Consider the following 144,179-nt stretch of genomic DNA (forward strand, 5'->3'; position numbering starts at 1 on the left):
TAGCATGGCTCGACCTGGCCAATGCCTTTGGGTCCATACCCCACCATCACATCTTTGCCACCCTGGGAGAGTTCGGGATGCCAGAGGCCTTCATCCAGATCCTCCGGGACCTCTACAAGGACTGCACCACCACCATCCGTGCCACGGATGGAGAGATGGATGCCATCCCCTTCTGCTGCGGCATGAAACAGGGCTGCCCCCTCAGCCCCATCATCTTCAACCTGGCCATGGAACCACCCATCCAAACCATCTCCAGTGGCCCGGCCAGCTTTGACCTTCATGGTAAGAGAATCAACATCCTGGCCTACGGGGATGATCTGGTCCTGGTCGCTGACAGCTTAGAAAGCCTCCAGCGGATGGGCCTCCACTTCAACCCCCAAAAGTGCACCTCCCTCCACATCAATGGCTGTGCCAGGGATCTGGTCCAGGCGTCACAGCTCCTGATCCAGGATGAGCCCCTGGACTCACTCAAGGAGGGAGAGGTATACCAGCACCTGGGCACGCCCACAGGAGTCTGTGTCCAACAGATCCCTGAAGACACCATTGTGGGAAAAAACAGCCGACTGTGACTCAACATTGTCATGACTGACACGGAAAAGAAGAAGGTCCTCATAGTGGATGTCACAGTGCCATTAGAAAACAGGTCATTAGCCTTCCACGAGGCCTGAGCTCGGAAGGTGTTGAAATACACCCCACTGACCGACACGCTGAGAGCCCAAGGCTATGAGGTCCAGATCCACGCCCTCGTCGTGGTAGCCCTGGGCACGACAGACCCCCACAATGAGCCACTGTTAAGAGCGTGCAGAGTTGGTCGGCGCTACACCCAGCTCATGAGACAGTTCATGGTGTCTGACACCATCAGGTGGTCCAGAGACATCTACACGGAGCATATCATGGGACACCGTCAGTACTAGAATGAGTAAATGAGACTGCCAGTCAGGATTTCTTTCCTGATGAGCCTCACCCATGTACCTATTTTCTACACTAATACTGACTTGGACTCTAAATACATTCTATGGGTAGTGCACCCGAGACCACTGTGACAAAGTTCCTCCTTTGCCTTGGTGAATCCTGCACTTTTTGGCAGATTTGCTGGCCTCAGAGGTTCACGGAAGCCCTCAGTTTGCTAGACGTTCAAACCTGCCATTCACTCAGCTAACCTCATCCCTTTCCAAATTAGACCTTCCCTTCTGGTATTTCTCACTGACCAGGTCAACTCCTCCTGTGTCCAGTCAGGAGTTGGGGGATGGGGGGAACCTGGGCCAACCCTCTACACTGGGTTCCAGCCCAGGGCCCTGTGGCCCTGTGGATAGCAGCTGTCTACAATGTCCCCTGTATCAGCTGCATGACAGCTACAACTCCCTGGGTTACTTCCCCAGGGCCTTCCACCAGCACCTTCTTTATCCTCACTGCAGGATCTTGCTCCTGAAGCCTGATCACGCTTGTACTCTTCAATCCTACAGCAGCATGCCTTCTCACTCCCTGCTCCTTGTGTGCCTTCCCCAACTGATGGGAGGTCCCTTTTAAACCAGGTGTCCTGATTAGCCTGCCTGCCGTAATCGATTCTAGTAAGTTCTTAATTGGCTCCAAGTGTCTTAATGAGCTTGCCTGTCTTAATTGTTTCTAGCAGGTTCCTGATTGCTCTAGGGCAGCCCCTGCTCTGGTCACACAGGGAACAGAAAATTATTAATCCAGTGGCCAATATATTTGCCTTCTACCAGACTCCTGTACCCCACTGGTCTGAGTCTGTCACACCACTTATCCACTGATGTTTTAAAAACTCCAATCTGGGTCTATGCTGGTTATGTGCTATGTATGTATCTTGTGAACCTTGCAACCAATACTTGTAATCTCTCATAACTCAAGCCTGACCCCAGATGCACAGTACCTTCCCTCTTAACTTGTGTAAATTTGATTTTAAACTTTAGCTTTCATAAAAAGAAATCTTGAAAAAGAGTTTCAGTTATAACCTATATTTTCATTCTTTGATAATTTTCTGAAAAATTCTGATTTGGATTGAGATTTTGCATGCTTGGTCCCTATCCAAAGATATTTTCTCCCTTTAAAAAAAATTATTTCAGTTGCCTTTGAATTAAATGAGTCTGAAAAAATGTCTTTTCCCAATGTTAAACAAATTATGGCCCTATAGATGAATTACAGTAAACCCGAATGTACCAATGTGCAATATAATCAATGATTTTTGAATCAGGAACTTCAAAACATTTAAGGAAATGCAATAGTTAAGTATTCAACTATAACATTTCATTGACATCATTGCTTTTTTAATATGATCAAGAGTTAGAGCAGTATAAAAACACCCACATATTTACCACACTTCACTGCACCAACATTTTATCACAAAAGGTCACTTTGAAATGAAATATGAATCTGTAGATCTCCAGGATATTACTCAAGTGTTTTCTCAATTGTTTATATAGTACATTGGCTATGTACATTCAAAACCATAGACACAAACAAATGTGGTGACCATGTACAGTATGTGCAAAATTGCCTTGGGATTAACACCTCCATTCAACAGCTTGATCCACACCTAACTGACACATGTTGTGTCATGTTGGTAGATACATACATCACAAAACATTCAATTTATTCCAAGGATCTCAAAATGTTTTACATACTTTTATGTAATTACTGAACAACACCCTTATGAAACCCCTAGTCGTGCAGTCTTTATTCAGTCAAAAGTGCGGCTGAAGTCTAAGGGAGTTTTGGCTGAGTACAGATTGCAGGTTGTATTATATCCATTTACAGATGAGCATACTGAGGCACAGAGAATTTAAATGACGTGCACATAGCAAGCCAGTGGGAGAGCTAGGGTTCCAAATCAGCAAATCATCCCTATTCAGCAAGGCACCTAAATCTTGTACTTCAAGAGCACTATTAAAATCAGTTTGAATTAATGGGATTTCATCATGTGCTTAAGTACCTAAACAGGGATCTATTTAAACACGTTTAAATTTTCTGCTGAAGCGAGGCCCAAGAATCTTGACTCGCAACTCATGTGGCAAAGCCAGAGATAATGTTGATAACCGGGAAAGTGAACAAGAATTTTCAACATAAAACTAAAAATGAAACAAAACTAAACAGACAAACAAACAAAAACAACACAAAGATAGTAACCATTGAGGCCATTCACATTTTCTGGATAATCTGTTATTTAGCATGTATAACATGTACACAAGTACACGGACATAGATTTTCATCAGATTTGTTTTCTGTTTCCCTGTTCCAGTCACCACTCACTTTCCATCATATTTTCATACTCAGTTATTTCATTTATTCCAAAGTGGCAAGCAATGGACGCTTACTAATGCACTAACCATGCTGCTGCAAGATAATTTTTTTTAAGGAAAAACAAACTCAGCAGATTTGGAACTATCTAGCACAGCTCCCACTCAAATTGGTATCATCCTGTCAGATTTTAGGAAGGTTATAATCAAAGATAGTTGTAAGTGTAGATGTAAATGTGAATGCACATGATGCCCCTGAAGATCATTAGGAAAGAGTATAGTTAGTATGAGCTCACAGGTTGGTACACTCAACTGCTAATCACAATATCAAGGTTTGAATCCCAAAATGGATTTCTCAGTTCATGAGCAGGGCAAGCTGTCTGGAGTGCTGTGGAAACCACGGTGTCATTTCCTGAGTGTGGATGAATGGCACCCATTTGTCATTAAAGACTGGCATTAACAGAGTGCTGAATGTAATTTAGTTCAGCTATTCTGCATGGAGAATAGTTGTCCTAGTGAAGCCTGGGTGCAGAAAGGTGAAATAAAGGGATTTTAAAGGCTCTGGAAAGGTCTAGGCTTCAAATGTCAAGTTTTTACCTCATCAGTAGGGTTGGGTGGAGCACAGGGCATACTGCTCTATGGTGGAGATATGGCATTCAGGAAAATCCAGTTACTGCCGAAAATAGAGAAGTTGAAAAAAAATATTCGAAATAGACCTGCCTCATGTTTCATCAATGGCCACCATCACAAAAGCTTACAGAAAGTTTTGCCAAATAGTTCCAAGGTTACAATGTTTTTTTTATAATCCTTTCTTGTCTTTTAAAGCCTCACATGACTTTGGTCAAGGAATTGATTCTTTTTCTGGTATTGCTATATATAAATTCTAAAATTTCTTTAAAAGATGGATTCTAATACCTTTCTGCCATTATGACATTTGTCATGAAGTGTTGTTAACACCTATGATAGCAACCTAAATTTTCAGTTTCACAAACTTCGTTTGGTGGTCGTATTTGGGGAAAATAGCAATCTTCACCTTCAAGCCAAGGTATAATAAACACATTTCACTTTATTTTAAGATGCTTGGATAATTTCACAAGTGAAAGTTTACAGAAGGTTGGCAAACTGTATCAGGGCATTTTAGCGTTCGGCAATCAATTATCTTTTTCAAGGTTCTTGGCATCAGTTAGTTCTTCAGTTCTTTGTCCCAGTATTTTGGTAGGAAATGTGTTCAATCAAAGTGTCAATTTCAGTCTTTCAACATGTACCCAGAAAGAACATCCATTTTTCTTTAATGGTACATAGTATCTCAAATCCAAATGACTCTCTGAGAACAGTGAAACTTATTCTCAAAAATCCTCATAAAGATTTTCCAACCAAGTCTTCTTCCATTTTTACTCATATATTTTAAGGGTTGGGGGAGGAGGCATCATTTATATGTACTCCAGGCTGATATCACCATGAGTCAACTGCAAAAATGTTAGGTGTCAAGAGATACTCACTCATGCCTTTTCTGCAGTTGTAAATTGAAGTAAAAAAGCAATCTAATTAATTAAATTTCCCTAAGTCTACGAAGGGAGAGTAGCCACACTTCTATATATTTATGGAGCACATTAAATTAAAAATCAAATCTTAGCTATATATCTACAAAATATTTGTTTAATCACATAAGCAAGACTTGTAACTAACAGAGATCAAAGCTTTGGAACAGATGGATATTTGTTTTAATTCTTTATCTGATCTGCTGTTTGGGGTAAATTGTACTAGAGCATTTCTCCTGGAACATTTCAGTCATTTTACATACATATGATGTTTATACACTACACACACACATAGATATATATGTAATTGTGTGATGGGAAAACTACTATATTAATAAGGTGAACAAACACACTATTTAAAAACATTTTTTGACAGGCTGACCTGTCAATGTATATAAAAGATATTTTGTATGTAGAGATCATTGGCCAGATTTAGGCAGCTAAATAAGTGGACAGATTATGAAAAATGTTCCACACCCAGGAATTCACTTTGAAAAAAATATGAGATGTGCGTGGAGCAATTTTGAAAATCTGGCTGTGTGTTAATTTTAATATACTCTTTTAGTTATTTGTTTTTGAACATTCCACTGAAAGTAAGATGTCACTGGTCTAACTTTACTACCACTACCATTTTGCACTAATATGCAACTTTCCATACACAAAGCACAAACATTATCTAATCAATCCTTCAGCAAGATGTAACAGTTGAACTTTTTAGATTTTTTTAAAAAGCATTTAACTACAGCAGTAGCTCATCATGTGCATGATTGAACCATTTTTTGAAAATTTGCCCAATTAATAAGCTGGCTAGAAAATAATGAGTCACGTAGGTCTTCTTGACATCTTCATTTTCCAAATGTGAACTGCAGATCTATGCAGTGAAATGCACAGCTAATAGTTAACAACTTGGAGATATTAAGAGCCAAATCCATCTCTCCTTATTCAATTGAAAAACACACTGAAAATCAAAATCAGCTGGACCTAAATGGTATTAGTTATACATTTAGGCGGAGATTTTCAAAGGCACCTAAAAGAGTTAGATACTCAACTCTCATTGAAGTTGGATGCCTAACTCTCATAGACTCCTTTGAAAATCCTAGCCACAGGATCTGATCCAAAACCTGCTAAAGTCTATGGAAAACTCCCGTTAGCCTCACTGGGCTTTGAAATAGGCTCTTCAGACCACAGCAATCTCAGAATAGTAAGAGACCTGTCTCTCACACTCACCCCGCCATCTTTGAAAATGTTTCCCTTTAGGTAAGAAGAACCTAACAAGGAACCAATGACTGTGCAAAACATGCGATCAAATGCTTTCTTTTTTTAAAAACCAGAAATCTCAGTTTACAATTTTTCTCCAAAGCACATAATACCCCAATCTTTTTTTTTTCACTAAACCCAAATATATTTATCACTTCCTATTGACTGAAATGAGGTCTGTGCTAACAGGCTTTGAAAGGAAATGGGAAAATCTGGGCTACATGTCTTGCTGATGGGCTAGAATCTCAGCCACAGAAGAAAAATGAATGGTTTTGTCCTACATTTTTAAGAGAAAGAATTAAAGAGATTATGTGCTGCTTCCTATTTTAGGTCAATATCTTCACCCAGGGAGAATCCCAAAACCTTGTCATCCTTTGGTATACAGCAGTTATACCAGTGGAAGAATGGACAATTCTATATAACCCTGCATGCTCAACTTAAATAAAAACAAAACACTTTTATTTTATATCCCAATGCAAGTAAACTGAGAAAAGAATTTTAACAGTTGCTATTCCAGTGTTGCCAGTGTAGCTCTACCCATTTGCGGTAGATTATAACTCAAAATATACTACAGATGAAATTTTGGCATGCAATATATTCCCTCTGGCTGTAATACTATAGTCACCAAATTTCTTTAAAATTGATGCAGTCATTTCTTTGAATGAGGAAAAGAAATGAAATAGTGAAGCAATGTAGGATATCTGTTTATTTCTGCAATTTTGCAATGATCAACTGGGGAAAAAAAGAAGGCCTAGTGTTAAAAATATATTTCTATTTGCAATATTGTCTTCAATTAGATGGCTTTTTTGTTATTGTAACAAATATAACTCTTTTTATTCACAGGGCTGGGATTTTCAATTCAGTGCAAGGGATTCAGAGCCATACATCTTCTTCAGATTTTAATGGAATGTATGGGACTAAAACCCCTGCACTGTTTAAAAGTTTCAACTAAGGGTCCTATTTTAAATACTACCCAGCCAAAACTCTCTAACCCTTCACTGAAAAAGTAAAGATTGCAGAATTAGGCCATAAATGCACAGGGGATTATATCAATCAATAGCAGGAAAAGTTTGCAATGTAATGCATTTGGAAACTATATCTTGCCATGAAATAAGATGTGAGTGATTCCATACCAGCCACTGATATAATATCTCTGGTTAGTGCTGACTGTGAACCAGTGTGTCTCTTCATTTAACAATTCCTTGAATTTCTTTAGATAGTTTATGCACTGTGGCCAACCTTGAACCAAAATGGGATGAATTGAAATGGAAACATGGAGAAACAAAGTCAAGAATGCAACAATGAACACTGATCTTTACAAACGTTATGTATCTAGATATCTTTTGGCTATTTCATGCAGATAATAACAAATGGGAGAGCACCTGGGCTAAACTAAATAGACTTTCTCAAACAAAATTCCTAATTCTGTTGGGTTTAGGCCAAGCATTGATGCACTTAAGCTATAATAACTTCTTCTCCAACATTTTTACAGCACCTTAACACCTTGAAAGTCATTGCCAGCATCAGCTATGAATAGCATTGTTCTGAAATCCTTCATATTCTGTTGCAGAAACAAATAATGCAATATATAGTGTGGTGTGGGGATATATATTGTGTGAAGAATGTTATACAACATGAGGCTTGAAAAGGTAGCTTTACAGAAAGATTGGGGTTGATCCAGGGACTACTGTCACCAATAGGGATTTTAATTTCAGTGGGAGCAGGATCACGATGAAGTGCAAAAAATACCCTTGGTGATCACATGAGAAAAAAGCATGAGAAAGAATTGTCTTACATACAATGTGTGACTGTGACATAATATTGCATAATATGTCCCTTGCATCTCCCTCCCTTCTAACTTAAAACTAAGGGGTCATTTAACCCTTACACTAAATATGGGTAACCCTAGAGAAAGCCCACAGTAATTCGGTGTGATGGGCATACATGTGCAAAATTACAGGAGGTTGGAGCTATTGAGATATGTCATGAGCTAAAAGCATGGTAGCCAACTTCTACGACAGATGTGATTGGGTCATACTCTCTGAAAGTGTATTGGAATCTCATCAGCTCTGGCTGTATCTTACTTCCCCTCCTGACTTCTCTACAGAAGCAGAGCATACCCGCTGGTCTGCCCCAGTCTACTGCTGTAGGAGGGAAAAGTCAATTATTTTAGGTTTAAAGTGATGCTAACCTTTGGGATTATCCTCAAAACAGATGGGCCACCGTGAGTTGTGGTAATTTTTTTTATCTCTAATAATCTTCAGGTCTGAGGAGTTTTCTTTGCCTTCAGATGTCAGTTCTGACGAAAAGTACTCCAGGACTTCTGGTGGGCAGCAATGCATTTATGCCCTATCAAAGCCCCTGTAGTGTCCAGAAAACCTGCAGCCACTGCTATTGAGACTGCCGTGTTCCAAGACTGAAAACCTCATTGATTTAAAAAAGGACCAAAAAGTAGCTTTTTAGGTGACCCCATTTCCCAGGCGTGCAGCAGGTTGATCTAAGAAGATGGTAATGCTAGTTATTGAGCAGGGCACTCATCAGCCTTAGGACTTCTCCGCACGGTTTACTATACCGATGCTAAACACGGTGTTCAGTGAGGTCCTCGGCAGGACCATGGAGAGCTCCCAGTGCTTTGCTACTGGATGGACAGCTCCTACCACCTATTGAGACCGGTCCCCTGTAAGCCCTCTCCTGCATCACACGGCGACTGTACCTTGTTCCTAAGCAAACCCATTCCATTCATAAAATCTAAAGATGAGCCCCATACTCTGTTCTGCAAGCAGGGGGATGTATATATAGACTCACGCGCGCAATCTTTCCTGGGCTATTATTGTGCCTTATTGGTCGTCTTATTTTGTTATTATTTTGCTGGGCTGTAAGGGATGCATGCTAAAACAGTGACATTGAAGAGAGTGGGGTGGGGCTTGGTAGGCAGGAGATATTTGATCTAATTGATATAAAATAATCGCATCTCAGCTGTGTTTATGGTAAATGGCACAGTCTGGAAACAGAACGGGATCCAGATTCGCGCCCCCCCCCAGCCCCCTCCCAATCTATCTATCTAGACACACACACGCACACACACACACGAGTTTCCATACACGGCTACTCCCCCAACCCCTGAAACAGCCTTTAAATATGTTCCTTCCATGTCGTCAACAGCAAAGACCACTCTAGACAAACATGTCACCTACCATTAAATGTGCATAAAGGTCTGGAACCCCCCCCCCCCCCGCTTTAAACTGATTTCCTACGGGCTTCATCTACAGTGTACATCTACCTATGCCTGTATACATATATCTAGACACACAAACATACTATACTGCCTCCTCGATATTTCCTAGCTCGCCTTCATTCATATTTATGCAGCTATTAAATATTGGATCAAAGGGGGAATGCTAACGCAGCTCGGTTGTATTTTTAGTGAAAGCGCCTTAAAATAGGGTGTTTTGTAAATTGCAAGTGTCATAAGATTCCAAGTGTAATCTCCCAGCCCCCCACCGTACACACTCCCCCCGAAAATAATAATAACACTGCAGATTGTAGAAGGATTTGAGTCTGCAGCCAGAGAGAACGGGATTAGGGCGAGAGTACTGGAAGTTAAATTGTGCTGCATATAAAAATATGGGCGGATTGGTCTCTAGATGAGAGCTTGGTACCACCTTCCTTTCTAAAATAAAATCTCTCTGGCATGAAGTCACAGCCTCTTTCACATCCGGTTTACCCTGGGACGTATTACTACTGTCTTGGTAAAGAGAAAGCTTTTGTTGTGTAGCTGCGGTCTGAATACTGGGGAAAGAAATTTGGGTGTTAAATCTCTCACACCGAAGCACCGGCAGAATCCATGATGGCTGAGACCGAATGACTTGAGAAGCGGAGCCGGGGAAAGCAGCATAGCCTCAGCCGCTCTAAAGGCTCCTTACCTTCCAGCAGCCTTGATTTCTTGAGCGATTTTTCTCTGGCAGACTTTTTCAGGAATTCTGCGAACCTGTGCCCAGAGGGGCTCTAGGTAAGAGCTGCTTATTTATCGCTAACAGACCATAGATCGCTCGGGTTTTTCTGGAATCACATCTAAGTATATAGGTGACCAATTTTTTCCCCCTAGCAGGTACATTTCAACCCCCACCCCATTCTTCCCCCACCCCCCAACCCCAGGTTGAGAATCCGCAGCGATCGGTGGGCATTTTTACATGAACAGATCTGAAAATAGTCCCTTAGAAAAAACATTTTTCGGGGGTTGGGGTGAGGGGATGACTTTCTCAGGGAGAGGTGGGGAAAATACAAAAGTTGAAATGCAGGAAAGAAAACATGTCTAAATCTGAGCCTCAGAACAAGGCATATCTCTCACCATGGATCAAGAAAGGCATTAAAATGCATCTTTTCCAATGGACGCTACTAAAATGATCAGAGATGTGTAGGTCTTTCTCCCATTTTGAATAGGAAAACTGAAGAATATTTAAAATAATGTCTGGGGTGGGGGTGGGCAGGTGAGGTTGGGGGAACTGGAATTGCCTAATGCTCTTTTAAACTGTATGTTTGCATTTGCTTTTTTAGGCTGATAGAAACTTTACTTCTCCAGCAATTATAATGTCTCTATGGTTTTATTTAAGGGGGGTGGTTGGGGAGCCCATCTGATCACAGAAGATAGTTGAGATTGATTCATTTTTGTTACACTGAGGAACCTTTTGCAAAAACAAAAGTTAACAGTAATAGGAGATGGTGATTTTGAGACTACAGATATTATCTTTATTATTATAGGGGGACATGATAACAGTGAAATTTAAATCGACTATCTCTACGGTTGTTTTCCTGTTACATCCGACTCACCTGTACCACATCCATCTAGATTAGCTCAAACCCACTGCTTGTTTACCTTCTGATCATTTCACTATAAACACGTTAATTGCATTTCATTGCTCATCTGATGCTCTGTAATGGTATTTTATTGATTTAGATTGTCCCTGAGAGTGTGCAATGGATTGGGGTAGAATTATTTAAAGGTACAACAATAGGAACATATAGAGTGCTTCATTTTCTCAGATGTTTTAAATATTCCAATTCATTCCTCATTTTGACTCTTAGGGGAAAATAGAGGTTTTACATTTTTGCTTTTTTAAAATAGATGAATGCTGGAAAGTCACTGGATTCCAGCACATAAAAATATAGAGAGAGACCTGCAGCAGCATCTAGCCAGCCACTTGAATGTTGAACATTGATTCCACAAATACCAGTGAAGTTTGTTTTTAAGCTTACTGGGGGGGGGGGGGGGAATATGTAGGTTCTACTCACTTTTTACTTTAATTACAATCTGTTTGGATTAAATCATAGGATAATAAATAAATAAATCAGGAGCCATTTGGAGAGGCATGTAAAAAGACTCTTTATGCAGAAAATTTCCTAGTGTCAACCAGTGAGAATGGCTAGAGATTTAGAAGATGGTATGTAGGCATTTAGCACATGGTTTGATTAATAAAGTGTGTCCTTTAGCCTGACTGAAGTATTAGTGTGCATACTTAGCAGCAGATCGCAGAATAAGACTCCAAACATTATACTAGTTACACAATGATGCTTCGGTAAACAAGAGACTAGAAACAGGAATGTCTCTGAAGAAAGTTGTTTCCACAATACTCAGGTAAAGCACTTATAACCAGGGAAACTGCTCCACTCAGTCACTAGCAGAGATCCTAACTAACACATCTGCACTCAAGTAGGTAAAAAAAAGAGCAAGCAACAAGCAATTATATTTGGTTATTCTCAGATATCATGAAAAACCTCGACATTGTTAACACAGGAGGATACTGAACAGTGGCCTTTTAAACCTATTCTGGGGCCAAGCACTTTAATTCAGTAATCCATTTTTTTAAAAGTTGAAAAGTAATATAATCAAGATTAAAAACCAATGGCCATGTATGTATAAATAAACAGTAATATTTCCAAGTCCAGAAAAGGAAGGCAAAGAGGTGAATGGATGGGACATCATTTTTGTTTTTACTCTGAATGACGTGCCATAGCACTGTGAGGTCGTTGACTGACATCAGATTATTTAGCTAAAGTTACTAGAGTCCTGTTGTGTTTTCCCAAATGACTGTTTTAATGCAAGGGTTGTTGATTGTTATTTATTTTCCTTTCCAGCTTTCAGAGCCCATCATGAAGAGCATTCTAGCACTTTGTGACTGTCTTTGGGCCTGGACCCTGCTTTTGAATACACTGTCTGGAAGAAGGTGGGGAAAAATATTTTAAAAGTTTTTTGTTTGTTTTTTTATTAAAAAAGACATTTGGAACCTTTACTTTGTTATAAAGGCATAAGAAACAACTATCACATGCACTGGGCTCTACTAAATGTATTGGAGGAAGTTAATCCTTGTTCAAATCCCAGCTAAATCTAAATAATGAAGAGTGAAAGTAAACTACAATTTGTTTACTTAACATCTTTATGCTAAGATTAAGAAAGTCTTCAGCAGAAACTATCTGAACCATATTCAAGCTAAATTATCAATTAAATACATATAAAATAATATATTGTCCCTTCTACTCAAAGATAAAGATTATGAGAGTTTATTCTATATTTCAATTGTGACTGTGAATCAAATAGAAAGGAAAGTGTAATTAAGGCATTTTATTTCAGTATTCTGGGCCAAATCCTGCTTTCACTGAAATCAGTGGCAAAACTCCCATTGGATTCTGGATTGGGTCCTAATTTGTTAATAAAACTGTTTTGTTCTTGCAAATCCTTAGTCATTAAAGTAGTTCTTCCTCATGAAACTGGCCCTTGTTGAGTGGTGAAGAAGGCTAACATGCCTAAGAATTTGCAGGATCAGGCCCCACCACAGACCCTTGGGTTTGAAAGTACATGCTGTTTAATCTATCTGTTAAAAAAAAAAAACAACTTTGTGGAGAGTTAGCATTAGTGCTAGTACCATTCATGATCATACAATTATCTTATTTGATTACTAAACCTATGGGCTAAACTTGAGTATACTTGAAAAGGAAAGTATAATCCAAAATTCACTGGAGGGGGGATCTCAGATATATCTTTTATTGTATTTTAAAACATTAAAATCCTATCTACAATCCTACCTAATGAATAAAGGTCATTATATTTTTCCACTGTCAATGATAAGCCTTAGAAAATATTTTGTACACACGTTCCTATGTCTTCTTTTACGTCTTTTATTCAGCAGCTCTAGAGAAATTTATCTCATGACCAACCAGAAAAGCTTAGATAGATACAAGAGGATAAAAAGGTCTATTTTGCATGAGTGTTTCTTCTAAAAAATAGAGATGTAAACAGTGTACGTATACAGTTTAACATACGTTTTGAACAAACAAGAAAGATTAAAAAAAAACTTGTTGAAAAATCTGTCTAAAAAGTAAGAATTTAAAGTATTCTTTGGGTATTTCATTTTGTTTTTTCATTTGCTAGTGTATTTTTGGAAATTATGTTTCACTGGAAATATATTAATTGTGTGTATTCTAAAGTAAGAATTAAAATTCATTTGACTGCTTTTGAAAAATTATATGAAGTGTCACTATTATAATGACCTGTAGATGGAGTTAGTGTACAGTGTTTTATTGTACAGTGGTGTAATATGAAACCACAGTCACATAGAGTAACTTTGATATGTTTCTTGAAAATATACACACCCACATTAAATATATCTGTTTATGAAGTCATTTTATCCAAAGCAACGTCACTTGCCTTTAATTCTAGTTTTTTGTTAAATCCTTGGCAAGTATAGTATTCTAATTAAATAAAATGTCTCTTATGTGGAAAGGTTACAGGTTTTCAATCAGATGGTTCTGTTCACAGAAAATAAAAATCAATGTTGGAGCTATTTTACCAAGAATGGTTTCCTGAGTTTGGATAATTTACAGTGGAAAAAATCACTGTTACTTGGAATTGATAATGTATTGTCTGTTACACTTGTGCAAACTGCTCATGTTATGCTGATATGTCGGTTAATTAAAACCAAAACACCACCCAACACATTTGCTTTTGGAAAAATAATGTGAAGAATAGATAAATGTACTTAAAATTCCACACCCAGAAATACAATTAATGACATAATTATGTTTTATCACATCCTCTCAGATTACATTGCCATTTGTCCATCACTCTTTCCCCTCCTTTACCCCAGGGATACACATTTATTTATTCTCATCAACCTTACAAAAGTGTACTTTCTTCTACCTTAATCTTGATGACCTTCTGCTCTCCTTGAGATATGTATGCACAGCAGTTTGTTTACTGACAATGAGTGTTTATATAGAATTTAATCCAGAGAAGAGTCCTGTACCACAGCTCTATGTAATGCATTTGGGAATGGATCCTTTAAAATATAATGCATATGGGGGAAAAGTGTAATACACCAGCGTAATTTGTTAATTAACATATAAGTAATATCTGAAAAGATGTCTGAAAATATTTACATCGGTCACTTATAATTTAAAATTATCAATTTAAAAAGGAACCCCAATCATACTAGAAATATTTTATGTTTATAGTAGCTGAAAGGAAACATGCTAGAATTTATTAATAATTTTTCATTAGGAAAGGTATTTGTCATTTTATTCTATTAATTAAAAACAGAACAGTAGATATCTTTGTTTAAACATTCTTACTAATAAAAGGAACATATGGCCCTCCAAACAATACATTAAATAAAATGGTGGTTAAAACGCTGTGAATATAGGTTCTGTTAGTTGTTTGAATCTGTAGTTTCCTTTATTCAAAACCTCTTTGGAAATTAACATAATAGTGATTTTTTCTGTCCCATGGAACAGGTCATGCAAACAGATTCTCCCCTCCCCAACCCTCATTTTTATGTATGTGGGATGTACAAACAAGACTAAATTGATGAGGTTAAAAGAAATAATAGGGTTTTTTATAATTTCATCTTTTACATAACCATTACTTCCTTATAAAACAATCCAGGCTGGTTAGAACAACTAGGGCTGGCAGAATGCTGACCCCCTTTACTAATGTCCATATAGGAAACATGCTGGCCAAGAGTGTAATAGTTTTCAGCAAGATGATATCACCCTACAAAAGGTGTTCTGCATCATATTGGTTACCTGAATCAGTAATAATATATGTGACAAAATTGTGTGCTGGAAAGCAATTTGGGTTCAAGGGCCAAATTCCACTGGGTGGACACATGCTTAATGGGAATTTCCCATGGTAATGGATGGAGTAAGGATTACAAGATTTGGTTTCAAGGCAACCATATAGATGATTAAGGAGAATTAGTCATGACCTGTATTTGGCAAGGACTTTAGGTAGTTAAGAGACTGATTCTGATCTCATTTACACCTGTTTAATATCACATTAACTCCATTGAATAGAATAGGCTTCATCCTGATGTACACCAGTTTAAGTGAGAGTACAGTAATCAAGTTCAAAGACTTTGATTCTGCCATCCTTATTCAGACAAAACTTTCCACTGACTTCAGTGGGACTTCTGTCAGAATTAGGACTAAAGCACTAGGAAACTGGGAGGGAAGGTTTACAGAGAAAGGTTTCCTTGTCGACACATAGCTTGATTACGCACTTGCATGGAATAATTGTAGTTGTTCTTCTTATATAAATCTGCTAATGGAAAAAGGAAAGCAAAAATGTACCAGCATAAGAAAGTGATAAATATGTATGTCTGTTAACAACAATTTCATCATATTGTGTTCTGGCTCCGATCCAATAGTAAGTTCCGCACAGTTGTCAGTTGGACTGCATGCATGTTTAGGAAGGACACATCTCTGTATTTTTAAATTTTCTCTTTATTTTAGCAAATATTATCAGTATTGAAATTCCATTCAGTCTTAATTTATTATGTATTTATTTTCATCGGAGCCCTTGATAACCATTATAAATCTAACACATTATAATTTGCTGATAAATACAAATGTCATTGTGGAATATAAACTGAAAAATTATAGCCACTAACGAATAATGAAGTAAGAAATAAAGGACCCAAGTTTCACGTGGTTTCTATTTGTAAAAATGAACTGGCGTTGACCTAAGCTTTTATTGCAAATGTGTTCTTTAAAAAGAAAATGTTTAAGAGAAAGGACCACGTAATGCACTACAATCTGGTATTATGGAAGAGATTTTGTCTCCATAAATCAGTATAAGCAAGATGAAGCAGATTTTGTAGGGGTTTTGTAGATTTTGTTTTGTAGGTTTACTGGTAAATTGATGATTTATCATGTTAACTGCTCTCTGATTTCAGCTATGGACAAACTTCATTACAAGATGAAATTAAAGACAATACTACAGTGTTTACCAGAATACTGGATCGTCTGCTGGATGGTTATGATAACCGCCTAAGACCAGGATTGGGAGGTGTGTGATATTGTCATTTTGAAGGTTGCCCCTTAGAGCAAAATTAAGTTTAAAGTGATTGTTTTTACATTCATATTTGTTTTGTATGTTTATGCAACAATTTTGATATACAAGGCATTTTAGTAAAACATCCATCTGTATACACTCAAACATACACACCTTTTAAATTATGACAAAATCTGTGGTTCTCAGTTCAACAAAACATTCCCTGAGTTTTGCATAAATGAGAAACAAAAAATTTGACCCAGGACTTGACTAACTTCAGTGGGCTATAGATCAGGCCATAAAAGCCCGATCTCTTAAAACAAACAAAGAAACTCCCATTGATTTCGGTCATAACAGAATATGACCCCAAGGGCTAGATTCTGCCACCCATACTTATACAAATGTCTCAGTAAAGTTTATAGGGTTTTGGCTAGGTAAGGGTATCAAGATTTGGCCCACCAGTCTTTGTAGTTACACAATGCCTATTACTTTTTCAGTTTAATGATCCAAGAGTTAAACTGCCATCCTTTCTTGTATAACAGTGGTGTTAAGACTCTACATTTTTCTTTAGCAGGAAATACACTGTACCTAGACTCCACAAACAGAATAGGAAATCTGCATTCAAATTGATACTTGTTCCTGTTCTGCTATAACACACTGATCCATCATTCGGTCTTATATGATGGCTTTCCAAGGAAAAGGTTCTAAATGTACAGGCTTAAACTTGTTCTTTGCAATGATTTTGAACTGATGATCTTTGAGATGCCACAATTTGTTTTCCTTTCCACTCTCCAGGAAAAATATCCCATTTAACTTGTTTCCCCTCATCTATTAGTTTTCAATAGAGTTCCAAACAGAAGTATTTATTGTAAAGAACATTTTTCTCTAAAAAAGAATGAATATATTATCCACTAACCATGCAAAAAGAATCAGATATAAACAAGTAATTGCATTCAGTTTGTGTCTGTTAATTCTTTTGTTTTACCAGAGTCCTTGAACAATGGGTCAAATTCATTGACTTCAGGGATGATTATCTTCAAACTTCAAGAACCACAGAAAGAAATGTATTGTTCTATATTAAGGATTTCAAATGTAATTTTGAAGCTAATAGGCAACAAAACAAGTAATCACTTTGTCCACTTGATGTACTAACATTTTGCCTGCTTTCATGTAAATCCTTGGATTAGTCTAGAAATAAATATTCCTTTATCCTTGACTAATACCACTTTAGATTTCAGTCAACTGCTATAGTAACTGCATATACCATAGAAGGCAATGAGAAAGGGAATATATCATAAAACCTGATATCAGATGATCCCCCCCACCAATACAAATATTTGTGCAAATTCTTAATTGATTTTTGCACCTACCATGAGTTACTTTAAAATTTTCTAGAATATGAACATAAATTGATACAGGGAAAGAAAAAAGAAATACACTCCTTTTCTTTGTTGAAATTGTTAATGGGATAAGATAATCTTATAATAATTTATTTTAAATGCAATTTGTCAGAGGGTGAAACCACCAGATATTGCTAGTGGGTGAACCCTAGTTTGTTTGTATACATAGGTCTATATCCTCCAGTACTGTTTGGAAACAATGCCAGTGACTACGGGCCTAATGGCATGAACAACTATGGGATGATCATTCCAGTGTAACTGGAGTCTTCCACTGGTATAGAGTCAGTATCGTACCTCCTACACCAGCTGCTAGTCCCCAGCTACTATATTATCTCCTCTGAGTCATTCACAGCTGGGCTGAGTTTGAACAGCCCTGAGTTTTCTCCAGCTTACACTGGGAGACCAGCCTGGCACAGAGCTGGCCTAGGATTCAGGTAGCACAAAACTAGCCAAGGATTTGGGCTATAGTATTTATTTATTTTGATCATGTAATATTTTTTAGTTGCGTGAATATCTTAACATCTCTACTCAAAAGTATTTCTGAGAATGACTGAAGAATCCTGAAGACTATGATAAAGAAAAAACATAAGAACGTAAGAATGGCCATACTGGGTCAGACCAAATGTCCATCTAGCCCAGTATCCTGTCTTCTGATAGTGGCCAATGCCAGGTGCCCCAAAGGGAATGAACGGAACAGGTAATCATCAAGTGATCCATCCCTTGTCTCTCATTCCCAGCTTCTGGCAAACAGAGGCTAGGGAATCATCCCTGCCCATGCTGGCTAATAGCCATTGATAGACCTATCCTCCGTGAATTTATCTAGTTCTTTTTTGAACCCTGTTAAAGTCTTGGCCTTCACAGCATCCTCTGGCAAGGAGTTCCACAGGTTGACCGTGCGTTGTTTGAGAACATCTTTTTTTTCCAAAATAAGTCCAAAATATACTATAATTATGGGCAATAAGTTGTATGTTTCAAGCAAAAAGTAATACAATAATATCTTCCACTGCACTGCATATTCATCGGGGAGCTAGGATAAAGACTGGAGCACTGGCATGATGTGAGCGGTAGAGCTGCTGGATTTTGTACCAGTTAGAGTTTTTTTCAGTATGTGTGGCTTCATTCCTAAGTCCCACCTTGTGTTGGAAACTTTCCTTTATTCAATCTTCTTCTGGGATCTCCCTTTCATGGAAAACCTAAACAGCACATATGCTGATTTAATGTGGGATATGGAGATTATAATTGACAACCTTGGTAAGGCCACACATAATGTAGAGTGTACAGCTTTGAGCACTTTGACATTTCAAAAAAGGTTGATAAGTTAGAAAGAATTAAAAATATTGGAGCAGATGTCCCATTAAGTTAAATCATGGTAGCCAAATATGCACATAATAGAAAAAAAAATGGCAACATGGATATGATTTCTAAAAAGCAGCTCTACATTTTGCACTTGCAATTTCCAGGTTGTAAATAATTGTGGTACAAAATGAAGAGAGAGAAGGTGGGTGAGTTAATATCTTTTATTGGACCTATTTCTGTGGGTGACAGAGACAAGCTTTCGAGCCACACAATCGTTTAGATGTCTGCCTCTCTGACATCTACAGTAAATAGCAGCTGTTTTATGTCAACATACTTGGACATAAAACTACATTTGCAGTTATTTGTGCCTGGAAAAATCTGCAAACACAAAAGGAAGGTCAGGGGAGACTACATTTAAGATCAGCCTAGTGAATGTCTATACGTATATGAGGGGTAATAATTTATTGGAAGTGATGGGGCAAGGAATTGCATGGAGGAGTAACCGACTGGAAAAGGGAAAATCAACTTAGACATTTGGAAAAAAATTAAGAGGGAAATCAGTAAGATAATAGAATCATTTACTAAGGGAACTAGCTGAGCCCCATCACTAAACATGTTCAGAAGCAGACTAAATACAACAAATTGGTTCCTATGATCCTTTCACCTGCATGGTGTAAAACAGATCAAAGGTACACAGATAGCAATGGAAGGGAGGCAACATATGGACTGGAAGTGAAGCCTTGCCCTTAAGTGCCCAGTAACCCATCTGCCTGACCAATAAAATTTTTAGGTTCTGTGGTAATTTGAGTGGAGTGGATAACTGTCTGTGGGGATAGAGACAGGGAGTAGCTGCTTTAAGTGCCACTAGAGAAACCTCAGATTTTCCAGGAGGAATGAATGGTCCATTAATTTCTGATCTGGGGCTACTGAACACGGAGGCTGAGGCTGTGGACAGTTGACAGTTTTGGACTGGGCAGCAAGGCCACAGACTGGGCTGTGCCAGTAGTGGAAAGGGGAGACTAGGTTGGTATGCAGAGGGCCAGGCATTCTTCACAGATGCCCTGAGATCTATAGGGTGAGACCACATTCACCTATAGGGTTTTAGGCTGCTCCTTCCACACATGCATGCATTCTTCCTTGCCGCTTGACGGATTCACTGGGCTCTGTAACATTTCAGCCTGGCACAATTATAAAAGTAACATGTCCCCTTCATAAGGTCTTCCATGGAAGAAGACATTAGTGGATTGTACAAAACAATCTTGCAGAAGTATGGGAAGAAGAAGGGTGGGTTTGACTGGAAGATCTAGCCTGATATCCCTTATGGAGTCCGATCTTTGTAGTTATTGCTCAAACATATATTAGAGATCCCATGTGGGTTACTGTTGCTCGAGTTCTATTCTATCCTTACGTTAGTCTACACTTCATTATGTAGCAAAATTATTTTGTGTTTGTTTCATGCAATGGGTAAAAGTTATTTTGTTGATTACTGTTTTGAGGCTCTAGTAAGAGTTATTGGGTCTAGATTATATGCTTGAGCTTCCTGAACACTAGCTAGGTATAATTACTGTAAAACCATATATGTGGACAAAGCATTCTGTGACTCTGAGAGCTCCCCTACCCCAGGACAAATTATTTTCACAATGTACATGATGTCTAGAGTATAAGCAATGACAATAAACTTTCCAAATACAGTTTGATAATAATGTTGTCAGTAAATATTCACGTTAGAGATCAGGGCAACCTATAGTAATTGGATCTGAACTCACCCACAGTTTTGGTTTAGGCCATATCTGAGTGTGAAACTGTGGTCTCGATCCATAGATGTAAAGGCCAGAAGCGACCAGTGTGATCATCTAGTCCAGTGGTGGGCAATCTGCTGCGGGCCACTAGACAGTTTGTTTACACTTGCATGGCCACCCGCAGCTCCCAGTGGCTGCAGTTCACCGTTCCCAGCCAATCGGAACTGCGGGAAGCAGCGGCCAGCATGTCCCTGTGGCCCACTCTTACTCACATTGAGAAGTCCAATTAAAATTATTTGGTGCCACTAAACGTGAATAAGGGTGGAAGAATCCATCCCTCTGATCCTGCCATTGTCTATATCTTTCAATAAAAAAAAATGCTGAGAATTATTCTGATCCTTGTCCTTCCCTATGTCTGAAAAATGCCTCAATGGGTTTGATGATCTATCAATGCTTTATATTTTGGTCTAAGTCACAACCTTGGCATGCAATGTGCCAAGGATTTGTTTGGAAGCTGTTAATTAATCTTCCACTTCTTGAGAATAATCTTGCAATCATTCATTCTCTAGTGAATTGAGAAGTTATATTGCTGTTAAAAATATCAGTTACATAATTCTCCAAGGAAGTGGGACATTTTCTGTGTATGCGTGTAACACAGTAGGCTTATTTCCTGTTTGCACAATGTTCATTTTTCATTTATTTCTCAATTTATGAGCCTATCATAAGCCCAGAAAGTAACAAAATTCCTGATAAGCTAAAACAAAGTATTTTACTTCCATATCTGTTTGTATTTGAGCCAGAAACTTATTTTACTCATTACTTTTAGGGTTTACATTGGTTTCATCTCAATATCATTAGTAAAACAACTGCTCCAGTTGCAGTTATGTTATACTGGATGATGTTTGTTTATATCTTGTGGGCCACATCCTCAGCTAGTGTACACTAGTTTACATCTGGTGAGGTTCTGGTCCAATGTCTATTTACATGTGTTCTGCCATCAGGCAGAGGCCCTTTTGAGTGTTCTGATATCTAAGACCAGCACTGAAATGTACGGCATATAATGAATTACAGTTGGTTTTAATAGTTTGCTGAGCAATAATCATCTGAGCCCTAACTCTCTGGTGTCTTAATTTTCTTTTGGACGGTTTCCTTGGTGTAAATATAATTTTAATCCAGTGAGTCAAATACTTGAAGATTCCTTTTTTGTAATGGCATCCTCAAATGGATTAGAGATAGCATAACAGTTCCTTCACTACCTCATCCCACTTCCTGGAAGTAGGGGTTATGGTCAGGACACTGGGGCATGTCAGAACATCTTTACAGACATTTGATCTATAGAATAGTTTGTGGCCAACAACTAAAGGTATTATAATGCTGGGAACCTTTTCAGTGATGTTTCAATGCATAATGCGGAATCTGAATCTTCTTTTGCTGCCGGCTGTTTTATCTTCAGCACATAAACTTTATTTGGTAAGAGGTAGAGGCTGGAAGTGGGAACAGTCTCCATCCAAGTTGAATATGTCTTGTAATAACCATGTACTTCTTCCAGTGGTTGAGGTTGTGCACTTCTTTAAGATTAAGCCAAAAGCCAATTAGAGTCAAGGGAGTCCTTAAATTTATTTAAGACAATTAAATTGCTTGCAGACCATGTTGATAAGGGCACAAATCCATTACACTGGGTGGTTAAAGAGGACATTTCACTATCCAAATGCTTTTGTCAATGGAGTCACTGTGGTATTTACATGTTACTCAGTCCTGATTATAAAAGTCTTAGAATTCAAAAGACATAAGGAAATTAATCTACAGCTGTAATATTATGCTATGTGTGACTACGAATAGCACATGGAAATTTCAGTCTTTAATTTCTTTAAAGAAATATTTGAGATTGACTTTTCTGCTATTTAAATTCTCTGCTGACTTCCTAAAAAGATGCAATAACATTGTTTGTTACATTAGCTGTGATGATGTATTACATCACAACTAATATTACATTTTGATAATTAACCACTAAAAATGTGTGGCTATTTTAAAATAAGATTTTAAATATTTAGAAGTTTTAGTTATTTTCAATTAATATAAATAAAATTATCGTGCACAACTATTGCTTTCTCTTCATAACTTTTGGTTTCATGTATACAGATTTTGTGCTTTGTTAATGCTACTGTTTTTATTGTTGAACATGAGTTTATTTTTGCTACTGTCCTATCCCAGGTGCAATTAATTACGTTTATTAAAGAGTTAGTCCACCAGAGTTCAACAAAATGAAATCCGTTTGAACTTGAAGAGTGGTCTCTTAAATCAATAATTTCTCTATTATATTGTTTTACAACTTTGAAGGAATATGTGTATAATGTAAAATGTATGTGATATCTATATAAAATGTTTCAATGTGTCAATGAACAGGATGTGGGTGGCCAGCTCAGCGGTTAGAGCAAGAGTCAGCGTTCAGGAATTGGTGCCAAGGGTTAGGATCAGGTTACCTGGGTCCTAAGCTGGGGCAGGAACTATTGCAACCATGGGCACATGCTTTGAGCAGCTGCTCAACTGTTGCTGCTGCTGGGCTTAAGGGCCGGTCTGCCGACTTTTCAATCAATCAGACTGTGTAGCCAATCAGGCAGTCTACTACAGGACAGCTGCACTTGTTAGGTTGCCCAGAGATTGCCTCTGCTGCAGGCCCTGATTCCTGACACAAAGTCCTGTGACAAATGTCCTTTATCATGGACCTTTGATTACCTCTCTTGCTCTGTGTCTAATTAATCTATTTTCTCTGGGACTACTTCTAATATTCCAGGCCTCTCAACAACTGACATTTTACAACTGTCATTTTATTTGAAATCTGAGAAATGTATTCTTCCTTCTTCTACATTTGGAAATTCCCCCCAAAACTCATTGGCTGGAGGTCAAGGATAGGCAATATTTAGAACTGAATATAGATTCATAGTTTCCAAGGCAGAAAGGGACGATTGTGATCATCTCATCTGACTTCCTGTACAGCACAGTCCATAGCATTTCCCCAAAATAATTCCTAGAGCATAACATCCAATCTTAATTTAAACATTGCTAGAGATGGAGACTCCACTAGACACACATAGACACAGACACACACACAGTTTACGTAAATTTTAGAGGCTTCTAAGTTATTATTAATCTTTTTTGTCTCCCTTAAAGGCCTATATAGCTGTTCTCATGATCCAAAGGGAACCTGGCAGTAGGGATGTTGAATGGATTCAAACAGCACTGCCAATAACAACTTAAACAAAAATCTAAAACGTTGAAAAAACAGCTGTTTAAAATATGAGGCACATACAGAACCCATGAAGATGTGGTATAATGGTTTAATTGGCATTTGTTTGGAATGGCTCACACTTGTCTTTTTCACTCATGAGTAATGCAGCCACCTCAAACCCCTGCTGATAAAAATACCTTTATATCACATAATACTGTATTTGCTCTGTCTTTTTCTCTCTCTGTCTCTGTGTATTATATAAATATGTAACATACATGCATATACATAAAAGACAAACAGAGGGTTAATTAATGTAAAACTTCATATGGACACATAAGATAAGTTTTGAGTCCAATATTAGCTATTGAGTACTCTTTATACTGTTGAAACAAGCAGGTGTATTAGTCAAAGGTTCATTTAAAGAGTTAATTAACAGCAGAACTATGACCTGTCTGCAAAGAGATTTCAACACCTAGCATAAAAACTCATGTCTCAAAAAAGCTGTACGGTGACAGCGCATTGAAAAAAGGGTTGCTGGAAATATTAACTGTGAAATTACATCTATAAGCAGTAAATTATCGAGCCCACATTGTAGACCAATTTTAGAATAGCTAATCAAAGCCAATAAATTTTCTATTCGGGTGAGAGTTGTGGTGGTTAGATCTAATGAGGGCTGTTGATAGACACTCACTGTCCTAATTTCCTGCTTCATCAGAGCGTGTAACTGAAGTGAAGACTGATATCTTCGTCACCAGCTTTGGGCCTGTTTCCGACCACGATATGGTAAGTGCCATTCTATATTGTTACAGTAATAATTTTTAGGGGGGGTTCTATAATAACATGATACCTAACTTTCATTTTTTATATATATTTTGGTTCCAAAATAATGTCAGCTTTTGCACTTTACCATAATTGTTAGCTATGACTGCATTTAAGTGCCCTTAAATTAGCAACCTCTGTGACTTGAATAATGGATTTATAACAGGCAATATTCCTGCACCATAGTATAGACTTCCTCTCATACTTAATCATTTTGAATGGATCAGTACCCTTGAGAGAATGATCACTCAGTCCAAATTGGCACACCGCTGATCCAATTGTCAGAAAAGATCATTATTTTAAAGCATGATAAACACTTAAGCCTACAGACTGAGGCCCAGGCTGTAGAACCCATGTTTTTAAATTAAACGCTGCTGATCAATTGGAAGTGAATTTCCTAGATATTGGCTGGTCAAAGAAGATTAATGATGAGAATCTGAATCATTCCTTTATGGTATGGATATCAAAGCCTAATTGCTGCATAATCACTAGGGAGTCACATGTTCAGAAACCTCTAGCACAGCTGCTGTAGGTGCTGGCCTTAAACTTAAAAAATGATGTAAAAGCAGGGGTAAGTTCCTTTACTTTTTTGCATATAAATGGAACCTTGTTCCCTTTCACATGTGAAGGGGCACTATTGAGAAGCCTTGGTCTGATGTATGGCTACTAAACCTTGCTATATCCTCACCATCTGTATAAAAATGAGTACTGGAAATATCCTAATAAAGTAGGCTTTTATTTTTTCCCTATTTAAATTAATCATCTATCTAATTGAAACACCAACGGAACTGGAAGAGAAAAATATAAGTGGAGGAACTAACACATCAAAGTAACTGATTCCTTTGGGTGTGTAAATTGCTGGGTGTATAAATTAGACCAGTCTCCAAAGTTACAGCTGCACTTACACAGCAGTTAATTAAGGTTCTAGCTGAACAACGTAGCATTCCATGATGGGATTATAGATAAAGTGTTTCTCCAAAAATTAGTTATTTTTCATGTGCCACTTTTTGGTACTTTGCCCAATGCCACCATTCTAATGTTGCTCGAAGGGGATGATAGCATTTACACATTACAACTGATTTGAAAACTGCAACAGATAGTTCTTTTAGGATGATATTAAAGCAGGCAGATGTGTCAGTGTGTTGGGCTGCACAAACTAGTTGACTGCCCCTTTAGATGCTCAGTCCTTTCCAGTGAAAGGTAATTCAGAAGAATGGGTGGATCAAGTGACCGATGTTCTCAGTGCACACACACTAAGATGGGAAGCAGCTGCTTTCTAGTGGAGAGTGGGGCATACCTGCACAAAGGCTGCTTGTATTGAGTGGATAACTCTAAAGCCGAAATAATAATTCAAAGCAAGTAATGCATTTGGTGAGTTTTGCCTTTCTTCCACTTGCATATAAACTGCAAACAGATTGTGAAATTCTTACATTTATTTGTTATTTGAAATTATAAGTAAATTACTTCAATGGCAATTTCTTGGACTGCAATTTGTTTAATCCTGCTATTAGTCACAGTTTGCACTCTGTTGATAAATTAGATAAGTCGCTTCAAGTTGCTTCTCTTCCCTGATTGGCTAATTGATATAACCAGCCAACACAAGGCAACCCAAGTATTTTTTTTAAATACTAGTATGAAATTTGAAATTAATCTTCAGTAAATAGTTAGGCTTTTAAACTAAAAATGTAGCAGTTTAGATTTCAAAAGTGATTTAGGATGCCTCTATTTTTGAGTGCTCAATATGGGACACCTTAAAGGGGCCTCACTTTCAGAAGGTGGCTGCCCAGCACATTCTGAAAATTGGGATCCTTTAAAATCTCTCAGGTTCAGCACCCCAAATCACTAGCCACTTTTGAAAATCTTAGCTGCTTTTTGCAAGTTGGTTCAGATGTTCATAGGAAGCAAACAGTAAAGGATAATGAACGTGATTCAATCAAAAATCATTTTAAAATTAGAATTAATATTTATGAACATTTTCCCCACCTATTTGCTTGGATAGACTATTGTCTGAATGTGGGTAGCCAGTTTCATTGTGGAATTCCAGCAGTGGATGCCACCCTGTTGAGCAATACATTTGGGGATCTTCTCATGGCATAAACTTAAGATCAAGACAGCTTGTAGGCTTATTGATATATATATATAGGACTATGCCAAAGCTGGACTTTCTGTGTTACTAAGATTTGGTTGATTCAAGTGATTTAATTATTGAATACAAGTTGAAGCTAATTTGACACTTGATACATGTCTATCTTTATATGACACTTGGCATTTGGGTAAAAATATAATACTAGAACCTAACATCATCTATTTTCAAAATTAAGCATCGGTGTATATTAAAACAAAGAACTAATATATCAACATCAATATATCTGAATTTATGTGGCACGAGGAACCACGAGGTATGAAAAAATAGGATAGTTCCTAAAAATAATTTTATAAACATACACCACAGTCTTAATTTTCACTACACTAATCTTGGGCAAAGACATGCATTGATTTGTTAATAAAATGAAATTTACAGTAGAGGCTTAGAGTTTATGAACCAGTATCACATAGGCAGGTGTATTTCAATGTTTAAGGAATTGTTGCTAGTTATGTCACCTATTGCTCATCTACCTTTCAGGAATCCAGTAATACTGTGTAGCCTGTTGACACCGACCCTACTACTCCCTCTTAGAAACACCTAATACTAAATTTGTGTACTAAGTAAAATGAACATGGAAGAAGAAAGAGAGATGGAACACATAGCATATGGTTACCATCACCCCAGTCATTTTCCTTCTATGGTCTGTCTCTCTTTCCCCAAATCTTCCATGGTTTTTTAGATGCGAAGCTCCGCAGGGCAGAAATTCTGTCTTCCTATATATTTCTATAGCAACTAGCACAATGGGGCCTAGCCTTTGGGTGCTCCTGCAATATACGTAAAATAATAACAGTACAAACAAACAAATAATAATAAATAATAGCCAGAGAGAGGCAGCAGATAGGATTAGGAAAACACAGAAAATATTAAATCATTTATTTTCTGGACTTTACAGGCCTTCCCGAAAGCAACAACCCTAAAATATTTGGCAATTATGTGAATTATTGTGTGGATACAAAGGGTTAATTTATTTTTCTCTGATTACATTCCCATTAATGTAAATGTGACCAATCCTAGCTGTGAATGGTGCAGTCTGATTCTTGTCTGGCTTGTTTAACTACATATTTACTAGAACTACAGCAAAGAGTTTTGGGAACTCTATTTTCCTGCTCTGTTAAGTCATGTCCCGTGCCACAGAAATCACACCCATTCTGGTGAGAAGATCTGACCATTTGATGTTAAAACTGGCTTTCTGATAGCTTTCATCTGAGAAGAATAGCTAACCCTAATGAAGTGTGAGCATAGCCAAAGCATGTTCATTTTTAAATGTCAGTGAATGCTCTGGAAAAAGGTTTTGCGGGGTAGAGGAGCCTATAGTCAGGAAGGGCAGAGTGCCTGACTAGATCCATAAATACTTCCTCTCTGCTTTTGTTCCTCTTCCATCAAATTATTTGGTCACACAACTGATCTTCTCTCAACTTCAGATCCCCCTGCACCAATATCCAGTGACTGATTGAGTTCCTTAGTCTCCTCCTTCCAAACTTTCACGTCATCCCATTGTATTCCCTTTCCTCAGTATCAGATGCGGATGAACAATTGCTTCTATGCTGCAAGGCTGTCGTTTCCTGTGTTTATCTTTCACCACGCGTTTGAGTAGGAGGAAGTTTTGGGTAGAGCTCGGAGAACATGATGAAAGCTCAACAATCTCCTGTCACCTGCTGCTCATAAGCCACTGAGCCCTCTCACCTCTGCTTTGGTACAAACATTGGTGTGAAATCCTGACCCCACTGAAGTCAGTGGCAAAAGTCCCATTGACTTAAGTGGTACCTCATGTGAGCCTTGATCCAGCAAAACCCTTCAGCATGTACTTAACTAGAAGCATGTGAGTAGTCCCATTGAAGCCAAATAATCCTGCCCCCAGTTGTGGGATGGAGTAGGAGTCAGTAGGTGACTGAAAACAATAAAAATATTAATGTGATTAGAATTAAGCACATGCTAAAATGGCTTGCTGGATCAGGGCTTAAAGAAACATTTAGCCACATGTGACTAAACCATTTGCCTATGTGCAAGGAATTTGATTATGAATATCATACCAAGATAACAGATGAAACACAAAGACATACTGCAACCTTTCCCATCTAAATAACCTGTAATGCAGCTGATAGTTTACTGATTAGAAAACATCTCACAATGGTTTCTGCTCCATGAAATACTAACATTTGTTAAAAATAAATGGAGGAGTAAAGGTGGTCTGGTATGCGGGAATCTGGTGTGGAACCTAATTTCTTTCATTATTCTTTCCAGAGTGTCTGTCTTTCCTGATTGTATTCTTGGATAAATGTGTAGTTCTGTTACTTGTATGTGTAATATATGTCTATATATTTTGAGTGATGGCAGTGATTTTCCTTCATGGTTTGCCATTGGTTCTTTGTCAAAAAGTCTAAGGGGAGACTCAGTCTTCAGCCAAAAACAATGGATGATTGCACAGTGTAATTTTAAATCGTAGTGTTTTTCAATAGCTTCATAATAATCACAGCATCATAGCAGTTACAGATGGAAGAGATGTTTAAAGTCACATAGTTTAGCCTCATGTCAGTACACGATTATTTCCTAAAAAATAATTATCATACTTAATCATCATACTTAATCAATTATGTGATTTATTGTGTGGATACAAAGGGTTAATTTATTTTTGCAGTGCATTGTTCAAATATGTCCTTTTAGCCATTATTATTTCTAATATTAAATCTTTTCTATCATTCCCTGTTGGAAACTATTCCATGATTTTATATATCTTACTGTCTGATATATATATTTTTATATATTACAACTGTTTTGCAATTTCATCCTATTGCTTCTGGTTATGCTGCTTTGTGCCATGATAAAAAAAAAATCATTCCTTAATGAGTAATGGTTACTGTCAAGGATGAATTCTCCTCTCATTTACACTGATGTATATCAGGAGTAATACCCTACTTTCAAACTATTGTAAATGAGGAGAGAATCAGGTGTCCCGTCCCATCCCCCATCTCCTCAATTGTTGCCTAGGCAAGCTACAAGTTTGGTCCAAATCTTCCCTTGACTTCTCTCTGTACAGTCCAGTGATTCTGTGCACTGAGCTCTTGCACTCTTTCCTCATAAATCATTTCTGCCATAATTTTCAGTGATCTCTTGAACTCCCCCACAACTTGGCTACATAGGGCTAGAATTGAAGGCAATATTCCAGGTGCAGTCTCACAAAGGTTTATTTTATACCAAAAGACAAATAGTTTCCAACTCTATTACATAATGCTTCAGCATATGCAGTCAAAATATCATATCTGTTGTAAACTCATATATTACTTGCTGTCCATAATGCTTTCTAAGTTTCTTCCTAACATTTGTTTAGTTTAAATGAGTACCAAAGCTGTAACCATCTTAATAACAATCTTTAGACATGCTATACTGGTCTCATAATCTTGCTCTTACAAAAATGCTAAACGTTTATCTGTCAAACACTTGTATGGAAAAATATGACATCTTGAGAGTTTTCCTGTTGTATGAATTGCTCTAGGAATATACAATAGATGTATTTTTCCGTCAAAGTTGGAGAGATGAGAGACTAAAATTCAAAGGACCCATGACAGTCCTCCGGCTAAATAATTTAATGGCCAGCAAGATTTGGACACCTGATACTTTTTTCCACAATGGAAAGAAATCAGTGGCTCACAACATGACGATGCCGAACAAACTACTACGAATTACAGAGGATGGGACACTGCTGTATACAATGAGGTAAGAATAAGAATACAGCATTTTTTCATTTCACTTGAAATTACTACTTTTTACAGTACAATTCCCTCAAACAGAATGGAGAAATATTTCTTTTTGAAGATAATTGTATGTTTGAATATTAGACTTATTAATTATTTTCACAATAGGCCACACAATAATTGACTTAAATTCAGGAGTTTACAATATAATTTTTTTTCTCATGCTATACCATGGCCATTTTTACACTCTCTGCTGTGATTTTTGAAAGGCACCTAAGGGAATTAGGCCTATAGCATCAACTAGCTTTTAATGGACCTGAAATTGGAGTTGCTTTTGAGAATCCCAGCCTAAAAGCACAATGAAACCTGAAAGTTTGCTACTCACATTCTAGTGAACTGGGCCTAAAATGTAAAGATTTTTTTTGAGTACTATGGAAAACAGACTCTGAGGACTAGAAAAATGAGGGCACAGAGGTTTTTGCACACTTTCCTTGTTCCAGGGGAAATATAGGACATTATAGTCTAAAAATGGACATTCATTGTTTTAGACATAACAGGAAAACCAAGTGGTCTGAAGAATTTGTGAAAATATTGGGGAACATGTTGTTTCATTGATAGACATTACTCTTTTTATTAGCAATGTATCATTCTACTCATGGATAATTTGGATAATGATGAACTTGTGCTAAATGCTATTCAGCAAAGTAAATAACAAATTAATTCCATGCATTGTTATAGAACACAAAGATTTGGACTGAAAAGCTTTATAACAAACAATCGGAAAAGAATGTTGTTTTCTGGTTTGCTTGTATTCTTGTTTTTGGCATCTAGACAGTTGCCAGTCTACAGGTTTTGTCTATGATTCAAAGTATAAAATAATTCTTTAGACTAATCAAGCTGGTCAGATTGATACTTGTGTGAGTACTGAGATTTCTTTTAACACCTCTAAAAATGTTTAAAAAGGGGACAGGTGTCCCCAGTGTTTTGAGAAATCCAAATCTCCATGCTCCTGGGAGCATGTCAAATATGTTCAATTTATTCTGAAACATCTTTCAATACTGTCTAAGCTGGAGTCAGACCTTTTTGGCTGGCAGGGATACAAGTTCAGGTCAATTTTTCTTGTCTCCCCAAATTCTTGGATGTTGGGAACCTAATACACAAGAGCATCACTTTGCAGTGCACTGTTCAAATATGTCCTTTTAGCCATTATTATTTCTGTCTTCCTCACCTTTCACTTGTAAAAGTGCATGCATGCAATTGCTATATGGTATTCAATCATTACAGTCCTTTCCTTGCTGATGTGTGGTGCTTGACTTTTTCAGGGACAATATAAATCCTGTTGTCATAAGCCTTCTCTATTTTACCTGTCTTAGTGAGCAATATTTTTGCATCCAAGCCGATCAGATCTTTATTTTTATCAATCAGGAGCTTGAATTTATCCCAATATAATGCACCAACAACAAGGTTTTCATTTTAAGTACATTTCAATCCTCAAACCACATTAGAACCATTTCAATAAGGTCAGTATTTTACCCCAAGTGTTTATGTTGTTGAGAGATTACAGAAGTATATAATATGAAGGCAGTGAAAGTTTTGTCAGAGTAAGAAGTATGTGATCTATCTTAATATAATTTCTTAATGTCTGAACCTTATGTTATATAATGAATGTCTGACTCTGTTGGGTTGTCATTATCACCAATACATCTCTTTAACAAATTGGTACTGGACATTCTAAAGAACTGTGCTTAAAATGGGAAAAGTGCATCTATAGAACTCCATTTCTATTTCATGTTCAGTGGAACAGTCAATTGCAATTTAAGAAGTGGGTGTTCAAACTTTCTGTGTGGCCTCAGGAATCATTTACTGTGGCCTACCAAATAAAATAATTTTGAAAACTTTATGGGGAAGTCTGTTTTCAAACCTACACGGCCAGTTCATTCTTCCTGGGTTGTCAACTTTCCTGCAATGTTTGCACCAATCTATTGATTTTGGTTCATTACCAAACTGAGGCAGATGTCAAGAAAAAAAGGGCCTAATATAATGCCCATTGAACTCAGTGGAAAGCATCTCATTAATGCCAGTGAACCATGTGTCAGGTCCATATTGTATAGCATCTTTTATATGAAATGAAGGCTTATTTTGCAACATCTGATGCCCGTGGCTGATGATATTAAGTAACTGGAAAATTGGCCAAACAAAAAGCTACTGAAGAGGAAACTAAACAAGCTCTTTAACATGTTGTCCATTATTGTCCTGATACTCCCATTACTCAGGCAAAACTCCCGTTATTGTTCATGAGAATTTTGCCTGAGTAAAGACTCCAGGAACAAATTAAACAATATTAGAAGACTTGTGGAAGATTTCAGGCCAGTCAAGCAACATCTAGAGCTAAGCAAAGATTTACAGCAAGACTGAAAAAAAAAGTCACATTTTAAAAAAGTTGTTCCAAACCGTCTTTTAGAAGTTTGTGAACGATGACAAGAATTCTTTGGATTTCTCTTGTTACTCACTTAGCAAATGTATTTTATAATTGTATTTATGACATATACTTTTATATAATTGTATATATAATTTTGTTTGTTAACTGCATGAACCTATAATATTTTCTTTTGCTTATGAATCCATTGTAGACTGACTGTGAGAGCAGAATGTCCAATGCATTTAGAAGACTTTCCAATGGATGCACATGCTTGCCCATTGAAATTTGGAAGCTGTAAGTTTATTTTTAACTCAGGTTCCCCCTTTTAAGGCCACCTTACAAATATTTCACATCAGACCAGAGCAGAAGATTATTTAAAAATCTTTCCCATTTTTTTTAAATGAACATTTTCTACATGACTAAATATAATCCAACATCTTGTCTAGGCATCAGCCAAAGAGATAAATGGCTACACTCCAAAGACGTAGTTGCAGCATGGCATACAGAAACCCACTTTAAGCTTGACTGCAACTGAATTTTAGTTTGAGAATGAGTAAGATCAGTAATATAGATCCATGGATGGATGAACTGATTCAGATAAAAGTGAACCTCTTCCCCCCAGATTTGCACATTTTTGAAATCAAATACAAATCAATTCTTTTCTAAGATGTGCAAATATTTCCATCTCTTTTTAAAAATTGAAACTAAAGCAGAGGTATAATGAAAAGAAGGTGATCTTGTCGCACTTCTGGAGATAAAGCTGTTACAAATCTCATGAGAGAGTCCCATTCTTTCAAGATTTCTAGCTCAGATGAGCAGATTTATGGGTTGAAAATTGAATCCTGTTAATGTCAATTGGAGTTTTGCTGCTGTCTTAAATGGGGCCAGGATTTCACTGAAGAAGTTTAGTTTAGGTAAGCATCCTGGCTGAGACCAAACTCTTGACTCTTTTGAGAGTCATCCATCACAAATATTCCCATTTTGCAGATAAAGATATTATTTTAAAATAATTTAATAAAGTACACATATCAAAAAGCTGAAGTGTGAGAAAGTGCTTGGATCAGAAAAAATAACAGGAGGATTTTATTTCATCTAGTTCAACATAAAAAAAAGATGACAAAATGAGTGCACATTTAATAGGATACAAATTGTTTCCTCAATGGCTATTTCTCTTTCCAGTAGAAATGGGTCATTTCACTGATAATGGATAATTATTCATTCAATTAATTCCTCACTGGGTACCAGACAATGTGATAATTTACTTTGAAATGAATGGTCCTATATTTACTCTAAGAAAGGATTGATCTATAGCCTCTAGGCAGCTACCAGTCTTCTACACACAATTTTGAATAGTGCTGGGATTCAGAGAATAAAAAGCTTAGTAACTTTTAGTGCAGCTGGCCAGAATTTGGTACCTTTTGAATGCCAAACTTTCTTTCAGCTCTTCCAGGAAACATTTCTCACTATCTCCTGTGAATCAGAAGAAAATAAATAAAACCTCCAACTATAATAGGGCATGTGACTACAAGTGTTCTGAAAAAACTGAGCCACCAGGAAGCCTACCAAATATGTTTAATTTGTTTTGAATGTTCTTTCAAGAGTCTCTATTCTAGTCTAGGCTCTCTCTGGCTGGCTGTTTACCTTACAAAGTGTTTGGATTTTCAGATGTACAAGGCAAGTTCTCACAAGCAAATGGGAAAGGAATTCTCTGTAGATACAAACAAAATAAGGATGAAAGCAGGATAGATAAAATGAATGCATGTACAAATATAGAATCCTTAATACAAAATTAAAATAAAACAAACAATAATATCTTTAGATGTATTATTTATGGCTCTGATCATGTTTCCTCTGCCCTATACTCTGCCCTATACTTCATTATTTTTATTATCATCAGTGTGTATGATTGCTCTTCAAATGAACTAACTAGGGAGTAGGGGTCAGATCCTGCAGTGATGTCAATGGGAGTTTTACCTAATGACTTCAGTAAGAAGAGTGTCTGCTATTTGGAGCTAGATATGAAGTGTGTTTGTATGTTCCAAGCTTCCTTCACAAAACTCCATGACCAAAACACACAGTGAACTTTAACAGCCCTGCTACTTCAGTCTCGGACTCTTGTGCAAGGCACTATCAAATATATTGACTGTTTTGTAAAATGTACAAGAAATGGTATCCCTTTGAGGGCACAAAATGAATTTCCTCTGAGAAAAGGAGTGCTGCCTTCCTGGCATCATTCCACTTCTGCTGCTCTGAAGCTCCCTGGAGACTGGGCTTTTGTAGTTTTGGAGGCATGAATAAAGGTTATAGCTAATCTGTGCAATATCATCTCAACACCAAACTTGCAGAGACTTTGTGAATCAGTTAATGGTGATCCAGTCATCATTAAGATGCTTGGTGAAGTAGAACCCCCACTTTAAGCTGGCTTCCAAGTGTGGTGGCTAGAAAAAGCTAAGCTACCAAGTCGCTGGCTTATGTAGTAGCTTGGAGTTATTGTGGGGGCACAGGTCCTCTATAAAGAATTCCCTGGTCTTCAGGGATCTGAAATCACTACCTGTTCCCTGAAGAAGGTGAATCATATCGTGGGGGTGAGATGGCAAACATTTCTTCCTAAATGGCATGATAAGGAGAAAACTTTGACAGTTTCCAGTATGCTACACTCATTTCCCCAGAGAGGATGATATGGCCCTAGGATTGGAGCTAAGGTCTCAGAATTAGAACTTGTTAAGAATTTTTTGATGGAATGTTTTTTTCCTAGGAAAATGCTGTTTTATCAAACCACCCCCCCACCAAAGTTAGCAAAAATGTATCAGTTTTTAAGGTTTAGGATGGATTTTCTGGCCAAAATGAGAGCAACCAAGATCTCAGAATAGCCAATAGCCTGGTAGTTAGGGCACTCACTTTGCATGAGGGTGACTCAGCTTCAAGTCCCTGTTTTGTTTGACTTTATCCTGACTATTGGCTGTTCTGGGGTATAAAATTCAGAAAAAAATGTAAAAGGTCTTTGGTTCATTCCATTGTGGAACAAAAACAAATGTCAAAACCTTTAAATTTGTCATGAAACAAAATTCTTGTTTTCTGACCAGCCATACTTTGACGTTAAAGCCTAGTTTATTAGCCCATTGTCTCCCTGAATCTCAATTTTTTTTCTTCTATTTACCTTGCTGACACCCAAGCCTGGGGGGTTTAAACATACATAGATAGAGCAAAATGCATTCATGATGCAGTCTCATTTCCATTATTACCATATTAGTTTCAGCAGTTTCTGAATTATCTAAGAGTATTGGAAATCTTTTGCCATGCTATCCGGTGAGTGATACAGTTTCCAGGTCATTTTTATTTGGAAAAGAAACGTGTTATCACACATGAAGGTGGGAAGATGTCTAAACTTGACCATAGTTTTCTGTGGTGAGATTTATACTCAGGAAAAAGGAGGCCAGGCTTTACACTTACCCGTAAGTTGGGAGGCCTATTTCAATACTCATGGACCACCAACACTGCATATTTTGACTAAATCACATAGCGTGTCTGAATGAACCTAAGAGAATATTAGCCTGAATAAAGGCTTCTCGTGGTCACAAAAACCATTCCATAAACTAAAATCTTATTATTACAGCTAATGGCTTGACACAGCAGTGATTGCCCAGCAATGTCTGGATTGAATTGTGCTGGACAAGAGCTTTTTCATTTCCTCCATCATTATATACTTCTTTCTGGAACTGATTCTAGAAAGGTCTCACAGCAATGGGGGTGGCACATATATTCCATGGATTCTGCCCATGTTGTCAAGGCCAGTAAATGCTCCAAAACTAAAATAACTTGCCAAAATATCATCCTAAGCAGGAGGAGGTTCCAGTTGACTGCGGCACTTTATAACAAATGCTTAAGAGGCTTCTGGAACAACAGAAAGGCATATGCTGGCAAGGACGATATCAGAAAGGCAGATGTTCTCCTCACCTCTATGCACAAAATCTGATTGTCAGTTCAGTTAACATTTTCCATTCATATAAAACCAAAGTCACTCAGGAAAGCAGCAGTGGTAATAAGGGCATAGGTCATATGTTGTCATTTATCTAATACCTGCATCTCTACCTTCGGGGGGGGGGGGGAGTTACAAAATGAATTTGAAATCAAAGCTGACAACTCTCTTCTCCACACTGGTTAGGCCTCAGCTGAAGTACAGTGTCCAATTTTGGTCACCAATGTGTAGAAAGGATGTAGAGAAACTGGAAAGGATCCAGAGGCGAGCGACAAAGATGATCAAAGGGATGGAATGCAAGCCATATGAGCAAAGGCTGAAGGAAGTGGGTATGTTTAGTTTAGAACAGAGGAGATTAATGGGGGACATGATAGTGGTCTTCAAATTCTTGAAAGGCTGCCATATAAAAGATGGAGAAAAATTGTTCTCTTTTGCCACAGAGGGCAGGACAAGAGGCAATGGGTACAAACTAAAACACAGCAGATTTTGATTAAATCTTAGGAAAAACTTCTTAACTGTAAGAACAGTAGGACAATGAAACAGACTGCCCAGAAAGTATGTGGAAGCTCCTTCACTGGATGTTTTACAAAGGAGGCTGGATAGCCACCTGTCTTGGATTGTTTAGACGCAACAAATCCTGTATCTTGGCAGGGGGTTAAAGTAGATGATCCTTGTGGTCCCGTCTAATCCCATGGTTCTATGAGTCTATGAATCTGTAATACTGTAGTTATTTGAAAAGACAAACTGATTTTCAGAAGGCAGAGAACCCAAAACTCTCACTGACTTCTAATGGAGTTTTGGGTTCTCAGCACTTTTGAAATTCAGACCCTTGTCTTCCAACCTGTCCTCATACTCCAGAATTAGTAGAGTGCTTTCAATTGAGGAATAATATTTTCACCTTTCCATTATGCTGATACAGATTAATGGGAAAATGTTTGCATGTATGAATTAATTGCACAGTTACTAGGACATGATTTTGCATTTACCATGGTTTCCAATAAAGTTACCACTTATTTACATTGTTACTTTGAAATAATGTACGCTATTAATGGCTGATCCAACTCCAGTGGAAGTCAGTGCACTGACAAATGGCAACGGTCCCTTTAATGGTGCAGGAGCAAACCCCATAAAATTCCTTTTATCACCACTCTCTATCAACTCCATCTTCTCAGCTTCCAAGTACATCTTATGTACTGATACAGTAAGCTATTAGCCCACAAGTGAGGTCACGTAAATAAGATGCCAGGCTCTCCTAGCCACTTGCCACTCCCAAACTTGCACAGACATGCTCCCACACTAAGTGCTCTAAGTGAGGTCCATTAGATTGCAGAATACTATACCAGGAAAAATGATGGATGAATCATTTACAACATGAAGAGAAAAAAATATTCACATATAGTTTGATTTTTGCTTAGTGACCTAGTCATTACAGGACACAAATACTTGACTGGAACATGCAATGCAATGCTATGTGTGTAATACCACTGATTCATTTCTGTAACACACTAGACTTAAACTGGATTGCAGAGAATGGGAAGAGAGTCTATAGTGAACTGCAAAGCTTGTTTTCTTTCTTTTTGTTAAGTATATAAATGTAAGTAAGTGTGAACAAAGATAAGGACTTTCAGCACTCTCCAGAGATAGCAGGTATAGAAAAAGATATTCAGCATAGTTCAGAGTCATCCAGGCCCAGGCAGTCTCAGGGTTTGTCTATATGAGCAGTTAGTGCATGGCAAGCTGGAATGTAAATCTATCCCACACTATCCTGCCATGCACTGTCTATGCCGACCCTACTGCCAAGCACTAAAAGTTCCGTAGTGTGCTCTGATCTACTCTAATTTCAAAGCGGGGTAGATCAAAGCACTCTAGTGTTCTGAAGGGTCCACACAGACAGTAAGTGCATGTCATGCTAGTGCAAGATATATTTACACCCCAACGTGTTGCATACAAACTGATAATATAGTCCAGCGTGGAGGCCTGTCTGGGCTTAGATGAATTTGTGGCCTCTGTGCCACTTAAGTCTCATAAAACAGGGTGAGTGGGAAATGATGGTCTACAGATGGGGTGTCCATGCAGACGGTAGAGTTCTAATCATGCTGACGAAAAGGAGACCATTGAAACTTAGCTGGGGGAGGTTTATTTGGACCCCGTGGCCCAACCCACAATGCATATAGGTACAGAGGGATCTGGCTGCTGTCTCCCATCATGGTCTGGAAGCTAGAAAAATGGAAGTGGTCCTTGGCATGCCCATGAATGAAGGGATGCAGATTTAATGCCTCATCCCTGCTTGGTGTTTCCTGCACAAAGTCTGATATACTCAGGCTTTTCAATATCAGGAATGGGATGGGGAAGAGATGGATTTCTTCCTCTTGGATTTAAAAGGCAGTACTCTACCTTTGCAATATAATGTAAAAGGCTAGGAAATGAAATATTTTTTCTTTTAAATTAGATGCCTATACCAGAGCAGAGGTTGTGTATGAATGGACAAGGGAACCAGCGAGGTCTGTGGTTGTGGCTGAAGATGGCTCTCGATTGAACCAATATGATCTTCTGGGGCAAACTGTGGACTCTGGAATTGTTCAGTCCAGTACAGGTGTGTAATAAAGCATTGTCTTGTTGGGCGTGAGAAAAATTTATATTGATAAGATGCTTTAACCTGCCAGAACAGAACTTAAAAAGTAAAAGAGATAAAAATTGTAATGCAAAGTGATTGTAAATAGGAGGGCATTGACATCTAAAATGGCAGTGTGTTCTGGTACAGTAAATATCTTCACACTTGAACTGATGGTTAAAATGTTTTATCAATAGGAAGCCTACAATAGTGACAAACAGTATCTAAGCAGAAGAAATATAGTAATGTATATCAAAAAGGAAGTATTCAACTCATTCTTATCATCTCTCTATCTTCTCACTGTTATAGTTTCCTGCTATGAATGGGGGAAAAATTACAAGTTGTTATGAGAAAGGACAATATCTTGCGAAGAAATATTTTTTTCATTATAAATCACTGTATATGGAGCTTATATGCCAGATAAAGGGCCATATAAGGGCAGAAGGCAAACCTGTTTGTTGTTTTAAATATATCATGAGAACTGAAGCACAGTTGTGGTTAGAATTAACAAAAGTTCCATAATTACAATAAAGTAGGCTTAAAATGGACTTCTAATATTAATAACAGAAAGACAAAATTTGAAATATAAGCACTCTAGAAGGGTGTTAAAATCTCATATTTCATCTCCCAAACAGTTACTTTGGGTGCAAAAATTTTGTTTTACAAGCGTAAATGCTGATTGGAAAGTCCAAATGTGGGATGTAGAAGTCCTATTAAAAGGCACCAACTTTTATTTGTTCACCCATGAAATCTATGATGGAAGAATAGGCTTTTACTTAAGGAACCTGATCATGAGTCAGAAAATCTGGGTTCAAGTCCCAGCTCCGCCACAGACGTTATTGTCTGACTTTAGGGAAGTCATTAAATATTTTTCTGTGCTTCAGTTCTAAATATATTATTGTATCTTAAAAGCTCTGAGATCCCCTAATTGAAGTTACTACAGATAAGTGCAAAGTATTTTTATTTTTGGTGCTACTTACAGATGTTTAAATCTGATCTGTTAATTTCCAGTGCAAAACTATTTGCTGTCAGGCATAAACAAACAATACTCACTCACCATCATAGTATCATATGGCTATGATTTCTGGGCAGAATGAAAAATTTTGCTCTTCCACTGCTCAGCATTCATTTCAAATAGCTTTAATTTATTTATTTTGGCTAGTTCTTAAAAGCAGTATTAAGCTGAAAGTTGGGTATCAACAAGCTATGACACTATTGATGGGATTGAATGGTCAATGGATCATAAAGAATTGCTCCATTAGGAGAAGTACCCACATTATATTGAAAGTGACAGAACCAGTGGATCAATTACAGTAGTACATTTACACCTGAATAAATAAAGAGCTTTTTTAATGTTATTCACAAAAACAGTGCACTGAGAGTGAGCCCTCTAATACAGTCTTCCCGTGACTACACAGCTTCGGGAATTTACAAACAGACCTAGTGAGTCAACTACATTTCAGAACAAAAAAGGATCTGCTAGGATACTTGCAGGTCCACTCTAGAAAACTAAACAGAATGTAAAATTCAAATCACTGCTCAAGAATTATTTCATCAGTTCCATCAGGAATGATACAGCTTAAGCAGAAGAAATAAGGAGTTCAAGTGTGCAATAATATCAAAACAAAATTAAGAGAGCTGTTTAAAATGTATTAATAATGGTTGTTTGTTATATAGTGCTAAAGGCGTACAAGGTGCTTCACAGGCAAATAAAAAGACAAAGGGTGAAATCCTAGCCTAATTGAAATCAGTGGTAGCTTTGCCATTTACTTGTGTGGGGCCAGAATGTCACCCAAGGTTTCTGTGCTAAAGGCCAATAAAAGTGATAAACAATAAGGATCACATCCTAAGCTCCTTACTCTAGCCACTGCTGCCCTGTCTTGTAGAACTAACCACAACAGGGGATCTATGGGAGGAAAATTCTGTGAGACTTCCTCATGATGTTTCATCTGAATTTCTCTACCTAGTAGATGGGTAAGAAGGAAAGCTAGATTGCCCTCTCCCTCCCCGAAAGGACAAAGCAGAGGGTTCTGCCTCATTCCCATGTATCTTGGGAATGCCAGAGGCCAGGAATATTTCTGAGGAAGTCGTGTGCCTCAAGCCTTGCTTTTGGATGTCCTGCCCCCCTCGAGATCCCAGACAGTGCAGATTCCAACGGGGTCATGATGCTTGGCAATACTCCACATGTGGCTCTTTCTTTGACCACCCACAAAAGGGGTTTCCACAATACAGCATGACCTCTACAGCATAAATCCCCTTTAGGACTTCATGAATGAATGATTCTTGCCCTTCCTAGGCCCCATTTTTGTCTCTGGCTCACTTCCTCCCCACGTGTGTATCTGCGATCCCTGTGGAGGTCTTTTTGCAGGGTACCAACAAGGAAGGGATGGAGCCGTAGAGGAATTTAACCTCTCCCCATTCTACAGAGAAGGGCCAGATCTGAGTGCAGACGTAATAGAGAATGACTGAGGACTCACATTTTACTTAGCAAAACTCTCACTGAAGGGAATAGGATTTTACCTGAGTAGAAAATTATTAAAGATCTCTGGCTTTGAGCCTGTAGGCTCTGAGAGTGATTACAGTGTCATTCTGACAATATCAGAAAGGAACAATGCCCCTTCGCAAGAGACCAGAGTTGTGACATAAGGAAGGTAAAAAGAAATTCAAGAAGTACTGAGACAGAGATACTAAGGCTTCTTCTACAGGGAGAATTGCTAAATTTACACACTCAAGGGCCAGAACTGGGCTAGCTGCACCTGTGCAAATCCTTTGGTATAGAAGGGCAAAACCAATTTAAACCATGATTTGTTCCAGTACAGCTTAACAGGCTTTTTCTGCCTATGCTAAGTGATTGTTGCAGTGCATCTCCACTGGCTGAAATCTCTGGTGCAGAAAAGCCTAATTGAATCAGTTTTGCCGCTTAGGAACTATTTTGACCAAAATAGTTGACTTTTTCCTCTGCCCAATGGAAGGTAAAAAGGTACATAAAGAGTCAGAAACTTGGAAAGATACTTAAACCATGTAGTTAATACTAGATATAGTACATGATAATTCAATACAAAGGAGATAGGTACCTTATAAATACTTAAGAAAGACAGATAATAGATCTTTAAACAACCGAAGACAGACCTAAGAAATGTAATCCCACCGCGATCATCATTTTTGGAGCATTCTCATAGGTAAACTGAATTATATTTGGAGATATTCCATATGGTTTTTTCCTACTTCCTCCTGCACAAGCATAAGTGGCTAAACATATAGCTGAATTTTGTACAGTGGATACCTTCTGGAACAAAGACCTGTTACTGTACAGATGCAGGGACATTACAAAGGACTGAAAACAACAGTTATTAAATCCTAAAAATAAGCCAGTTAAATAATCTTCTTTGCACCAAAGTTGCACATACGACAGAATCTTCTTCAGTTAATACCTGATAAAGGAATACAGTTGTGGAAGAAACAGATCTATCATTCACAAAGTCACTGTTTCACAAAGATCTGTAAGTGGAATCTTTTCTCCATAACACTTGCCTTAAACAAAATACTACTGCAGCTCAAACATGGTTAATAATCAAATATTGTTTTTGCTTTCTACTCCACTCAGTTATGGGAACTACCATCTCCTTGAAATGTAAACGTGGGAGTTACTGCAGCAATTAGAAAAGGAGTACTTGTGGCACCTTTGAGCATAAGCTTTCGTGAGCTACAGCTCACTTTATCGGATGTATTCAGTGGAAAATAGAGTGGGGAGATTTATATACATAGAGAACATGAAACTGTGGGTGTTACCATACACGCTGTAACCAGAGTGATCACTTAAGGTGAGCTATTACCAGCAGGACAGCAGGGGCAGGGGGGGGGGAAAGAAACCTTTTGTAGTAATAATCAAGGTGGGCCATTTCCAGCAGTTGACAAGAACGTCTGAGGAACAGTGGGGGCTTGAGGGGGGGGAATAAACATGGGGAAATGGTTTTACTTTGTGTAATGACCCATCCACTCCCAGTCTCTATTCAAGCCTAAGTTAATTGTATCCAGTTTTCAAATTAATTCCAATTCAGCAGTCTCTCGTTGGAGTCTGGTTTTGAAGTTTTTTTGTTGAAGAATTGTAACTTTTAGGTCTGTAATCGAGTGACCAAAGAGACTGAAGTGTTCTCCAACTGGTTTTTGAATGTTATAATTCTTGACGTCTGATTTGTGTCCATTTATCCTTTTACATAGAGACTGTCCAGTTTGACCAATGTACATGGCAGAGGGGCACTGCTGGCACATGATGGCATATATCACATTGGTAGATGTGCAGGTGAATGAGCCTCTGATAGAGTGGCTGATGTGATTAGGCCCTATGATGGTGTCCCCTGAATAGATATGTGGACACAGTTGGCAACAGGCTTTGTTGCAAGGATAGGTTCCTGGGTTAGTGGTTCTGTTGTGTGGTGTGTGGTTGCTGGTGAGTATTTGCTTCAGGTTGGGGGGCTGTCTGTAAGCAAGGACTGACCTGTCTCCCAAGATCTGCGAGAGTGATGGGTCGTCCTTCAGGATAGGTTGTAGATCCTTGATGATACGTTGGAGAGGTTTTAGTTGGGGGCTGAAGGTGATGGCTAGTGGCGTTCTGTTATTTCCTTTGTTGGGCCTGTCCTGTAGTAGGTGACTTCTGGGTACTCTTCTGGCTCTGTCCATCTGTTTCTTCACTTCAGCAGGTGGGTATTGTAGTTGTAAAAATGCTTGATAGAGATTCTTGTAGGTATTTGTCTCTGTCTGAAGGGTTGGAGCAAATGTGGTTGTATAGTAGAGCTTGGCTGTAGACAATGGATCATGTGGTGTGGTCTGGATGAAAGCTGGAGGCATGTTTCAACAGAGCCAGAAGAATACCCAGAAGTCACCACAATCTTGCAGAGTTTTTTGATGTGTACTCATGAGGTTTGGATTTGCCAAAAATTCCATGCATAAACAGGTGGCTGCCTTTTACACATATCCCTCCTAGCTTCCAAGGTTTACTGGGTGTTGGGGCACTACAAACATTCTCCAAGATATAGGATTTTTAATTGGACCAATCCACCTGATTCTCTCTCTTCTTTTCTGCCACTCTCATAGCCACTACTTTGTGCCCTCATTTTCAGATCTAGAACAGGATGGTGGTTACTTCCAAACTGGCTATAGAAAGGGGTTTGCATACGCCACACATAGTAGGACTAAAATATCCTTTCAGTGTTCTGACTATTGTATGGTGGCAAGGGAAGAATCTGACCTAACTATATCCTTTACCTTGCATGTAGCTGTCACTACTACATTGATTTAGCAAATGTTATTTATAAATAACTATTATTGCTGCTACTAGTACGTTTAATGAAAGAGGAGTCACTGAAACCTTTTTCATTTTTGAGATGCATGTGAAACTATTGTCACTCCCCAACAATCATTGCATTTCTTATCGATGTAGCAAGTCTTTAAAATGTCCTTTATTTTCTGCAAGGTTTTGTGAAAAGAAAAACAGATGCTTAAAGGACGCATACAAATTTCCATTTACATGGAAATCATTTTGACACCTTGAAAATATTGTTTTGCAGTGAAAATCATCAGTATTTGAGCTCAATAACTGTTACATTCTTATTTCTTTATGCTCCATGTGTTTGCTGAGAGGACACTTTTCTAAATGAGATTTTATTTCTAGTTAGTTATACTGTATAAATATTACTATTGTGGTTTAAAGGCCAGAAACTGGTTGATTTCTACCTACAACTATAAGAAAATATAAAATTATGGCTAATGATTTGTCTAACTTAAACCACCTGTCCCTTGGTATTACAGCACACACCTATGTGTGTGCTTTATGTTCTATTTTGAAACCTGGGGACCATTTAAAAAAGTAAACACAGAAAATAGGATAATAGCTCTGAAATAGCTGTTATTGACTATCTGTCATGTTCCCCAGTAGAGCTATGTTGATTTATACCAGCTAAATATCTGAACTTTGATTGCTAGAGATAAACCTCATAAATAAAGTTTGGGCTTGGATCTGGATCAAACCTTTCCCTGCACTTGGATTTAGGGGCTGGAGGTATTCAGATGTGGTGGTCTGGTTCAAGCACAACTCTAGTTAAGATTGTTTTAACCCTCATGTAATAAGTAAAATGAAAAACAAATGGCCCATTTATAAAATAGATATTATTTATCTAAAGGACTGACAAGGTTCCAAAACAGAGTTTTAAAAACATGTTAAAATTAAATAAAACAATATGAATAGGACATAGTGTACCATATGAACCAACAGTCTATCAAATGTCTTAAAGTCAATGTGATTTAAGCACGTGCTTAGATTAAAGCATGTGTTTAAATGCTTTTTCAGAATCAGGGGCTAAAACTGGTTAAATATATTTTTGATAACTTATGAGCAGTCTTTTTCCTATACAACTTTTGGCCTAAAGTGAAGCATATAGCTGAGTTATAAACTTCTGAAAACATAGTATTATCGGGGAATAACTGATAAATGTCAGTGGACAGTAGTCAGTAGTTGTAGTGGATGCCCCTATACATTTCAATGAAAGAAAGCCCACAATATACAAGAAGCTAGATGTACAGAGAATAGCAGAAGAGCGATACACTTCTCACCGTTAAATCAACCTCTCTCAAAGGGCTGCTGTCTTTTAATAATTAACTACAGTCCATTGATAGTTTAGATGCATTCAGAGTTAATGAAAAGGATTTTATCTTGTAACTTAATAGCAGGCATTACTGTCAGTCTGTGTGGTCATCAGCAATATGTCACTTACAGTGTTACCTTTGGGTAGCTCAAAGCAGCTACAGTAGTTACCAAGCCCACACTAATCCCAGTCTTTTTAATTTCCTTTATGCTTGGAATCTTGTTCTCATTTTTCACAGGTCAAAAAATATTTGGATAATTTAAGCAGCCAAATAAAGCTTCAGAGTACTATGATATGTTAACTCTCTGTCCTTCTTAGCTTGTACTCCACAAGCAATGAATTAATGCTTAAATACCATTGTGATTATTCTGTATCTGATTACATTAAAATAGCTTCCCCCTGTCATATTTTAGATTAATTCTTCTTTACGAGCTATATTGGGCACCCTTCAAAAAAACGGACACAGACAAAAAAGAAGATAAGTGGATGATAAAAAAGGAGGGTGAGGTCACACCAGTCATCTTACTTAGTTTTTACTTGAGTATAATGCTCCTGCCAGTTCTATTTTGGAGATGACTTTCTCTTCATATATCCTTTCCTCTACCACTCAGCTCATAATTGATCCCCTCCCCACTCTGCCATTGTATTTTAATGTATATTCAAACATCTTAGGAGTATTGTCACATCTTATTTATAAGCTTCCCTCAGGGTTATATGTTGGGCAAGAATGTTCACATGAATGTTCTTCTAGAATCTGAATTAGAGAAAAAGGGCATTTGACATGCTTGGTGCATAAGCAGTCAATGTCTAGACACAGTTTTTCAATCCAATTTAGGATTTTCCTTTGCCAGTGCTGTTGCCAGTTGTTTATATTTTAAAAGAGAACCACAGTAATTTCATGTGTCATCTCTTATTTAGGCAGCAGGGTTTTGTTCAGTTTCAAAGCCACGTGTATCTTTTCTAAGCTAATATCTATTGTATTGCGAGTCAGTCTATACTGAACATTAAGTCACATTAATACGTTTTCAAATTTTTTGGGAATATTGCTTTTCAAAATATTGCATTTTCAATAATGTCTGTAAATAACAGAGTGAAATTGAGGTATTTTTTGCTGTATTCTGGCAACTGAGGTTTATAAAACCTTTTGTATGGTTCCAAATTTCACAGGAATGCTGTTTCTTTATGTTTCTGCAACATCCAAAAAAGCTAGTTATGGACAGAATTCTGTCATAATTCATCAGAAGCCATTTACTTTTAGGGAAAGTATTATTATTGGAAGGTACTGAATTAATAGAATTAGAATGTTAGCCTTCTATCTTCAGAACAGGGAGAGCACAGGTTATGGCAATGCAAACAGAAATAAACTGGACTAATCCTTGTGTCCTTAGCCTGATCTGGATGAACCACTTCTAAGCATCAGTCGCTAGGGTTCATTTAATCTTTGAACATTGTGTACAAGGGTATTGGTTATGGTGGTTTTCTGATTTACGATGAGTAAGGCTCCCATTTCATAAAGGACACTGAATCAGTTAACATTAAGTTTTATTCACTACCCAGCTGGGCTGAATTTAAGATGAAAGGCCCCTGCACCATCATCAATTCGTTATTAAAAATTTTCTTCAGACCTAAACCAAACTTGTCTCAAACAAAGTTGTTAATAACAGTGGACAGGAATGATGAAGAAATTGTTACTCATGCAAAAACTTGGGACACAGATTCTAATCTGTGCATATGGGAAAGAGTCTCACTGTCTTTTATTTTTATTGGTTTCTAGGGGAGTATGTTGTTATGACTACCCACTTCCATTTGAAGAGAAAGATTGGTTACTTTGTCATTCAGACATATCTACCATGCATCATGACAGTGATTCTGTCCCAGGTGTCCTTCTGGCTTAACAGAGAATCTGTACCAGCAAGAACTGTATTTGGTAAGTGAAAAAAACAAATAAACAAAACTTACTAGGGTCATATGCTACATATAGAAAAGCATCCTTACTTTAATATATGATGTGACATTGGAGAACTGGATAAGAACTATGTTTCACTTTGAAAATATTGCAACAGATGATTTTTTAAAAGGTCCAAACTAATTAATTTATTTAAAAGAATAAATAGTAAAATGCTATATATCAAAAACAAAAATGAAAAATAATGACATTATGCTAATCTGGATTCAGATCTGAACATCTTTGCCTATCTTGATTTATATAAAAAATGAAAAGGAATATTCAAAGGGTTTAGCTTATATACATCTTAATATTACTAAATGTAAATGTATACATCTAGGAACAAAGACTAGGCCATACTTAAAAGATGGGGGAACTCTATCCTGGGAAGCTGTAATTCTGAACAGGATTTGGAGGTCATGGTGCATAATCAGCTGAAAATGAGTGTGATGTTGTGGCCTAAAAAGCTAATGTGATCCTGGGATGCATAAACAGGGGAATCTTGAGTAGGAGTAGAGAGGTTATTTTACTTCAATATTTAACAGTGGTGCAACCACTGCTTTAATACTGTGTCCAGTTCTGGTGCCCACAATTCAAGAAGGATGTTGATAAATTGGAGAAAGTTCAAAGAAGAGCCATGAAAATGATAAAGGGATTAGAAAACATGCCTTATGCTGATAGACTCAAGAAGCTCAATCTATATAGCTTAAAAAAACAGAAGGTGAAGTGGTTACTTGATTACATCTATAAGTAGCTACATGAGGAACATATTTTTAATAAATGGCTCCTCAGTGTATCAGAGAAAAAGTATAACATGATCCAATGGCTGGAAGTTGAACCTAGACAAATTCAGATGGGAAATAAGCTGCAAATATTTACCATGTAAGGTAATTAACTATTGAAACAATTTACCAAGGGCTATGGTGGATTCTCCATCACTGACAATTTTTAAATTGTTTTTCTAGCAGAAGTGCTCTAGAAATTATTTTGGGGGAAGTTCTACGGCCTGTGTTATGCAGAAGCTCATACTAGATTATCATAATGGTCCCTTCTAGCCTTAGAATCTATGAATTATGTAATGTACAGAAAAAGTTTAGATGTCAGCTGTCAGACTAGGAGAAAGTGTGCATTGACTGTTTCTCATAAAGCAAAAGTGGTTAATACAGCTTTTGGCTTGGATTTTCAAAGGGAATTTAGTCAAAGGGAGTTGTTCACCTGACGTTCTTGCCCCAGTTGAAACTCCCAGCTTTAATAACTCTGTGGGTTGATCTCATCTGCAAGCTCCTCAGATACTGTTATGGCCCAGTGCTGCTACGGAAATCAGTGACAAAATTCCTATTGTCTTCTCTCTGAGTGGAATTCAGGCAGGGATGAATGAAAGGGATTCTATGATGATATAGTCACACCTGCTTTTGGTTCCCTGGGGTTTTTGCTATTACATTTTAATACACATTTTTTAAATTAGAAATAAACAGCTAGAATATTCTTTGGGGCTTTTGTTTAACCTATTTCACATCCAAAATCAAGATAGATAGACAGACAGACAAGATGGGTGAGGTAATAGCTTTTATTGGACCAACTTCTGTTCATGCAAGAAACAAGCTTTTGAGCTTCACAGAGCTCTTCTTCAGGTCTTCCCCAATATTGCAAACAAATAGATAAATAGATAGATCTAACAACAAGCACTTGATTAAAGAAAAAGGGAGGTGAGAGTTCTCCAATATGCTCCAGTTCTTTTTGTGTTGCTCAAGCTATAATTGGCCAGTTGAGAATGCCTCTGGCAGGAGTGGAAGGGCATAAATGCAGCAGACCTTGTTTCTGCACCAACAGCTCTCCCTCAGTGCAGTGCAAGAGCATGACAAAGAAGAGGCTCCAAAGGACGTGTGGAGGTTAGTAGCAGGAGGAACTCTGCCTTTTAATGGTGGCAAAGGAAAGCTGGAGATCTATAACCAAATTCAGACGTCAGTCTAAGGGCTTGATCATGAGAAGCACCTGTAATTCCAGTTGTATTACGCCTATTTTCACCTACCTCTCAAAATATCCCCATTAGTTGCTTTTCCTGCTCCAGCCCACTTTCCCAATAACTCTTCAGGTGAATCACACCAGCTTAGGTATCCTTAGATTCAGAGAGCCAAATGCTCACATGGTGTGTAAGCTCCATGTTGGTAAGTAGATATGAATGTAGAGAAGTCCCTAAATGGAGTATAGGAGAGTCTAATTGAGTCTAATTTGTATAAAAGGGGACCTACAAACTGGTGTGAAGTGCAACACATTCAAATCCTTTAAACGCACTTCTGAAATTGGTATCAAAAGTCTAATCTTGGCAATTTTGTCACAGAGTAGATTGGGCCCCTTAAAAAGACATACATTCAAAGACTGCTGCTGGGAATATTTACATCAGTTATGTGTAAAAAAGAAATGGAACCTCATTTTCTTCCATTTTGCTTTCTTTTTTTATTGTTGACAATACCAACTTGCTGGTTCATGATGTTGTAGTTATGTTGGTCATAAATGGGATACCAAATTACCCCATGTATCAAAAAAATAACATACAATACACTATGTTATTCAGGCAGCTGTTTTTAAAGCCTTACAAAACCCCTTCAAGAATGTAAACATTTTAAAAGTTTTCCTTTCAGAATACAATTATTTTGCTGAATACTTGTGTGTTTTTTTACATATGTTTGAACTAAGTCTAGAGTTCTGTTTCTATTTTTTTAATCTCCTAACTTCACTGAAGAAAAGAGATGTCTCTGAATACTTCACCTGAGCATATTCATACATGCACCCACACAGAAAAGCACAGCGTATATAGATTTATAGCCCTTTTTTAGCACTATAAATAAAAACACAAACTATAGCATAGCAGGATTTACTGTACAAGAGCAACAAAAAATCATTAGTTATAAGTAGAAGAAGACCTTATAAATTCCCCCAAGGAACAAAAACCACATCATCATTAGGTACCAATTATTCAAGATACTGTCATTGACATCTAAATATATTTTTAATTATCTGGCCCTTTTCGATCTCTGCATATTTTCATTAGTGCTCAGTACAGTCGATATAAACTGTAGCAGTGATTTAATACATGAAATTGTCTGCAGTTGTCAAGGTAACTTGCAAATGTGATTTGATGTAAATTTTGCACTTGCAAAAATCTGTAGGCAATGTGATAGCAACGTAATCCTCCTACTGTCAGTAAAAACTCCATGGCTAGTTAAAGAAAAAATGTTCTTCCAGCAGGTATGAAGCTTTGCTCCTAAAAATGCAAATTACATTGCCATGGGTCCTACTTAACCTCTTTAGTGTTGCCAGAGCATCACTGTGTAATGGCACAGAAACCTGTACAAAACATCAGTTCAAATAAATGCAATATCATAACATGCAGCTTAGTCTATTTTGGGCTACATTGAAGTAGCATATTTTCCAAATATGTTTGCTACTTCATTCAGCCCCGAACAGGTTAATCAGCAACAAGAACAATTTATATCCTTTGTTTTTATGGGAAACATTGTATGGCACTGTAGCAGTCTTACACAAGTAAGGTGGAAAGTATCCAACATGCCTATGTATGCCTGGCTGAACTTTGCATAATTTTGAGTTGTTTTATCTGCAATTATGACATGAAATGAAAGAATTGACAAGATGGAAAAAGACTTGCAACCATCCACATGATTACTAAAATGCTAGGTGAGATCAGGAACTGGATCATAAATTAACTCCTCCTCTAATTCTTTTGCTGGAAGAGGAAATTATGTTAGTCTGTAAGTCCAGACAACAATAGGGCTGTGGTGACTTTCTTTTTCCTGTTTCATTCATGTTGGAAGGATGGTCGTTAAGTCTGATTTTAAAATAATAATTCTGAGATTTTATTCAATCACTGAATTTATTTACAATCTAAGAAAACAGTAAATCTAATCTCATGCTGTGGGACATAATGCACCCATCTAAATTCCTTCCTGACCCTCAAAGTTAAGCAGATTATATTTCATTTTGTCTTCGTCTGAGGCATTGCTGCACTGGCTACCATCACAGGCAGGATGCACGACTACATGGACCAATGACTTCTTGTATATAGTGTATATATTCTGAGATATAGTGTCCAAACTCCTGCCTAGAAGAAACACAAATATATCATGCAGTTTGTTAGATATTTAATATTACAGATGGTTCAGCAAAAGGAATGTGATAACGGTAACCCTGATAAACACATTTATCCCTCTTACTCCAAACTCACATTATTTTCCTTTTCACTGTTATCTGCTTGATTTCTAAGTGGTCCACCATTGACTAACGACAATTACTTGAATGTAGTCAATGCCAACAATAATCCTTTGTCATCCACTCAGGGCTGTATCTGTTGGAGCAACAATATCTCCTAAAGCACAAACCTCATTGTCTGGCTATGCCAAAAGACATTAGATATGGTTTAATCAGGTCACAACTTTATTATTAGATGTCTGGGATGAACCCGGCGGATAAAATGTGCAGTGGAGGTGAAAACCCCCACAATTCACCTGGGGGACGGGGGAGAGGAGTGCTTTTTTCAGCCCCCCCCCATTTCTGTTCATGTCCCTCCAGCAGATCCTCTGCCAGGACCCTCCAATTCCAGCCAGTTCCTGGGGGGAGGGAGGGCAGGCCCAGGCTGACCTTTTCAAACCCCTCATTCCTAGGCGGTGAGTCATCCACCACGCTGACTGCTTTTCCAGCAGTTTTACGTCTCCCCTCCCACGCAAAGCCAGAAAGCATTGCCCTCTTCTCCTGGCCAGCCAGACAACCCTCCCCCAGCCCGCTTAAAGCCTGCTTAAAGTGAAGGGCAGTGACTTCCATACGTCAAAAGATCAAGATAAAGCACAAACCAGAAGGGTACCTCCAAGATTATTATTTCCACAGCAGAACCTGAAATTTGATATTCTTTGGCTGGGAAATATATTTCTAACAACAAAAGCCGGTGAAAGTATTTTTCCTATTTTATTTGTGAATCCACATTGATAGGTAAAAGACAAAATACAGTACCTGATCTAAAGAGATGCTGACGTTTTTGCTTTACAGGAGTGACAACTGTCCTCACAATGACCACCTTGAGCATCAGTGCAAGAAATTCCCTTCCAAAGGTGGCCTATGCCACTGCTATGGATTGGTTTATAGCAGTGTGCTATGCATTTGTGTTTTCAGCACTCATCGAATTTGCGACAGTAAACTACTTCACAAAGAGAGGTTACGCATGGGATGGCAAAAGTGTGGTTCCTGAAAAGGTAACACCTTTACTAATAGAGTTTATGAGACATACATTCATATCTATTCATGGCATTTGTGTTGGATTCAGTCTGTATGTTTTCTAATGTGATTTAGATAATCTACTGAAAGAGGCTCTTTACATGGATATTGGGCATTTTCTGTTCAGGATTTGCTGGTCGCACTATGTGCTGAAATCACTTGTTGTATGCAAATTACTAGCATGGATAGTGGTTACATTTTCATTTTTAGAGCACTACCAGGATGTGCAGCATTGTGTGGCAAAGAGAGGAAGACATAATCTCTGTCCCATGTCTCAAATCTGAAAGATACAAGTTGGCTGAGGCTAACACTGTGGCACGAAGGGAAAGCTCATACCTCCAACACTCCCCACCCCCTTCCTGTCATGTCTTTATATGGCTCCCCTAACTGTAGCACCTCCCAGTTATTTAACAGTCTCTCTTTATTTTTCCTTTCCTTTCCAGCCTATAGTAGGAATAGATTGACTAGTTTATATGTTGTGTGTTTGAGTGAGGACTCAGTGGATCTGTGCAGTGTCTCTGAGCCTGATGCAGAGCTCACTGAAGGCAGTGGATATATTTTCCTTGATGTCCACAGGTTATGGATCAGGACTAATTTTGAAAGTTTGTGTGTAGGAAGAAATAGATTAAGAAACTCACTGCACAAGAAATCATGACCATGAACTTCAGAACTTAATGCAAAACACTTTTATTTAATTTAGTTTGCCCGCATCAAAGTCCAGGCCCTTTGAAAGCTCTGTCTGACACACTGAAAAGCCTTCCCTTATTTAATGATTATTTAATTGTGACGTTAGAATGTAGCTTTCATGGCAGACCATGTTTTTGAAGGATAAGGGAGGTGATGTCTGAAGTATCTAGGTCCAATACCATGGAGACCTTTAACTATACACCATATTCAATGGGGAGCCAGTGAAAAGAGTGGGGTACTATGATTGCTAAGTAGACAGACTACTGGGTTTTGTAGCAGTTGGAGCTCGTTCAGGTTGTGTCTTCATTTCTTAATATAAGGTGCAGTGAGCAAGCCTAGAAGTCATGACTCTGTGGATCACCATCCGCCTCATCTCTTTCTGAAAGTATGGGGTGCAATCTCTGCCAGTTACAGGTGGAAGTAGACATTTTTTGCTGCCATGGCTCTTTGGGCTCCCAGTATCTCTGGGCAGTCTAACAGCAACCCAAGATTGCAGACAGATTTGAACTGGAGGATGATGCCCTCAGTAATGGGGCTGTAATAGAGGAGAAAAGTTCTCTGAAGCACTTGTCTCCTCTATTACATCCCCAATTTTGAGAGCATCTGAGTTATACCAGCTGAGGATATGGTCTGGTATGTATAAGTTTGCTTATACATATTGCTGTGTAAAGGATACACAGAGTGGGTATTTTCTGCAGGCACTTGAATACTCCAGGCACTTAATATGTAAGTTCAATAACATGATGGAGAAGACTGAGCATTGTGGGACCCAGCAGGAGAGGTCTTGTAGGGGATGCATCTCAGACTTAGAGGTCATATTGTGTGCCATCAGCAATAGCTGAACTACAAAGGAATCTCAAACCAGGCTCCACAAGAGTGGAAGTTACCTATTAGCAAATATATCCCATCCTTTTCTGTGGAAATCAGAATCTATGTGTGGGGCTTTATGAACTGATAAACAACAACGAGAACAAAGTGAAACCTTTTCATTATTATTTCATCAGGATTCTTCACTCCAAGCACCTCATAGTAACACAAGTGAAAAAAAATATGTGTAGATGATGCCAGGCATGCATGGACCATGTTTAGTAAAGAACCCACTTCATGCAATGTACAATTATACAAAAACAAGGGGGATAGAAGTGACTGTGACAACTGTAGAGGTTTCTTCCTGTTGAACATCATCAGAAAAGTTGTCACTCACATTGTGCTCCCTAGGCTGCAATCTCTAGGTGAAAGAATCTATCCTGAAAGTCAATGCGGTTTTCACTCAGAACACTCCACCATTGATACGATATTTTTGGTTAAGCAACTTCAAGAGAAAGTGTAGAGAAAAATGAATGCCACTCTACATAGCCTTCATCGATCTGATAAAGGCCTTGGATATGTTCAACAGACAGGGCCTTTTTATGTCCCCTTATATTTTTGAACTTTCATTTCTTACATCAAGGTATGAGGGCAACTGTGGTGTATGAAAACAAAGAGTCAAATGTTTTTGACATTAACAGTGGCATGAAACAGGGGTGTATCTACTTTTCATTACTGCTTCTTCATGCATTTAGGGACAGCAATGATAGCATTTATCAACATTGCAAGATTTAGAGTGAAAACCAAGATTCTGAGAGATTTCCTGTTTGCGGATGATGTGGACTTGGTTGCCCATAGTGAATCTTCCTTGCAAAATCCCTTGGGTAGATTTCATGCAAAAGCTTCAGGCTGACAATTAGTTTCAAGAAGACTGTGATCATGTACCAAAGATTTACCCATTCTGGAGGCTAATTCGCTTAGTGTTGTTGACAGCTTTTGCTACTTGGGTTCTACCATCACCAGAAATCTTGACTTTCAGACTGAATTAATAGAATCGAAAAAGCAGCTAAGTATTTCAGGCTTACAGAAATACACATGGAATAATAGCAAACTATTAACTAAGATGAAGATGCAAATCTAAGAGACTTGTGTGCTGTCATCCCTGCTTTGTGGTTCAGAAACCTGGACTACTTATGCCAGGCATATCAGGAGACTGAATGGCTTCCACATGAGATCCTGAAAATAAAGTAGGGAAACACATTACCAAACACAGAGATGCTGGACTGCACAGGATTGACCCACTTAGAAACCACTGCTAAAAAGAGGAGGTTGCAATGGCTCATTCATGGCAGGTGAATGGCAGGAGACCATATCTCCAAGAATATTTTCAATTGTGAGATTTGAGACAGCTCTAGAAAGCACGATCACTCTTTTTGGCAATACCATGATGTGTGTAAACATGATATGAATTCATTCAACATCAATGTGGAAAGCTGGGAGGAGTGTGCAGGATCCTTTCCAATTTGGAGGGAGTATCTGAGTAGGTGCAGCTCAAAATGAAGTGATTTGGATCCAGAAGATGGAAGTAAAGTGAGAAAGAAGAAAGCAGCATGCTGTAATCATGGATTCTAACTCAGACAACACATGAATCTGTAAAATTTGTAACAAGCTATGTCACTCTTTAATTGCACTTGTCTGCCATAAGCGGATTCATCAGGCACCTGATTAGACCTCTTACACGTACACCAAGATCCAGTTTGGATTGACGGTTGCCAATATATTTCATGCCTGGTTCTTGCCTATTCTACACATGAACTTTTCTCATAATACAATGGAATATTCAATTAAATTGTAAAATGACAGATTTAATAGTGGTATTAGGAAATACTAATACTTTTTTAATATCATGAGTAATTAACCTGGGTAATTCATTGCCACAAAGTGATACTGAATTCAAAACAAGAATTAAACATATATGTGTATGTTGGGCCTGATCCACAGGCTATTGAAATCAATCATAGAATCATAGAATATCAGGGTTGGAAGGGACCTCAGGAGGTCATCTAGTCCAACCCCCTGCTCAAAGCAGGACCAATCCCCAACTAAATCATCCCAGCCAGGGCTTTGTCAAGCCTGACCTTAAAACTATCTAAGGAAGGAGATTCCACCACCTCCCTAGGTAACCCATTCCAGTGCTTCACCACCCTCCTAGTGAAAAAGTTTTTCCTAATATCCAACCTAAACCTCCCCCACAGCAACTTGAGACCATTACTCCTTGTTCTGTCATCAGCTACCACTGAGAATAGTCTAGATCCATCCTCTTTCAAACCCCCTTTCAGGTAGTTGAAAGCAGCTATCAAATCCCCCCTCATTCTTCTCTTCCACAGACTAAACAATCCCAGTTCCCTCAGCCTCTCCTCATAAGTCATGTGTTCCAGTACCCTAATCATTTTTGTTGCCCTCCGCTGGACATTTTCCAATTTTTCCACATCCTTCTTGTAGTGTGGGGCCCAAAACTGGACACAGTACTGCAGATGAGGCCTCACCAATGTTGAATAGAGGGGAATTATCACGTCCGTCGATCTGCTGACAATGCCCCTACATATACATCCTAAAATACCATTGGCCTTCTTGGCAACAAGGGTACACTGTTGACTCATATCCAGCTTCTCGTCCACTGTAACCCCTAGGTCCTTTTCTGCAGAACTGCTAGCGAGCCATTTGGTCCCTAGTCTGTAGCAGTGCATGGGATTCTTCTGTCCTAAGTGCAGGACTCTGCACTTGTCCTTGTTGAACCTCATCAGATTTCTTTTGGCCCAATCCTCTAATTTGTCTAGGGCCCTCTGTATCGTATCCCTACCCTCCAGCGTATCTACCTCTCCTCCCCATTTAGTGTCATCTGCAAACTTGCTGAGGGTGCACTCCACACCATCCTCCAGATCATTTATGAAGATATTGAACAAAACTGGCCCCAGGACCGACCCTTGGGGCACACCACTTGATACCAGCTGCCAACTAGACATGGAGCCATTGATCACTACCCGTTGAGCCCGATAATCTAGCCAACTTTCTATCCACCTTATAGTCCATACATTCAGCCCATACTTCTTTAACTTGCTGGCAAGAATACTGTGGAAGACCGTGTCGAAAGCTTTGCTAAAGTCAAGGAACAACACGTCCACTGCTTTCCCCTCATCCACAGAGCCAGTTATCTCATCATAGAAGGCAATTAGATTAGTCAGGCATGACTTGCGCTTGGTGAATGCATGCTGACTGTTCCTGATCACTTTCCTCTCCTCTAAGTGCTTCAGAATTGATTCCTTGAGGCCCTGCTCCATGATTTTTCCAGGGACTGGGGTGAGGCTGACTGGCCTGTAGTTCCCAGGATCCTCCTTCTTCCCTTTTTTAAAGATGGGCACTACATTAGCCAATGGAAAGGCTCCCACTAATTTAGATGGGCTTGGGATGGGGCCCAATGTGAACATTCAGAATTATATTAGTTAGGATTTTAAAGACATATATAAACCCTTATATTTCAGAGCAGAAGCCATACACTAATGGAGAGGTTTTTGAAGAAGCTTCCCCTATAAACATTTTAATCCATAATTGTCCACTATGGGTTTTGGATTTTTTTGCAGCTCCCTCTGAATCACTTGCTACTGTTCCCTCTCAGAGATAGGATAGTGGTCCACTATACTGATTTGATATGGCAATTCATACATTCCTTAGGACCATATAGTAGCTTCCATAAATTTGTTATAAAATATCAAAGTTTTTTTGAGAGAACAATAAAATCTCTTTAATTTACATAGGCAAAATAGAAATTTCCTGATTCATCTTGTACATAACACTGATCCTATTTTAATCTAATTCATGCTTTCATACACATTGACTATTATCCCTTTTGTTTCTTCAAACATATTTCCGATACATTTCCAATGCTTACCACCAAGGCATCTGCTGGAAAATATGTAACGTGTCATTACATATATTATTTAAGAAATCTGCTTTTAAATGGCTCTTACTACAAAATTCCCTTGATTTAAATCTTCTCCTCTGTACTAAAGAGACACTTTCTCAAGACTTGAAATGAGACAATGAGCATTGGAAGAAATATAGCTATTTTATATGAAATTTAAACATTAACTAAAGGATTTAGAATGAATTATGCAAAATGTTCACATATGAGAACTGAAGATAGTGTTGTAAAAACAAAATCTTTGCAGCATTATTAGTAGAGCTGAATGAATGGGGGCGGGGTGGGTGGGAGAGAAGGAAATCCATGAACATCCTTTCAAATTTTAAAAGGAATTTCAATTTGACTGGTTGGGGTCATGTAAAGGGGCTAAGCTGGGGCTCGACCCTCTTCGGGGTGGCAGGGAACCACACCGGCTTGCTACACACAGTTAACTTTGGGGAATTCATCCAGCCACCGGAGTCTTCCTCAGCAGCCCTTGCGGTAACTAGAGTGAGCACTGTAGGTCCGGGCCCTGAGTCAGGGCGGGGCACCAAATAGTCAGTAGCTCAGGCCCTCAGGCAGGGTCTGAGCAACACAACATGTGTGAATTAGCCCAGGCCTTCAAGGACCTGGAAGAGGGGGAGACTGCCACCCACGAGTTGGGTAGCAGGGGGGATGCAGGCCCACCCACTCCACTGCGTCCCAGCCCGGGGCCCTAACAGCAGCAAACGACCCACTGCTGGGTCAGTGGGGATCCTGGCCGCAACAGACTGACATGGGTTCTGGCAGAGTAACAGCCAGACTAGGGTCGGCTGTCCCTGGGCTACTTCCTAACTCCCCTCCTTCTGGTATCTGGGTCCCGGCAGTGTTCTCCAGGGGCTCCAGCACCGTGGGTTCCTTGGGGCAGTGGACAAGCGGCCAGCTGGGTAACTCCCCTGGATAGCTGGCGCAGGGCAGGTCTGGTAACTTCCATGGATAGCTGGCGCAGGGCAGGTCTGGCCAGTCTTGGTGTGGACCTGTGGCCGTGGGGTTTTCCCAGTCGCGGGCTAGGCTGGCTACATCTGGCCTCCCCGGCAGCTGGTCCTCTAGTGAGCTCTGAGGGCCCGCCTTTATACTTCCAGGTTGTGCCTTTCTACTTCCCGGGCTCCGCCTGTCCCACTGAGGGGTGGGCTCAGAGCTTCCTGGCTCCACTCACTCTGGTGGCTGGAGGGGTTCGACCCTCTCCAGGGCGGCAGGGAGCCACACCGCCTCACTACAGGTCATATTTGCTGTTTGTTTAGTATTGAAACTTCAGTAGAGTGAATATTTGGGAAAAACCAATATTAAGCTTCAGTTCTTGAATATTCACCAAAAATAATCAAATTGTGTAGTTGAAGGCAATATTAATAATTCATGCTATTTTGGTTAGTTGCATAAGTCATACAATCAGAGAATAGAAATAAAACCATGTTACCTTTGTAACTAATAACTAACATAACAAGTAAACATTTACAAAGAACTGTATGTGAATGATTTACATAATTATTTGCTGAAGAATATTTCTAAATTAAGTCAAATAATAACTAGACTTTTCACTGCAAAATATTTGCTCAGCTCTCCTTATTAATTATACTCGCAAGTTCATTATAGTTCCTTTTAAGGGTAATTTAAAAATACATTTTAGTGGAGATCCAGTTGCACTGAAATTTTGAAATCTTTTCTGTTCTGTGTAGCAAATAGACTTTCATATGGCAATGATATTGGTGTCCTAAGTAATCAAGATTTATGAAATGATAACCCTAAAATCATACATTCCATTTGATGTGAGACTAAATTAAACATTAAAAATCCCATGAAACACAATATTCAAGAATAGTTTAAAAATATTAAAGATTGTATGGCTCTTGTGTTCCCTAGAAGTTAAGGATCCCCTTATATTCTTCATATTAACATACCGAAGATATTCTCTGTACACCGTGTACTGAATTAGCTGTCATGAATGCTAAGGAAAAGGCAAAGCTAAGTAAGGCAAACTTGTGATGGACAGAAGTTTATAATCTAATATCACTCAGGGCTCTGATTAGATGTCATATTACTTTTTCATAAACTTCAATGGGACATAAAATATCGAGATACTTACTGGAGTTAGGCTTTGCCTAGCTCACATTCTTCATAAAATGTAAAACTACAAAATGGCTGTTCTATTAGGTTTCTGTGAAACAGTTATTCATTTAGCTGGATTTATTACTGCTTACTAGAATACTAGGGCTGTTTCTGTTCTGAGCAGGTAAGAAAAAGTGAAAAAGAAAAGAAATATGAGAGCTGAAGCTGTTGATGGATGAATGACCAAAGGACTCCCTGATTTTGACTCTTCTTTCCTTTTGAATTAACTGTTTTTCAGCTGCTTATTCTATTTATTAGGTTGAAATAGTCTGAGACATGTGTGCTGAAGGGAATTTGAAGGCTGTTCCTCAGCCTCAAGGATATGTGTTGATTTGGTCTAACTTAGAAATCTTCTATTAATTTCTCATGGAGGGAAAATGAGAAATGACTCTCCTTTCTCCTCCCTATCCCCCTTTCCTTTCCCTCTGTTTGCATACTTTTTTTGTTCTTTTCTTTTTCTGTTCCCCCCTTATTTTTGGGTGGGAAATCAATAAAATAGAAATAAAATATAAATATATACTGAATTATATTAGTTAATAGAATTAAAACAATCCGTTAAAGGTTCTTTTTTTTTATCTATACCTTCTCTTTACTGTTCCAGGAACACGGGATCAGATTTTTGGCTCTGCCCCATTATCAGTTTCAGACACAGTTTAGAGCCCTTCTGAGCCGTAGGTGTTGTTTCCATATAGTCAGGGATAGCTGAAACACAGTACAGTAGTACTTCTCTCATGCTTCCTTTCCCTTCAACTCAACCTATGCTCTGACTTGTTCCTATATAAAGGCTATGCTGTAGAGTAGGACTGCCTACAACTTTATGCCAGCTGAGATTACCGTAGGCCAGATGATTTCAAGCCAGTTAAAAGGCTTTAAGACTAATTTAAATGGTCAGAGTGGCACAATGCCTGATCAAGGACCAGGATCACATCCAGTATGTTTAAGATAACTCAGTCACTTTCTATTGAACTATAAGCACTTTTAAAAATATCAGCATTCTAGGATGGTCCATAAATTTCAGTGCGATATATGGATATTTTTAAATAGACTGGGAATATACAATTTTATAGCTCCCACACATTCTGAATGAAACTCCAACCATTGCAAGTCAGCTAGTCCAGTGGTAACCTGCAAAAGGCATCATTAAGTCTCCAATATGTCCAAGCCCTTAAACACATGCTTAAGTTCCAAGTATTTTGCTGAATAGGGAATCAATAAGCTGTTTGTTGTGTTCCTTTTAAACAGGCATTCTCTCTCAGTGTGAGGAAGATGAAAATGATATGTATGATAAGTTGTGTTAGAACTCATAATACATTATTTATCTTGGTATCTGAATGACAAATTTGGAAATAGTTTTATAATGGTGGCATCCTTGGTATCTCTCAAACTCAATATATTTGTTTTAGTCACAAAGCTCATTTGATTCAGAAGACAATGAACTATATTTAGTTTTCTGCTGTTTGATTAATATTGCAGATATTACAATACACTGATTTGCTTACTATCAAAAATAGCATATCCTAAAATGTATCTGTTATTCTAAATGTTTTGGGGAATTAATTAGTTGATTTATTTCTAGGAAAAGTAATTAAACTGAGAGATTCTATCTTGTTCTTGAGTACAATGTTTTACATAAATCTCACATACACACCTAACATCTAGTTAGTCCAGTTTGAAGTATATTTTCAATATATAGCAACAACACTGTATTATGGTACATTATCACAATATTAACTATTGAAAACGTGGACAAGAATAAAATTCATGTTTTTCTTTCCCCAGCCAAAGAAACTGAAGGATCCTCTCATTAAGAAAAATAACACATACACAGCAGCAGCAACAAGCTACACCCCTAATATTGCCAGAGACCCTGGGCTGGCTACCATTGCTAAAAGTGCAACAATAGAACCCAAAGAAGTTAAACCAGAAACAAAACCACCAGAACCCAAGAAAACTTTTAACAGTGTCAGCAAAATTGATCGACTATCAAGAATAGCTTTCCCACTGCTTTTTGGAATCTTTAATTTAGTCTACTGGGCAACTTATTTAAACAGAGAGCCCCAGCTGAAAGCCCCAACTCCACATCAATAACCCTGTTAACTCATGTAGTTTTGTTCAGTCTTTTGCACTGGGGATTGCTTTCAGTATGACACACAGTAATTCCCATTTGCTTCATTGCCTCTGTCTTAAAGAAAATGAAGGTTTCCTTATATTAAACAAGTATATATATATTTTAAAAAAGTAACCCTGTATACTAGGGCCATAACAATGTGATGTGTACACCTGGGAACCATGATTCTGAAGAAGGGAGAGGAAAAGTTCAGTAATGAAAATGAATTTGAAACCATTTGTAGATAGCTTATTACTGAATATCCCAACAAAGATACTGGACATGTATGTGAAATATTTTTATGCAAAATAATTGTGGGGGAAAATACTCTATGATGTTCATGTAGCACACACTGTAGTGTACTTACCATTTACAGAGCACTATTTATGTTGTATTTTTTCAAGGCTGTAACCCTTTCAATTTTGTCAAATTCCATGAGATACATTATATTTCCAGCTCTTCTCCCCACCCTTCCCCCCAATCCCCAGTCACTGGTCTTATAATATTAAATGTTCTTTAAAGAAAAGGAAGTCTGCATATTCTAGGAACAGTTTATCACTGTACAGCACATATGATTCAATGGTAATGAATGCTTTAATCTGCTGTCTTAAGGCAGTCTTGTTGTAAGCATTAATTTGTCACTAGAAAGACATGAAATCAGTTGCACAATTAAGTGCAGAATTCAAATGCCCTTTACCCCATGTGTAATCAAACCAGTACCTGGATGCTTTTATAGGTAGCTTTTATTTATCAATATGTTTCAGAAAGAAAAAAAAGTTTTGCAAGCTCTAGATATGTTGAATGTATTCTTTTATGAAACAGTACATTAAAAAGCTTTAGATTAAAATTTATGGAGAGCAGAAAGACAAATTATAGTATTTAAATAATATATGTAAATATGCAGCATGAGATTGTACTTTTTTTACTTTTTTAAAGTTGTGTTCTTAAAATATTGTGTAGGGTTCATCTATCTTAGCTCTTAATATGTTGTTAAATGCTAAAGGAAACATATTTAGAGCCTGCATTAAAAAAGTCCGTGGTACTGGAAAGACTACAAAAGGAAAGAAAGAGCTTGGAGTTAATTTCATTTGTAAAGTGGTTAAGTGTACAGTAGTTTGCAATTTGACAATGCCATCCAATGTATACTATTAGATAAATGACTGGTCTGCTCAGGTCATGCATAAATACTAAAAAATGGAATATATTTAGTAGGTAAAACTGGTAAAATACTTGTTAAGACAGAAAAATCATCTGTATATTACTGCTATATTTGCTGATACATAACTGTTACAATAAGTGATGTAATATATGTAGCATTCAATACAAAATCATACACAAAAGAATGTACAGGAAAATAGATTTTATTGAGTAAACTTACTACATTTCATTTTTACTGTAGCAATATATTTGTAGGAACAATATGTAAGGGCTTTAAATACAAGATGTCCATTTTGCAGGTATGGTATTCCCTTTAAAACAATTCTAGTTAGTTTCATTACTTCTGAGAACTTCTTAGAAATATAAATTTCAGGTAAGGATTTTTCAAAGAGATTGAGAGATTGATGGATTTTTTCAAGCGTTAATTCAGAATCCACACAACACGGTATTGAGTGAATTTAAAAACAATGCCAAATGAACAGTCAGCAAATTAGTTAATGAGACAGTCAAGTTCCATAGTTATGTTTCAGGCAATGTTTTATAAACTCTTTCTCAATAAATCAAGAGGTTACCACTCACAATCTAAACAAAAAAATTGATGTTTATTTAGAAAAGAAGTTTTTTTTAAACAATACTTCATTGTCTAACATTTAGTCCTGTCTAAACTTGATGAGCTAATCTGATGGGAGTTTATTAAAGGGGATGTTTCATCTTCTGGTTCATGTGTAGATATATGTATAGAAAAAAAATAAAATATGGCTCTTTAACTTCTGTGTACTTGTTTATCTTGTTATTTTTGGCGTTAATCTAGTGTGTTCATTTAGGGTATTTTATCTTCCTAGCTATTCATAGCTACCTTTTGGTCTGCATTTTGCACATTAGATGTGAATATTACTTAATTAGTCTGCTTTTTGCTATGCAATGACTGCATTATATCACCTCTTAGTTTGTTAGTCTATGTGAATAGTATTATACTGTATAAATTTGATTGCACAGTTTATCAAATATAAAGTATTCTCTATGTAGCTTTTTTACAGTGCTTTGCTAAACCATGTAATAATAGTAAGTCTTCCTTGAAAATAATGATACACTCTTATAGAGGACAGTTCCTGTTTACTCCTGGGATAATTTTAAAAAGATGACATTGAATGTTTATTGCACCTCAGTGCAGTAATGTGGCAATAAAATCTAAATCTAATAGAGGTTGTTTATGGCAGAAGCATGTATTTGCTTTACAGAGTTTAGCAAAAGCTCTTTATTTTATGTCAGACTGTAATTCTATTATAATAATAAAGATAAAAATGTTCAATAATGAAAATGAATGTTTTACTTTTTGGTTTTTTAGTTACTGCTCTTTACTATATGTTGCGTGAGAAGCTGCTATTCATCTCAGTTTCTGTGTATTCAGAAATGAATGACATTCTAATGTTTGTAAGTGTCTGCACGATGTTTTTCAAGGGACACAAGCAATATCAGAATAGTTTCTGAAATATGATTTTATATTTTTTTAAAAATAATGAAGTCTGAACAGTGTTCATCCAAAAAGCAATAAAATGCACTAGATGAACAAGTAATTTAGGTTCACTGATATGGTGATGGGTATGATACAGAGCCAAAATAGAACAGGATAGTGTCACAGTTAACTTTTTAAAATAATTACTGTATGTGATAGAATATGGATAGACTAACCAGATAAATGATAGGGGAAACAAAACAAAACAAATGCAGGCAGTTTTAATACAGACCTCATGGTCTGGTAAAATAAAACAAAAACAAATAAAAAATGTAGATCCAATAGATATTTTGGGCGAGATCCTCACATGGTGTAAATTGATGTTCTTCATTTATTTTAACTGCTTGTGTATAGGACACTCTAGCTAATAATTATACAGTGGACAAGTCCTGAAAACTTTGCTGAAGTCCTCATTATTACATACATGAGAAAAACCCAGGTATAGGAAAAGAAATTGAATGGAGTTTGAAACCTCTGCAGTTTTCTTGAATTCCTTTTGCAGGGGAAGCAAAGTCTTCACGATTAGCTCATCTGTGGGTGAAGGGAGATAAATCCATGGATTCCCTGATATCCATGTGGATCTCAAGGGATCTGCAGGAGGAAAAAGACATCCACATGTTGTTCTGCCCCACATAGCGACTGCCTGCCCCTGGAAGGATAGCTCTCATGGACTATTCTAACTGTGCTAGCCCCTTGACCCCACGTAAGGGGAGTCCTCAACATGGAGCAGAAAGCAGGGCAAGTTAATGTAGCCTCTGATCGTATTCATTTATTCTTTCTCCAGTGTATTTAGAGTTAGGGAAATCCAACTCAGCTCCCCATCCATAGTCTATCTCCCCCAACTCCATGGAACTGGAATCCCATGGAACCCCAACATAGGACTTCCCGCAGGATTGAAGCCACAATATTGGAATTGGAGTTGCTATCATGTTACATCTGATTATAGTTTGGGGGAGGGATAGCTCAGTGGTTTGAGCACTGGCCTGCTAAACATGACGTTGTGAGTTCAATTCTTGAGGGGGCCATTTGGGATCGGTGCAAAAATTGGGGATTGGTCCTGCTTTGAGCAGGGGGTTGGACTAGATGACCTCCTGAGGTCCCTTCCAACCCTGGTATTCTATGATTCTATGAATACCCCACACTCATGGGCACAGGCTCTCTTCCATATGAAGATGAGGAGGGGAGCATGGGGCAATCACTTTTTACTCATGAAGCTGCAGAAGCAGAGGGGCGGTTGCATCTTTTGTCTTTACTCAGACAACCTTAAGCAGGAGTCTGCCTGAGTTAGAATAGAGTGAAAATGAATAAGAACATCAGGATTTTGCTCCTAGAAAATCAGGGTGTGGTACTCAATATTAAAGGGCTAAAGAACAACACCAGCAACAAATAGATTCACAGAGTATCATAAAACGTTCCTGGTACAACACCATGATATTCTTGGTTATGTTTGCTTTGTAACATTGCATCAGTGGGCCAGATTTTCTCAGCTATACCCATGCAATCTCCTTCAAAGCTGCTGCAAGCATGTAACATAGCAAAAAATGGCCCAACCTGAAAATAATTTGTGTCTTGTCTTCTATGACTCTTTTCTTGGCGGGTTGGAAAAAGGACAAAAAGGTGTTCCTCCTCTCTGTCCCTTCTCCACCCCTCTTGGCTGGAGAGTTGGAGGATGGCTCTGGTCCATTGACTCAGCCTTATTCCTTGTGTGTCAGACAGTATAGGGGTTATTCTGCTTGTTCCAACCATATTTGAGGATCACCTAAAGAGACAATTTGGTACCTCAAAAAATTGTGTGAAGCTATAGAACCACAGGATAAGAGCCACTGGAATAAAATCTTCATATGAACAGCCCTTCCCTGAGGCTGGTCTCCTTCTCTCTGTCTCCTTCCACTCACCACCAACATGGTAAATAATATGAGGTTAAGAAACACATTAGCAGCTATAAAATCAGACACACATACTTCAGGGAGCAGAAGTATAAATAGAAAACTTCTTTCAGCTTGTCTTGTGGATCTGAATGGCTGTCCAAGTAAATTAGCATGACTGGGGAAAGTTAAACTTCCTCAGTAGATGAAACAATATCTAAGCAGTGCATTAAAACAATAAAAACTTCAATATTTCTTCAATCTTTCTATTGCAGATTAGCAAAAAAATCCTCCTGTTATACATAAATATGACATAGCTAAAATAAAAATGTGTCTGCAGTCTTAGTGCATTAAGTTTCCAATTGTAGAGTATTTTCAGCCTGTCAAGGTGTTGCTGTCATGTTACATCTGATTACAAACACTGTTATATGCAACAAGAGAGCTAAAAGCCTCCAAATGACAGGATTCTACAGGCTCATTTTTGTCTATCTACCAGCCCATCTAAACAGACAGTATTACTTCACTGAGGTTGATAAACTCATTTGATTAAACTGCTTTAGGGCTTCTGAAAATGTTCTGAGTGGATTTTGCACTCACAGCACAGCTCTCTCTTGCACATATTTCATCAAAGGAGTAGAGTCATTTTACCTTAAAAATCTTCTGAAGACAGACAAAGGGCACTGGTTTTTAATGTACTATCAAGATAAGAAAGACATGTTCAGTGAACTCTGGCTTTCTGAAGTCAAAGAGATTTTGAATCTCATCCATAAAAATAGAAATGATTCATTTCCTGTCAGGTCCCCTCATATGTTTCAGAATTAAACAGAGGCTGTGCAGGTCTGTCTGTGAAGGACCAAAATATCTGAGTTTGTCTACTCTAAAGGCAATTGTTGTTGATATTTGCCTAGAATATGCCTCGCTTGCATGCCTCATTGAGGCTCACCTGTGATTTTATTGGTCGTTCAGATCTAATGCAACCACCTACCTCTATCTTACTGAACAAAATGCAGCAGATGTATATTAGTGTAAAATTGCTAAAAACAAAATGAAAAAACCCCTCATCAAAACTTCTACTCTACTATTTCTCCACTGTCAATTACTAGAGTACAGTACCTCCACATAAATGGGATGTTACCTATCAGATGTTCTCTCAATTGTAATATAACCTGTTAATGTAAGAAATTTACCACAGGGCTATGGTAAATTCCACTCTGCAATGAAATAAATGAGAAACTGATATGTTGAAATAAAGCCATGAAGTAAAGTTCATTGAACTGTAATAGAGAGATCTTTATCTTCAATCATAATATATTTTTTAAATTAAATGTCCTATAAAAAGAGAGAACTGGATTTCAGCTGAGGTAAAAGACATTTTAAAAAACCGCATATCTCCTCACTCAGAAAAAAATAAGACCATAATAAAATCTTTCCCAGTAGTTGGCTTATTTCTATTTTCTTACAATAGTAACCAACAAAGCAAGAATGGTTAATGAAACTTTCTCAGAAAAAAAGAGTAGGCAAGTTCCTCAGTTGGTATAAATTCCGTAAGTCCATTGACTTCAGTGGAGCTATGCCAATTTATACCAACTGAGATCTGGCCGAGAGTATTAAAGTTTAATATTAACTGTCTCTTCCTGTGAAGAAATTTGCCAGGCCAGAAAACTGACAGGAAGGGAGGATTGCCCAGAAACTCAACTAGAGCAAGCTCAGAGGGATTATGGCAGGAGAAGAAGAGGTTGTGGTATCAGTCTCCCAATGGTGTGTATCCTTGGAATTCAGGGAAAGGGCCCCAGACCCATGGATGTAGAGATGACCACATGAAGGACTGACTCCACATTCTGCTGCTCCATCTATTACCATGGATATCTCAAAATCACATGAAGATAGATGAGAAACTTGGTGGAATTGACTGCATTTTGCTTCTGAATTCGCTTGAACATGAATTCGCTTGAAAGTGAAAGAGCACAGAGCCATACAGAACTGAACTAAGCCTGACTAAGTCCTGTTAAGTCACAATATTTGTGAGCACCTCCTTTTTAAGTATCAGAAATACAGTAGATGCCATAAGTAAACACTGCAGCACACTAAAGGTCAAGATTGTAATAGCATCCACTGTGCAGTATCTCTAAATACAATACTTCAAACAAAATGAAAGCCAGAATTTTCAGAAGTGAGTGCACAGAGTTAGGCACCTCAATCCATGCTTACGCACTTACTGCAAATGGGCTGCCTATTTTCAGAGGTATTGACCCTCCCCCTCCTCCTCAGTTCCAACTGATTGCCAGGGAACTCCGTGAGTTCATTCACTATGGATCTCCTATTAGTGTAAACTGGATGTTCTCTGTACATCAGAGCATTGCAACTCTGCAAGCAATACATCTTATGAGAGAGGACTACTTATCCTATGCCCCTTTGACTGAGAAAGCTGGGTTAGGAGGCAAATACCCTTCCTTCACTATATGTTTTAGAGTTTTAGAGGACGAAGGATCTTCTTTTTCTTCCGCATGAAGTTCCCAAACAACAAGTGTTAGGGTTTGTCTACACAGAGCAGTAATAAGCACTGTGGGTGTCTGATTTTTAAAGAGCATTGTGTTGCACTTTAATTGTTTCATGTAGACCCTGCTGGTGTTAACTAAAAATTCCCCAGTACATTTTAAAATAGTGCTGTTTGAAGCAGTACTACATTAAAGTGCAACAGGGACCGTTTAGTTCCCCAAATCAGCTGTGTTTATACAGACCAATTAATGTACAACACTTTAGTGCACTTTTGAAATCACATCTGCACAGTGTGAATTACTGCTCTGTGTAGATGAGCCTTAAGACTCAAGCTATCTAATTAAAAACAAGATTTATTGAAAGAGAAAATCAGGTAAAAACAAGAGAAGCATTGTAGATAACATCTAATTTGACACTCTGAAAAACTCACCTACATGTGATTCTTAGCTCTAGTTGCAATGGATAAAAAAATAATAACTTACAGCTGTGATTTTCAGAACTTCCCCACATTGGCCTACTCTCCTCAAAGTCAATGGTAAAACTCACATTGATTTTGATGGGAGAAAAGTTAGTCCAATCTTGAGTGCTCTTGAAAATCTCACTTATATTTCGAGAAAGTCCTTACTCTCCAATGACTTCTTGGTCATCCAGCCTGTCAGTTTCTCATCCTCTTGAACCTCTGGGATTTCAAATAACTCCTTCACTTATAGTTCATGATATTGGATTCTGTGCTTCTCCTCTCCCACTTGCTGAGTTGCAGGTGACTGTAGTTTGAGAGAGAGGCTAGGGGAATGGAAAGTGTAACAAAATATTCTTTTCAAGGTGGAGCTGCCTCTTGCTAGCTTTAGAGGAGGCAGATGCTTGCTGTGTATTAAGACTTGTTAGGTTGTTTTGACAATGTGGTCTCACATTCAGACACCTCTGATGCTTCAAGATTATTAACACTGAAGGGTTTACTGAATTCACTATCAGAATGAGGTTACCATAGCATATCAACAATGCAGTGTGTGTAACCTCTTGGATAAGAATCAAGTTTTTAAGGGGTGAATTTTTAATCCATTTTTTCTTCAAATTAAACAAAATTCAAACTCAGGGTTTCCACACTGAAAGATTAGTGTAATAACTAGAGCTGTTGATTAATCACAGTTAACTCACGCAATTAACTCAAAAAAATTAATCTTAATTAAAAAAAATCGTGATTAATTGCTGTTTTAATCACATTATTAAACAATAGAATATCAATTGAAATTTATTAAATATTTTGATGTTTTTCTACATTTTTAATATATTGATTTCAATTACAACACAGAATACAAAGTGTCCATCCTCACTTTATATTATTATTTTTGTTACAAATATTTGCACTGTAAAAATGATAAACAAAAGAAAGTATTTTTCAATTCACCTAATACAAGTACTGTAGTGCAATCTCTTTATTGTGAAAGTGACTTAAAAATGTAGATCTTTTTTGTTACATAACTGCATTCAAAACAAAACAATGTAAAACTTTAGAGACTACAAGTCCACTCAGTCCTACTTCTTGTTCAACCAATTGCCAAGACAAACAAATTTATTTACATTTATGGGAGATAATGCTGACCACTTCTTATTTATAATGTCACCAGAAAGTGAGAACAGTGAGAACAGGCATGCACACGGGACTTTTGTAGCCAGCATTGCAATGTATTTACATGCCACATATGCTAAACATTCGTATGTCCCTTCATGCTTCAGCCACCATTCCAGAGGATATGCTTCCATGCTGATGCTGCTTGTTAAAAAAATAATGCGTTAATTAAATTTGCGACTGAACTTCTTGGGGAGAATTGTATATGTCCCCTGCTCTGGTTTACCTGCGTTCTGCCATATGTTTCATGTTATAGTGGTCTTGGATAATGACCCAGCACATGTTGTTTGCTTTAAGAACACTTTTGCTACAAATTTGATAAAACACAAAGAAGGTACCAATGTGAGATTTCTAAAAATAGCTACAGCACTCAACCCGAGGTTTAAGAATCTGAAGTGCCTTCCAAGATCTGAGAGGGACGAGGTGTTGAGCATGCTTTCAGAAGTCTTAAAAGAGCAGCACTTCAATGCAGAAACTACAGAACCCGAACCATCAAAAAAGAAAGTCAACCTTCTGCTGGTGGCATCTGACTCAGGTGACGAAAATGAACATGAGTCAGTCCGCAGTGCTTTGGATCATTATCAAGCAGAACCCATCATCAAAGCATGTCCTCTGGAATGGTGGTTGAAGCATAAAGAGAGAAATAAATCTTTAGCGCATCTAGCATGTAAATATCTTGCGGCGCCGGTTACAACAGTGCCATGCGAACGCCTGTTTTCACTTTCAGGTGACATTGTGAACAAGAAGTGGGCAGAATTATCTCCAGTAAATGTAAAAAAACTTGTTTGTCTGAGCAATTGGCTGAACAAAAAACAGGACTGACTGGACTTGTGGGCTCTAAAGTTTTATATTGTTTTATTTTTGAATGCAGATTTTTTTGGTACATAATTCTACATTTGTAAGTTCAACTTTCATGATAAAGAGATTGCACTACAGTTCTTCTATTAGGTGAATTGAAAAAAATGCTTTTTTTGTTTTTCACAATGTGAATATATGTAATAAAAACTAAATATAAAGTGAGCACTGTACACTTTGTATTCTGTGTTGTAACTGAAATCAACATATTTGAAAATGTAGAAAAAGTCCAAAAATATTTAAATAAATGGTATTCTATTATTGTTTAACAGTGTGATTAATCGTGATTAATTTTTTTAATGCACGATTAATCACAATTAATTTTTAAATAGCTTGACAGCCCTAGTAATAACAGATTATATCACCTCCCTGGCATACTATGTATCATCTTTAAAATACATATTTATCCTATTTTTGTATATTAATTGCACACACACACACACACACACAACACCATTCTTAGAATAAGTTAAGAATGCAGGCACATGTCAAGGTTCTGAATCTATATTTAACTGGCTGTGTTCTCAGATATCAGTGGAATTGTACTGATTTAGACCAGCTAAGAAACTGGCTCATCCTCTTTCAAGGATGTTTATGTTAAAAAAATATTAGAGACCCAAGAAATTCAGAGTTAAGGTTGCATTTCCAAGAATAGCTTCACTGCCCTGATAGAGCTAGGAGAATGCAGTAGTCTCAGATTATTTTAGTAAGTATTGCATAGTTTGGTTTTAACAGTTTGTCTTAAGGAAATGTGTGTGTTTGATTACACATGTTTGTTCATTAAAAATATGCAATGCTTCTTCATCTGAACTTCTCCCTCTTATGAATGGAGCAGAGGCCATGCCTGCTTTAAATCTGAGAGTGGTTTTCGATAGTGACAGAATGCATAACCCAAGTATTTTGGATGTGTGTATAGAAAGCGAATCTGTAGTGGAGTACGTTTTAAAGTAAGTTTACTATAGCAAATCTGTAGGAAGTACATATTCTACTGCAGCATTACAACAATTTTGCATCTAATTGGGACTCTAGGGATCTCGGTCGCCACTTTAATTATAGAAAAGTATACCACTGCTACATACACTTGCACTGGGTTTTCTGACTGTACGCAATCCACATTTGTTCATGTTAATGTATGCACCTAAAGTGACTAATCTGACCAAAGTTCTGCTTTATACTGTTCCTCCAGTCAAAAAGAATCCCAAAAGTATTTCAATAATATAGAAATATTCCGTATTAACTCACCAGCGACTGAAGTTAACCCATATCTGGAATGAGGGGAAGAAAAGAAAAGAAAAGAAAAGAAAAGAAAAGAAAAGAAAAGAAAAGAAAAGAAAAGACAGCAATAATATACAACAATTTACAATAAGAAGTGAAGAAGAATACTATTAGTATCTGTGGGAGTAATTTAAACAGGCAGCATTTATTTACCCAATTTGGATTTGTGCCAGGAACCTGGGTCTAACATCCTACTCTTGCAAAAAGTGCCATTGGATCTGAAGTAGTAAACAGTCATGACCTTAGTTTCATGTCTCTTCTGTAAGAGAGAAATTGTTTCCTGAAGTCACATTCACACTAATATTGTGGCTTGAATAACCATCTCTTTGCTATCATTATTATATAATAGAGTTTGGGATTTATATTATAGACTATTGTGCAGCTGTGTGGTACCATGAATAAGATAAGTTAGTGTCATAAGTTAATTATCATCCCATCACAACAAGCTACAGTAATAGCAATGGAAATACCAACTTGAATTTCTAGTATCTCAGTGATGCTGTGCAGTATTTTCATCACATTATTTTGGAACCAGACAGTGTCCCCCCAAAATTTTTTTTAAAAAAAAAATCAATCCCAAGCATAACCTTTGCTTTTTTACAAAGTAAAAGACATCAAAATCAAGAGCATTAATTTTGATAAAGACTTAGGTTCAATAGGTAGGAAAAAGTGAAACCTAAGCAACATGAAAATGCAGTTGGAGAAAACACCAATTAAATATGGCTGGTTCAAAAAGTAAATAAAAGGAAGTCTATAACTAAACTATGGCATGACTCATCTATTTAGAAATATCTAGAGATAAGGGTCAATAATAATTCTCATGTGTAGTATAAGTCTGCTTATTTATAATTAAATGTAGTGTACTTAATACCAAGAGTACTAAGACAACAGCTGTTTTACTACTGCCTCTTAATGCAAATTACAAAAAGAAGGAATCTCAGGAGACACTAACCAACGATAAAAGGTAAATATTGTCTCTAAAGAATGTCAGACAAGCCATTATATCTAACAAGTAATGAAGGTTATTAGCTATTGTTTTGTTTTATCTGTAAAGCAAACATTCCTGCCAATTTTAAAACTAACAATAATAAAAGGATTTATGACATCTGAATTGTAGGGTTGGTGGGAATAGGGAATTATCATTCATTCACTTTCAAAATATAATTATACTTGGATAGTATATTACTAAAGTGGAAGGGCATGCTAGGAGGTCAGATCATTGCACCATGTTGAACATAATGCCAACAGAGCAAAAACTGTATGTTTAAAACAACATAACTTCTTACTACTATTATTATTTGCACTATGGTAGCAACAAAAGGCCTCAAGAAAGATTAGGGTTCCATTGTGTTAGGCATTGTGCAAACATCAAGTAAGCTACATTCCCTGTCTTGAGAAAATCTATTCTAGACAGACAAAGGATAGGAGAATGGAAACATAATTATACTCATTTTATGGAGAAAGATTAAGTGACTTGGTCAAGGTTACACAGGAAGTATATGACAGAACTGTGAACTGAACCCAGAATTCTCGAGTCCCAATTCAGTACCCTAACCACAAGATCATCCTTCATAGAATTGTTGAATCATAGAAATGCAAGACTAGAAGGGACCTCACTATGTCATCTAGTCCAGCCCCCTACACTAAGGCAGAACTAAGTATTATCTAGGCCAATGTTTCCCAAACTTGGGATGCCGCTTGTTCAGGGAAAGCCCCTGGCGGGCCGGGCTGGTTTGTTTACTTGCTTTGTCCACAGGTTCAGCCGATCGCAGCTCCCACTGGCCGCGGTTTTCTGCTTCAGGCCAATGGGGGCTGTGGGAAGCGGCGGCCAGCACGTACCTAGGCCTGTGCTGTTTCCCGTAGCCCCCATTGGCCTGGAGCAGTGAACCGCGGCCAGTGGGAGCCGCGATTGGCCGAACCTGCGGACGCGGCAGGTAAACAAACCTGCCCGGCCCGCTGGGGGCTTTCCCTGAACAAGTGGCGTCCCAAGTTTGGGAAACACTGATCTAGGCCATCACTGACAGGTGTTTGTTCCATAAGCTCCCTGGGCGATTTTTTCAAGTGCTTAACTAGCATTACAATTCAAATGTCTCTTGTCCTTCTTTCAGCATAGCCAGACAATGTCCCTTGTTGCAGTTTAAACTCCTTATGTCTTGTCCTGTTATCAGTAGATAATGAGAATAATTTATCACCCTCCTCCTTTTAACAGTCTTTTACATAAGTGAAGACAGTTATGTCCAACCTTGGTCTCCTTTTCTCTAGACTAAATAAACACTGTTTTTTCAATCTTTGTATGTAGATCATGTTTTCTAGATCTTTAATAAGCTTTGCTGCTCTCCTCTGGACTTTCTCCAATTTGCCCAAATCTTTCCTGAAGAGTGGTGCCCAGAACTCAACACTATATTCCAGCTGAGGCCTTATCACGGCCGAGTAGAGTAGAAGAATTACTTCTCATGTCTTGCTTAAAATACTTCTGCTAATATATCCCATAATGATGTTTGGGTTTTTTTTGCAACAGTGTTACATTGTTGGCTCATAGTTAGCCTCATCTCCATCTGTATTCGTTTAGAGAAACTTTTAAAAAAATAGGAAAAAATCAGAGGTGCTATCACTTAAAATGGGTCAGAAGGATGGAAAGGGACAAGGAGTGATAATGGAGGAGTTTTGCAGTTGTGTTACGGAGGACACCAACAAGATCATAAAATGTCACAGGGTAACACTCTTCCCAGTGGCTAATATGCAAGCAGTCATTAAAATCCTTTCTACAATTAAACTGACACCTGAAGGAAAATGATCTAAGAAGGACTGCTATTCGGTTTCATGCATCCAGTTTTAGGTTCAGTGGGTGCACATTTATAACAGGGTGCATCCAGAGTAACGCTATACAGTTGTTCCAGGTTTGCACAGATGTAAGCAAAAAAAGAATATGGTCCATTTGTAGGAATTCTCTCTGGCTGGAACTGGAGGAGGAAGCATTAGAAATCTCAAAAGAAACCTTGTTCTCATAAGACTGTCAGCCCAATTTTGCAGAGCCAAAAGAGGATGTATATCACAGTTATCTTAACATAACAGATTATGTGGCCCCCTTGGATAGCACACTGGACGGAGACTCAGGAAACCTGCATTCTAGTCATAGGTCTGCTGTGAAATGAGGAAAATGATACTGACCTCCTTTGTAACGTGCTTTGAGATCTACCAATGGAAAGTATTTCGTAAGCACCCGGTATTATCATTATTTCTTGTTTAATATCTACACTCCCCCAACAGGGATTCAGGCCACATTCTGTTAGGCACTGAGCAACTGAGAAAAAGAATTTAATAATACATCGATAAACAGAAAAAATCGCATCTGATGGCTGAAAAGCAATAATAAAGTTCGGTATGTGTGCATAAATTAGTAGTCTTAGTGGTCAGGTGTGTCATATAGTGAAATCCTTGCTGATCTTAAACACAAAAAAGAAGCTTACAAGTAGAAATGAAAGATTGGACAAATGGCCAGGGAAGTGTGGGCCCCTCACTGAATGAGGGAGGCAATCTAGTGACAGAGGATGTGGAAAAAGCAAATGTACTCAGTGCTTTTTTTTGCCTCTGTCTTCACGAACAAGGTCAGCTCCCAGACTACTGCACTGGGCAGCAGGTGACCAGCCCTCTGTGGAGAAAGAAGTGATTCAGGACTATTTAGAAAAGCTGGATGAGCACAAGTCAATGGGGATGGATGCACTGCATCCGAGGGTGCTAAAGGAGTTGGCTGATGTGACTGCAGAGCCATTGGCCATTATCTTTGAAAACTCATGGCGAAAGGGGGAGGTCCTAGATGACTGGAAAAAAGCTAATGTAGTGCCCATCTTTAAAAAAGGGAAGGAGGATGATCCAGGGAACTACAGCTCAGTCAGCCTCATCTCAGTCTCTGGAAAAATCATGGAACAGGTCCTCAAGGAATCAATTCCAAAGCACTTAGAGGAGAGGAAAGTGATCAGGAACAGTCAGCATGGATTCAGCCAGGGCAAGTCATGCCTGACTTACCTAATTGCCTTCTATGACGAGATAACTGGCTCTGTGAATGAGGGGAAAGCAGTGGATGTATTTTTCCTTGACTTTAGCAAAGCTTTGATACGGTCTCCCACAGTATTCTTGCCAGCAAGTTAAGGAAGTATGGGCTGGATGAATGGTCTTTTAGGTGGATAGAAAGCTGGCTAGATCATAGGGCTCACCGGGTAGTGATCAATGGCTCCATGTCTAGTTGGCAGCTGGTATCAAGCGAAGTGCCCCAAAGGTTGGTCCTGGAGCAGGTTTTGTTCAATATCTTCATTAACGATCTGGAGGATGGCGTGGATTGCACCCTCAGCAAGTTTGCAGATGACACTAAACTGGGAGGAGTGGTAGATACAATGGAAGGTAGGGATAGCATAGAGGTAGGGATAGAAGGGATAGCATAGAAGGTAGGGATAGAGGGACCTCGACAAATTGGAGGATTGGGCCAAAAGAAATCTGATGAGGTTCAGTGAGGACAAGGGCAGAATTCTGCACTTAGGACAGAAGAATCCCATGCACTGCTACAGACTAGGAACCGAGCAGCTAGGCAGCAGTTCTGCAGAAAAGGACCTAGGGATTATAGTGGATGAGAAGCTGGATAGGAGTCAACAGTGTGCCGTTGTTGCCAAGAAGGCTAACAGCATTTTGGGCTGTATAAGTAGAAACATTATCAGCAGATCGAGGGAAGTGATCATTCCCCTCTATTCGGCATTGGTGAGGCCTCATCTGGAGTACTGTGTCAAGTTTTAGGCCCCACACTACAAGAAGGATGTGAAAAAATTGGAAAGAGTTCAGCAAAGGGCAACAAAAATGATTAGGGGGCTGGAGCACATGATTTATGAGGATAGGCTGAAGGAACTGGGATTATTTAGTCTGCATAAGAGAAGAATGAGTGGGGATTTGATAGCTGCTTTCAACTACCTGAAAGGGGGTTCAAAAGAGGATGGATCTAGACTGTTCTCAGTAGTACCAGATGACTGAATGAGGACTAATGGTCTCAAGTTGCAATGGGGGAGGTTTAGGTTGGATATTAGGAAAAACTTTTTCACTAGGAGGGTGGTGAAACACTGGAATGTGTTACCTAGGGAGGTGGTGGAATCTCCTTCCTTAGAGGTTTTTAAGGTTTTAATGCTTGAAAAAGCCCTGGTTGGGATGATTTAGTTGGGGATTGGTCCTGCTTTGAGCAGGGGGTTGGACTAGATGACCTCCTGAGGTCCCTTCCAATCCTGATATTCTATGATTCTGTGATATAGCTGGCCACCAGCCAAACCAATGCAGTGTGGAAGTAGATATAGGGAATTTGGATACAGGCCTCTGAAACGAGCAGGAGTCGGGCTAACTCTAGCTTTAATAATACGAGATTTGTAGAAGCGGGGATAGTGCGAAGCAAGTGGAAAACAACTGTAAAAGAGGCTGTTGTAACCTTGTATTAGATAAGAATAGAATGCAGACTATAAGAGAAATGGTAAGAAAAATAAGATATCATGAAGGAATATGTATAAACAATATGCAGTTGTTGCTTACTATTGCCTGTAATAAAGGTTTAAATACTTGCTCAAATTGTTTATCTGGGAGAGACCTGCCTAGGTGGGGGAAACCCTGCGTCCAAGTGCACTCTCTCCCTCTGTGCAATTGCTTGCGACAATGAACTGTTATCTGACTTGCTGCACCCAACCTTAGAGTGAGAACTGTGTTTTTCTCCGACAGCAGACAGTAGTAAGATGCAGGCATTATGACACAGAGAGGCTTTAAAGAGGAATTTAAAAGAAGATAACACAGTAGCTTAACCATTTTTTTATGTGGAGTTCTTCATAGGCATAGTAAGGAGGCCTGAGAGAAAGCATGACAATATCTGAGACTGGGGTCTAGTGTAAGAAGTTTAGGTACTTTGAAAACATTTTAGTTATGCATTTCAACATTGGGATGTTTACCTACAGTACAGGTAATTCTAAAACTGGTGTGGTTTGCGAGGTCTTACATAGATTTCCTGAATGAAGAGGAAGTTTCCATTAGTTTAACTGCCTATGCACTTATTGATTTCACACTGTAGTTTACTACATATAAACTGTCTCAGTTTGCTGTACGCATGCTGATATTCCTGAATCTGCCACTTCTGATGACCAAAAAGCTTCTCTCTACATTACACATCCTCTGTTGCTCACGCCACTGGCTACTGTAATGGAATAGGTCAAGAGGCACATTGTAAATACATGCTAAGATGCAGAAAATCAATTTTGGAGTCCAAAAGGCAAAACTACTGATGCTGGAAATTACTAAATACAACCAGTTGCCGTGGAGTCTTCAGAAAAGGATACCACGAGGGAACTGCACAGCAAGTGTGAAGTAAAATCCTAACGCAATTCACAAAGACGATTTCCCTTTCATTGGCTGTAAATATTGTCAGGAAATGATAGAGCATGGATATGTATAAACTACTTTTAAAAACAGAACTCTTTTTATGACTACTATAATACAGAAAATGTGCTAAAACTATTTACCTTTAGATAGACATAAATTAGATTTGGGATGATGCCAAAGGCAACATGTCCTTTGGGTAATATCCCTAATTATATGCTGCATATTTAAGTAAAGGTGCAGGAGGTGGAGAGGAGGGATTTTGAAGTACAAGTGTAAATCTAGCAAAATCAGGCTAAGCCTTGTATTTAAATGATGAATATGCCTTGTAGATGTGGGATATATAGTTATTTTTTCTCCCCAATTAACAAGTTGCTCTCCTCCTGACTTGCAGCAGAAAACTGAAACAAAACCAAATCCATACAGAGTAACAGTAGCTTTGAATAAGTTGATGGGGGAGTTTAGCTGGGCCACAGTCCCTTCTAAACAACAGGAAAATCAGGGGAAAGTTTTGGGTTTGCAGCCAAACTAAAGAAGTAGAACTGAAAACTACTGGGGCCTCCAGGGACCTTTTCCCAAATTCACAGGTGCAGTGCATCAGCTTCACCATCCACTGACATGGTGAGACTGCTTTTCTGTGGCCTGATCCACAGCTCATTGATATCAATCGAAAGAATTGCATTGAGCTCAATAGGCCGCTGGTGCATTAGACTAGCTCAGCAGCATAGGCCAGCATGGGCCTCCTTTCTGTTCCCTTTGAACCCTCCTCCTGCTACTGTGTAAGGACCAGAGACACACTGGTCAATGCTCAATAGTCGCATTGTAATTGTCAATATACTAGAGGTGGTAGAGTACAAGTTTCTCTCAGGCTAAATTTTCCAAATATTGAAATAGTTGCTGTCCATTTTTACTCAGGAGCAGTTTATGGGTTGAAATATCCCCAGTACTACTTGTGAAAACAACAAACCTAAACATAACTTGTTATACAGCTTTGAACGCAAAAGCATCGCAGACTCTAGGTACTGATACACATTTCATCTACCCAGCTACAGTAAACCTATGACTTGCTGGGAATACACATGGTTGTGTAGACTGCAAACCCTTGCACCTGCAGGAGTGAATCAATTGTCTCTGCTGCATCCATGTTAAATGAACCTACATAAATGGAACATTCATTGAAGATGCCCACATCTGAGTAATGCTAAAATCTGTTCATTCTCTCCCTCACAGTTAAAGGGTGAGATTTTCTAAGGTACCTATGGGAGTTAGGTGTTCAACTCCCACTGAAGATTTAACCCTGAACAAATATTTCAATTAAATAACATAGGTTTGACTCTTCAATCTGCCTCACTACCTCCCAGTTACCTTTGTATTATTTTGCCTGATCTCTCCCTAAAAACTAAGGACCCTCTTCTTTCCTCCTCCACACATAGACTTTCCTTTCCACATTAAGTGGTGGCCTATTAGTGAAGCCTCAAAGTGCCTAATGCAAACTAGTGCAGTACTGTGTACTGCAGCTGCAAGTCCATGCTTGTTCTTTCTGTGCATCAGCTGGTTCACAGGGTAGCAGCAGATCTTGCAGTTACCTGTTTCCGTTTTGCTTTTACCATGGCCAAGATTTATTAGGGACAGATGGAAGAGCTAGGCCTGAAACAAAGTTGAAATGACAGATTGCTTTGTGCCATAAGAGACTATTGGATTAAAAACCACAAAGGGCTTGAGCATAGAGATTGTGGCCCAAGGCAGGATGCATCAGAATTAGGGAGCAGCAGTCCAGGGACAGTTGTGCCCCAGAGCTTTGACTTGTAATGACTCAGTATGGCCTAAATGACAAAATGTGTTTAGCCATCCTGGATATATTAAAATATGCAGGTAAAGTATAGAAAGGAATAGACAAGTGGCTACAGACCCTCATCGTCTGCTGGTTTCTTATTTTTATTCAACAACGCCTTTTGTTTTCACAGAAAATGCATGTGAAAAGCAAAAGTGTTCTGTTGTTTCCAACATCCCTCCATTGTGTAGGCTAGCCTGTACACAGCTGTTGGTATATGAACATACCCTAGAGGTGTGAGTAACTGGCATGTCTGAGAGAGGGAAGCACAGCCATGACAGCAAAGAGGAGATACAGTATCACCATTTGGTACACTTGTAGGGGTGGGAAAGTGGCGGGTACTAGGGATGTGGAAAAGTCTTGTGTGGGGGAGAAGAGTGAGATACTGGCAGGGCTCCTGCTGCAGAGACTGGAAGGATGAATTGCCTCCAATCCTTCAGTAAAGAAACCTAAGAAGGTATATGTTTTCTCAAAGCTTTACGGTTTAGTCATCTATATTTGCATATGATATTGCCTTCATTTTCATTTAATGTTGAGGCGGGAGAATCTCCATGGTGGTGCAGTGATCTAAGATGCTGCCTCTTTTCAGGCAGATCACACCCCTTTTGGCCATCTCTGTAATCAGGGCCATACAGCTACATTACAAGCAGCATTTGGAAGCCCCCAGTCTGGAGGGAAAAAAGCATGTGGAGAAGTCACATTTCTGCACTGTACCCGTTTTATCTGTTGCTTAGCACTGATATCTGCCCAGAGTGGATCTGATGGGAAGATGCAGCCCTCATTTAGAATAATCAGTTTTAGCCCTCTGGCGTTACGCCTCAGCAGTCAAAGCTGAAATTGATGTACCATTCCTGGGAAATCAGTTAAGAACAGAAGAGCAAAGATGTTAAATAAAGTAAAATTTTCAACCAGAAAAAAAATTGAGGGCTGCAGGGGTAGCAGCTGATTCTATTCCCATGACGTGGGTGATGGTTTTTAGCAAAAATATCATTGTGCACAGTAGTCTGATGCTATTAAAGTGATAGTCACAGTTAATGAGGATTTACATAATGTGATTCAAAGTGGATTATAGCATTGTTTTACTACCTAGGCTTATAGGATGACAACAGCAGTTCAATGCAGATAAAATGTAGGATCCTTGTCGCAAAACAACCAAAACCAGTAACTCCCCTTCCGCCGCCACCCCCCACCCCCCTGCCCCAAACCCAAGAAAAAAAAACAGATATGCTAGAGAGGGTGGTGCTGCAGCATGCTGAGCAGAGTAGGGCTTTGGAAGTTACTGCTGAAAATCCACAAACTTCACCCCAGGGTACCGCTGTCGTGCAGAAAAAAACATGAAAATCAGAATCAGAGCTATGGAAAGACAGAACTGGAATATAAATTAGAGAAAGGAGTGGCATTGTCTCCTATTTTATCCTCACCTGTTGCACTGGGATCTGTATACAATAATCATGTTCATATCTTAAAGAGATATAAAAGAGGCAAAGGGAAGGCAAACATGATAAATATCTTCAAAAGTGCAATTGACGAGGAATGAATGGGAGAATATTTTTTCCTGCAAAAGGACGATGACAAAACCTAATTGTATTCAGAATGAATTTTTCAAACCGAAAGTCACAGACCCAGAAAAAAACTTGTCTCATTAAAGAGACAAAGATCTAAAAAACCAAAGAGAAGGAGCAGGACATAGCTAGTCCATGTGACAGCTTTAAGCAGATAAAAATACAACTGTAACATGTCACCCAACAAGTAATCAAGGAAGGTAATTAAAGCAATTAATATTGTTTGTTGAATGCTTTTTAATCACCATGGAGTAATTCAGGTTAATAGTTAACAGTAACATGATTGGAAGTTAAGTTATTCCTTTTGAGATATTTTCTTTTAAAAGAGAATTGCTGTCTATCGAAGAAATCATATTGATAGCACTGGTAGCTGGAAAACATGACTCAGGGAACAAATCTATAAGTTTCATCACCACGTCTTTCTAATGTGCTTTCGTCTTGATGGAAATCCAGTCCTCTACCACTTGCACATTGCTATAAGGATATATCTATACTAGATTTGTGGTCCTGTTTTAACTGGAGTTTATTGATTGCCAATTCACTCATGGTTAGCTAAGACCTTTGTAAATGTGAATCTAGACATTCCTCTATAAACATTTGTTCCAGACTAGACTAAACCATAAATGTTTGTGTCACAAAATAATGTATTATTAATATTGTAGTGCCTAGAGGCTGCTGTCAACAGTGGAGCCTCACCATGCTAGAAACGGTACAAATGCATAATGACACAGTTCCTGACTCAAAGAGCTCACAGTGTAAAAGACAAGACAGATGAAGGGTGAAAGGAGAAACTGAGGCACATATATGTGGAATGACTTCCTTAAGAAGCCATAGCAGATCAGTCAGAAAGAGTCAGAAATAGAACTCACGTCTCCTGACTACAGCTGGGAGCAACTGTTTGGATGAAACTTTTCTCACCAAAATAAATTTGGGTCAATCAAAACATTGAGCGAATTCATGTAAAATTCACCAAATTGTTTGGCTGAAAAAAATATTTCATAAAAAGTCAAAGGTTTGTTTTGATATTTTTTAAATTTAACATTTTGGTTTTTGATTCAAAATTAATTTTTCTATTGAATTTTGCTGCTTTAAAAAAAATAAAACCAGGGAAAATCCTCAAAACGAAACATTTTGTTCAACTGAAAACTCTTTTTCAACTTTTTCATTTCAACAAAAAATTTAAAAACAAAACCATTTCAAGTTGACTTGAAACATTACTTTTTTAAACTGGTTTGGGGGTCAGTCACTAAACCAAAAAAATCAATTATTTGCACAGCTCTACTTTGGTCTCCTGATCTAGTGGCTGCCCACTAGTCCAACTGGTCCATGGACCGACGATGGCCCCTGAGATCTCCCTGACACAGTTTAAGGAAGGCAGCAAGCTGGTCTCTGGTAAAAAAGATTGAGAAACACTGCACTAGACTATGCTTCATCTCCATCATATTAAGAAATAATAGTTTCTCTCTTTGGTTCTCCTTTTCCCTTCTCCCTTTTGATTGTGCTTTGCTTCTCTCCCTGTCCTCTTTGACACCACAAGAGGGCGAGGTAGTTGCCTGGTGCCTCACTCATTGGCTTTGAAGAGAACAGTCTTGAAAATATAGCTGTGCTGAAAGGGACTGCATGTTACCGCTCTATAAAATTAATCTTCCCCCTCTTTATCCATACTATTAAATCTGAAATAAGTCCATAATAATGAAAGTGCTATGGCTCTTACTATAAATAGATTTAAGTGATCCCAGCTCACTTTTGCTTTACTCCAGCAGATAAACCCTTCATGATGTCGGGATTATCAGAAAGGTCCTGGAAAACCATGCTGACTTGCCATTATTCAAGCATTTGTCAGTGAATAAAATACCTTTAAACACTAAACCACATTCAGAACACTTAACTGATAAAAAATGGAAGTCATATCCAGAGGGGATTTTTCCTCTTACTTCTTTTTTTGAACTTATTTATTTCAGTACATGGACGTTGCTAAAGAAGTAGATAAAGTAAAAAATTGGAAAAAAAGAGGATGAGTTTCTGGATTATTTAAGGCCAAACTTCAGAAGCCAAGGTTATTCATGAGGCAGTTTCTCCAATATGGTAAAGGCATTGGCTGAATTTCTTTTTTTTTTCAAATTCATTTAATTTGAGTGACAGCTGTCAGTCAGTCCTTTCATAAGTAAATCAGGATTCTCATTAATGAACATTAAAAGGAGACTCTGCAGGACTTCATAGAAATCTGCATTTCAATTCATTGGCAGGCTAAAGTGACTGTATTCTTCCAGTGACGGCTGTCCCGTCAGGCTGCTTATGTTCTTCTGATATTACTGAGAGGCGAACACTAGGAACCTCAGGTACAGCTGTATGTTGAACCTACAGAGAGGTTAGATATTTTGATTTATTGAATTGCGTTCAAATCAGTTGTCCAGTTGTCACTGGCATCTTGGATATAATTCCCCAAAGAGTTGTTCCTAAAAGTGGCATTTCTGTTAACACCACATATTCAGAGGGCTTGTCTACATGGGGAGTTAAGACTAACTCAAGCTGTAAAATTAATGTACATAAGTTAAAGTGCATTAAATCCTCATGTGGACTCTCTGACTCAAAAATAAAATGGCCTTAGTTTGCTGAAGCTTAGTCCTTGGGAGGATTAAGTTAAAGTGCACAAATGCCACTTTTCTCAGCATGAGAGTGTCCACGTGGGGGGAGGTGTTAATATAATGCCTTATGAGCATTAACTTCACAGCTTGAGTTAATTCAACTTTTCTGTTCTTCTTCAGGCAGATTTTCTTCTGCCCATAAACCGGACACATGGCTGTCTCTATGGCATCATCATCCCACCTGGGAAACCTGAGGATTCAAGTTCTGAAGCTCCTTCTGGAAGGGACTTGGCAAGACTTTTTGGAGGTGGAGCCAGAGATAGGAATGAATAGAGCAGGGGACCGGCTGTTGGCATGAACCCCTTGTAAAGGTGTAGGCTGTATATGCATGTCCTTTTGAATCCCAGTGTGTCACGAAGTGTGCACCGCAACTTAATTCCCCCTGCTTGGCAGCAATACATTAATTTCAGTGCAAGAAGGAGCCAACGTACATTAACAAAATAGCATGTCCTCTTTTAATAAGGCTTCAGGATGGGAGCAATTCAATAAACAGTTCATAAGGGCCTCAGAACTCTGGTTCAGTTCTCAGAGATAAAGTCCCCAACAAAGACTCTAGTTAGGCTGGTCTTCTAGGGCTTCAGTAAACAATCACCCTACCCCAGCTTTCTCTTTATATAGCCCAACCCCAGGGTGTGGCAGGGCCTCCTGGACTACACCCCAGGTTGTCCCAGCTGAAGGCTACAGCCTATCCCTTAAAAGGGTGGTACATTCCTTCACAGTCCTACTAATCCAGAGTGAAGTGAAGCACAGCTCCTGTTAGACCCATCGATGCAGTGAAGAACCCATTTGGATGGGAGACAAATTTTTCCACACCCCAAACCCCTCTTTCTGAAGGGTTTATATGTCACATAATTGGAGCATTTCCATTTTCGCTTCTCTCCTCCCAAAGTTTCTCCCCCCCCCGCCCACACACTAAGAGTTTATTGGGACCACTTCATTGCTCACTGCATTGTATGATGAGTGTTGACACAATATTATTGTTACCATTTTTATAGGACTCAGAAGTTACAGCCTTACCTTACAACATAGAAGAGCATCATAAATAAAAAAGTGAGAGCCCTCTGAGCTAAGGTCACAAGCATGTTTTGAGATATGCTTCAGAGGAGGCATTCTCCTGAGGAGAACATACTGATTTACAGTAATTCACTGAATCTTAGAAAGAAATTAGCTCTTCACAATGACATGCAAGACTGAATTCTATTGGTTTCACCACATCAGTAATCTCTGTTAAAGGAAAAAATTGTTATTTCTTTCAGTGAATATATTGCTTTGTCAAAACTGAAATCCTCTATTTATCCTCTGAACAGGTATAAGACAGAAAATAGAAGTGCAAACTCCTCCCCCTTCCTCAGTCCTGACATAGAGGGTTCACCTCAGGGGGCTGAGAGGGTAATTCATTCTTCTTTTTCTTATCTATTATTTATATCGTGGTGGCACCGAGTCACAGAACAGTGCCACATTGTGCTAGGCCTTGTACAGACAAAACAAGAAGAAGGTCCCTGCCCAAAAAGCTTAAGTATAAGTGACAACAGGGGTATACAGACAGGACAGCAGAAGGAAACAACGAGACAGCATTGGTCAGCATGATAGGCAGTGGTCTCTGCACTCCAGCTGCCTAACCATTGTCAAGGTTTAGATATTCTTCATGTCCATTCAATTCCTTTGCCATGATTTTGAAAACAAATGTTCACCCTACAACTGGCACTATTTGAATGTATATATTTCAGGCAACTCCCCATTAAGGACTAATCGGAGGGCCCCAGCTCATTTATTGTAAGACTCTAAAGTACTATCATTGTGCACTAATTACCTGCTACTGTCACCTTGGTCTGAATTGAAACCAGCAATCTGAATATCACTGGTTTCATCTTCCCTACTACCAATATACTGAACCACCTTGTACTCTGGCCCTATTATGGTTCAAGGGATACAGTTAACTGTTCTGGAAGGTAACAACCAAAGAACAGCAAAAGGAAAGACCTGAAGTGACTGTGCTGATTCACTGTGCTCCAATTGTTGCATCAATACTCATAATTAAAGCATGTCCAGAAAGAGTCAAAATGTTCCTACACATCAACACAAATAAAGCTCTGCTTAATCAACCAACAGAAGGATTCCCAGCACAAAAAAACCCTTCACACATATGTATTTAATGAGCTCAGTTTCTAGGGAGGATTAACTGATGAAATGTTTTGATGAAGTTTAGTTATTTTTAGTGAGATAAATTAGGGAAGACTGGGTGGATTAGTACATAAGGCATTTACTTTCCATAATTAAGGTCTAGCATATAGCACTAAGTAAAATGATTTGTATTATGAGAGGCTGTTGGCTACATTCTTCCCAGCATTCATATGTTCAAGTTTATAGGTTTCTGGTCCAAAATATAGGTAATTTAAAGAAAAAGATGAAGAAACTTCTGTACTGTTATAGCATATGTGGCTTGTAAATGCTATAGGTTTCCATTATTACAATTGTGTAAGTGTGAAGAGCTATTTCTACTTTAAATCTCTATTTTCAGTTGTTTACCCTGAAACTTGCAGAAATAATTTTTTTTGGGGGGTGGCAGAAGGATGAAACTTTCCATTCTACATATCAGATCAGTAGTGAATATTTCTGAAGTGTTTCAGATGAACTGACTCAAATGTTTTCTGAGTTATGGGAGGGTAGAAAGATTACTAAAATCTAAGAAAGTGTATTTCCTGTGGATAATTTTTCAGGGCATTTTTCACTTTGTGGCCATTATTTATGGTAGGTTATTTGGGTGAGAGAGGCAAAGTTGTCTGGAATAAACTGTAGTGGACATGTGTAAACTAAACGTTTCTGTATGTACTACTTCCTTGTGCTAGTTATATCTTATAATTCTATAAAGGCAATCACCGTCTTTCAGAGTCTCTTGCTCTGGGGACATTTTTGTATTCCTCGTAAGGTATATCACAGTGGTGACAGATGCTACAGTCACAAATTCTGTGATTTTTTTTTAAATATTTTTTCATGAGGAGTTCAAGGATGAAAATGAAACTTCAATCAGCAGACATTTACAGTTCCACCTTTAGCCAGGTAACTCTCATTTTTAGCTATTTTCTGCACAGCGCCTGCCTACGAGCTTTAATTTCCTGTTAGCAAGATCTGACACACTCTAGGTTGTATCTCTATGGTTCAAGGATTCTAAAATTGGAGTGAAAGGATATGATCCAACTGCCTTTAATGACAATCTTTCTATTGGCTTTAATATGAGTTGGGTCAGGCCCAAAGCCTGGAGCATAGTCCCTCAACTCACTTTAGACCATTAAATTGGAGCAGTGGCTGGTGTGATATTGGGCAATATTCCAGCCATATCTCCCTAGCTTTCGGGGCTGGGCAGTAACTAGGGATCAACGTCCAGAGCAAAGGTCAGGTTCCCTTCAGCCAGAGACAAGGAACAGCCAGAACTAGACACATAGGAATTGCTACACTACCGATTGACTAGCTATGTTCCTATAGCTATTTCCATGCTGCAGCCTTATCAGTCTTGTATTCTGTTAATCAAGATATTTGCTGTCATTTATAAAAAACAATTAAATGAATATTCAAAATGCAAATTAAGACACTGCATAATTTGCATAGATACACAAGATTTCACTCTTCAGCCTTCATCTTTAATAGGAATGCATCAGATAAAGATTATGAAATTCATACTGCTTTTATTGCCCCATTATAGTTGCTGATTAAGATCCCACCACTACATCCCATTTTTACCTCACCATATTACAGAGGTTAAAGGGAGAAGAGGGTGCTCAGCAGCTTTCCTGATGGGGACCTAATGGTCATTTTTGCTATATATTTGCCCTTCAGATAATCAGGAAACTTTCTGGTGATGTGCCTTCACCATGTTGCTTACACAGCATAGTAACACCTAGCTAGATAGAATGTTGGTATTTCTATTTCTGGTTTTGGCCAGAACTGAGAAGTACTTAACATTGTAAAAATGCAGGGTGGGGTGAATAGTTAAAAAACAAACAAAAAGTTAACCAGTGTTTGACCCTCTAGAATGTTCAACAAACTCTTGATGTTATCCACATTGCATTGCTTTCCCCTAATATGTGTTTTAATTCATTTGTGTGGTGAATCAGCAAGAATGGAGAGTGGATTAGAAAAATATGAGAATTATGAAAATGAATCCAAGACAATGTGGAGTTTGCTGTGCATGAGAAATGGCAGAATAGTGGTCAAAGAATGTCTCAGAAATAGAACAATGCTAGCTTTTACCTCTTCTATTTAAAGTCACAGCTTACAGCATGACTGCACTGTTTGGATGTTCTTCTCCTCTGACATCTTATTGCTCTCCAATATCTCCTTGCTACTACTGGGTCCCTATATCTACTTAATGAAAAAAAGGCACCAGTGCATTGAGAAAATCTGTTTGTGCGCTCAATAGTTCTTTTAAACCAGTACTTTTATCTGATATCCTAAAGAAAGGAAATTTGGCCCAGTGGAAGTGTGACCAGAATTTGAGACAGAAGGTTTGGCATCTATTCCCAGCTCTGCCACTCACTCAATGTGTGACCTTGAGTAAGTCATTTCCCCACGCTATACCAAAGGTTTTAAGATTTGTAAAATTGAGATCAGTTCTTGCACAATTCTTGTACCCATGTATTGAGATCTGTGAACTAAAGTGCTATGTAAACTAACACATTTTTATATTTAAATTCTCCCCAAACTGAATGTAATTGGCTACAACTACTTTACTTCTGCACTCTGTATAACTCCTGGCAAATGTATTTCCTTCTGGACATCATAGGATCATTAAAACTTTGACCAGGATGCAGAAGCTTCTTCTAATGAAAAACCCATCCCACTATTTCTATTAAGAACTCCCCAAATAGTTATAAAGGAGCTTAATGGTCTTCTTTTCTACCTGGTATCAGTTTGAATCCTCTTCTACAACACCTTGATGGCAGCTTTTCCAGAGCTATCTAGTAAGTTGAGCATTATCACAGACACCACTCTAAGAAATACCCTTTTCAAAAAGAAGAAAAACTCCACACTGCCAATAGCACAATCCTGAAATGTTCACTAGCATATTGACTGTAAAATGTCTTGCCCTCTAGAAAAGACAGGAACTCAAAAATCAGAATTTCAGAGTAGCAGCCATGTTAGTCTGTATTCGTAAAAAGAAAAGGAGTACTAGTGGCACCTTAGAGACTAACCAATTTATTTGAGCATAAGCTTTCATGAGCTACAGCTCACTTCGTCGGATGCATTAAGTGGAAAATACAGTGAGGAGATTTATATACACACAGAACATGAACAAATGGGTGTTATCATACACACTGTAAGGAGAGTGATCACTTAAGATGAGCTATTACCAGCAGGAGAGCCGGGGCGGGGGATGGGTAGGGGGGAAGAAAACCTTTTGTAGTGATAATCAAGGTGGGCCATTTCCAGCAGTTAACAAGAACGTCTGAGGAACAGTGGGGGGTGGGGGTGGAAATAAACATGGGGAAATAGTTTTACTTTGTGTACTGACCCAACAACTCCCAGTCTCTATTCAAGCCTAGGTTAATTGTATCCAGTTTGCAAATTAATTCCAATTCAGCAGTATCTCGTTGGAATCTGTTTTTGAAGTCTTTTTGTTGTAATATTGTGACCTATTTTTTGGTCGCTCGATTACAGACCTAAAGGTCGCAATATTACAACAAAAAGACTTCAAAAACAGACTCCAATGAGAGACTGCTGAATTGGAATTAATTTGCAAACTGGATACAATTAACCTAGGCTTGAATAGAGACTGAGATTAGCTGTGTCATTACACAAAGTAAAACTATTTCCCCATGTTTATTTCCGCCCCCACCCCCCACTGTTCCTCAGACATTTCCTGTTAACTGCTGGACATGGCCCACCTTGATTATCACTACAAAAGGTTTTCTCCCCCCGCCCCCCTGCTCTCCTGCTGGTAATAGCTCATCTTAAGTGATCACTCTCCTTACAGTGTGTATGATAACACCCATTTGTTCATGTTCTGTGTGTATATAAATCTCCCCACTGTATTTTCCACTGAATGCATCCGATGAAGTGAGCTGTAGCTCACGAAAGCTTATGCTCAAATAAATTGGTTCGTCTCTAAGGTGACACTAGTACTCCTTTTCTTTTTTTTAAAATCAGATTGTGAAGTGAACCAGTGTAGAGTAACTTGTGATGCAGTTACTTAGATTGTATATGGCCTGAGGAGAAATTCAGACCTCCTTGTTTGCATACTTTATCCCTCATTAGTACAAAATTTTATCTAAGAAATGTAAATAAAAACCAAAAGAAATATCAAAGGCACATAGACAATGATTGTAACTGATTAACTGGAAACCCTCATAATAAAATAAAATACCCTAACTGAATATTGGGGAGAGTTACATAACCAAGAGTGGCATCATTATGCAGTCAGAGACCTAAAATAGATTAATCCAACATCTCTGACATTTTCATATGTATATGAGAGGAGATCTATTGGCTTAAAGTGTAAAATTAATAATTTAACAATTATTCCCTAAGATGATTATGCATTCAAAAATTTGTCATGCCTCATGACCAAGGGTTACTGCAGTATATGTTAAAGAATTGAATAGTTAAGATGCTTCAGTGTATATACATAATAGCTTATATTTTTAATAGTCTACTTTGTCTCATTGAAGCTATGAAAAGCTGTATGTCAACACTTGATTCTTATTTCATAACACAATTACCCATAAGTCTACCTGCAGCTATGAATCACAGTAACTCAATTCAGACAGATTAATCGACTCGAAGGACAGAAAGGACCATTGTAATCACCTAGTCTAACCTCTTGCATAAAATATAAAAATCCCCAAAACAATTCCTAAAGCAGATCTTTTAGAAAACCATTTAATCTTGGTTTAAAAATGGCCAGTGATGAAGAATCCACCAAGGCCCTTGATAAATTGTTCCAATGGTTAATTATCCTCACTGTTAAAAATGTACACCTCTTTTCCAGTTTGAATTTGTCTAGCTTCTACTTCCAGCCATTGCATTGTGCTGCACCTTTCTCTGGTAGAGCCCATTATCAAGTATTTCTTCCCCCTGTAAGTATTTATACACTGTCATCAAGTCACCCCTTAGCCTTCTCTTTGTTAAGCTAAATAATTTAATTCCTTCAGTCTATCGCTATAGGGTAGGTTTTCTAATCCTTTAATCATTGCTGTGACGCTTCTCTGAACCCTCTCTAATTTATTAACATCTTTCTTGAACTGTAGACACCAGAACTGAACACAGTATTCCAGGAGCAGTTTCACCAGTGCCAGATACAAAGGTAAAATAACCTTTCAACTCTGGCTCAAGATTCCCCTGTTTATGCACCTAAGAATTGCACTATTGCTTTTGGCCAGAGCATTGCAATGGGAACTCATGTTTAGCTGATTATTCACCATAACCCCCAAAATTTTCAGGGTTATTGCTTCCCAGGATAGATTCCCCTTTCATAAAGTCTGGCCTACATTCTTTGTTCCTAGATATATACATTTAAATTTAACCATATTAAAAAGCATATTATTTGCTTGTGCCCAGTGTAACAAGTGAACCAGTTCACTCTGTAGCAGTGACCTGTTCTCTTCATTATTTACCCCTTCCTCAGTTTTTGTATCATCTGCACACATCAGTGATTATTTTATATTTTCTTCCAGGTCATTAATAAAATTATTAAGTAGCATAGGGCCAAGAAACTATCCCCTGCAGGACATCATTAGAAACACCTATGTTTAAACAGCACTGGAAAAAAACAAACACTAATGTGATAGAATTTGAGAATTTTTCTACAAAGTTAGAATTGCATAAGAGTGGGAAATTAGTAATGCATTAAAGTGAAGGTTTTTGCAGAGAATGTGTCTGATTCCTGGTTAACTGGCACTTTGGGTAACAATGAGTGCAATATAAAATGCTACCATGTCAGAACTGATCATAGTTTATGCTCACTTCCAACTTGTATAAATGATTACACAAGATGCAGGGCACCAGCAAATAAGGACCAATGTGGCCACAGCTATTTTGAACTCCTAAACTGTGCAGCTCCATCACACTTTTAAAATGTAATTTTTCTATAGAAAATAAAGCTCTGAGCTGCAGTAAGCAATACAAAGTTGAGATATTATGGAGGTGTTCTGATACTGTGGTCAGAGGGGCCAAAAATATTTAGATAAGAAGCTACAGTGTTTGTTAATACAGAGCAAAGTAAACAACATAATTCTATATTTGCTAGTTATCAGAGATAAAATGTAGTTTGTGAAAAACATATAGTATTAGTGAAAACACTGAAAGAAAAAGTCCAACTGACTTAATGTGTGTTTTGCATTTCAACATAAAATGTCGAACCCCACCCCAACTGAACAGATTCTCCCTTATTCAATTGTTATTATGCTAAATTTGACACTGTGGCGAATCTGCAAAGCAGCTATTCCATTGCTTTTCTCTCTCTACCAGCAGAGGGTCTTAAGTGCAATGACATGAGCTGGGCAGAAACCTTTTAAAAACGGTCTGTTCCAGGATGAGAGTTAGCTCTCATGGGATCCAGCAGTAACAGCAAGAAGCAGCCTGTTAGTTGGGTAAAAAGCAGACAGCCAAGCAGAGGAGGAAGCTCTTGCTGGCAAGAACTACAGCAGTAGCGTCTGGATACAGGTCTGCAGAGAGTTTGTGGGGAAGCAGCAGAGGCTGAGCAGCCAGAGTGGTTAAGTTTTAAAAAAAAAAAAAACAACTCTAAGACCTAGAGACCACAAACTCCCTTTTCCAGTTCACCAAGTATCCGCAGCCTCCTCTTGCAAATCTCCCAGCCTTTCTTCCACTTTCCTTTCCAGCTCTTCTATTCCATCCACCTCTGTGCTCACTACTTATCCTTTAGTTCTCCACCTCTTTTTCATTTAAAAAAAGAACAGCATGAAATTAGCTTAAGGTGGGTCAAAGCAGCAACAAGTCAGAGGGAAAACAAAGTATCTGTCTAGGGATCAGTGAGAAATATTAACTAATTCACTGAGCTATGGAAGACTGGAGAATTTTACAGGCAGAATGGAGAGGAGGTAGTTGGAAGAAAATCTGTGTTTGGTGGGTGGACATTTTTCAGATAGGTTGTGGAGTTTGAGTGGATTTGGTCCCCATTTTGTTTTGGTATCTTAGGGTATGTCTACACTACCCGCCGGATCGGCTGACAGCGATTGATCCAGCAGGGGTCGATTTATCGCGTCTAGTCTAGATGTGATAAATCGACCCTCGAGCGCTCTCCCGTCGACTCCTGTACTCCACCACCGCGAGAGGCGCAGGCGGAGTCAACAGGGGAGTGGCAGCAGTTGACTCACTGCAGTGAAGACACCATGGTGAGTATATCTAAGTACATCGACTTCAGCTACTGTATTCACGTAGCTGAAGTTGTGTAACTTAGATCGATTCCCCCCTGCTCCAAGTGTAGACCAGGCCTTAGTTTCACTAACTTACTATCCCAACTGTCTTCTCACCACTTAATTGTGATATTGTTTTGCTGGCTGGGATTCAGATTTTATGAGGAATAGCCATAATGGAGATTAAATAATCGATTATTAGAAAGTCCTGACTAAGATCAATCAAAGACTACAGACAAAGCTGGATGTGATTATGGCATATTTATTGTTCTTTAAGGGAATCTTATTGCATGAGCTAAAATGGCCAACAGTTTCATTAGAAAATCAAAGCTGACATAAATGATGGTAATATATGAAAAAGAATGGTAGTAATATTGTCAGTGGAAAGACAAAGTCTCTTTTAAATTGTTCTGTGTTCCTGAACTAGATTAATCCAAGATGAAAGACTTGTAAATCAAGGGAGCATAAAGAAATGCTGATGTTTCCTCTCAAAAAGCCCCTTTATGGGTATTGCTGCTTAATGTATAGTTAATTTGTCTCAAATTTTCCTATTTCCAAAGGCTGACAATTATCAATGAAATGTCACTGCATCAGTAAAAGTCTATCATGTCTCTTCTCTTTATATTTCACCTTTTAAAATTGTTGAAAATTGTTGCCAAACAGACTTCAGCATAGTAGCAATCATGAGAGCTACTGAGCAGAACTGACCTTCTCTGTAGGGGAAGAAGATTGGAGCAAAATTCTTTTTCCCCAAGGCCACTGGTAAGTAGCCTGTCACCATTTATTGTGTTTAAGCCTAATTATGCCCAGCATGCCAATCTCTTTATTTTGAAGTTGTCACTCATGGCAGCCAAATATAGATACTGTATTGATCTTTCATTCATGCATCTCATCAGTCTCAGCTTTGATAATTGCCTTTGTTTCCTTTTGGGAGTCAGGTTAATGCTGAACTGCAGTGAAGAATGAGAGGATCCAAAAAGAGGCTGCTCCAGAATTCTTAAGTGTGCCATTTGAATTATTGTGCAGATTTCTCAAAGGATTTGAACACTTTCTTTCAGTGCCCTTCAGTGCTATTTGGTTTTAAACTTGTTATGTATAGTTTTACCTACCTACATAGCTATTGTACTTCTAAAGCATCAATTACAATGTCAATGTCGTCTAAGTGTCAAAAATTAAGAACCATTGAGCATTCTCACAAAGGTCTTTAAGAAAGGGCTGGAAGCAACCACTGAAGTAGAACATCTGAATACTTCATTACTTGAAGGGTTAATAGTAGAACTGATAGAAAAGTTTTTGCGAAAACAAGATTTAGCTGAAAAACAGAAAATATTTTTGGATTTATTATTCCAGTTTTCTGTTCAGCACTAGTTGATATGCACAGGAATTATCCCCACAGGACCCCATCATTTTCATTCTCTCTGTCTCTTAAGACACAATTCACAGAAACAAGACTTAGGCCCCACTGTCTACAAACCAGCCAACAAATGCTTCTTTCTGATAACGGTCTTGTTCTTCTTCTGCCTGACTTTCCTAGATTTCAGATTTGCTTCTCCTTAACCTTTCATTCCCATGTGGAAAAATTCTCCAACTTTTCATTTGCTCAAAAGGTCTCTGAGGACCTTTCCCGATTTCACTTGGCTATTTTTAGAGAAGTGTGGCTTGCATTGTTGTGACAGTTGGAATCAAAATCAGTACTCCAGGTTTTGGGGCCATTTGTACCTTAAAGATAATGTTGTACATGGAACTGTAAGTTATGTGAATTCTGTGGCCCTATAGGGAAAGTCTGTCAGGTTTCACAAGGTAATGGTGCAATCTGGGGGCGTGTCACAATTGTATAAAATGGATTAAGTGTTACATTACATGACAAAAAAAAAACTTTGGAAACTAGTATGGATTTTGAATATTTATACAGAAGCCGAGTTGAAAGAAAATAGAAGGCTTTAAAAAATAAATCCATGAACTTGGCTGTGGTTTCACTTGGATTGCACTGCATTTTCAGTCTAAATATCTGTGATTGCACAAACTGATCAGTTCTGAGTGAAGAAACTTCTAAGACCGCTTACTCATTATTTTTACTTTAAATGATTTGGGTCCCAAATAAATGTTATCCGTGACTTCAACTCTTGTGTGTTTGTTAAAAAAAGAAAACGCAACAAATCAACAAAAATCAGAATTCAGCTAAAATTAATTCTGATTAAGTAAGAAAAGGCTGAGTTTCACTCAAGGATGTCGACTTTCCCTGCTCTTTCCCTGTCCAACAGAAATCCCCAGTTGGGTAATGATCATCCTGATTCAATCAGTTCAAACTGTAAATGTTCTATTTATAGTCGGAAGTAGAATACATTAGGCAAAGCTGAGCACTCAGTGACCCCTTTCCAACTGCTGTTATTCCCTGCTGATGCAGGGTCTGCTTCTGCAGTTCTCATGCAAGCAGAACTCTGCTGAGTTCACAACCCTTTTCCAGCCTTATCTACAGAAAATAATATAGCTGAACTCTGATTTTTCAGTAAGAGGAATTTTCTGGAACCTTGACTTAGTTTCAGCACTAATAGGATGGGTTAACTCATTGTGCCTAATTTCAAACCCACTCAAGTATCCTAGTTTTCAAAGTTCATCTCAAGCTCTACAGTTATCAGATCCACACTATGCCATAAAAATAGGAAGGGGGAAGGGATGGGATAAGCAAAGGTATAGCCAATGATTTTAGTTTATTGTTCATTTATTATGTGATGTTATGAGTAACTAATATGCTATGTCATATATAATCATTGCATGCTAAATAGATTAAAATTGTGGGATTATAGAAGTATAAAATTGATCAGAAGTTAGAAGGGATAATTATGTATTAGGTATCTAAGTAAGGAGGGCTGAAACACAAAGCCTACAGGCTGAGGCCTATAAGACTTTGCTTAGTCATACTAGGCCATAGGCTTAAGAAATGCTTGACATAAATGAGTGACCAAAGAATGACCCTATGCCACAAAATTATGGGAAAAGATGTACCAATGGGTGATATTGTGAAAAATTAACAATAAGAGTAATTTTTTGTTTACAAGATACCTGGTAGTCACATTTTGCTAACACATGCCCTAACTGCAGGGTGCACTATGTGCATAAATGCTAATGAGGTATAATCAGAATCACATTATAAAAATGGTGTCCAGATTAGGAAAATTGAGCTCCCATGGGAAACTCCAGCAGAAACCATCCCTCTACTTATGATCAATTGGCAAGGCAGCCATCAGAGCTTAAGAATATTGTTAAGGATGTGAGTATAGGATGTGAGTTACTATAGGTGTAACTTGTGCATAGGTCTTTATAGAATTTCTATATGCTTAGGTAATCATAACGATAATTGTAACTTTAATAAAATTGATAAAACAGACTCGACCTTGTACATGTAAATACATGCGAGGTTACTAGCCTTGGTCTTTATGAGTCTTTAGAGACTCAATCTGAAGCACATAGAGATCTGACTTTCACTCTGTTGAGCCACCAGAGCCAAACCCATGGTGTTGTAATACAACATTAGTAAATTCACTTTAAATAAAATAAAAGGCTACAAAGGAAAAAAAAGCAAACCTAGGTGAAAAAAAATATTGGAGAAGGGGAGATTGTAAGGACATCAGTGAGGGAACTGTAATGGAAAGAAAGAAAGATACAGTATTTATCCTGCATACTGGGAGCTCACTTGTGCAAGTGTTGCTTCGTGAGAGACCCTAACATATAGCAAGACACCTCTTTATCTATGATAGATATTTTAAAATTACCATTGATTTCTATTACAGAGAAAATGGTTCACAAACTAAGACTAAGCGCCCAATATTCCTTCTACTGAAGTCAATTGCAAACCTCTCAATGGCTACATTTTTTTAAACACACGAGGGTAGGAAAATATAGTCTCTCCTCCAGTGCAACTATTTGTTAAGTAGCCCACAGGGGTTCCTTAGGAGCGCTGAGCCCTGTATACCTTTCCCCCTACTTTCTCTCCTGGTAGAGAGAATTAGCCAAATTATCTGGACTGCAAAACAGGACTAGAGAAGGGGGGTTAAAGGATTGGGCTTTTATCAGAAAATATGCAGTTCTTCCAGTCAGGCTAGAAATACCATGAAAATGGTGTCTCTGGTGATATTTTGAGAATTGTGTCTCCAGCAGAATTTTTTGGTGACTTTTTTGACAGTTGAGGCGCAAATCACAAAATAGTTATTTTCATCCCCCGCCCAATGTATAATTTAATAACTACTAAAAGTTTACCTTGTTTATAACAAAGAAGCAGCACATGTATCTAGGAGCTGAAGCCGCTGCCATACCAGCAAACATTTGTAATAGTCCCCAAAATGCTATCTGATGTTGCCAGACCCATAAGGCACTGTCTACCTTATAACCTTATGCCAGTTTGACTTCAATGGGGGCAGGACTTCACCCCTTGTAGATGATTTCAGGCATTGTTGTGTGTGTGCACTCACTTTTAAGATCCTTGCAGAGATGGACTAGGGAGGAGATTTAATAGATAAAATGATTTTCACATTGCTCAGATAATCTCTCTTCAAAGATTTTTACATCTTTGAATTTTAACTTTGAAGCTTTCAGACTCAGAGCAGCAAACATAATTTTTCTCTGAGATATTTCGACCATTTTGTTCAAGACCTTTTTGTCGGTCTTCTAATTGCAATGGTAAACTAATTATCTGCAATTAGAACACAGCTCAAGATTCAGGGAGAAAGAGATTAAACATCCCGTAGAAAATATCAAACCATGCTAGAAGTAAAGGATAAATATGTCTGCATAGAAGTTCCATTCTTTCCATCTAGATTTGCTGCAAGCTGGGCCAGCAGGTGGGTAGAGGATGAAGCGGTCCAGAGTTTGGCAGTGGATCCTTGCATACACACATGGGATCCACTCCATAGGGAAGGGGGTCAGAAAGGTGCAGAACGTAAGTCCCATTCCCACCCCTGCAGACCACGATTAAATGCTACAGTCCTGCTATGGCCTCGCCAAGCTGTGGTTACCACAGCACCACCCTTATAAAGTGGGGTAAATTCCCATAGTAACAAGGCAGTTTCCTGAGGCACTATTAGCTATACCAAGAGTTGACCCTCACACATAACTACATTATTCTAAGTTTCTAGCACTGCGTTTCATTATGGGAGAGAGCTATGGCCTCAGAGAAAAAAAAAGCTATATTCTTTCTAACCTCCCAGGAGGTTTCATTCAGTTTTGCTTTAGGTTTTGGTGAAAGGTTTGGCTCAGATCTTATTCAATACAATATAGGTTTTTCCATCACCATATTTTTTTTAAACATGCACTTATTTGCTCTAAGAAGCTTTTTTTTTTTTTTTTTTTAAACAAACCAACAACAACATATAGCCCTTGAAGTGATGCGGAAATGATCTGTAGTATTTGTAGGATGAATTATGTTTTTTTTTCCTGTTGAATTACTGTACCAGGAGAAAGCCATGAATAACGTATTCTTCAGATGACCAGAGTAAGTACTGTATTGTGAATTACGTCAAAGTTTGCCCATTCTCATCTTAAAAAAATCATGAAGAAAAATAGCGGTAAGCCTGCAAAGAATGGATGAACGGTACCAGTAATGAGGAAAACTGAACATCCAGAAGTGTGTATCTCAAGGGTCAGTATACTCTTTATGCTGCTGTCAGGTTTATAGAGTATCAAACATAATATATATTTTGTAATAGAGATTTTGACTAGCATAATCTATAAAAAAGATTCCCTGTCTACAGTTTAAAGCCTAGATCAATTCAGTGCAAACAGCAACAAGATGGTGTATCTGGTTAGAATTACTGACTCCTTGTAGCCAGAATCATAGCGATCAATTTCCATGTAAGCTTAGCTGATTGCATACAGATCTTAACACTCTTCATTTATAATCAGTTAAGGGGTAACAGCAGTTGTTCATACTATGTTCTGAAGCAGTGGTTTTAGGCAATTAAACACGTTGACATGATATTTTATGTAACTCTAGGTCAAACTGGTTAATGTGAACCTGTAAGATAATTTGATAAAGGGATCCCAGAATGTTGACATATTATTCAAGTGTCATAATATACTTTTAAATGAGGTTTGTACTTTCAATAAAATGCCTTTACTCTATTGAATCAGTTACAGTATTTCTTCTTTTATTGTATACTATTCCATTTCATACCAGCAAATGTTTGTAATAGTCCCCAAAATGCTACCTGATGTTGCCAGACCCATAAGGCACTGTCTACCTTATAACCTTATGCCAGTTTGACTTCAATGGGGGCAGGATTTCACCCCTTGTAGATGATTTCGGGCATTGTTGTGTGTGTGCACTCACTTTTAAGATCCTTGCAGAGATGGACTAGGGAGGAGATTTAATAGATAAAATGATTTTCACATTGCTCAGATAATCTCTCTTCAAAGATTTTTACATCTTTGAATTTTAATTTTGAAGCTTTCAGACTCAGAGCGCAAACATAATTTTTCTCTGAGATATTTTAACCATTTTGTTCAAGACCTTTTTGTCGGTCTTCTAATTGCAATGGTAAACTAATTATCTGCAATTAGAACACAGCTCAAGATTCAGGGAGAAAGAGAGTAAACATCCTGTAGAAAATGTCAAACCATGCTAGAAGTAAAGGATAAATATGTCTGCATAGAAGTTCCATTCTTTCCATCTAGATTTGTTAAACCCTACATTGTATAGAACAATTAGAATTGGCGAATACAACATTTTCCCATGAATGTACATTCATACTCTAAATGAATTAACTTTCATCCTGTTTTGTGTTTGCTTTTAATTTAAATTCTCACAAATGAGATTAGGAGCATGAAAATTTACGGAAACAGCAAAGTTTCAATGAATATTAACAAAATTGGAAATTAAACTCATAAATATGAATATTTTCACTAGAAACCTGGTTCTAAGAGAGGTTTCCTTATTAAACTAGAAACATACCATGTGACCTGCGTGTACAATCTTTTGGGCCAGATCCTTGGATGGAATAAATCACGACATGTTGTGACGGGGCAAAGCCAGATGGCTATAGAAAAGTAGTGGGAGATAGATATATTAGCTCCAGGCTAAACAAATCCCTGGTACCAGGATAAGTGAAATGGCAGCTGCTCCAGGTCAATTAAGACACCTGGGGCCAATTAAGAACTTTCCAGAAGGCAGGGAGAATGTTAGGTTGATTGGGACACCTGAAATCAATCAGGGGCTGGCTGAAACTAGTTCAGAGCCTCCCAGTCAGTCAGGTGGGTGTGCATGTCAGGAGCTGTGGAAGGAAGTTGTGCTGTTGGAAAGACTGAGTAGTACACACCATATCAGACACAAGGAAGGAGGCCCTGAGGTAAGGGTGAAGTGGAGCTTGAGGAAGTGAGGGCTGCTGTGGGGGAAGTAGCCCAGGGAATTGTACATGTCATGTTTCTAAAAGGTCAGCTTCCATAGCTGATACTATTTGGGTCCCTGGGCTGGAGCCTGGAGTAGAGGGTGGGCCTGGGCTCACCCCCCTCTTTGCCCCCGATTAATCACTGAGACTGGGAGACAACAGAGACTGTGCAAGGAAGGATAACTTCTCCTCACCTCCCTTGCTGGCTTATGATGAAAGTGGCTCAGTAGACTGTGACCCTTGTCTCTAGAGAGAGAAGGGTTACGTGGAGGGTCACAGTGAGCCTCTGAGGCTAGTGAAATCTGCCAGGAAACGCGGGATCCACAGAGGCAAGGACAGAGCTTTGTCACAATGTCCACTGACTTCAAAAGTTCAATGCTGCTTTACACCAGCTGAATATCTGGCCCATCATTATTAATTAGTTTTGTTGCAATAATATCTAAATGTCCCAGTCACTACAAACACATAAATAGTCCCAGTCCTAAATAGCTTATAATGTATAAATAAATATGTGAAGAGAGAGGGAACATCTTTCAACGTACACACACAATGAGCCAAATATGCAGCTGGCAAAAAAGGCGTAACTGTTAGGGAAAAAGGGTTCCCCTCCCGTCTAGGGTTAGGAGGGTAGCCTTCCCTGGACTTCTGTATTAGCCAAACAAAACACAGAGTCTTGGCTCTTTGATAAAGTGAGGCACTTTATTGCTAGCGAATACGACAGCTGAAGGGCTCACCAATTCCTTTTCAGAGGAAAATGGTGAAGCCCCGAACAAAGAACAGGGATGAGCTTTTATAGCTTGGTTCAACATACATTGTGATATCTCTTCCAGTTCGAACCGGTTAACCCAGTCTGTTTGAAGTTCTGGGGTAGGTAAGAGCATGGAGGCTTATCTGTATAAGGAATTCTCTCCCCAAAAGCAGGGAGTGCAGGTTACACACAGTTCGCATTCTTTCTATCCATAAACAAAGTAGAAAGGACAGATAAGCATAGAAAAAAGACAGCAGCGTAGCTTTACATGATTATAGGGTCGCTTTCTGGGTTTTTTTCCTATCAGTTCCCCCCTTTGAGCCTGAAGATAATTATCTTACATGGCTCATTATTCATTGTTTAACATGTTCATGTGTTTCTCATCTTGGTTAACACCACCCTTCTTTACATATAGTATCTTTGCTGGGCTCATGGTTTTGGTACATACCCGGTGGAAGAGAGCACAACAACTGGACGCACAGCAAAACAGCAGACCCACAATCATAAGGAATCCCACTCCATACACAAACAAGGTTTTTAGCCATCCAAAGTTAGGCAACCAGCTGGTGAGCCAGCCCCACAAGTCAAAGCCCACACTGGGAGAAATAGAGGCCTGCTTATGAAAGAAGGCTGACACGTTTGCAATTATGTTAGTATCTGTGACTATGCGTCCGCTTTGATTTACACAAAGGCAGCATGTGGCATTGAGAAATGTGCACACCCCTCCCTGTGCACTTAAAAGCTGATCCAGGGCCAACCTGTTTTGCATACTGTAGTGAGCTAGTGAGCTTATTTCTTCTTGCAAAGCTTGGATTGCATCTCGAGTGGCGTTAGTAAATATTTCCATTTCGGCTGACATATTTTTTAGCGCGTATTCAAGTTGGCCCACCCCCACCCACGGAAACAGAATACGGAAGGTGCGCATACCTGTACTGCCTTCCTCGACAATAGGATTATAACTGGTATCTCGACGGGTTCGTCGGGTTGTGTCTCTGATTTCTATTAAGTCTCTACGATGCATCCCTCCTGGCCAGGCAAAGGCCACCGTGCATCTTCCCAACCACCTTGGGGGCAAGGTCTTTCCTGCCCAACTGCCACATACCCACCATAAGTGATGATCTCCTAATACTATGCTATAGTTGCCTTTATTGCCCCCTGAGTTCTGAGATACTTCCTGCAATCGTCCCACCAGGGATGCAGCATCATCAGGATTGGGTCCTATTCCCCCCCATTTCCATAATGTAAGGCCGGCAAATTGAGTCGCATTTTCTCTGAGAATGTACCCCACATAGCCTCCAGCACGGGCATAGTTGGCTACCTCAGTACCATTGGGATACAGCAAAAGAGTAGTACTTGCATTGTTTCCCAAAATTAGAATTTTCTCACAGTGGGTTTTCGGGTATTTTCCCAGAGTAGTTTTGCCTCGGGTGCGTAGCGACCTCTTTTCTACGCACAAGGGGGCCTTAACGAGCAAGTCTGGGCGATGGTTCGGGATCCAGGTCCTAAAATCTATGGGTCCCCTTCCCCTTTTTCCCTTTTGGCCGTACCACGCCAAACCATTTTGCCAAGAATTGAGGAGCGCTGGAACCGGCAAAATGGGGAACCCTTGCAGTGAATGGGAAGAGAAGTGGGAACACACCCAACAGTCACTAACATTCCATGCGTTGGTTAAATTTTGGGCTAATTGTAGAAACGTATTTTTATCCCAACCCCCCAGGGCAGAGGTCCAGGTTAACGCCCATAGCCATACATACATTATAAACACTACCAGCTACTAACAACTCTAAAAAAAATAATATTAATACAATATTTGTAACAGTATACTAATACTCCAGAGTTCTGTAACTGCTTCTGATTCCGCTGATTGACCGGTACCCAGTTCATGTAGAAGCGGCGGTCGTGATGGGAGTTGTTGGGGATGTTGGAGCAGGAACCTTTTTACAGTGGCTGCAGTGCACCCATCTATCGATGCCCTCGACCTTCACTGCAGTTGGAGTAGTCAGAAGGACTTGGGCCGGGGCCGACCACCTTGGTTCCAGGCAATGCTTCCTTCGATGGATTTTAACACAGACAAAGTCTCCTGGAAAAAGAGAGTGCGCACAAGTATCAAGCGGTAAAGGTTGGGCATCTTTTACTCTGGCCCATGCATCACTCAAGGCATCTTGCAACATGCGACAATAACCCGCCAACTTATCTTGCCCAGCCATTAATGAAGTTTTTGCTGGGGCAAACCCGTCTACACTGGTTAGAGGAATCGGCAAGGGTCGGCCAAATAGAATTTCGAACGGTGTCAACGAATGCTTCCTATGGGGTGTATTACGAAGATTGGTTAACACTATGGGTAACACTTCAGGCCACTTTAATCCAGTCTGCTCGCATAGCTTTGCCAATTGGGTTTTTATCAGCCCATTCACCCTTTCTACTTTTCCTGAACTTTGTGGATGATAGGGGGTATGCAAGGCTTGTTTTATGCCGAGGGCCTTTGCTAAGTGTTGAATAATTTGGGAAGTGAAATGGGGGCCTTGGTCACTTTCCAAACGAGTCATTATCCCGAAGCGGGGCACTATCTCCTTGAGGAGACACTTCGCTACGGATACTGCATCTGCCCTTCGAGTGGGGAAAGCCTCAACCCACCCTGAAAAAAGATCAACCAGGACAAGCAAGTGTTTTAGTCCTGTCACTGGTGGTAAGTCCATGAAGTCCATCTGGACCACAGCAAATGGGTACTCAGGCAGTTTGCAATGTCCCATAGCTTGTGGTTTGACTGCTCCTTGGTGATTGTACCGTTGACACAATTCACACTGTGCAGTGACAGTCTTCGCAGCTGCATGGACCCCCGGAGCAAAAAACAACTTCTCCATTTGAGCCACTAATCCCCCCTTTCCCAGGTGCGAGGCCAGGTGGAGTGCCTGGGAAACCTGAGGGAGGAGATGTCTTGGGAGAACCGGACAACCGTCCGGGCTGATGTAGAGGTTGTCCTCATTTAGGTGGCATCCAATGGATTTCCAACGGCTAACTTCGGCCGGGGGCGTCGTCTGCTGGGCAGAGAGCAAAACGGCTGGTGTCACTGGTTGCAGTAGCAGGGGTGCCAAAAAAGGAAAAGGGGCTGGAGCCCCACAGAGGGCAGCATGACGGGCCGCCGAATCGGCTGCAGCATTTCCCTTGGAAACCTCGTCCGAGGCGCGGGAGTGGCCCTTACAGTGTGTAACCGAAACAGCTGCAGGAAGTTGAATAGCCTCTAACAAGGCAGAAATCAAGGCAACATGGGAGATCTGAGAGCCGCTGGAGGTAAGGAACCCACGATGCTTCCAAAGTTGTCCAGTAGAGTGGCATACCGAAAAGGCATATTTGGAGTCAGTATAGATGGCCACAGTTTTGTTTTCAGCTAATTGACAGGCCCTAACAAGCGCCACAAGTTCTGCTGCTTGCGCTGACTTTTGTGTAGGTAAGGCATGCGCTTCAAGCGTTGCCATCAGGGTAACAATTGCATAGCCAACTCGCAAGGCCCCAAACTCGTCCCGACAGGCGGAACCATCACAAAATAATTGGAGGTCAGGATTCTGCAATGGAATATCAGAGAGGTCAGGACGAGGCGTGGAGATCAAATCCACCACGTGGAGGCAATTATGGGGTTCCCCATCCTCAGGCAGAGGCAAAAGGGTTGCAGGATTCAGGACTTCGCAGCGGCGTAGGGTAACAGCCTGATTGGCGAGCAAGGCCAATTCGTACCTGGTCAGTCTGGCTGCTGTGAGGTGCTGCGTGGATCCACGATTAAGAAGTGCTGCAATGGCATGAGGCACTTGAACTAGAAGAGGGTGGCCCAAGGTAAGCCCCGAAGCTTTCTCGACCAACACGGCGGCAGCCGCAACAGCGCGGAGACAGGGCGGAAGACCCTGAGCCACTGGGTCAAGAAGGATCGAAAAATAAGCCACCGGTCGCTGGCCAGGCCCAAAGGGCTGAGTTAGCACACCAGACGCCGTGCCAGATTGTTCATGGCAAAATAAGGTGAAAGGCTTTGCGTAATCCGGTCTGCCCAGGGCTGGTGCAGAAGTTAATGCTTGTTTGAGGGCGGTAAGGGCGTTATTGTGTAGAGTCGTCCATGGTAAGGGTTCGGGAACGGAATCCAGCAGCAAATCGGTGAGGGGGTGCACTAACTCCGCATAAGCCGGAATCCAGGCTCTACAATAGCCACTTGCTCCCAGTAACTGGCGGAGTTGCTTTTTAGTGGTAGGCCTTGGCATACTCAGAACGCTTTCAATCCTGTCCTGAGTAAGTGCAGTAGAAGCATATGAAATACGATGCCCCAAATATTCCACCTCGGGTTGGGCAAACTGTAGCTTGGAGAGTGCCACCTTGTGACCTTTTTCGGCCAATGCAAAAAGAAGGATTCGAGTGTGCTGTACACAGGCAGCCTTGGCTGTAGAGCACAATAACAGATCATCAACATATTGAATCAAAGAAGAACCCATAGTCAACGAAATAGAGTCCAGATCTCGCTTTAAATACTGGCTGAAGATGGTAGGGCTCTCCCTGTAGCCCTGAGGGAGGCGGGTCCATACGTATTGACATCCGTCAAAGGTAAAGGCAAATAGGAACTGTGAGTCTGGGTGCACAGGGATGCTGAAAAATGCTGAAGACAGATCAATCACAGTAAAATAAGTAGCCCCTGGGGGAATAGCAGTTAAAATAGTTGCTGGATTGGGAACAACCGGAGCTCTCGGGATCACAATAGCATTAATCAGTCGGAGGTCATGCACGAAACGGTAAACCGGTTTGCCATCGGGGCCAGGCTTGGGTTTCTTAACAGGAAGAATAGGTGTATTGCAAGGGCTGGTAGCCTCCTTAATGATTCCTTGAGTTAAAAGCTGTTGTAGGACTGGCCGAATGCCCTCTATGGCCTCTTTAGGCAATGGATATTGCATTTTTCGGGGCAGAGGGACATCTGTACGGTAATTGATATACACCGGTTCTGCTGACTTTAAAAGTCCAGTTTCAGTGGATGCCGAGGCCCACAATGCTTCAGGAATATCAGATAACTCAGCAGGGACAAAGGGGGCGGTGGGTGTAGTGGCTAACAATGCCATTACCGTAGCTTCAGGGACCGAAGTAGGGACTGAGAGATATAGCCCCTCCGGGCTGCAAGTTATAGTTGCTCGTAGTTTACATAACAGATCTCTACCTAATAAATTTGCAGGACAGGAAGTTGCAATTAAAAAGCTATGATCCTCTGATAACGGGCCAAGCTGGACCGTTTGCTCCGCAGTTAGAGGAAGGGCGCACACGGTGCCACCAACGCCTATAGCTTTTACGGTTGCAGAAGTGGTAGGAAGGGTGGGGTCCTGTAGAGTACTTCTATCTGCCCCGGTGTCGATTAACATTGAATAAGTTTTTCCTCCCACCACAACTGGAAGCTCCGGGTGGTTTGCATCCAACTGCACTGTCCAAGAAGCGGAGGGGGTTCCTGGCGAGGGGGACGAAGCATTGTGGGTGGCTAGCTTTCAATCAGTACTTCCTTTTTCTCCCCCCCTTTCCTGTACCCTCTGGTAGGCTTGCATAAGAGGGTCAGCTGGCTGGAGGGGGTAATTTGGGCACTGGGCAGCCCAGTGTCCTTTTTGTCGGCACCGCCGGCACTCATCTGGCCCTGCCCTCCCGGGCCGTGGCTGGAAGCTCTGACCTTGTGATCCCCATCCCTGGGTAGAGCTGCCTCCTCTTCCGCCTCGTCCCCGAAAGCCTCCCCTCCTGCGGCTTGCATCCCGTCCCCGAGAGCCGTCTTGGAAACCTTGCAACTGCAGATTAAGGAGCTTTTCGGACCTCCTAGTGTCTAATTCCTTCCTATTCCTCCAGGCATGGGCTGCTAACCCCACCACCTCCTCCAGCGTTTTGTTTTCATAAGCTGGTTGACTACACACATACTTCCGAGCGAATGGTAATAAATTTTTTACATACTGGCTGATCACTTGTGTTTTCGCTACAGGGGAGGTTGGATCTAAGCCGCCGTGGTTTTTCAAAACCTTACAAAGGCGGTGGAAGAATTCCCCTGGGTGCTCATCGTGCTTTTGAACACATGCATCTACTTTTCCCCAATCATACACAGGCTTAGACATATCCTCTAATGCTTCTAAGATTCGCTTTCTCATTTTATCCCACTCTTGAACGGTCTCTGGAACATCCCAATCCATTTCAGGTTTCTCTTGCGGATAAGCCGCCCTGCCTTGCACCGTCTCTCTAGCTTTCTTATACACCGTTTCCTTCTCACCCTCGCTTAGCACTTGATTTAAAATCATTTCCACATCGTCATAATTACAATTATACATTGTGAAAATACCCTTTAACTTTTTAATAAATTCTTCCGGACACTGTCGAAATGAGGGAAAAGTAGATGACCAATTCATTAGATCCGTGCTGGTAAAAGGGACATACACCATCTGTGCCCCCCCCCCTACCGCTCGGCAGTTGTCGCATAGGCATTTGGACTGCACTAGCTATTGCAGCTCCAAGAACTTTTGCCTTAGGGGTGCCTAGAGAACCGTGAGACCGGGTCTTTGCAGGGGTTGCATCACTGGGGTGTCGCGGATCAGGACGTGTCAACCCCCTGGTAGAGGTGCCAGCCTCCGGATCGCCCCCCCGCTCTGCGTTAATTGTGGGGGTATCGGTAGCTAGTGGGAGAGTGGGACCGCTCCTTTCCCCGGTTGGGGGAGTGGGTGCATCAGGGTCAGGCTGCGGTACCCCACCCCATAGCCAGCTACATTCTTCCAATGGTATAGGATCCCCCGCTTCTTTCAATGGGAGTTGGGGATAAATAGACTTTGACGTTTTTAGCTTCTGGTCAGCATGACTAGATTCTGGATTGTATGGTGGGGGCCGCATGGCTTTAAGTTTTTCTACCTCAGCACGTAAACTAGTAGTTACACTGGCACTTTTGCGCCGTTCGGCCTCCCTTATCCATACATCAGAATACTTAAGTTGCCGCGGTTGTAAATCATACAATACTTTTCGTAATTGAACAATGTTATGTAACTCAAATGTTCCTTCCCCCGGCCAGCGATTTCCTGGTTCCGGGTCGTCTTGCGTCATTCCCACCCAGGGACCTTGACACAAAAATATAAACTTATACAAAGCTTTGTTGCCATCCGATTGTAAGGCCTTGATATCCCTATCATAATGTTTTAACATATAGCCCAGAGGCGTAGAAGGATCAACAGTTCTACTGGACCCCCCCCCCATCTTTTCCCAAAGACGGGACCCCCGGCTGTTGTCTAGACAATCACAAAGGAAAAATTCAGAACTCACCAAGTTCCCACCGGCCGGTGTTCACCAATAGGTCCGGACCCTAGTGCCTTCGGGATGCCTTATTTCGCCGAAGCGGCGGGTGGAAGCGAGACGGGAAGCCTTCAGGGTTAAAGCAACCCGGGTGCCGGCAAGAAGGATTCAGAGTCCCGACCGTCCACCGGTCCGGAGAAGAGGCGATCCCGGACGAGCCCCCAAATTGTTAGGGAAAAAGGGTTCCCCTCCCGTCTAGGGTTAGGAGGGTAGCCTTCCCTGGACTTCTGTATTAGCCAAACAAAACACAGAGTCTTGGCTCTTTGATAAAGTGAGGCACTTTATTGCTAGCGAATACGACAGCTGAAGGGCTCACCAATTCCTTTTCAGAGGAAAATGGTGAAGCCCCGAACAAAGAACAGGGATGAGCTTTTATAGCTTGGTTCAACATACATTGTGATATCTCTTCCAGTTCGAACCGGTTAACCCAGTCTGTTTGAAGTTCTGGGGTAGGTAAGAGCATGGAGGCTTATCTGTATAAGGAATTCTCTCCCCAAAAGCAGGGAGTGCAGGTTACACACAGTTCGCATTCTTTCTATCCATAAACAAAGTAGAAAGGACAGATAAGCATAGAAAAAAGACAGCAGCATAGCTTTACATGATTATAGGGTCGCTTTCTGGGTTTTTTTCCTATCATAACTCCACTTAGTTCAATGGAACTATATCAATTTACACCAGCTAAGACTCAAACTCGTTGTTTTCATTTCTGTATGCTGAGCACTAATGTCAGTTACACACACAGAAGAAGGATAGAGTACAGTCATTGACTTTGGTTTAGTTAGGTTCTGAGTGTCCTTACCATTCATTTACAAGTAATATTGCTCCTTTAAATCCCTAAAACATTTTATTTAAAAAAGAAACTTTTTCAGGAGCTCTTAAAGAAAGAACATCAGGGAATAAATCAGAAGCCTTGCTGCAGGCACGAAGGTCCCCTCTGTTCCTCATTCCTTGATTGTGAGGCTGGTATCAAAAAATAAAAACAGTAGCCTTGGGGCTGAGAACATCATCTGTCTTCATTAACCACCATCCCCAATGTCACTGACTCAGAGACAACCTGAAGGAAAACAAAGTGCCCCCCACAACAAAACAAACAAACAGTTGGTCATGTTTTGAAAGAAACAAATCAAGCATTCAACAAATGGCAGCCAACAAGGAGTGGGAAAAGTCCAATCCTCACTTCATACAGCTGTTTTAAGGACTATTCAATCTGTAATGGGAAATTATCACTACTCAGATTGAAAAAGTGAGCAGCAGTAAGCAATAGCAGCCCTATTTTCTAACATCATGCATTGTACTACGTTACTGGTCATTGTTGCTGTGGAAAGGCATGACCCTATTACTCTATCACAGAGAAAGTTTTGCCATAGTGTGAGCCAATCAGGCAGCTCAGGCCCTATCTGTTTAACAAGAAAGTCAGGGTCCTGACTGACCACTCTCCATTGGTTTGGTTGCACAGAACCAAAGGCTCCAACTCCAAGCCGTTATGCTGGGGCAAGATGCTTCAAGAATATGACATGGAAGTTGTACATAGGAAGGGGAAAGAAAATATAAGAGGCAGGTTCCCTGTACAAGAAAGAGGGTTCCTACCTGCTGCCTTTGGGTCAGCCAATGGCTAGCCATCCTGCATCTTTGTTGGGGGAGAGGTGTGAACCTAAGAGCACCCCAATGTTGGAGAGCAAGAGGGTCCCTGGTATTTAGCAGGTGAGCCTTAGCTGGTCTGACCAGCTCAGTGTACCCCAATTCACTGTTGTCACAATGCGTATCTAAAAGGTGTTATCATATGCAAACTAGTAACTTACTGGTCATTAACATTATTGTGTTGTGTACCTATGGGTGATATATGCAAAATTATTAATATGTGCTTGAAATAAGTTCTCAAAATGTATTTGGCGGGGAGGGATTGAGGCACCTCACCCTATGCAAAGGAATGTGGTCCCGTTTGCTTGAATGTCAACTGAGCAAGGAGCGACAATAAAAGTACATTTACATAAAAGGTAAATGAAGCGATTGAACTGGAGAGTGGGGAAGTTAGCCACTTCACTGTCATGAAGAGAGGAGGAGACTGCAAAAATGTAGATGACATCAGATCCATGGTGGACTCAGCAAGCCCTCAGGACTTTGACAACAAAGATAAACTTTGAGGATATAAGCAGAGAGAGAGCGCCATTTTGGCATCCTTCACCTGATGAGACAAGAAACCAACTGCCTTGAGCTCTGTGTTGGATTCTGGCTAAGGACTAACCAATGATGCTGGAAGAACAACTGTGATGTGTTGCATCTGATGAAGTGAGCTGTAGCTCACGAAAGCTTATGCTCAAATAAATTTGTTAGTCTCTAAGGTGCCACAAGTACTCCTGTTCTTTTTGTGGTGAGAAAGCTACTCTGAAAAACAGGCTCTAGTTTGTTAAGTTAGGTTTTAATCTTAAAAGTATATTTTTTACTTTTGCTTGTAGCCCTTTCTATCCCAATTCCTTCTACTTTGTGTCATTAAAATACATGTTATTTGTCAATAAACTTAATCTTGTTTTGTTACACAATCATCTCAGTGCAGTGTTTCAAACTGAAGAGTGAAATTGTGAACCAAATTACCAGGTTGGTGCTATGTACTGTTTCTTTAAAGGAGCAGCAGACCTATAGTGAGAAGGGATGAGCAATGCAGAGGAGATGATTTTGGGGAAACTCGGGGCTGGAGGGGCTGTTGGTGTAGCCCAGTAAGATCAACCAGGGTGGTAGAAGCCAGGGTGAGGTAACTGTGCTGCAAACAGGCTGCTGATATCGGGGCTTTGAGCCAAAGCTGCATAGCACAGAAGCATCCAAGGTTATTGGGCTGGAGGTGACACAACCCCTTACCGGTTTAGGTGAACCCCCAAAACATCACAGACAGGAAGTAATTTCTCACTATCATCCTTAACACCAATTAATATTTCAAGATATACACATATGTCCATGTATTACAATGCTTACAGTTGTGCACAATTTGATGACTGCTTTGTACCTCTACATTTTGACTGAATTTGAAAAAAACAATTGTGATGACTGATGACTAAATACTTCCACTTAAATCATTCACACTCTTTAGTAGTGGAAGAGCCGAATATTGCTGAATATTACCATAGATTCACAGATTTTAAGGCCAGAAGGAACCATTATGATATATAATCTGACCTCCAGTATAACACAGGCTATAGAACCTCACCCAATAATTTCTGTATCAAGCCCAAACATCTATATGAACTGTAGCATATCTTTCAGAAAGATATCCAGTCTTGATTTAAAGAGTTCAAGTGATGGAGAATCCACTGTGTCCCTAGATAAGTTATTCCAATGGTTAATTACTCTCATTATTTAAAAAAATTGCTCATTTCTAATCTGAATTTGTCTAGCTTCAGCTTCTAACCACTGGATCTCATTATGCCTTCTTCTGCTAGATTACTCTCCAGCCCTGCAAACAGGTACACATATGCTTAACTTTACAACCATTAGTAGTTCCACTGAAATCAATAAAACTTCTCACATAGTAAAGTTAAGTATCTGCATAAATGTTTGCAGGCTCAGGTCCTTAAAAAAACATCTTCTATCAGCAGTTTCTTTCCTATGCAGGCATCTGGGGAACATAATCAATTTACTTCTTAATCTTGTCTCGAAAAAACCAAATAGATGGAATTTCTTAAGTCTCTCATTATAAGGGTATTTTTTCCAGAACTCAGTGTTCAGGTCGAACACTTAAGAATAAGTAAACTAAAGATTGACCATTGTTCAAATGCTTTACAATACATTTTTGTTGTGGAGTTGGTTCTAAATAATGAATATAATTATTATTTCACTTCCAATACGCTTCTGGGTAGAATTTAAGTTATTGATTTTAACCTATAAATCCCTAAATGGTCTGGGATATGGGTTACCTGAGAGAGCCCAGTTGAGATTAACAGAGCCAGTTGGAGCTCTCTTAATTAGAGGGAGTTGCTGGCCAGGTATTCCCAGAGAGGTGTCTTTGAATTTGAACTTTCTCTTCCCTAGGTTCACTAGAGCTCAGATTTCTTAACTTTTCAGGCACACTGCAAAGCTCATCTTTTTACCCTCTTCTTCACAGCTGTGGAAGAGCGAGTGGGCTCAGCTGTGTGAAATTATGGACAATCCTTTGATTTGCATTTTTTAATTGATGAGCTAGGCACCCAGAGCACTGGCTGGACATGTATGAATGCATTTTATAAATCTGAAGAGAAAGTAAATAAATATCTAAATAATCTTAAAAATGTGGGGGAATCAACTGCTACACTACATGTTTTTCCATAGTTAATGTGTTCAATACATTTCACATGACTGTGTGTTGGTTTTGAAAAACCATCACTGTTGTAGTCTTAGCTGTTTGCAGAATCAACCCAACCACTTTCTGAACTTCCAAAAAAATTGAACAGCATCTACAGTACTGCTTAGTAACTGATCAATATGATAGTTTGTTCTGGCATTAGATGCTTTAAGATACACCATTCTCCAGCAATGTCCACATTTCTGAAGTGATTCAAAACACTGAAAAAGTACCAATTTGATTTTTTGTGTGTGATATCTTGGGTTTAGTACACACAATAGGGTCAGGATAACCCCTATTAGTCTAATGAAATACAAGCAGGTATCTGATCAAAACACAAAAAGCTTTAGGGTTTTTCTTTTACATTGCAATATATTATATTGTCTGATGCTATGACAAGCTACCATAGAACAGATGATAGTCTAAAATAAAAATCAGTTTGGATTGCATGCCCACAATCCATCAGATTAAAACAGCAAACTGTCAGTGTGTTGTTACTTAAGTATCCGTCGGTGCAGCTTGCCAAAGATTCCAAAAATATATTTTATACATGCAGTTTTTGTCCACTTTCTGAGTATTATGTTCCAAGTGCTAAAGCTGATGGCCTGGGGGAAGGGTGAATGGCTAGAATTTGACCATTGCAGCTCATCCTCTTGGGGGCAGGGGGGGCACTTTGTCCAAATCACAAACAATTGACAAAACAGAAGCATCTGCTGCAGTCATGAATGAGTTGTTAGCTGGCTTCAATATTGGGAACAGATCTACTTTTCTGCCTTTAGCAAAGGAGCATAAAGTTGAGTGCTGCACACACACAAAATGGGGTCAGGGAAAGTAATTAAGATGAATAATGTCAGAATCATGACATTTAGAATTTAAATAAACCCTAACGTTCAGCCAAATTTCATGTATAACCTTGACTTAAATATTTTCAACTTAACATTGTCCCAACTATTTATTACTGGGTTTTTTTCAACTCTTTTCTCTCAAATACTTGTGTAAATTACAAGACAAAATTATTGTAGAACTAATGTACAGATGGGGAAGGATTCAGATGGGGAAGGATTCTTAGCCAGAATTCTGAGGTGCCCACATCTTGTGGTTAGTTTGGCTCTCCTTGAATTTTCCAGCCTCAAATACTTTTTGTTCTTTCTCCAGACCTGTGAAAAACTGGCAGCAGCAAACCTAAGATTTTTTGTTTCTGCCAAGCTGTCCTCAGTATAGGACAGGAGACAAGACAAGTTTTGGACAATCTTTGCAACTACCTGATCCTAACACTACATATACATATAGATAGTACAAAAAATGAGTAACTGTTAGAGCTAGTATTAGAATTTGGAAGTTCCTAGTCCTATGCTCAGACCCCTGACCAAACCTTTATCTGAGCATAAGAATGCACTTAAGCTAAATAGGGTATTTTGCTAATCATTGTTCTAGGAGTCTTTGGGCTATATTCCAAACTGTGCTACCTATAAACAAAACTTCTAGTAAGAATGGAGATGAGGTACTTTCACATGTGAAGGAATAATATTTATGTAGATTCCCAATCCATGATTTTCTTTTTTTCCATATTTGTTCACAGTGACCACACCAAATCTCACTGATCACAGAACCTCAGGAGATCATCTAGTCTAACCCTCTGCTCAAAGCAGGACCAATCCCCAAGTTTTGCCCTCAAGGATTGCACTCACAACCCCAGGGTTAGCAGGCCAGTGCTCAAACCACTGAGCTATCCCTCCCCCCAACCACCTTCCCTTTCATGGTGACTTAGGCATGCATCTTCTTTAAAGCTATTTGTTAAAACAAACAAAACAAACATAAACCCTACCTAACTAAATGCACAATGGTCTTTGGGGATCTCATTTTACCTGCTCATTCAGTGCCCCAAGAATGGGAGCATCCTAGATTTAAATGGATCATTGAAACTTCATTCCTTTCTGGATTATTTTAGTGTATAGGAATTGAGTAATCCTTTAAATAGTTTGGGAACCCTCTAGTGGGCCTCTCTGTCTTCTATTGCAGAAGTTATCAGAACCGTGTCTCAACACCCTAGCAGGGTACATGGCATATTTTTACCTTATATGTTTGTACATACTTAATAAGTTGTGTTTATACGGAATCCAACGGTAGCAGTGTGGGTTTCTTCAGTTTATTAATGTTGTGTACAAAGCAAAACCACCATAATTCTACAGAAGTAATTTTATAATAATAATAGCTGTGTAAGAAAAAAAAAACAAGCACACTTATTTCTTTAACTCAGGGTCACAGTCCTGATGCATTTTCATTGCTTCTAGCTTTATTTCTATCACCTTCCAATTAAAAAACAACAGCAGCCTAAACAAGGAAACTATTTATAAAATAATTATATGGTGACATTTTGACCTTAAATGCTGTTTATTAGCATGCACAGAGATGATTATACAGCAAATACCTTGTGTTGACACTGCTAATGGGAATTAGAGATGCTTGCTAGTCTCAGTTCATTTCCTGATGGATTGAATGCTGTATGGAAGTGGAAAACTAAAACCAAGACCTGAAGCCAATATACTACTAGAACCTTTGATGGTATCTGCTTAAAATATGACTACATAGATCAGTGGTAGGCAACCTGTGGCCTATCAGGGACATACTGGCCACCGCGTCCTGCAATTCCCATTGGCCGGGAATGGCGAACTGTGGCCACTGGGAGCTGCAGGTGGCCATGTCTGCAGACAGTCAATGTAAACAAACTGTCTCGCGGCCTGCCAGTGGATTACCCTGATGGGCCACATGTGGCCCTTGGCCTGCAGGTTGCCCACCACTGATATAGATCATTGTTGCAACCACTATTATATATTTACAATGAATCTTGTACAAAATGTGGCATGTAAGATATCTATTAAAAGGTTATGATTCGCTGATTGTGATTATGCTATCTGTATGCATGTATCACTTTTGTATTTGAAGTTAAGAATATTGGCTCTATACCTGGATTTCAAATGTTTGCTCCTAAGGTAACTAACTCAGTAGTTAGCATATCTTGGAGGGGCGATTCAAATTGAGTGGCCCATCAAAAGGACACTTAACTCACAATGGGCCATGGGAGATGCCCATCTACATTGAGTGGACTGTCCTATAAACGTGCTGTCTGGAATATAGGTAATGGCTTCCTGCAATGACTGAGCAAAATTGGGAATGAACATGTGACTTGCCCATGTGATTCTGGGGGAGGGATAGCTCAGTGGTTTGAGCATTGGCCTGCTAAATCCAGGGTTGTGAGTTCAATCCTTGAGGGGGCCACTTAGGGATCTGTGGCAAAAATTGGGGATTGGTCCTGCTTTGAGCAGGGGGTTGGACTAGATGACCTCCTGAGGTCCCTTCCATCCCTGATATTCTATGATTCTATGATTCCAAACACTATCTGGTCACCTGTGACTCTCCACTACCTGTGCTGAGGTTTTTGTTTGAATCAATGGGTTTCCCTCCATATGGCAGAGGATATAAATGGCCCTGGAAACCCCTCCATTTTGCCTCTATCCTGCTCCAGACACTATCCAGTCCAGGCCTCTGGACTATGAACTATACTAATGGGAGCATTCGAACAAAGGAATCGAGCACATTCCAATGATTTGGAAGCAGAGACTTAAGTCAGCAGTTTATTCCATCACTGCTACAAGCCTGAACCAAGAACTTTGCAATTACTGTATGTATTTGATTCCTTTCATCAATTTTAACTCTCACCTTTCTTTCTTTTGTGAATATACCTTTCGATTTTACCTACCCAAAAATCACGCTGATGCCAATCCTTTAGTAAGATCTAAGTTATATATCGACCTGGGTGTGTGGCTGGGATCAGAAGAACATTTCATTTGATGAGACTGGTTGTAAAGAACCACTCATTTCTGAATCCAATGTTTTTGGTGGTGATATAAGAACTGAAATGGCCAAGGAAACGGCTTTTATGACTTCTTGTTAGCCAGTGCAGTGAAACAGGAGTTTATTTTTGTGGCTGATTTGGTGTATCTTATGAAAGAATAACCACCAGTTTGGGGTTGTGTTTGCCCTATTTCTCAGCAGTTCACCCTGAATTTGGCATCCTTAGTTGTGACCTACTGAGGCACGGTTACAGAACCTGAGGCCTGGTCTACACTAGGAGCGGATCGATCTAAGTTATGCAACTTCAGCTATGTGAATAACGTACCTGAAGTAGAAGTACTTAGACCTACTCATGGTGGTGTCTTCTTCTGCTGCTGCTCCCGTTGACTCTGCCTGCGCCTCTCGCAGCCCTGGAGTACAGGAGTTGACGGGAAAGTGCTCGGAGGTCAATTTATCATGTTTAGACTAGACGCAATAAATCGACCCCCCCACTGGATCGATCGCTGCTCGCAGATATGGCAGGTAGTATATACATACCCTAAGAAAGAAATTATCTCCTGCATGGGTAAGGCCTTGTAAATTATACAATGGTATATTCAATTGTTACTTTTAAAATTACTTTGTTTTTGCTTTAATAGGTTTAATTTCCAAAACATTCATCACCATGGCATCTGTCCTCAACGATCATATTCTACTTTCATAGGGCAGTGTGCAACTCCCTTTATTTCAAGGCATGGAGCTGTGTGTGTAGAAGTGAAAGCAGAACTTGGCCCAAAGCATGGTCAGAAAGACCAAATTCACAAAAATATTTATTTGCCTTAATTTACAGATAGGCACCCAATGAGATTTACAGAAGTGCCTAAATAGGCCAATGGGAGTAGAATTTTCAAAAGTGCCCATCTGGATCCTGAGGCACCTAAATACCTTTGTAAATTTGACCTAATGTGAATAGTGCATGAGCATTCGCACACACACACACGACTATTTGATTGTCAGTTGGTTGTCATAACAAAGATATTATACATCTTTGTGTGACACATCAACAGTCGTGAGATCAGGATTATTGTGGATAGGAAAAGACGTGAAAAAAGTGGGACCATAAAGATTCTTACAATTATAGTGAATACTGAAAATGGAGAGGAAATTATTAATCTAAACTGTATCATTTATAGAATAAGAAAGGCACGTGTGCTGCCATATTACATATATGCTGCACTCTTTTTTTGCTGGAATAGTGGAACGAAAGCTGTCAATTGTAAAATATAAAAATCATAATGGGCTTTTCACCCAAGTCTGAAGGGAAGACTTTCAGGAGGCACAAATTGCAGTGAGGTGCCCAACTCCCATTTACTCTCTGAATTATACAGGGGAAAATTTTAATTGATGGGTTTTATTCTTTATAGAATTCAGTCTGAAAAACATTTCACCTTACATCATCCCCTGCATAACTGTCACTTTGAGTGCTCTAAGCCACAGGTTCCTCCATAATGAGAAAAGATTTACAAACAGGAGGAAGACTTGAGTAAGTTACTCATGTTGTGGACATTTACAAGAATATATATATTAGCAGGAGTAGCTCTGCTCACAGCACTGTTCAGCAATGTATCTTTGTGAAATGCCACCTACATTCTACTAAATGCCCCGCACCTTATGCATCTGTGACTCAGGATCTGAATCATGTGTTATTGTCAGTTCTTGAAATTAAATCCAGTGCTTTATTGCTGAAAACCTTTGTGCTACTGGAATGGAGTAATATGGTTTCTTTAGAACTGTAGATTTGCCCTTCTCTTTATCTTGTCCCCTGGCCTGGACCAAATTCAGGTCTCAAATACACTGCTGTTTCTCTGGAGTAAGTCCACTGATTCCTGCAGTAACTGAAAATAGAATTTGGACCAATATATCTTAGCTGAAAATCACCAGCTGTCTTTAAGCTCTAATGATAGTAACATATGCTGTTTTTATTTATGATAATTACCCTACTGGCTCATTTAAAAATAAAAAAAAATAAGTGTGGTTCTGCTCAGGGAATTTACAGTGCTGGTGGAAAAGAGCTATTGATATATGCCCTGTGCCATTCTAAATTTGCTCTGTGCTGCTCTAACACTGCACATCAGACACAGAGGAGGCCTAAATAGTTCTAAGTGTAAGAACAATCCCCAAATGGTGTAGAGCCATCACAATCAGCCCTATGTACCTCCCTTCACAGCCTGCGTTGTACAGGATTTCAGGGGAAGGGAGAATGCTTTCTGGCATCGCCCATCTGCCACAATAGCCTCTTAGAGGCTATTGCAGCTCTGTGTAGAAGAGCAGCACTGAGGCCGCTCTTATTTATGACAGGGGATGAATTGGCCCCAGCTGCCAGCAATTGGCCCCAGCTGCCAGGGACCAATGGGAACTATAAATGCAATGGAAGCCATTTTTGCCATAATCATAATCCCATGGTGTGTGTCAAGCACAGTTTAGCTGGACCCAGACTGAGTCCTAATAGCTACCTGACCATCATGCTTTTTTTATAAACAAAGTACTTAATTCTTCAGTCACAAACTGAAGATGTCACTTCATGATATTTCATTAGATTGTAATGCCCCTTAGCAAGCATGGATGATTTGAAACTAAAACAATCTCAAGGTGACTTCTCTTTAGTATTGAAAAAGAGGAAAACAATGCATTAGAATAAAAGCATAGAAGTTCTGCCTATCAACCTGCTACAGGCTTTTCCACTGGGCCTGTCCATTCTTTTACTGGTGATGACTTGAATTAAAAGCATGTTGATCTATTTGTTAAGAACATTTTGTCAATTTAGATTAAGATTCCATTTTGTCATCCTTAGCAGGGCCAGTGAGTAGAGGACTGTGTGCAGCTGAAGACATGAAATAGGATTGGAATCTATAAGTCTTTATTATGAGCCAAAAATTGAATTTAGCCCAGCCATCCTTTCATTGTGTAAATGGAATTTGAATGCTTGCTGCATACAGATTTTTGACTTTGCAAAAGAATAGTAGTGCAGTTAATTTACTGCATCTTGATACCGTCAGAAGGGGGAAGTATTCATGATCTGCTTAAAATGACAGTCATTCCTATGAAAGCATTACTACCCAAACTAAACAAAATTGCAGACAGGCACACGCACAGACAGTCAGAAGAGTAACAGAGTAATTTTTTTTAGGTAGCAAGCTGTGCACTTCACATTTTAGAGCTATTTGGAAAAGGAATCTATACCTACTGTGAAACATCCTGTGTCTTCATTTAGATATAGGTATATCTAAAATTATCCTTTTTTAACAGATCAAAGCCTTAAGATTAGGAACCACATGCTAACAAATCCAGGGGATATTTTTGTTGGTGTATTGGTTTGTTTTAAATATGATCGTTCCATTAGGAGGAGCTCTTGCAATATTTGGCCTAGATTGAGTTCTGGTTTAGCTAGTTATGCTCATAAACTAATTTACCCACTGAAAAGGAACATAGTTTTAAATATCTGAGTTAATACATTTCAAAGGTGTAACTTCTACCATGATGCCTAAAGTAAATTAGATACTGATAATGGCCAGACCAGTGGTCAGCTACATACCATATCATTAATATTGCTGTTAGTGTTTTTACACATGTATATACACCAACACATTGTAACAACATGCCAGCCCCACAGTAGCCATCCTATATGCGTGATGGAATGATCACATGTGACAAACACATACTAGGAAGCACAAATGCTAGGGCATACGATAGTGGTGGAGTCAAGCATGGATCACAAACCTCCTTGTGACCATGATCAGAAAGTGTTGGCTGCATGAAAAGATAGTAAAACATGTCATGAAGTGCTAGCATGTTTTGAAAGCACATTGTTTGGTGTCCTAATGTGCCTACTAACTCTGGTGTATGCCATGGCAGCGTAAGAGCAACAATGTTCCACAGAGAACAGCAGCGCTAGAGCAAACAAAGTCAACGAGAAGGAGCCATTCGCTAGTAGCAATATATGGTAAAAATAGAGCATTTTGCTGGCAACCAGGTAGCTGGTACCACATGTTGAAAGAGACCATTATTGACTCATGTCTCAGCAGACAAACAGTGGGAGGAGGGATAGCTCAGTGGTTTGAGCATTGGCCTGCTTAAACCCAGGGTTGTGAGCTCAATCCTTGAGGGGGCCATTTAGGGATCTGGGGCAAATATTGGGGATTGGTCCTGCTTTGAGCAGGAGTTTGGACTAGATGACCTCCTGAGGTCCCTTCCAATGCTGATATTCTATGATTCTATGCTACATCATTCCTTTATCACTGCTCTTATGATCCAACAGCCATACGGCAATATAATCAAGTACTGTTCAATCATGTCAACACATGAGCAATAGATACCTTTGATGAGAACAGGCATGTAAATGACTCCCACTGCCCTGGCACATTCTTGGCTGCTTGCAGGATAGTTTATGCTTCAACCTTCATGTCCTCTGTAGGTTTTTCTAGCAGGGGGAAGTTTTGATGCAAGCCCATAATATGATGGCTGAAGATCAAGACTGGAGTTATTAACAGACCCAAATCTTCCATAAAGGTCTGCCTTTTGAAAGCCTTAGAAAGGAGAGATGGAGTATAGCTGGTGAACAGCTCTGTCAGGAGTCACTTCACAAGAGAAGGACTGCAAACACCAAAGCGGTCAAAAGCTGGTCTGATGCTTCACTGTTTCTAGAAGGCTGAATCAGCAGCAGCGTCTTTGTGTCTATTGGTAGTTGTGATCATTAATAATTTGTAGAATTCTGTAGTAATCCTTTCAACTGCTTTGGGAGACACTCCAAGAACAGTGCTGCTATTGTTAATATGGATATCTTTGCACTAGCTTATTATAGCCTTCAGTAAATCACTGCAGTGTTCTGATTCATCCAACTGGTGGGAGGCAACACAACATCTGTTATAGACAAATCAGAAGCCATGATTCTTGATAATGGTAGCCTGTAAACTTTCATATGCACATTTTTTTGCAACAGGAGGTTGGCAGAAACATCTTTGCGGATGCCCCCAAAGTAACATTCTCTGTCCACAGGCAGGTAACAAGTATGTAGTGCTTGACATGTATATAAAATAGACCCCTCTTAGAGGGGTCAGGAAGGGACAAAGAATTTAACTTTTCAAAAACTCACAGTATTGAGGTGACCTTTTTGAACCTGGCTCCAACTCTTTGTGGTTGTTGACGCACTATAATCTCCTGCAAACACCTCATATTGGAATGAAGTAATGAGGAAGGGGACTCAGCCAAGCAAAACATTCCAGTGAGCTATATATTTTTTTAAGGCAAGGACTAAATTTGCATGGCAACAGTGTAACTTGAAAAAAGGTGAACCACCAGCATCTGTCCCATTAAAGTTGAGTTCAGTTAGCAAAGCAGAGTACAACTTCACAGCAGCACCCACTAAATTAGCTTAATTGTTGAGGGACGTTAATATTCAAGTTTATGGTAAATCAACCATACTAAACCTCAGCTTGTTGTCAAGATATGATTTTTCTGTTAAAATGGTGCTAAACAATTAAGAACTCATCTTGGAACAGTGGATAAATTAGTATTAATTAAACTATTTTCTGCTACAATAAATTTTGGTTGGATTTTTGCTCTGTGAGAATTATTTTATAACTTCATATTTTCTACAGCAGCAGTCAGAAAAAGGAAGCAAAGTGTTAGGATGTGTAAAGAATGGAATAGAAAATAGTACTGAATATATTATAATTCCATCACAAACATTTGTTTGTTTGGCTTTTTAATAACTAAGACTGCCTATCAAATATGTTGGGCTTTCTGGATAATCTTGTAGAAATAACTAAAACAGATCCATTGAATCCCCAAGATCAAATCAAATAACCTAATGACAAAATAAAAAAGGTAACCCCTTTATTTAGAATGCTACGTTCCATTCTGGATAACTATATCTGTTTAGAACTGGTTAATATGTCTACAGAGTTCCAGAAACTATAAATGAAAATGATTATATGCATAGAAGATGTTTTCACAGGAGGAGAGATTTAAAAGGTTGTGTCTGTTTAGGTTAGCAGAGGTATGAATATGGGGGCATAATTTAGAGGTATACAAATTAAGGAATAGTTTTGAGCAAGTAAATAAAGCAGTCCTATTTACTTCCAAATATGGGGATATTAAATGAAATTGAGAGTCCAACGACAAAGCTCCCATTGACTTCAGTGGAGTCAGGATTTCACCCCATAAGTCTAGATAATGAAATGTTGATGGCTAGAAACTGCACAAACAATTGATATGTGGATTTTGTAGAAAATTTGTTAAATATAGGAAATTCTTTTTGTAAATATTTTTTCAAAATGTTAGTCCCCTTTTATCATCCAGTTCAAATTTTGGCATTGACTTTGTTTAGTGACAAATTCTCTCTTTCTGGTACTTCTTTCAATTTAAATTAAACTGACCATTGTCATTTCCCTTTGAAGCAAAATAGTACTTACTCTACTGTTCATTTGGAGATATATCTAAATGGGGTGCAGCATACAGTACAGCTGTCCAATCTCATCTAAATGTTTGATGGGATGTCATAGTGCCAAGGTTTCCAAAGTTGCTCAGTTACAAGTGTTGTGTGACAGAATTAGCATTAACAATAAAGAAAATCATTTGACAAATATGGTCTCCAGTGTCTGAAATTCTTACTACCATATAAATGTTTTAATGAGTACATTTTCTTTTTCTTTTTTGGTTATGTGTTGCCTGTTTCCAAGTCTGCTGAAAACTTTCTGGGCACTGAAAATTTTTAATTGCTGTCTCAGAATCTGGATTCTGTTCCAAATTTGTGTAGCTCAAAATCTAACTTCTGAAACATTTATCCCATGTTAATATACTGAAATAGGAAAATGATGAATAAATGCATAGAATTGTAGGTGCAACTTAATGTTAGAGTTTGAGACCTTAGTATTTGTGCTTTCTAATAAGTGATATTTGATGCACAGGCTAAATTACAATTATAGTCATCCTATCATCCTCAAACACTGTGTCTTCCGGTAATTATAAAGGTATATATTGAGCAGAATAATGTTGTCAATTAATAATGAATGTGAGGATATAAAGTAACTTCAAAATACTGCCCGCAAATGACTCTGCCTTTACCTTTTCCCTTTCTGAAAGTCTCACTTTGACTACAAGTCTTCCTTATGCTATGGTCACCCCAATTTGCAGTTCTCCTCACTCTCTGGTTTTGAATTCAACCCAAGATTCAAAATCAGTTGACTTTGGAGTCAATGGGTGAATTCCTGACCCACTTGAAGTTAATGATAAAACTCCCATTAATGAGAATGGGACTAAGATTTCACCTCCCAGTGGTTGAATCCATATACCTTTGGCTTGAAAATTCACGTGGTGGGGCTTGAACTGAAGGTTTTGGTTTCAGTCAACCTCTGACTGTGTCTGAAAGACCTTTGGACACAAGACATTTTTTTCATAGGGTTTTTTTTTTTTTTTACATTTTTCTTTTTACATATGGTTTCTCCTTTTCACAATCTAGTTAAAGAGGAGATTAAATTGAAGAAAAATAAAAAGCTCCTAAAAAAATGTACGGAAACTTCTGACACTAAGGGGCTGATTTAAACACTCAAAAATAAGGATATTTATATTTAAAATGTTATCTTTAACCTAATCTGCAGACATGTTAGTGCTGTGGACTGAGAAACTCAGAAAGGACCTCAAAAACAGATGCACTAACCAGGCTTAGTAAATAATGACTTAAGTTTCAACCCTAATGTCGAATTTATTTGCATTAGTTGGTTTATAGTAAATCTTTAATGGTACTTTAATGTAGGTTTTTGTGGCTTAATGGCTATAAATAACAATATTGTTAATTACATGCTGATATCCCACTGGTTTTAAAGACTCCAAATATAGTCGGTAGACATAATAAATTATTCATGTAATCCAACTGAATGTGATCATCATTTCTTGCATGACAAGTTATGAAGAATGTGGATTGCCTACATGATATTTTTCTGTCTGGTACTATTCCTTTGAAAATTCAGGGTAATTTTATGCCTGATAATATTTTTCAATGTCACCATTTTCATTAATTAAATTAATTTTTCACAAAGACTATTCTAATGAGAGATCATATCTTGAGACAAGTTAGAAGAATAGCTAAGTCATTTCTGTAATCAGGACTATTCTCTGATTAGCCTTACTATGCAATATAGCGTAGTGTCATTGTAAAACACTAAGTACCATGGAATGCCCAGTAACTGGGGCATTCAAACAATTGTATTTACTTCTTTGATTTATCAAAGTATAATAAACGTCTAATAAATACTCTCAGGCCAAAGTGGACAGGAGACTGCTGTGCTTGTTCTTAGGGATAAACAAGCACTTTGGATACAGGATGATGAAAGACATATTCAGCAGAAGAAGCCAAATGCTATGAGAAAAACAGTATAGTAGACAATTAGGAGTGGTTAGGCCACTTAGCAGATAGCATGTAACAAACAATCATTAACAATACCGCAGGTCATGGTGATACAAGTAGAAATGAAGCTATACAAGCCTTTCAGAGTTTCATTCAAACCAGATTTTCATATTTCTATAGCAGAACTGAGCTTCAGAAGTTCATAGGTGCTGAGGTTTGAAAAGCTTTGGAGTATGCCTCTTAAGATACTTCCATGGCCCATACTAGGAAGTTAAAGAGAATTGGTGACTGTGTAAGTTGTTTTCTGTCATACACATATTGAGAAAGGATGACAGATAGAAATTGTTGAGGCAGTATTGGTTATAAATCACAGTAAGACTTAGGGATGCCACCCTGATACCTTGACCATAGTGCCTTTGCTGCCACATAATGCTAAAATAAGAAACAACTCCATCTAGAAAATACAGAACTCCCAGGGACCTGGCAACACATGAATGGCACTCATCTACCCTGGCCTTCAAAATGAGCATTCTTGTGTTTAAATATGGTTTCACTGAAGTCCCTGGGTAAAAATTTTTAAAGCACCTAACTGACATAAAAGTCTAAGTAATGAGACTTAGCCTCCTAAATGTCAGTCACTTTTTTAAAAAGTATTAATGGTCTATTCCGGTATTTATACACAGTTCTCAAGTGCTTTGGCCCCATTCACGATTCAGCTAAATTGTTACTTGTTACTCTATTTAAAATTGATTTAAACAGGTTCCTTCAGTGGCTACTTAACATGATTCCCTATCCAATGAGAATGGGGTCTATATGAACTCCACACATCTGGCATGTTATTTTGGATTCTCAATGTGTTTCTTTCTACCCTGTGGAACTATGCAGAGTTTTGGATAAATGCTCTCCCCTAACTGCTCTGTAATATACTGGCTAGTTTGCATGTATGCCAGTACTAGATGGAATGTTGGGCCTGCTCAATGCATGTGGTCATGCCATTAGTAGTCAGAGGGCTGCCCTAATATAACTATAATTACCAGAGATTTTCATTTAGCTCATGTAGGAATGGATGCCTTTTTGCAGAAGAAGGACCTGAGTTCTATCCTTGCTGTTCACCATGAAGGCTGTGCAGCCACAGAATCATTGCAGCTGGATAGGGCAATTGGGGGAAGAGCTGCCCTTGCAACCACTTGGCTGAATTTACAGTGGTAGCACTAACCTCCTAGCAACTGCTAGGAAACTTCACTCTATTAAAATACGGGCTCCCTTCTCTTTCTTACCGTGTGGGGGAAATACAATTATTCTGTGTGACTGACAACTTCAGATGTACAATGGACCCATCAGCCCATTTAAAAAAGAAACTCCTCAGGCTATCAGGGAAATATCTACCCTCCACTTTAAAGATGTGAGTCCAGTGTATTCTCAAAAGTCAGTCCTCTACCATGACTGCCACATGTGGAAAGTTGGCAGAAAGGAGGAGGCAGATTTAGAGTGACTACATATGGCCAAAACCAGAATTTCAGTCACAAAGAGGAATATTCCCTTGGAATAACAAGCGGCATCTGTGTCTGCAGACTCTGAGAGACTCATTAGACCTTTACAACTGAGTTGCATTGGAGGCATTTTTGCATTAAATAGACCTGTTTTAGAGTACTGTGTGTGTGATGTGAGAAAGGCAGAGTTATAGGATGAACATTATTACACCATAGTAAATGACCAAAAAACAAAATATATTTAACAATGCATGCACAAAAAAGTAAGCAAGCATGTTTTACAGATAAAGCATATAGGAATCTAGATTTCGGCCCTTGCAGGATCTTATAAATTATTGCTGCTTTTGTGTTTCAAAAAGAGAGTATGTGCATCACATTTTAGTGAGGGTAAATTCTCCTTTTTCTCCACTGGCACTCTATAGCATTGCACGTTCCTTCTGACAAGATGTTGACTTTATTTCTGCACTGCAAGTTATTTCTTCCTCTTTTAAGACTATTAAAGTTATGACAGAGCATATTATGGGTTTTTCAAAACTTAGCTAAGTACAGTTTAGTCAGTTGAATCTAAAATAATTATTAGCAATAGGCCACTTTAATTATGTGAATACATAAAAGCCTAAAATTTAGTTAATCAGATCTTCCTAAAGCTGTTTATAATTAGAATACTCTCATTCTAACCCTTTCAAAATACCACTCCAATAGATATAGTAATAAAATTAGTTGAGTCTGTTCCTTCAAATATGCATTGCAAAGAGCACTTTGAAACCATTTCAGGCAAGTATTTCCTTTACATTGATTCTATCTTATCATTAATGACCTCCATCTAGACCTTAATTTTCTAACCTGTTTTAGCACGCAGTTGTATCATGTTTTAACCCTTCTGTTGATGCTCGCCTTCCCACTGTAATAATAGTAATAATGACACGGAGCACTTATATAGCACCTTTCATGGTAGGATCTTCATCTGCTTTACAATTTACTCTGTATCACAACGCTGCTGTGACAGATATTATTCTGGCCACTTTATAGTTAACTAAATTGAAGCACAGAATAGTTAAATGACTATACCAGAATGACCATGTGTCAATGCCAGAACTGGAATAGAACCCAGGAATCCTGTCTCCAGCCCCTGCACTACAACTGACAGTTACACTTCCAGAAAACATGCTGCTCTAATGAGGCTTAACATATCTCTTATGGATATTAGACAAATTTGAAATAGTTACATAGATTTACTTTAAAAGTGCTACTGTAAAAAACTGGTTGCCATGAAAGAGTTAAACAATTCAGCACATCTTGGTGAGATACATGCTCTCAATTAAGTTACATTGGAAAGTGCACACACAAATGGAAAGGGGAGTAGAGAAGGTATTGATTTCAAAGAAAGAATTTTTAGTTTCATCCATATGGCTTTACATTTAGAGTGGCAGACAAATTATTGAGTAACTTTGATGTTCATACATTTAGATAGCTTCAAGTTAGCCAGTTATAACAGCAATATCACTAGTGCATGACAGTTTGTATTAAGATGCTGTACGAGAAAACTTCCTAAATCAATGGCTGATCTATTTTTGTAATTAGCTTTTTATTGATGTTTCCAAAGTAACTAAATTAGGATTTACTAGATGCCTAAAAAAGTGGGGAAAGAATGATAAAACCATAAATAAAGGGGTCTATACTCAGACAATTAAAATATTTCACAACACTGAGGTATTCAAAGCTGCCTAAGGGACTTAGGTGCAACTTTCCTATTAATTTCAATGGAAACTATGCTTCTAAATCTTCTATGCAGTCTTGAAAGTCTCAGATAACATGTTTTGCATGTGTTCACATTTTTCATTAGCATTTCCTTCAGAGGAAAATGTTCTGATCAGCTCTATTCTCACAATACTGATTTTATATATTATCTTTCCAATGTTTAGGTTAGTTCTGTTTGATAATGCTGAGATTTGGAGACTGGTCTTCTTTTACTGACCCTGCATACCTCAGAGTAGGGAGATAATTATTTAAAGGGCGTTAAAGAGGCTCTGATTCAGAAAAACACAAACATTTGCTTCAGTGCTTTGTTGAATAAAGATGAAACAGGCTTGCATGTTTTTGCTGAATCAAGGCCTTCGTTTAAGGCAGGTGAATCAAGGCAGGTGAAATTTGGAAAGTGCAAAGTGCTGCATCTTCTTATTCATCATACATCCATATTTAAAAAATATATCTTTTCTGCAGTTTGTTGGTTCTTCCCTAAACAACTGTTCTAGTCAGCTTACACTTTATACACAAAAAAAGCATTTTTGTATGGGTGGATTTGTGCGGCCCCATTTTCCCTTTTGTTTCTCATTATTATAATTGTAGACATTTCTCATATGGCCTACTTTATTTACCTGTGGTGTTTCATCCCCAAGAAAGGGCTGGTTTATCTGCTGCTCCTCTATCATGACCATATTATTTTACTAAAAACTTCCAATCCCTGTTCACATCTGCACAGGTCACACTCAGCAATGCCTTGGCTTTACACAATATAGAGTCTACAGACTGTGGGTAGCTATAACAGCAGGGGAGCAGGCTAGGAAATGCATAACTCAGCCACTGCATTGCTATGATACTCCACTTTTATTTGTTCCTTTTAATCTCATGTCTGTGTGCAAAGCACACGTCCCAATTACAGAAGTAGTGATTTATCTATGATTACACATATCAGTACATAGTGATCCTGGTGTGACTGAGATAGACAGTATATGTAACTCTGCCCCTGTTTGCCTTGCACTCAAAGTATACCCTCCTGATGTTGTCCATAGGGAAGAGGGATAGCTCAGTGGTTTGAGCATTGGCCTGCTAAACCCAGGGTTGTGAGCTCAATCCTTTAGGGGCCCATTTAGGGATCTGGGACAAAAATTGGGGATTGGTCCTGCTTTGAGCAGGGGGTTGGACTAGATGACCTCCTGAGGTCCCTTTCCAACGCTGATATTCTATGATCTCTGAGAGAAGCATGTAGGCTAGGCATCAGGATCAGGGCCAACACTTCTGTGTGATTGCTATTAAAGGTCCAGATTCCTATATTCTGTGTACATACTATATAGGCCAGTGCCAAGGCTAATCTCCTTTCTGTATATAATCCTACCACAAACACTATTTCTCTTCCCTGGCAAAATTATCTCCAAACTGCCAGCAACATCATCTTCTCTCACCATCACTTTCCACTCCCCCATCATAAAAAAAATGTGAAACATGTCTCTCCACGATGGTCTATTTCCACCCAAGTGCATGTGGGAAGAAACATTTTTGTGCTTTCCCATGGTGCAATGTCAAGCAAAAAGTACTGATTGTCTCAAATTGAAGTCTGGGGTTTATGAAATCCCAAGATGTAGACTGGCCATACTTTTCTTGTGGAATTGCCAGGGGGAGATGGGAAGGAGTTTCCAAGTTTCACACAGCTCTAATAGTCATGTCAAAACTATTATAGATTTCATATTAGCTTAGGCTGCACCATGCAAATCCATAAATGGTTTTGACATTTATTATTATATGTGAAGTATCAGCATGGAATTTTCTAAATGTATAATCAAATAAATTGATTTATTTTTCAGTTTTAGAAAGCACTTGTGATTTCCATTTAATCAACTTTTTTTGCTCATACTTGCTCCTAGCAATTAATCTTGCCATATTTTAATATTGTGAATGTGCTTCCCAATTAAAAATCAAACTTCTATATTCACTTATTTCTTGGATTCAGGGCTAAAGATTTTTCTAATACCTCCTGCCACAGGGGTTAAATTTTAGTCTCAGAGCAAATGCACTTAAGTTATTTTGCAAAATTGCATACAAATGCTTCATATTATATAAAAGAGGCTGGCTGCAGACATGTTCATACAATATTTAAATAATAATACTTAGACCTGTTGCCTATAGAAGTCTTCTAAAAGTTTATATGTGAAAAGCCTTCAAGTGTAAAAAGGTTACTCAGAGCTGTAAGATTAATATGGTATGATGAATTCTTGTGTTTGAAGGGTTATACACTGCTGATAAAGCCCATTTTAGACAGGTATGGGAGGGCACCTTGGGGTAATAGGTAGATCCTGACTATATGCATTAGTGTTCCGGATTCTGAATTTTCTGTATTTTAAAAATAAACTAAACTGACATTGAACTTCAAAACAGGCACCCTAATCATAAGTTTCTCTGAACCAACGGTTCCTATGATGAACCACCAAGTAAGAGCTTATAGTATATGGCTTCTTTACACAAACAAAGAAACAAAAGGAAGAAATACATGAGTTGTACAGAACAGAAAAGCATAAGACTTAAAGAAGGAGGAACCCTTCCCCCCACCCAACCTTTTTAGGGAAGTCAGCTTATGCCAGTGAGAGTGGCAGTTGGGCTAAGATCTGAAGGTCAAACAAAAGACCTGCTGACAGCAGAACAGTTAAAGCCTCCATATAATTTTAAAACTAGGTCCCTTTACTTTAAACTCCTCCTGCTTTTTTTAAGCCTAGCTTTTCTATGACAACTACTACTAATGAAGGCTGGATAGTGAGGTAAATTAAAAGCTGAAATTTTCCCTTCTTCTTTATTTAACACTTCTAAGCAACCCCCAAGAAACTACTAACTACCTTAACCCCAAACAACCAAAAGCAGAGGTCTGCTGCTAAGCAGCCACTGGCGAATGGTTTGCCTCCGCAGCCAGACCTTTATAGCCCTTGGAGATTTACGAACATTCCTGCACCTGAACACCCTTTGCCCTACCACTGGGGGATACAGTCAGTTAGTTGCAAATGGTATCCTGCTCAGAGTCTTGATTACTTTCTTTTGCCCTTTCCAGCAAATGTTTCTACAAATTAATTTGTTCGTCTCTAAGTACTCCTTTTCTTATAACTCTTCAGACATTAGTTTCCTTGAAAGGGACCCCAGGCCACATTTTCAAAGGTATTAAGATGCCTAAAGATGCAGATAAGCACCTACTGGGATTTTTAAAAGTGCTTAAATGGGTTAGGTGCTTAACTCCCCTTAAAATCTCTGCATCACTAATACTTCATCAAAGTTATCAGACAGATTAGGCATGATTGGTGAGCAGTCTGACTCCAGATGAGTGGTGCTGATTACAGATGAGCCCTGCTCAGGTGAATCTCTAGCTGTGATCAAAGCAGCAAAAAGAGCACATCTTGATTCCAGGCTGAGCTTGTGTTGTAGGCAAGAAGAAAAACCACCTTCTGAGCTGAGCAAATGATAGAGAGAATGTTGAGAGAAAAACAGGGGCTAAAGTAAGGCAGAGTGGAATCACACTCAAGAGAGCTAAGAAATGCTTCTGTGCATATAAGTAACCATCAGCACAGATGTATTTGTCACTGTATCCACACAAACAGCCTCTTTGTCCCCAAACTTCAAATCAGCAACACAAAACAACATGAGTAATCTTGGAGTGAATTACCAATTGATTTAATGAGTAATAGGCTGAAGGCAAGCCCTGATGTGAATTAGAACAACTGATGGCCTATTCTAAACTGCACCTCTGTTCTAGAGCCTAAAATGAACCTTGAGACTGTATAGTTTTGATTTGTCAATCCCACATCACACCCTTCCCACTCCTGACACTCTCTCCTCACTTAAAAATGCCACAGCAGGCTTCAGGCACAGGTCCCAGCTCTAGCATGCTTATGTCCAGGAAGAGTCCCCACAAACAAGGTAATTCTCTTGTAGGTATTTGTGGCCAGATCATGACTCATTTGTGCCACCCAATTGGCTCAACAGGACTATAACAGTGTAGAGCAGTGGTTCCCAAACTTGTTCTGCCGCTTGTGCAGGGAAAGCCCCTGGCGGGCCGGGCCGATTTGTTTACCTGCCGTATCCGCAAGTTCAGCTGATCGCGGCTCCCAGTGGCTGCGGTTTGCTGCTCCAGGCCAATGGGAGCTGCTGGAAGCAGCAGCCAGTACGTCCCTCGTATACTGCTCTATAACTATGTATTGTTTTGTTGTTATTAATAATAACAACTCTTCATATAATTTTTCTATTTCTATTTGTTAACTGAAACAAAAATAAAAAGGAGAGAAAAAAATCCAGTATACATACTGCGTGTAGATGAAAATAAGTAATCACCGCGGATGTCATTTTGGACTCCAAAGTGATAAGCCCCAAGGGAAACCAAACTCCAATTTAAAAGTTTAAGTAAAGTGGATTAAAATTCACAGAATTTCTCAGTGCCCAGATGACTTTCATCCATTCAACCAAGTTTTGCAATTGGAATGAACAAATCAGCAGAGGCAGAAATCAAAATTATCTTCTGGATATCTGTTATTTAATATTATTGAATTGTCTGTCATCAAGGTCACCTAAGTGGTGTATATTGTTGCTAAAGGGGAACATTAATAAAAACTACTGATGATGATTATTGCATCTGTAGACATTAATAAATCAACCAAATGCTTGTTTGATTTTCCAGAAGTCAGTCATAGTTATAAATTAAATATACTAAACACCAGAATTTGGTAGTGAGTACTTTATTGAGACCAATATCAGAATACAAATTTGGCAGTAGGGTAAATTAATACACCATTTGGACTAGGCATTCCCAGGTTCTCTTCTCCTCCCACCCCTCATTTCCATCCAAAAGGGCTATAATATCTTTTTTTCCTCTTCTACACTAAATCCACCAGCCAGTCAGAAGTTTCTCATTAATCATATGCCTAATGAATGTTACCTCCCTTTATCCTTGGGCACAGTATTGGAATATATGTTATCCTATTGCTATCAAATATTGTACAGTTTTCCATTATGCCCTGTGCCCCTTCATTAATTTTGAAACAACCCATTTTCTCCTACGCCTATTCTATTTTCATTGGAGTCTGGAGCACTGCAAGTTTTTTATGTTACTTTTTTATTGCAAAGATCTGACACACGTATTTGATTCAGTTCATTATAAATCCTCCACCTCTTTTCCTTCTGTTCTGTAATCTATTCGGTAGAGAACAGGGCTCAATTTACCACAGTATGTACAAATACAACCAAAATACAAGTTCCAAAGAAGGGCTACCATTGTAGCCTAAGCTACGTAGGCATGCCCTCTAGTAGGGGATGATATTGCTGCTGCCCCCCCATTTCCTCTCCCCCCTCAAAAAACAAACAAACAAACAAACAAAAATCAGGTCTGAACAAGGCCAGGATTAAAACATTGCAGCTGTATCCATCAGTAAGCAGCAGGCAGCAGTTTTCTTTCATGTTAGCATAATACCTCCTTCTATGGTGACAATGATGTTGCCAAAACTTTAAGGGGAAAGAATGGTCTTCCAGTGGATAGGGCACTAGCTCAGAACTTGAGAAACCTGGGTTCTACTTCCTGCCCTGCCACTGACTTCTTGTGTGACTTTAGGCAAGTCATTTAGAATCTTTATACCTCAGTTTCCCATCTGTAAAATGGGGGTAATAGTCATTCACAGGGATACTATGGAGTGTTGTGTACATTAAAGACTGATTATGAATTGCTCAGATACTATTGTAATGGGGGGCATATAAGTACCATAGACTGCCTTACTTGTTAAAGTGCTACATCATAAAAGTGGAATGGAGGATCTTATATGTACATCTTTCTAATGGCCTGAAGTTAGTAGAAACAAAGATTCCTCAATGTTTTGGAAGTTTGGAACTGGATCCAAATTTTCAACTTAAGTTTATCTCTGTAACTCCTCTAATGTGCCCATAGCTTCTGGTATGGACAGTGCTACTCCCAGCTCTTTAGAGGGTTATTATTGCAGAAGTGTGAGGGAATGAGTTCCTAGCTCTTAAAGAGCAGAGCTTGAAGGAAAGAAAAGAATGAAAAAGGCCTGAATGCTGCACTGTAAGAGAAGTGTGATGAGCAGAAATGGAGAGAGAGAGAGTCAGATTTTAGAAGGGACCTACTGTGGTGTGACACAAGGGCTCAGAAATGCAAACAGAGGGCCAGGTTGATACCAGACAAAACATGCATTTCTCTGTGTAAATATTGCCTCATTGCATGCTCAGTAAAGATCTCTGTATTACAACTCTGCCTCTCTTATTGCTAATGACATAGGGAGAATATTTGTTATTTTTTCTGGGAAGGACTATCTAATGCCTGTTTAAAAGATACTCCCTTCTCCCCCTCCTTTCCCACCACTTATGTCTAGCTTATTACCACAAGCTTCCTTTCAATCAGAAAAAGCCAGCCATCTGGTTCTCCCTACAGAGTGAATTGAGACTGCTTCTACATTGATTGGCAAGGACTTGAGATAGTAATGCAAGAGATTATGCTACTTCTGACCCAGTCTCTGCCAACTCACGAAGAACCTGAAAACAAAAAATTAGTCCTGAGTACTTTGCACATCACACAGATCAGCAACCACAGGGCAGTTCCAAGAATACTTATTTGCTAGTGGAGAATTGTCTGAAAGGAAGAATGTCGCCCCCCCCCCCCCCAAAAAAAGTTGTTTTTTTCCACTGTGAGAGTGAGAATAAACTTACACAGAGGCTACAACTCTATCTTTCAAAGTAAAAAGGAATAGTGATACACAGTTGGCCAAAAGAACATAAAGGCAGAAATTTTTAATTACATATGGGTGTACAATTCCCAGTTGCATATACAAGTCAGCATTGTGTATGTCTATAACTTGCTCGCACATAAATCCACAAACGTGTTTGTTGGGGTATGCTGTGCTCTATCTATACTTGGGGCCAAAGTGAGCCAGGTGTAACTTATAGAAGCCTTCAAACTGCTCTCATGCAGTCTGGGGGCCAGATCAACCCACAGCTGGCCCCACATCCGGGGCCACAAAGGTGGCTTAAGCTTTCTTTGCTCTACTCTCAGTCCTGTGATTTGCACAGCTTGACTGGACCAGAGGCGCTTATCCAATGATATTTCTTGCATTTGTGCATATGTTCCATCTTGACTCAAGCAATTCCTCTAACCATGTCACTATCCTGATTTTCTGCTGAATTTCACATCAGTGAAGCACAGCTAAATTCTGTCACTTATATGCACACAGATCTTCTGGTGAGTTACTCAAAAGGTTATTGTGCAAGTAAGATTGCTTCTTGACATGAACTAGGAGTTTCAAATAACCACACAAACACGACATCCACAAAATGAGAAAAAAAAAAGACAGAGAAGGATTCCTGAGTTGGAATACAATAGAAATAACTTAATTTGCAATAAATGATCTAAGCCCTCAGAAAAGTCACTGACTGTCTCACACTTGGCAATATAACAACTCATTCAAATATTATGGAGAAGCTGTGGACTGAAAAGTATCAATTCTTTTATCTTTTTTCTCCTCTACCTGACTCAGAAGTCTGCATAGCTTATACATTGTACAACAACACATGTAATGACTCCTTTCCCTCCCCTCACCTGCTTTAGATCAGAATAATTTAAAAAAAGGGTTTTTTTTTACCAATCCACACTGACATGTTGTAGGTGATATAATCTCTTAGAATAACTTTTACACACCTTTGGTATTCATGCAGCTTTTGAAATAGAAGTCTGTAAGAGGGAATGCCCTTTTGCAGATCACAGATACTTTATTTACAGGCCATGCTGCATATCCCCCTGTTTAATTGCAAGATGACAACAATAACAGTGCTAAACTAGGGATAACATTTTTTGGGGAAAAATCCACATAAGAGATTTAGATGTTTCAGCTTTTCAGCATGACAAGTATTTGACATCTTGTGCCAAGAATACACCAGATCATTATAAACATAATCTAAAAATTGAATTTGAGCTACAAAAAGAACAATCAAAGACAATATCTCTGTGGAAATTTGAACAAAAATATTAAGTTTCCAGATAATGTAGCAAAACTGTTTAAAATTGTATTACTATTTTTTTAGGGCTGGTGAAATAAGAAATTATTGGGTGTGTTCTGCAGTCATAAATTGGACAGAACATCCACTGACGTCATCAGTAGTTTTGTTTGAATTGTACCACAGAATCTGGCTATGATGAAAAAAACCTCGCTATGAGTTTTTCAACAATTTTCGTTCTGAAATATTTTACTATTTATTATTGTTAAATAATCCAGTAAGGGAAATAATAGTCCTGAGACAAAGAAAACAAAATAAGAAATTAGTAAACAATAGAAATACAAAACAAAACAAAAAAAAACCCCAAATAACCTCAAAGACAATAAAGTATTTACAGATGACATTTTGAGTTTGGTTCTCTGCCCTCACACTTTCTTTCTCTGTTTCCCTACCACCTCTGTTAGTCTCCGTTGTTATGCAAATAAATAATATCTACCAGTGTAGCAGCTAAAGTTCTCTGTTCAGTGTACACACACAAATAGTTCGTCACTCCAGTTGTTTGTCAAAAATTAAATAAAAGGTTCTAGCTACGCTGAGTTGTAGCCAGGTCATTTTCATTTGGATCCTGTAGCTATCAGAAAAATGAGGCTAAATAATCTGGGTTTGACAAAATGGAGTCATATAGTTGAAATCAGGAATATATTGATGAAGCTGAAACCCTAAGTGCCTCTTATTCTTCCCTCATAGCTTCCAATACATATTGAACAGAAAGTGTCATGGGATGGAACTTCTTCACCTTGCAGATGATGGGTCATTACCCAGCATTATCCTCCGGGGCCTTTCTGAGGCATGAACACATGTTCTTGTAGACAAGTCAAAGAATGTTTGGTATCAAATGGATAGTCAATAGTATTAAAATATACTGATAAGCGTAATAGAATCTGCATGGATGCTTTCCCCTTTCCCATTTCTAGCAGGGATCACTAGCTGCCAATATCAGGATTGTCTCACCTTCCAGGGATTAGAATAGGAAAGACACCTAAGAGTTAGATACACTAGCAAAGGAGAAGAGAGTACAAGGGAAGGAGGCATTTAAGAAGAGAGTGAAAAGGAGAAAAACCTCTTTCTCAATCATTGATTTTCTGACACCTGGTACAGATGTGCTAAGTACCAAACTTCTGTTACTTTAGCTTGATTTTTGTACTCTGGGGAAGACAGGAAATAATGTACTTGAGAAGCACAGCTAATTTAATCATCAGGATTGCTTGTAAGTGTCAGTTAATAATGCTACCAATTTGGTAGAGGAAATGATGATTTGATTATAAGTAGCATATCTGCTTACAACTCTTATCATGATGTCATAAACTTATTAAGTGAATCCAACTTGATTTTGATCTAAATATAGCTATACATGCTGTGATTCTATAGACTGCGCTGAGAAAAGGATTGTTAGATTAAGATTTCTTCAACATCCAGAATCATCTTTTGATCTGAATTATTAATATTCATTATTTAATTTATTAGCATTACATAGTGGCTAGAAGCCCTAGTTGAGATCAGAGCCCTGTAGGCACTGTAAAAACAAGCAGTCAGAGATGACCCCTTCCTTGGAGAATTTACAATATAAATAGATAAGAAAGACAAATAAATGTGTATTATCCCCATTTTACATATGGGAAATTGAGACACATACACTTAAGTGACATGCCCAAGGTCACACAAGAAGCCTGTGGCATAAGACTTAACCCCAAACTTTTTGAATCCCAGTCAGGTGCCTTAAACGTAAGACCAACTTTCTCTAATTTCATTCAGAATACACTTTCTTAGCCTATTTGCCTGCTATTTGTAGTCTCTAACTCAGTGGCGGGCAACCTGCGGCCCATCAGGGTAATCCACTGGCGGGCCGCCGCTTCCCGCAGCTCCCATTGGCAAATGTAAACAAATGGTCTGGTGGCCCACCAGCAGATTACTCTGACAGGCTGCATGCAACCCACAGGCTGCAGGTTGCCCACCACTGCTCTAATTGATGTGTTATTTTCTGGACCAAGCCCAGCAGTGAAAACCCTTCCTTCCAATTGATTTCCTTCTTGCAGAAAAATGTGGTTAAGTAGGATGAATAATTATTTTCAAAAGAATAATATGCCCTCAGCAATATCTTACATTTATACTGTCTTCCATCCAGACAGAACCCAAAGCGTTTTACAAACTTAAATCAATACACTAGTTATATACAAACAATCACTTTATTCATCACTGAAATCAAATTTGCTCCGGAGTCAAACCCAAAAACAGTTTAAAGGGCAGTGCTAAGCTATTAGGCAGGATATGGAGAAAGTTCAAGTTGCTTAATAAGTTATAACTGCAGGGAAAAGGTTCCTGGTCAGAGGAGCTGAAGAACTATTTGCAACGAACCACTAATTTGAGCAATTTAGCCATATCTGTTCACATATTATTTATGAACAGACTTTGACTTACAACTGTATTCATTGCTTAGTGAATGTTTTATGCAACTGTCAAGGTTCCTCCCGCACTCTGAACTCTAGGGTACAGATGTGGGGACCTGCATGAAAAACCTCCTAAGCTTATCTTTACCAGCTTAGGTTAAAACTTCCCCAAGGTACAAAATATTCCACCTGTTGTCCTTGGACTGGCCGCTACCACCACCAAACTAATACTGGTTACTGGGGAAGAGCTGTTTGGACGCGTCTTTCCCCCCAAAATACTTCCCAAAACCTTGCACCCCACTTCCTGGACAAGGTTTGGTAAAAAGCCTCACCAATTTGCCTAGGTGACTACAGACCCAGACCCTTGGATCTTAAGAACAATGAACAATCCTCCCAACACTTGCACCCCCCCTTTCCTGGGAAATGTTGGATAAAAAGCCTCACCAATTTGCATAGGTGACCACAGACCCAAACCCTTGGATCTGAGAACAATGAAAAAGCATTCAGTTTTCTTACAAGAAGACTTTTAATAAAAAAATACAAGTAAATAGAAATAAAGAAATCCCCCCTGTAAAATCAGGATGGTAGATATCTTACAGGGTAATTAGATTCAAAAACATAGAGAACCCCTCTAGGCAAAACCTTAAGTTACAAAAAAGATACACAGACAGAAATAGTTATTCTATTCAGCACAATTCTTTTCTCAGCCATTTAAAGAAATCATAATCTAACACATACCTAGCTAGATTACTTACTAAAAGTTCTAAGACTCCATTCCTGGTCTATCCCCGACAAAGACAGACTATAGACAGACCCACAGACCCTTTGTTTCTCTCCCTCCTCCCAGCTTTTGAAAGTATCTTGTCTCCTCATTGGTCATTTTGGTCAGGTGCCTGCGAGGTTACCTTTAGCTTCTTAACCCTTTACAGGTGAGAGGAGCTTTCCCCTGGCCAGGAGGGATTTCAAAGGGGTTTACCCTTCCCTTTATATTTATGACAGCAACCATGGATCTATCAAGGTGATTGTCTGGCTATACCGAAAGAAGGACAGGAGACACTTGATATGGTTTTAATCAGGCCACAACTATATTATTAGATGGCTGGGACTACCTGGCATATAAATGTACAGTGCACGAAACTCCATGTTTATTCAATATCTCCCCGGGGGGCTTCCCCTAGCTCCCCTCTTCTTCCATCCAGGTTCTCCAGCCAGCCCATTGCTGGGACCTTACCATTTTCCCTCCGAATGAGGGTTAAGGTGGGCTATAAAAGAAGGGGGGATTGGCTCTCTGCTGTACTAGTCATAGGAGCCTCAAACACCCAGCTTGTTCTGCTCCTTTACTCCCTTTAAAGTAATTTATCAAGCCATTTATCTGGTTACTGTAACCCTTCCCTATGGAGTACGTGCCCTGGACATCTGCCCCTCACGTATTTAATGACATTGTGATACCAGAGCCTAACTCCCTTCCCTATTCACTATAATAAAGCCCTCCCTGAAATTGCTGTGGAGAAGCCAACCCCCCGCTCCCCAGCCCCCACTCCACCTTGGCCAGTCTGGTGGCGAGGAAAAAATTTCTTCCCAGCTCTCTTAGAAAGGAACGATGTCCACAGCAGGTCCTGACCAAACCTGATATTTTGCCACCCCAAGGGAAGGGAGGGTGGATGGGTGCTACTCAGCCTGGTCCGGGGAAAAGAGCTTCTGCCTCTGGGCTTGCCCCTTTTCAACTCCCCAGCCCTTCTGTTCCCTGGGGATGAGTCAGCATTGCCTCCCGGACCCACTCTCCCTTTTGCAGCAGCTTCTGAGCCTCTCTCCTACCCCTGACCCAGAAAGTGCTATTCCCCCACCCCTGGCAAACCAGACAACACTCCCCAACCTGCTTACAGTGCAGTGCAGTCATTCACAAAGAATTTAATGTGACTATTGATTCAAGTAACCACTGTTCATAATTTTGTTTTTGCGCTGAATAATTGGTCGCTTAAGCTACGTGACACTATTTCTGCTCCTGGACTGGATGACTTCAAAACCCAGAAAGATCCTTTAAGATGGCCATTATATACTTCAGGAATGGATAAAGATTCACAGCTCTCTCTCTCTCTCTCTGGTCTTCTGTAAACAAAAATCTTTGTACAGATGTTCACAGAATTAAAATTGGTCACAATGCCATGACAGCAAATTTGTGGATGCTATTGAAATGGACTTTGTGAATGACTTCTTGCATTGCCACCTGGTACAGGAATGTAACTGGCAAATTGGAATTTGGACACTACATAGTGGGTAACACAACTGCCCTTGCGTAAGATACCATGGGATCTTTAGTGGCGATACATGCTTTGTACATTGGCTTTTATCTCAACCCAACCTCCTAATGTTATGAGAGCAGACATAATGGCTTTAGTACTGACCAATAGGCAAAGTATGGGGTCAGTAAATTTGGAGGGTGCAGTTTCTAACACTTGAGAACATGCATGTTAGATGATTTAAAGAGTGCATGTATGTGTTGAATTTTAGCACCTTCAAATTTCAGACCCTAGCCTATGAACATGCAATTATGTGCATACAGAATACAGGTAGAGTCCTGCTTGGAATGACCCACTTGGGGTTTAAACAGTTTTAGTGTTATAAAGAAGTTATAAAAAAATTACTTTCCCTTCAAATTTACGACAAAAAAGGACACAAGATAGTAACACAATA

The 144,179-nt window shown here is 39.0% G+C and overlaps 1 protein-coding gene across 1 annotated transcript; it reads left to right on the plus strand.

Moving 5' to 3' along the window:
- The first annotated feature begins 9,605 nt into the window (after nucleotides 1-9,605).
- Nucleotides 9,606-65,702, plus strand: GABRA1 (gamma-aminobutyric acid type A receptor subunit alpha1). The gene is made up of 10 exons (XM_073355911.2): nucleotides 9,606-10,055; nucleotides 12,179-12,267; nucleotides 16,273-16,385; nucleotides 24,747-24,814; nucleotides 30,487-30,707; nucleotides 33,316-33,398; nucleotides 39,530-39,673; nucleotides 48,104-48,256; nucleotides 53,330-53,532; nucleotides 62,928-65,702. The coding sequence occupies exons 2-10, from the start codon at nucleotides 12,194-12,196 to the stop codon at nucleotides 63,234-63,236; spliced, it is 1,368 nt and encodes a 455-aa protein (XP_073212012.1). The 5' UTR covers nucleotides 9,606-10,055; nucleotides 12,179-12,193; the 3' UTR covers nucleotides 63,237-65,702.
- Nucleotides 65,703-144,179: the final 78,477 nt, after the last annotated feature.

Source organism: Lepidochelys kempii, chromosome 8 (genome assembly GCF_965140285.1).
Source record: "Lepidochelys kempii isolate rLepKem1 chromosome 8, rLepKem1.hap1, whole genome shotgun sequence".
Taxonomy (NCBI): Eukaryota; Metazoa; Chordata; order Testudines; family Cheloniidae; genus Lepidochelys; species Lepidochelys kempii.

Bases quoted from the DNA above. Each gene is read 5' to 3' on its own strand.
- GABRA1 (XM_073355911.2), top strand. From the start codon at position 12,194: ATGAAGAGCATTCTAGCACTTTGTGACTGTCTTTGGGCCTGGACCCTG. The intron at 12,268-16,272 runs GTGGGGAAAAAT...CTCTGATTTCAG, and splicing joins AATACACTGTCTGGAAGAAG to CTATGGACAAACTTCATTAC. The intron at 24,815-30,486 runs GTAAGTGCCATT...GAATTGCTCTAG, and splicing joins CTGTTTCCGACCACGATATG to GAATATACAATAGATGTATT.